The sequence below is a fragment of the Enoplosus armatus genome, chromosome 9 (assembly GCF_043641665.1).
Source record: "Enoplosus armatus isolate fEnoArm2 chromosome 9, fEnoArm2.hap1, whole genome shotgun sequence".
In the NCBI taxonomy this organism is placed as follows: Eukaryota; Metazoa; Chordata; class Actinopteri; order Centrarchiformes; family Enoplosidae; genus Enoplosus; species Enoplosus armatus.
Window position 1 is genome coordinate 25,870,029 of NC_092188.1, and position 144,179 is coordinate 26,014,207.

The 144,179-nt window shown below is 41.8% G+C and overlaps 4 protein-coding genes across 4 annotated transcripts; 2 read left to right on the forward strand and 2 right to left on the reverse strand.

The window, feature by feature from the left end:
- Window positions 1-1,422: 1,422 nt before the first annotated feature.
- On the reverse strand, window positions 1,423-42,268 carry tgfb2 (transforming growth factor, beta 2). Its single transcript, XM_070911677.1, has 7 exons — window positions 41,923-42,268; window positions 8,471-8,634; window positions 5,245-5,377; window positions 5,037-5,147; window positions 2,804-2,984; window positions 1,715-1,868; window positions 1,423-1,581 (listed from the first exon to the last, which is right to left on the reverse strand). Exons 1-7 carry the CDS (start codon window positions 42,266-42,268, stop codon window positions 1,423-1,425), a joined length of 1,248 nt encoding a protein of 415 aa, XP_070767778.1.
- A 4,438-nt stretch (window positions 42,269-46,706) lies between these two features.
- rrp15 (ribosomal RNA processing 15 homolog) lies at window positions 46,707-53,979 on the reverse strand. Its single transcript, XM_070911707.1, has 5 exons — window positions 53,937-53,979; window positions 51,588-51,907; window positions 49,131-49,228; window positions 48,855-49,044; window positions 46,707-47,833 (listed from the first exon to the last, which is right to left on the reverse strand). The coding sequence occupies exons 1-5, from the start codon at window positions 53,971-53,973 to the stop codon at window positions 47,684-47,686; spliced, it is 795 nt and encodes a 264-aa protein (XP_070767808.1). The 5' UTR covers window positions 53,974-53,979; the 3' UTR covers window positions 46,707-47,683.
- Window positions 53,980-56,063: 2,084 nt separating this feature from the next.
- Window positions 56,064-59,655, forward strand: LOC139290018 (uncharacterized). Its single transcript, XM_070911706.1, has 2 exons — window positions 56,064-56,129; window positions 57,898-59,655. Exons 1-2 carry the CDS (start codon window positions 56,111-56,113, stop codon window positions 59,391-59,393), a joined length of 1,515 nt encoding a protein of 504 aa, XP_070767807.1. The 5' UTR covers window positions 56,064-56,110; the 3' UTR covers window positions 59,394-59,655.
- Window positions 59,656-61,546: 1,891 nt separating this feature from the next.
- LOC139290014 (alpha-N-acetylgalactosaminidase-like) lies at window positions 61,547-80,427 on the forward strand. Its single transcript, XM_070911703.1, has 9 exons — window positions 61,547-61,649; window positions 64,017-64,173; window positions 64,797-64,937; window positions 65,811-66,022; window positions 66,126-66,220; window positions 69,095-69,256; window positions 78,438-78,635; window positions 78,817-78,957; window positions 79,867-80,427. Exons 2-9 carry the CDS (start codon window positions 64,019-64,021, stop codon window positions 80,038-80,040), a joined length of 1,278 nt encoding a protein of 425 aa, XP_070767804.1. The 5' UTR covers window positions 61,547-61,649; window positions 64,017-64,018; the 3' UTR covers window positions 80,041-80,427.
- The last annotated feature ends 63,752 nt before the right edge of the window (window positions 80,428-144,179 follow it).

Here is a 144,179-nt window from a genome sequence, read left to right on the forward strand (position 1 = left end):
ATAGACACTTATCACTTATACTTCCAGTGTTTGCCTTACTCTCGTGTCTCGGTGTGACAAGTGTGTGAGGTGATGCATGTTGACAGGGTCTTCAAAACGCAAATAAGGGCATACTTGTACAAAAGCCACATCTGTGTCACTGTATGTGTATGTTTGTATGTATATGTACCATATATGTGTCTTGTGCAATGGGGTCAAAATAATCCAAATTTCAGCATGACTTTGATACCACTGCTAAAGATTATTTTACGAACATTTGATTTTTTTTTACTATTTTTTCATTAAAAAAATGTGGTCATTAAAAAACTGTGACCCAAATATGTACTAAGCGGGACATTTTACAGTTGAAAAAACAAAAACAAACTTGCACGTAAATATATACTGACAGGACTGTTTCTAAATTACCTTAAACATATTTTTGACATTTCTGTTCTGCAGTGTTTTGTTAAGTGCGACTGACGACTATGCTGTTATCGACAAATCCGAAATGAGCTAATAATGTTAGATTTATCAGTTGGGATCTCCTTTTGAAATAAATTTCAATACAGTCAGATTTTTTTAAACCAGTGTCTAGTGGCCATTCGTGGTACTGCATCTTAGGGCACTTCACTGGCTTCATCACACTTGGCATCAGCCAATTCATCACGTCATGAACTGGATCCCATTCCATTTAATCTGGTTTATAAACTGTTGCCAGGAGCCAAATATGGAACTATTTCACTTAAAGACAGCAGTGATTAACATCTCAAACCGTCTCTGTACGCATACTGTTGCCCTGGAAATATGTACATAATTTCAAGGTTTTCAGTTGCTATAGGATCATAATTAAAAGTGGGGCATTCTTCCATTCTGGGGGAATCAACCCTTTACTTTGGTTTGTTTGGCCACAGGAGAACAATATCATTCATACTTGTGCTGTACCGAGTAACTGCACTGGCTCTCCTCCAGGAGAAGATGGTTAAAAAAGCTGCATGTTGACATTGGATAGCCAACAGCTCCTGATGCTTGCCAAGCATTACACAACAAACTACAAGCAAACTGCAACCTGGACTCATGTGTTCACCATGAAAATGGTGCACACAAGCCCCAATCTGATTGTCATTAGGCAGTGTGAACCTAAGTCAACCAAATTCTGCAATGCAACACTGTACTTCTCGTACTTAGCATTGGTATCAAAGTCAAGTTTCTGGTATCATGTATGTTGTGTATGCATTAAACTAGCATTGAATTGTTCTGTGCCTCTATTCTCCAACACACCACTCCTGCCTGTGTGGAAACACTGCTGTGAGTAGATTAGTGCATGTAAGAGAAAGTACAGTTGTGGTTTGACTGTATTTATGCCCAAGTCCACTGTATGTGTGTGTGTGTGTGTGTTTGTGTGAAGGAAGGAGAGAGAGTGTTTGTGCTGGCTTGGAAGGACTTCTAGCTGCACTTGCAGGACTTGACCTTCATATTGGAAAGCTGCTCTATTTTGGGGGTCTTGCCGATGTAGTAGAGGATGGTGAGGGGCTCCAGGTCCTGGGAGACACAGCAGGGTGATGCTGATGCTTCAGGGTTGATGGTGTTATACAGGCCTAATACCTGGAAAACAAGAATTAGAGCCATACAATGAAGAAAATATGACCTAAAGTAAAGTGGAATAAAACACTCACTCTCAAATTACTGACCTTACTAATGGATTGTTTAACCTTTGACCCTGTCCCTCATACAGTACCTTGGAATGCTGGGTGTCGGCGCTCCACAAATATGGACAAGCCCCGGCACAGAAGTTGGCCTCATAACCCTTTGGCTCGTGGATCCACCTCCATCCCAGGTCCTTCTTAAAATCAATGTAGAGTGACCGTAAGCAGCAGTTGTCCTGAACGTTTCTATAAAGAGATGAAGGGGAGAGGTGAATCGTGGTGTAGTAGGAACTGAGTTTTTGCTCCATTCTGACTTTGATGTATGCAATCCATTATAGATCAAGGGTGGAGATGGGATAAGACAGAGTCTTACGCCTCTGAATATTGCAACATGTTGACAATGTTGAGGGGGGAGATACCAGATAGTTTAAACCCTATATTATATGGTCGATATTTTGTTGGGACCCTTCTGTTCAGGTTATGTAGTTGAGCTCAAAGAAGAGTTCTGCCACCTAAAATGTGGCGGATGTTTACAACAGGTGATCATTTTATTGTTGGGCTTTGTCTGCTTGTGCTTCTTGACCTGTCTTACTTATTTTCTGTTCCCAGATCTCAACAGCTAACTTAGTTAAAGTTATAAGTGATTTTTACCTCTAATATGTAGGTTCCTATGTGACTACAGCTAAACCAAATGAATCTACAAATATATGACCATGATTTGATTTCTGACCAGAGAAATTCTTCCAGGTCTGTGTGGGAAGATTTTAGTCAACAGCCTATAAAAGTTGTAATGAAGCTTGCCTCACTCTGCCTTAAGGAGCTGTTAACACACAGAGGGATTTCATTACTATGGCTTTCCATTAAGAGTTTAATGCCTATAGACACAGACTTTATCCTTGTGTTGTGTCAAAACAATTGAGGTAAATCCAATGCAAATACCACTATCCAAAAAATTTGAACAAACTGTTTATCACTGTTGGACCGCCAAAGTATCAGAGATTGAATTCAAATAATGTGACTTGGGAGCATTTGGCTGCTTATCACTGAATAAAAGGCTTTCACTATGATTACTGACACCTGAGAAGATTTCAGGTTAACATATGTAAGGAGATCTAACAAAGGGGAGAATCTCTCCTGATGTGTGTGTCATGAGAGTAAGAGTGTGAACTTCAGGTTAGTACCTGGAGCAGTAGGCAGCGTCCAGGGCTCTCTTGGATCGATGATTCTTGTGCTGAGACTGGGACTGGGACTCCAGTCGGTAAGAAGGCAGCAGCATGAGGAGAAGGTGAGGAGCTCGAGCGCTGTGCCGCCGCTTCTTAAACACCTTCAGGTCACCGCCATGGATGAAGCTGTCATCAATACCTGGAAACGTAACAGAGGTATCAATAATCTGCTGCATGCAAGTACTTGTGCCTGGGAACCAGACAAATCTTATTTGCTCTGGCAGATGCGTCTGTCTGGCCCCCCTCCTGTTCAGACAGATTTCCAGCCAATCTTGCCCGGGTCTGGCCAGTCACAACCATTTATCTAATATGGGCAGGTTTGATACGATGACTGACAGAGGAGGCATTTTTGTTAACAACCAAGATGGCTGCCACTGATGTGGAACGTTCTGTCAGTATCGTGTCAGTATTAAACAAACTGGATTGTATATTTTCTCTAAAAGAAGAACAAACTGAACTTAAAGCTTTTGTTGATAAGAAAGATGTGTTTTCTGTACTTCCGACAGGATTAGGTAAAAGTTTAATTTACCTAATGGCCCCGATGGCACTATGTCACACGTTTTGTTGCTCTGATTGATTGTAGGTCTATCCAATTGCGTCCAGAGGCATTTTATCCATCGAGTGAATGCCCGTCCAAGGTTCATTCTTTTTTTACCTCAGTTTTTACCACTCTCTCTCTTCGCCCTTCTCTCCGTCAACAGCACTCTTTTTCTTAGAGTTTCCACAGTCACTCCGGCTGTTCCACCGTCTGCAATTTCCACTACGTGGGGATAACTATGGATAGTTACATAAGTGCTATCCTCTTTTTTTAAAGAACTTCATTGAAACGACAATAACAAGTTTACAACTGCTTATGCAAAAGCCATGGATGTATAAAGAGAACAGTAAAAGTGCTATCCTCTGTGCTGTGTCTGTTTTCGTTGCAGTGGTTGATGCACTTTATTTGTGCCGTAAATTGAGCCTTCGGTTTCCCGGGAGATTGTACCCGGTGACAGGCATGCACTGTGAAAACGAGGCTTACAGGGAACCAATCTTAAATCTGATGGTGTTGTTATTCTATAGCCATTACATTGTGCAACCAACATTTATTTAGTTAAATAAAAATATTTAGTTGCCATTTTAATTAACAAATCAAAACACTGGATTTTATCTGATCACTATGTAGCAAGTATACAGACTAAAGGCACCACCGTGAATGCCTGCGAGGAGAGACTGTCCATAAGGGTATTATGGCTAGCTTTTTGCCCCACCCTCATGTTTGGCTATTCAGAACAGGTATAAAGCATACTCCAACCTTAAGAGTCTACAGCCATACTAGAGGTTCTGTGAGGTAGTACTCACAGTAGCACAGGGGCTTTGTTAGCATCAGCATGCTAACATGTTTACAATGATAAATTAGCTGGTATAATATTAGCCATTATTATCATCTTAGTACGTTAGAATACTAACCCTTTGCTAATTGCTAATGCTGTCTGACACCATTTAGTTAGTTGATAATGCTAATTAGCAAAAAACACAAAGTGCAGCTGAAGCTGATGGGAATGTCATTAGTTCTGCAGGTATTTGGTCATAAGCTAAAGTACTGGATAAATAAAAATGTTGTCCTGATGATGGTGGCAGATGAAAAGTCAAGAGATTACCAAAGTCATTAGGATGCACCCTCTGGAGACCTTGAATATCTGTACTAAACAATCTGTACTGACATGGCAATTGATCCAAAAGTTGTTGAGATATTTCAATCAAAACCAAACAGATTAACCTAATGGTGATGTTAGATGTTAAATCAGGGGTTAGCCAACAATAAATGATGTAACAGTGCAAAGCAAATTAGTATTAACGTTATGGGGTTGTTTTTTTTTGGGCCGATTTTTGTCATTTTATTTGGCTGATTGAGAGCTCAGCAACGGGCTCTCAGTCAGCATGCTAACCCAGAGAGGCCAGTGTGACAGAGAGAGGCAACAGGGGAAAACAGAGTTGGTGAATGTTGGAACAGTGGAAAGACTTACCAAGACGGTTTATATATACAGGAATATTACAGATTCTATTCTAAATATGATTGTAAATCACAGTAAATCAGTCACTTCACTTTTTGGCTCGAGTGCGGGGAGGAGCAACAGGATGCTGACTGCCTTTCACTTAACGGCCACCGGAGTCATTAACAACAATTTATATATTTATAAAATCAAATAACCTGCAAACCGTGCCTCCAGCTCCTCACTCTTGTTGGGAATTATGTAGTTATTTGATGGTACAAACGTACAGCATGGGCAGTGCAGGCTGATCTTGAAGCCACTGTTTCTGTCTGTGGAGAAACAAGAGTCAAGGTGACAAGGTGACATGTAACACATGCAATTAATAATGAGGGACGTGCTACAGTGATGCAAGAAATAGGCACTCACCTCTGTGGTTCAGCCATTCACTCACTGCCTCTGTCACGTCAAAGGACAGCCACTCTCCCTCTGTTTGGGTTCGTACCACCTTGCTGTCTATATACCGCTGTGTTGGGGACGTCAGGTCTTTGTGTCCTAAAATCTATGGCCAAAACAGAGACATGACAGGTCAAAGTTGTGAAACTGAAATAATATTTTAGAGCTATTTATTAAACATTCTGTGCTGTACAAATAACTGTACTATGAGGCTTGAAACAGTTTCTTTTGGGGTCTTGTAGTAGTCTCAGTGGATAAGGAGAAATACCCAGAATGCCATGCACCACAGTCCTGTCCAACAAGTGATCCGACCTTGGCAACAAAATCTGTAATGAATTTGTAATGACCCATATGTTTTCTGACCTGCCACCTCTGTGGTAAAGATTTGGTTAGGATTAGGCAACAAAACTACTTTGTTTCGGTCAGAGAAAGACTGTGGTCATGCTGAAATGAAACTAAAAGAAAATATATTGACTGTTGGTAGGAGACAAGATGTGAATGATGATTTATCGTTTCAAAGTCACGTCGTGCAACCGACCATCCACTTTGACATCCTCTCAAAGACTCTTTGCAGCTCAATTTAATACTCATTCTGCTTTTGCTTCTGAGAGGCAACAGTCATTATTTGCCCACCCCTAAGAGGTCCCTTGTCACAAAAACATAGATCATTTTAATTGGCATGGTGCTAAATATATGAAAAGGGGATCATCAAAGGCATGAGGACACATCGTCTGGGAACCATGAATGTCATGGTGTTAAAGTAAGTTTTAATGGCCGCAGATGGATGTTATAGACATGTAGAGTAGCATGGACGGACACTAGGTATGATCTGACTAATTTAGTTCAGCCTCTATTTTTGTGATCACCTGCTGTTTACTTGTAGTGCAGTGTGAATGACTGAAAGAAGTTTTCTTCTGGTTTGGTCAGAAGAACAGCTGCATGTATGATGGTATTGTAGGTTTGGATCCAGGCAGCAGTAGGTGCACATAGCTGTGTTTGGTGTTGAGAGGCAGTGGAATGAATGAAGCATAATGGAGATGTCATTGTTCGAATTAAAGCAGATGGAAGGCTCTCACTTGATAAACCTCATGATACTGAAGTGCTTCTGAATGAAGCCTTGATAATATACAACCATATTCTATGGTTTATTTATGTATTTATGGTTTATTTGATGGGGGACAGATACAGTGTATATAGACAAACTGCAAACAGCCATCTGATGCAAGTATCATAGTGTTTATAGCAGATGCTAATTTTCAACACCCAGATGATAATTTGCAACACATGCACAGCAGTCACAACATAGTACACAACACATCAACATAGATGACACACAAGCAGCCACAGTAGCTTTAGAGGACAGTTGGTTGAGGTCTGGCAGCCTTCTCTTTTCTCTCTGATTGATTGGCCAGGTCTGGGAGGAGCTGTGAGTGTAACCAGATGCTGGACAGACCTTTGTTATTCTGCTGTCCTTCAGAACCATGTGTTTATTTTGGCTCATTTCTGCCTACTGCGTAAAACGCTATTCCTGCTGCTTTCACTGAGATCTCCTGTTAGGGCTGGTGTGGGAAGCCTCACCCCACAGAACAACCTAACTCAGAATGTCTCGCAGCTCCCTCCATGTGTCCAGACAAGGATGATAAACTTGGAATGGAATGAACTGTTAGACACAGTCATTCCTCCAAGGGATTTTAAAGCACTTGTGAATCTTTAAGTGTGTGTGATGACTTTATGTAACTGAACCGCGTTGTGATGTTGCATTTATGTATTTTGTTCTCTGTTGTGTCTTCCTGATTACGTAAAGTTTAGCTAACTAACAAACTAAGAACATCAAAGATCAAAACATAGGACCTTTCTTTACAGAAGGTTTTACAGCATCACCCTCTGATTGTGTGAAAGTGCGTGTATAATCAGTCTCAGTAGTACACAGTGCAGTGGCCTGTTGTTAACAGTAACATAATACACATAACAAGCTGGTGATAACAGGCACATTTTATGGAATAATTATCCCTTTAACCAAATTCTATGATTCATTTCATAGTTCGTTTTAATTGATCAACTTATCATTTACAGTTTTATTTCATCCAAAATTGTATAAGAAATTGTGCTTTTACGTGTTGGTCTTGGTCATTTCAATGTCTGATGAATCTACAGGATATTTATCAGAGCAAAGTCCAAACTCCACATCAGAGGCAGAAATATTTTCATACATTTCTAAATGAGGGGTTAACATTTGCTATGTATAGACATGAGTAAGTGTGTGTGTGTGTGATGAATGTGTACGAGATGGATGTTATCGGGTCTCCCTCTTTGTACCGGGACGTCCCTTCCTCCCTCACACATTAACAGGCGCTGTGTTTGCGTGAGAAAATCTCCCTGTTTGGAGCTGTGTTTAGCCCAGCTGTCATCTCCTTGTCTGGATGTAAACATAGCATGGGAACTGGCTGGTGCAGACAGGCTGACGGACAGGCGACCAGGGCTGACTTCACGGCCAAATCACTAACCTCAATACTTCACTGTGTTAGAGACACTAATCCCTGGACCCTTGTGAACAGTTCCAGGCTTACGTTTCGAATGTAAGTTACAGTTGTTATTCTTGTAATTCCAATAGGGGTATTCTTTACTGTATTTCCATTTATGTGCCCATCTCTGGTGCTCATAACTGTTGCACTGCCCTTCCAAAACTGTGGCCAGGGCTTTTCCTTCCTGTAGGTGAAACTCCTGTCTTTGACTGCAGCTACAGTAAGGTGTCTGTCACTGCTGAAGACAACAGTATGCTTCAAACTAAGTGCTTGTGTGGTCTTCTAACAGTGTCTGAGACGTTGTGCAAAATACATTTTATTTCTTTCTTTCATGTCTTTCTTTTATTGTGAAGCACTTTATGACGTATGATCTAGAAAGGTGCTATGTAAATAAACCTTACTTCCTTTCTTAAATACTGAATGGATTTTAGTGCTCTCTATAACATACAAATTATTTATATGATATGATATTGGTGTAATTAACAACGGCATAACACTATAGGGAATAATGAGGAAAATCACACAAAGCACAATCAAAAAATAACAATGTGTAAATGTCGCCTTTTAATTTCATCATGATATTGAAGTAAAGCAACAATCCTTCCTAGCCTGAACAATCATTTTTAGGGAACCCTGCAGCTGCAGCTCCTGATGTCAGTCCAGAGGCAAGAGTGTACCTGGTAGAGCTCGATGCGCTGCTCAGACACTCGGGCCCCGGGGTTTTGAAGACGGAAGATCCTGAGCTCAGCCTTAACCAGGTTGGAGGCGTTCTTCTCCATGGAGGACACATCAAACGTCAGCCGCCTGAAGTAAGGGTTGAAGTGTGTAGGAGAGATGACATCTATAAAAAGGAGAGAGTATGGCTGAGTGAGGGTATTTTATGACTGCTGAGAGACTGGTTAAAGGTTTACTTTGACATTGAGGCATTTAGTTGATCCTTTGATAAGGAAATAAAGTATTGGATCAAAATAAGGACAGTTCTGGACCACACAGCTGTGACCACAGATGATGTGTAAGGGAACTACGGAAAGAGAGAGTTGGTTCCCTGTAACTCTCCCTAAAGCAAAAACAACAGATTTTACTCAGTCACTAACCCTGCAGAAAGAGTAACATCACATTGAACATTTTGCACACGCCCACCTGCAGGTAGATGAGACAGGTATATAAGTGTGACATAGAGCACTGAGGTTATGTTTTTTTTTTTTTTTTTACATTTTTGTTAGACTGTCCCTGCAGAGTAAATGCCCACATCTTTTAAATTCCACACCTCCAGTTTGTAACTGTGGCTTTCTATTACAAATGTGTAGTTTACAGACCTAGGCCAAGATAACCCAGATGACATCACTATGACATCATCAGGTTCATTTTGTCAGGCTTGACAAAGGTCCTCCAAGCCACATTATACAACTCTTTCCACAGGATTAGTACTCCCTGTGACCAAAAAACAGACCTGGATGTGTAAAAACCTCCAAAGATCAGCTTAAATGCTTAATATTCCTACTGGCATCAGATCAGTGAAACCCTGACACCCACAGTCAAATAACACACACTCCCTCAGTATGACAGCAGCCATGCACAGTAGCAGCAGCACAATCCCCCTCATATACTACTTAGAACCATGTGTGTGGAAGTGTTTGACAGACGCTTACACAGGACCGGGGTGACACACGCAGCACTGACAGCCATACTGTATGTGTTGCTATGGCTGACAGATGCTGCGGAACACACACACACACATGTACAGCATAATACTGGAAACCATGTGTGCGGTGGAGGAGTGTTTGACAACGTCCCACAGCACGTTGAATTAAGAGGCCCGGAGGTCTTAAATTGATGGCTGTAACGCAAGGCAGAAACCCGGGATTAGCAAGACACTGTGGTTTGTTTAGAGAGAGTATACAACCACAGCAACCAGACAGACACATGGACTGGGACCAGCCCAGAGGCAGGCAGAGTTTTTTCAATATAGTTGAATATGGCCATTTTTGTATATTGCTTTGGTAATACTGTTTCTGATTACTAACGATGATGACAATATAAAAAAGTAAGAGACAGACCTCTTTCCCTGTATCACTTTCAGACAGACACAGTCATGCAGTTTAAACCATAGAACAGAACAAAATATTTTATTTAAATACTTTTAAATACACTTTATTTATTTAAACTGTGTTGACTACAAAAGTGGAAAATTGTCTTTGGTTTTAGTTCATTAAAACATAATAAATACACACACACACACACACACACACACACACACAGAAAACACAACAACAACAACTTCTATACTTCCTTTGTATCCAGAGTTTAGCTTCTCAAATGTGGCAGGATATGAAGGTTCCCCTGTGATGCAGAGAACCTGTTCCCAAAGGGCCCCTAACTGGCTCAGTAGCCCTCTGATTCATTTATGACACTCGCCAGCTTGCCATACCATGCAGTCATATTGCTTGACAGAACACTTTCACTGAGAGATTTATAGACTACTAAAATAATTGCAAATATTTCTTGAAAACATAATCCACATTCACAGAGAAACAAAGTTCAAAGTTCACTTTCTTGGAATATCTAGGTACTTAAAGTTGTCTACAGTTAGGGTTGTAAACTCATAGCTACTATCTGAATCTCTGCATTTAACAAAAAAGATCTATATTATATATTCAGACTTGGAAAAGTCTTGGAAATCATGTAGACTACCTGATTTTCTGTATGAAATTGTGTTATACTTCCCCAAATCTACCTAACATTATATTGGACCCATACACATACATTAATCAAATGATAAAGAAGGATTTGTATTTGAACACCTCAGTTTAAAACAGTTTACAATGACTGTAAATAAAAGCTGTGTAATTGTTAATGGTCTTGGTTGAAATGAATAGTGTAAAAAGAATGAGGACGCTTCAACCAAAATACACTGAGATGAGAGGAGGCCTAGATGAATGGAAAGTTGGTGTGAAGTGAAAAAATCTGAACCCTGAGTCTTCTTTGGTTCTTAAGTCGCCAAACTTTTACCAGGCCAGGCCTTCAATATGGAATCATGAGGTAAAAATAACACCTGCACACAAATCAGGTTAAAACTGATGATTTTATTAAATGTTACTGAGGATTAACCTTGCCAAATGTCTGGATATTAAACTCAAAACTGTTAATACCCACTGTGTTTCTTTTTTTGAGCCTATATTTCTTTACATTTGAGAAATCATGCTTCATGAACCACTGGCAGTTCATGTCTGCATTGTAACCAATGGGTGAACAGACAGCAATCAACACGACTGCTGTTGATACAGAGGAAAGACAAGTTCTGAAGTTATTGAAGTTTTCTTTTGTTGGATTTCTAAGTGGATTAATGGACATTGGAAGGAGTAACTTTTGGTGATTCTAGCAGTATGTGTAATGTGCTTGTTGTAATGCAAACTGTGTCATTTGGGTGACAGGCTAAACAAACAACAACGTAAGTTCTGTATAAATGAAAGGGCAGCTATATTGCTATAACATATCCAGACTGCCTAATGTGTACATGCTGCAGTTTATATGAATGGGTCAAATGTGGGTAGAATGCACACTCAGTAGACTTGTACCATCTGAGCTGAGATCTGGAGACTGGGAAGGCCATAGCAAATGATTCATCAAATGTTCTTTTGTCACCTGTCTGTCATTTAACAAGCCATTTTATTTACTTGATGGGAAAGTTAAGATTTGGAGTATCTATGTAAGTGACTAGACAGCAGCAGAGGAACGAAGCCTACAGAAGGATTTACTGTCTGATGCAGCTTTTGACTGTTTGTCTAGCCAATTCTCAAGATCCTCACAGCCACCTGTGAAATACCTCTGCTGCTGTAATGTTTCAACATGGCTGTCCAGAGGGTTTATTTTCTCTCCTTAAAGTTTATCCCGTCAAGGGGGATCTGGAGCCCATCCCAACAAGACATTGGGCCAGTCTATCACAGGGCTGCCACGCATAGAACCACACTCTTATTCACACTTACGGGCAATTTCAAGTCTTTACTTCACCTAACCACACATCACCAAAAAAAGGACGAAAGAAGAAGAGGAGAGAGAGTGAGAGGGAGAGAGAGAGCGAATATAGACAGAGAGTTGAAACTGAAACTTCCAGCATGAGGGTCCAGCACGAGTAGATCCGGGTCTTACGCTCTGCTGTCTGAAAGGGGTTTCTGCAGCCATGCAGAGGATGCGAGGAGGATCAGGGTTGCTTTAAGCTAAATGCTAATGTCAGCATGCTAAAATGCTTATAACAACAATGTTAACATGCTGATGTTAAGCAGATAAATTTTAACCTGTTCATCAACTTAGTTTATTGCGTTAGCATGCTAACATTGGCACAAATCAAAGTATTGGACAAATTAAAATGTTGACCTGATGATGGTGCTAGATGAAAAATCAGAGGATCACCAAAGTTATTACAGTTCATCCCGAGGGAAACATTGAATGTCTGAATCACATTTCATCACAATCCATCCAACAGTTGTTGAGATATTTCAGTCTGGACCAAAGTGGTTCATCAATCAACTGACCAACATCCATACTGCTAGCATGGCTAAAGATATTGAATTGTCACAAAGAAAAACAAAATTAAGCAATTTAAATTTATGCTAAATGTGAAATGGAAAGATCAAGGATGCAATTCACCTTAAACTACTGTCAGCAGGACTTGTTAACAAGGCAGGTTAACAAGGACCTGTTGAAAACAGCTAAGGCCCCTCACACAAAACCTGATCAAAAACTATTATTACTTATGGAAAGCTGTGATCGAATGAATTCTAAAGCCCCTTGCACAAAACCTGATCAAAAACTATTATTACTTATGGAAAGCTGTGATCGAATGAATTCTAAAGCAATTCTTTGATCAAACAAACACACATCAACATGTTTAATCCTTCTGCTCCTTCCGGTGCCAATCCGTGGCCAACATTTAACAGTGTGCAGTGTCAGCAGCAGAGGCAGATGAGCCAAGACCAACGATGCTCTTTCTCATTTCCTTCCCATTCGTCAACAGAGAAAGTCACACTTCCAGCTCCTGGAGGACCAGCTGAAGGCGGACTGTTTATACAAAGTGCTGCAAAGCCTCATGAATGAGTCCACTGTGCTTTAACACAACACTGGACGCATTGAGATGAGGCCATGCTGACACATGCTGTGGATGGTAGAAACAAACTCTCATACAAGCACGCACACGTCGACTGGTCATCATGGACATTCACAAACAGAGCCCAGTATTTGGCTTAGACTAATATGTGCTTTCTTGATGGCTGATACCAATATTTTGATACTCAATACATCTTTCACATCACAGTATTTCACTCTGAATATCATCAATGTCATAATACAAAAGCCTGAGAGCACTAAGAATCACAAACTCTCCACTGAATTGCAGACAACGAATGAAATGTAAACCTTTTTGTTGGGTTAGCAGCTCCCTATGGTGGAGTGAGACAGGTTTTACTCATACTGAGTCACCACTGATACAATCTGTGTAATCTGATAGTATGTATAAAAATGAATGTATGAATATATTGACTAGGTCTAATTGACTATGATCAGGAAGGAACCACCGCCATATTGGAGCTGGAGTGCACTTACAGGCCGATACATGATTTTTTTCCCTTAGCTACCAACAGGGCACTAATGACCTGAACCAGATTGTGCAACATGTTGTCCAGCCATGACTAAAATTGTTTATATCTGTTCACTCAAAGGGGTTATAAGCCACTGTTATCTCCATGTGTACGATTCATTACATTGAGACTACAGGCATTCATGAAGTTGCCCTCGGCGACAAGTAGCTTAAAGTAAAGCTTGAGTGGAAAGTTCAAACCCTGCCTAGTTTCAGACATTGTTGACGACTTGACGAGACATTTGCTTGTTTCGTATGCGGCCTAAAATATGGTCCATTCACAGACCAAAGGTCCAAAACAAGATAAGTCTAAATTTTAAAATCTACCTGGCAAATTGCCATGACATTTGCTAATCAGATTCATATTCCCTTGAAAATTAGCTTTGTTCTCATAACCTAATTGACAGATTGCCATAGAATTAGCAGTGTATGTTTTAAAGGGGATAAGCCCTGTTAATTTAATGACCCCACATTTCCTCTAGCTCCACCCTTAAGACAAATCTAAACTACTGATAAGGCTCCAAGAACAGCAAAATCATCAGTAGGCCTATGTTGTGCATTGAATTAAAGGAATAGTTCAACATTTTGGGAAATACGCTCAGTTGCCTTTTTTTTCCATGGGTGAGATGTTCATATGGATATCAGTCTCTTGGTGTGTGTTAAGCACAGAGCTGGGGTCAACAGAAATGTAGAAACGAGAGGTAGTGGTTTTAGTCAGAGAGTTTTAGACGTGCTGGTGGGTGTATTTTTTAACTTTAGACAGAGTCAGGCCAGCTGCTGTTGCTGCCTGCTTCCGCTCTTCTAATCCCATCCCAATTCCAGCTCTGTACCTATCACATAGACATGATATTGATATCAATCTGCACATCTCACAAGTGTATTTCTCAAATGTTGAAATATTACTTTTTAACACTTAAGTGGAGGGGGTGGAATTAACTTGGCAGCCACTGCTAATGGGGCTTGATTAAAAAGTCAGCTTCATTTGTTGATCTGTTCTTTGTGGATTTCCACAAAGCAGTATTGTACTTGTCATATATCCACAAATAATGCTCTGTAAACACAGTTCTGTTCTTCAGTTCAATCCTCACAGACAGTGCAGTAAGTGGACTGCCAGTTGAAATACACTTGGGTATTCAAGTAAAGTGAGATCTGCAGGGAAATTCCAGGCGTTGGTTGAGGGTGTGGGGCATAAGCAAATCACTGCATGACTGCCTGCAGGCAGCGGTATACAGCGGAGTCAGCCCACATTACCACTGATTTATCCAAAGTTGAGATGAAAATGATCCACCACAACTGGCGCCGCTGTGGTCTATATGTGTGTGAGTGCATCACATTGATGGGACTAAGACAGGAGGGAGGCAAGTGATGTCATATTACACGCACACACACGCACACACACGCACACACACACAGCGACATGGAGGCTGTTCTTTCATGCAGTTCCTCCCTCTGAGAGAAAAGCTGATGTCACATGAGAGCTGTCACACACAGCCGACACGGGGCCCCTGATTGCTGTAATCAGTCACTTCATTACTCATCACTCCCATTACCTCAAATACCAATGGCAAAGTACTAAAGCATGTGCTATATGGACATAACACAAGTGAGTACAGAGAGTTTGTCCACTTTTGGTCAAATTAGCTGGTAAATAATGATAACATGTATACCAAAACTATCTCCAGTATGTGCCCATTCTAGTTCTTTTCCTTTCTGATTTCCTATATTGTTAAACTTGTGAAGTCCCTTCATTTTAGCTTGTGACTTCTTGTGGGGGTCCTGACCCTGTGGTTGGGAACCACTGCTTTAGGCCACAACACAGAGAGTGATCAGCAGTGAAAAGTTAAACTGATAATGCTATTGATTCAAGGTCATGCAACACAGTAGGATAAAGTAGCTTGGATCAGTCCCCCCTGTGACGCTGCTTCCTGTGAAGCCCAAGTTCATAAATAAATACAATTCTCATTGACAGACAGGCCTCTTCGTTTCACAACAGAAGAGTGGAAAACCTGTGGTCTAGGTGGTTGGGTTTGTTAACAAATGACATGTTGTGCAGTCGATTGCCTAATGGGCAACTAGCACCAAGAGGCTGGCTGTTATATTCACCATCAACTGGACATGTATTTGAGACAAAAAAGAATGCATTTGTTTTTTTTTACGACTGGAAACATCCACACTGCATTTCTGAACATGAGAGGAGCCAAGACCATATGCCCAACATACTAGAATTGATGCAGAGTTTGAATGGCACTGGGGCAATTGACTCAACCCTAGTAAAGCAAACTTTCGCAATGTTTTCCTGTCTATCTTCAGCTGTCACTATACAATAAAGGCAAAAATGCCCAAAAAACATCTCTTTAAAAAACAACATATGGGCAGAGCAAGTGTCTCGTCATTGTCATCAAAGAGTTCATTGAGTTAAAGGGAGAAAATAACAAGAAAGAAATTGCAGAAGAGTTCGTGACCCGATCTTTTATTTATTTGATTTATCTTTAGATTTGTTAGCAAGCAAGATAAGACAGTGGAATGTTTTCTAGTTTTTGAGTCAATTCAGAGTCATACAGGACAAAGTTTGGTAGATTTTTTGGTTGCCATGGTGGACAGTCTTGGGCTAACTAACTGTAGAGGCCAATCACTTGATAATGCCAGCAACATGCTGGGTCGGTGCAATGGACTGTAGGCGTACTTGAAGAAAAGAAACCCATTAATCCATTATGTGCATTGTGCTACCTATTCACTAAACCTAGTAGGTGTAAACAGCATAGAGGCCAGCAGTCCAGATGTGGGATAGTATTTTGATTTACTGCAATCCTCATACACATTAAGTTCTACAGGTCTACTCTCTATAGGAGGGGGTGAGATTATTTGGCAAACCTACTGTAAAATAAGGAGCCCTTAGAGAGCATTTCTGCAAATGAAAAAGAGAAAAGAGACATCCAAAGTGAAGTCAGCACACTGCCGCTGATGAATGTCAACCCCTTCACTATGAAGTGGTAACACTCATTCCTCACCAACCGTACCCAGCAGGTCCGAGTGAACAGGATCTTGTCTGAACCTTTAACCATCAGCACTGGCACCCCCAAGGGGTGCATTAGTTCACCAGTCCTGTTTACCCTGTACATTAATGAATGCACATGCAGCACTGCTAACAACTACATGCCATTCAGGGTCTCATGTCTGACACATCAGATGCAGCTGTATACAAACATGAGATTCAGAACTTTGTCCAGTGGCGTGACAGACACTTCCTCATCCTGTTTCAGGCTGTCTTCGAAGAAATTATCATGTTTATTTATGTTTATGAGACTGCTTAATTCTTACTGCACATTTAATGTACACTACTATGATGAATACAGGTATGTTGAATGACAGGCAGTGTGCAATCTGTTGGTTGGTAGCAGTCTGTATGTACTGTAGGTGTGTGTGTGCATGTGGGCTAGTAACAGTCTGTGTATTTACTGTATGCATGCATTGTTATTTTGTATTTTTTTAACAGCAGATACTGTATGTGTCTTATGTCAAAATAACAAATATGATTTCAAAGTCAAATACGTCCACAAGCTTATCTATAGTCTCTGCTAGAGAGACGAGTACGTGAGTTAGAGGAGCTTATTTCAGCTAGCGTTACTTTAGATCAACTACAGGCCTGACAGCACGCCTGCTAGTGAGAGCACTGGCGTAGCCTCGTCTGTAGTTGAGACGGAGTTTATCCCTGTTGATCAGTGTGGGAAGGATGTGACACAAGCATGCGAATGCTGTTGTCCTCTTTTGTGTTTGTGTGGCCTGTCCTCTTTCCAGGTCTGTATGGTGGAGAGACCGTGGGCTGGCTCACATCTTACTTAGTGGGCGACACCTGAAGCTGCTTAACTTTCATCTTGGATCCATCCTCCTCACTTGTGTGTATATGTATGTAATAGCATATATCATGGTTTTCTGCTGTGAATCTATTCTGTACGCACAACATCTATTGCACGTCCGTCCTTCTTGGGAGAGGGATCCCTCCTCTGTTGCTTTTCCTCATCTGAATTGAGGGTCTAAGAACAGAGGGTGTTGCTATACAGATTGTAAAGCCCCCTGAAGCAAATTATGATATTGGCCATATAAGTAAAATTGACTGACTGACTGAGTATACTTGCATGGGGCCTACAATTATTATGATAGTGAATACTAAAGGGCTAAGATGTAAGGAGATATGGATGATATCTGTGGCTGTGCCATCACTGTCTGACCTAGTTTATAAAGTTTAAAGTGAGCACTGTTAGTTCCCATTTTCCCACTCTAGGAGAGTATGTAGGAATTCAGACTGGAATTTGAAATGTCCAAAACAGATAGAAAATAGTTCAGATTGGTCATAAGTGTTCTACATTTTCAGCCACCTAGTTTGCTGAGGACCTGTTAGGACTTGCTGCTATGGATATCATTCAATTCAATAGCCATCAAATCTTATGCCAGTCACTGCACCAAATGGGTAACACAAGAAGCACATCAGCAACTTGAGCTGCAATGAGACACAAATCTTCCAGCTGTGCTGACCTTGGGCCACACTTTAGCTGCATATTCGTGTGTTTTGGCAAAAATATGCAAAATAAATTAAATAAATTCTAATTTTAATTAAATCGGAAACATTGTTATATGGTTGGGATAGCTGTGTCGTCTTACCTAGGGGTTTTAAAGCCCCTAAAAACTTAATTCTTAACCACAGCTCATATCAAAATCTCAAATCTCAAGTATTTCTCTATAACATTGAATTTTGATGACTTTGTTTAGTCAACAAAGTAAAAAAACAACATATTTAGGTAGTATTTATTAAGAGTTTAACACTCAAAACTATGTGCTTCATCAGGACTGTACTGATGTGGTTTAATCAGATTGGATTCAGTGACCAAAACCTGCACCAACTTTAGTCTGATTCTGATTCAAATATTGGGGGGGCATGGAAGTATGTGACATCACCTTTTTCTAACTTTGTCTCAGCCACTTAAAACCAGTGAGAGGAGCTCAGAGAAAATAAGAAATACAGAAATCCCTTAATTGAAATAACACAAATGTAGGACACATGTACATGTAGGAACCCATGAAAATACATTTTCAGGGCTTTTTGAATTAAGCATTTATGAATGCAAGTGGGGAAAAAATACAGAAAAAAGCAATTATTTGGCAGGTTTAATCAGATGCGTTAAATTGGAAGACTGTTCTGTCAGATGAATGACTGAAAAATACTGTTGCTGAATGAAGGTGGCACATATTTCTTTACATTGGCTGTATAGTAAAAATCAACAATAGCAATATCCTTTCAAATTCTATTATTTCTGTGGCAGAAACTCCCCTGGGGTCCGATGAGCCTTTTCTGTAGCCTGACGAGAGAGCTTGTCACATTGTAATGCAACAAACAATGTAGTGTGCTAGAAAAGGTTCAGACTTGACCTTTTGCTGTCTGTCATTTTCTTAAACATTTCAGTGTCATCACCCAATAGATTGAGATCAGCAATCAAAGTGGAAAGAAGTAAATGAGATGTTGGTTTTAGGTTCACGTCATGATACAGACTCCAGCAACAGATTCTGCAACACACACACACTCATCTGTCACTCTATCGGACTGCAAATCTCAATCTGATAGCTCCATAAAGATGTTTGCTTTTATTCGTTTCAGCCTCCCAACTCTTACTTTACTATCTACATCAGGGGTGCACACACTTTTTCAGCATGCAAGCTACTTATAAAATGATCTACCTACTATAAAAATGCAAAACATATATTCATTTATAAATATATTGAGTATTCTTTATATGTACAATATACGTTGGTGTACCTTGCATAACTGCATGAACAATATAACTCTGTAAATTTTTTGTCATTACCTTACTCTGATGACTTGCACTGAATGGAATCAGCCAGGGATGCATAGTCCGGACAGTAGCTGCTGATAGCCAGCCTCAAGCACACTTCCAAATGATCATCAGTCAAGGTGGAACGGTATTTGGACTTAATAATCTTCATTGCCGCACTTGGCGCGCTTGTACGCGCATGCGTGGTGACCCATGTGTCAGAAAAGATCAGATGTCAGACTGGCTGCCCTGTATGTCAATCAAGTGACAAATTTCATAGTGAGGATGGATGATAGGCTGATGTCTGTTTTTTTAATGCCATGCAATCTACCCACACTACCTTTGCGATCGACCGGTAGATCGCGATCGACATATTGGGCACCCCTGATCTACATTATAGATAGCTATGTAATTCTGTGTAAGGACATATCTAACATCAAACATTTTCTGACATTCCATCGTACAAAATCCTCCGGTAAGGTTTCAAGGTTGAATGTGTTCTTGTGTATTTAGGAATCCTTCACATGACATTGACACAGTATAGGCAGAAATCCCCCAAGTACAGTTTAAATAGTGAGCCGGAAGCGACGCAGGGTCCATTTGTCAGTGACCACTCTATTTCAAACAATAAAACCTTGAACATCTTCCTGACTGAAGGACCTCAGAGTTCATAGGAAGTCTGTGTGAGGATCCATCAAACACAGGCTTCCTTCCTGAGGGGAGAGGGCTGAGAGTGCTGTGCTTGGCTGCTCTCTCCTCCCCTGGCCTGCAAACTCTATGACTGGTGGCTTTGTCAGCAGAAACCACTGGCTTCACGGACCTCTTCCGCTCTGCAATGACAGAGTTAGCACCACTCTAAGTGCTGGACTTGTGGCTTATCTGTCATTGCTACATCTTTTCCATATGAAATGCAATGTAAAAACAGCATTAGGCTGCACTGCATATAGGGAGATGGTATTGGCGAGTGTGAAACCTATGATTAGAGTGGCCATTCTTATTATGGATATGTTCTGAAAGGATATCAAGACCCCTGGGTGTCCTGAGACCCCAGGCTGGGAACCTCCGTCTTTTGAAGAAATCTGTATCCAAGCAGCAGCTTTAGCAAAATTTTCACTCAATTATGAGATTCAATTTTTATCTATACAGCGCCAAATCACAACAAAAGTTATCTCATGACACAACATATAGAGCAGGTCTGGACCGCCCACTGCGGTTGGGTATTACATCTGTCAGCCTCTCCCTCCCAGCCAATTACTTTTGTCCAATATTACATTCCCTGATCAAGTAATTTGCAAACGGCATGCTAGTTAGTATCATGGAGGCAATGGTCCAAATAAAATATAGGAACATTACAGATAGTAACTTTATTTTAATGGCAAATCAGTCTTGTTTATATCACATCACTGTTTCAGCCAATGCTCACTCGGGCCTACGGAGTAACAGTGCGAGCAGCAGGACACTGACTGCAGTTCACTTAATGGCCACTGGTGTCATTAATAACAAGGACTTTCTGAAGTCTCCACATAGAACCTTTAAAAGGTGATGATATGTAAATGATGTGTTCGGTTTTTGCTGGTTTAATGTAAGGGTAAGAATCTGGACAGAACCTCTGTCGCTGTCTATTACTATTGTGGGTTCTGTTAGAAGGTGTGGTTGACTTTACTAGTATACTCAATTTGCAGTTGGCACAATAGCATTCTTGCTGACAGCAGCTCAGCCGGACACAATGTTATTGCCCATTAAAAATACTTAATTCATTTAGCAGAAACAAATGTTGAAAATGCTACAGATAGATCAAAGGCGCTGGATACCAAAGGGCTGCTGAGATAAGTTTGTTCCCAGGATGACCATGGACGCTTACCATCCAGTCATCCAACAGTTGGCCTTCGAGCTAAAGCTAGCTTGCTGGCTAGCAGGCATCTCAAAAAACATCAGAGCAATTTTTCTAATTTTTCAAAATAAATTGAGCACAAATCAAACAGATATATTTTCCCTTTAAAATAAAAATGAATATTCAGAAATAAATGTGGTGATACAACAGTTTTCATTTGAAAATCACAGCGGGGTTTGGGTCAAATCCTCCGCCATCACTGCTGGTTGAATCAAAACTTGTCTTGTCTACCCCACGTTCACAAACAAAAGTGTAGCGTTCCAGCTGAAAAAATGTAAGCCTTTTCTGCCGTTCATAGATCAACGTAAGAGCTTGTTGCCACTCTCGACCAGAGCTAAACCCTGTTGGTTCCAATGGGTATATATTCAGTTGTCTGATAAAAGCAAACATGACATTTATCATGACACACCTGAGTCTGTCACTCTCTCTGAAATTATTCATGCACTTTCACATGCATGCATAATTTTAGCTAGTTCTGGAGATGTCTTACGGTCATAACTAAATTATTTTATTTATTTATTTTGTGGACCTAATGAAAGCTGCTATTACTAAATCTGCAACAGCATGGCAGGAAAGCCCCTCCCGGCAGCCTTCTGACCTCAGCTGACCACATATACACTTCCTGGGTTGTTGGATGTGCTGGTTACAGGTTGCAGCTGACCAAACTCTCTGGTATTTCCACACTGAGCTGGACTCCAAGGTTTCTTAGGAAAAGATATAATGATTCAGCTGTAGCTGGCCTCAACTTTACAGGGCTACTTTACTGACTGTCAGGGTGTTGGAGGTTGCAACATGAAAGGGTCATTATTGTCTTGGCCGGGGCAGATCAGGACACCTGTAGTGGGCAAACATCTGACCTTGAAGACAGGAAGAAACAATTTGAGCTAAAGCTGTTTAATTTGGAGTCGTTTTTGAGGATTTAGGCAGCCTCAATACTCTACTTCAGCCCTTTTACTAATTCTAGGCCATGAAAGGGTTTTTACCATTTCCATTTTAGTTTCCAAACCTCGGTTCTCTTTCATGACCTGAACAGGTGGCAACCATATTGTTCAGCTCGTGGATAGAGCCGAAGTGTGGGAATACATAAATGAAAACATTTGCTGTGAAATAATTATGCTGTGATCCCAAGCTGTTCGCAATTGAGCTGTGACTGCTTTTGCAGATGTATTGGCATGAAGAAATCCACATGTGCACGTGTCTCCTCAGCACTGGTAGTGGGTTCTGGCACCAAAATCATCATCATTATCATCTCTTTCTCCTTACACACATATAGTGATATTATTGGGTATTTTGTGTAATATTTTAAACATGTCAGTTACCATGGAGACCTTTACTGTAAAACACGTAGATTTAATAAAACATAACATTAAGCTATATATATATTTTATGAGGAGATCATCAGTGTTGACATGGTGCAGTGACTATTTCTGTGCAAATTCCCCCAAACTCACATTTATTACTGGATGCAACTGTTTACTACCTCAGAATCACTTTACAGTTTGAGAATGGAAACAAGGACCAAATATTGGTCTGTAGGGCTGAAATGCTGGGACTGACTTGAGGGAAAACTATTTGACCTACTTTTGAGTATTTCTCACTTCTGTAAGACATGCAGAAGGGGTAGAGAAGAATACAAGAGAATAAGTAAGTTAATTCAGAGTGAAAAGTGTTTTGAAACACTTCAGAAAAGATAAACAGAAATACAGAACAACAAGGTTAAACAATTAAGCTGGTAGCAATTATACAATTCAATTGTAAGAGAGGGAAAATACATACAAATTGAGTTTTCCTGATTGAGCATGGTAATTTATTGTCATTTACCAGTACTTAAGACTTTCCTCTTTCATAAAGCTTATAGTTAGGACTGGCTCAGATGAGTCCTCAACCATCCCTTACTTATGCTGCTATAGGCCTAGCCCGGGAGACTTCCCATGATGCACTGAGCTCCTTTCTCCTCTCCATCTGTACACATTCTTACTTATCCCATTAATGCATGTTAAATAACAGTGTGTCCTGCTAAGCCAGCTTGAATGAAACCACAGAAGTGAATTAGCAGTGATACCAACAGTATACACAAGGCGTTGCAACAGGATATTGTGGCCACTGCCATCAAATGCAATCAACCAGAGAAAGATCTGAGAGGTCTGAGATGAGCAGCAGCTTCAGTATGATGGAATGACCTAAACTCAAATGGGAGACAGTTGTAGGCCATGGCCAACTCTGGGAGGTATTCTTTTCAAGCTTATTTAGCTTTGCAGCAGATCACCAGATTAAATGTGCCCTTCTCCTTGACCTCTTTCTTCATGTGCTGGCCTCGGCGGGGCATTGCAAAGCGCAAAGGGTATGCAAGTACACTGGTATAGGCCAAACGGTGTGGTGACAGAATGGTGTGTTGTACATTGACTTTAAGCTATGCAGTCATGAAGCTGCCTCACAGGCACTTCCCCCCAGTTGCATTTGCCAGGATGTTTGCAATCAAAAAGCCATAAGGCAAGGTAGTAGCTGGTATTGCTTCCACAGACACTCAGGAATTTACCTATGGGAGTAACCTGCAGTTACAGCAAAGACGGACAACGATTAGTGTCAAACTATATGCCGACATTGTTCAGCTGAAGTCGGGTCTGGCTGTGGAAACACATTTACACATTTACAGCATCACCTGAATGTGTCGATTAGAGACAAAATCAGACTGGAAGGCGAGTCCTTCTCCCCACAGTGTTCAGGCAGCATCCCACTGCAGGTTCGGACCGTGCCAAAGTAATAACCAATGCTACAGGAGTGTTTATCACTGCAGATATGTCACCGCACTCAGCCGTAGAGAATACAGAATTTAAGCATCTGGTCAAAGTGCTTGAGCTTGCTTTTTTTCCCTGCTGTACTGAAAACATAACAAAATGTGATCCCAAAACCAAGGTACATACAGAACCATGAATTTTGTGTATCATTACACCCCTAGTATTGAATGCCTTATCATATGTAACGTGTTAATGTTAATGTTACACATCTTCTAACTCAGGAGGGTAGTTGGATTGGCTAGCTAGTAATGTTCAACACTGAACTGAACACTGCAATAAGTTAGCTAGCTAGCTAACACAACAGCTAAGTTACATTGCTCTGCGTTATTCATAAACCTTTGTTTTACTGAACCTGCCCATCACAACGCTGCGCCGTCACACGCCTCCCTGGCTGTGCTGACATACACGGCTTGTGTGTCCGAGCTGGCCACATAGATAACAGATCAACCTGCCTTTCCTTCCTAATCTCTTAATGGCGGTCTCCTTGAGACGCTTCATGGGATAACTCGCTGCTCTATCTGAAAAGCCAATTGTTGGATGGCCTCATGTATTGTGTGTGTAGTGATAAGGCAGGGAGCATCTCCTCTGCTTTACAGCTCTACGTGTGGGACCCCAAGATGGGGCAGCGAAGGAAGCTCTTCCACTTCTGACCAGTTGATTGCCGCTTGCATCAGTGTGATGAAGGTCTGTATTAGCTGCTCTTTTGCTTGCCCCCTCTTAATGAATTGACGCTTCCAACTATCACAAGCTAACGTTACTTAGCAACCTTAGTTAGCTAGCCAAGTAACACAGATACTTCCTTTGAGACATTTAGGGATAATGTCAAGGAGGAAAGCCATACAACGGAGCCACCTTGTAAAAACAACCTAGAACTAATTTGACCTATATAAATGCAGCTTACCTATGTATTGATCCTGTTCATGATGCCAAAACGTAGCAAGCAGAACTGTATTTGCATGGTAGCGTTGCTAAAAGAAACCTGGGTCCTGGGATCTGGGTCCTGACCTCCTCAACACAATTCATTCTCTAACGTATGCTGTTCTAACTGGGATAGAAGCCCTGAACTTCAGGATTGATTGCCACGTGTCATAATAAGTTATCCAGCCAGGTGAGAGTAATATTTTAGTGAATTTATTTTCAAAAACAAAAAGAAATCCGATGGGAATTTTTCAAAAATACATAAAATGAAATAAGCTTTCTCAATCTCTTGTGATACACATGTTGACAGCCTTTAACCCCTCCCCATTCACATTCAATTCTCAGGTAACAGAAACTATATTGAAATGAAATACCTTGGTCACACTCAATCTCAAACTAAAATTGGTATATTGAGATGTTTATAACGGAACTAACTGGAAAACTTCTACTGATAGTTGCCACCAAGTTGCACAAAAAGTCCTGCACTGCTCGTTAAACTCCTATAATATTTTATCAGCATGTTTATTAAGTCAAGCCTTCTCTCATCTGGATTTTGGCAGCTGGACGGTAAGAAGACACTGTTTGGAGAGATTTTAGTAAGACCCCCCCACCCACCCTGGCACATGAAACAACAAATGATATGATATAAGGTAAATGTTTTCACAGTTGAAAATTAAAGAACCCTTTGCGGCGACAGTAAATCAGATCGTGATTTATAGAAAAGGAAACCGGACAAATTGAGAGAGTAAAGCAGATGACGAGGAATGAAAGAATGATAAAGAGTGCAGCAGATAGGAGCAGACGGCTACAGACACACAGCAGCCAAGAGGAAATGAAGGAAACAGCAAGAGGACGGGGGACAGAAGAAGGGGAGGGAGGTGTCGGGAACGAGAGAAAAGAAAGTCTGAGAATAAGACGAGAGATTGAGAGCGAGAGAGGAAAAGAAAAGGATCTACAGTGACGGAATGTGAGCTCCCGCCTGTCTGGTTCCCTGCAGACGCCTCCGCCCAGCCACTCACCTGCCAATAGCAAATTGAAAACAACTCCGCACATAATCCCTGGGAACTAAAAATACCCAACGCTCTGAAGGCCATTCCACCACGGCTTGTCAGTCTCCACAGGCCCAATTCCCAGCAACAGATAAACACACATATACACAACGTAGATACATATTCTTTATGCACTGCGTAGCTGGGGTCATTTAGGCATGAATTATAACAGGCACACAGAAGCACACATATGCATGTACGGACAGAGAGATTTACACATACCATGTGCACACATAGATGGGAGATGGACGTAAGGGGTCTGGAGCTTTGGCCACAAGCAACAACTAAGACGTTACTGCTCTGATAATCAGCACCAAGACAGAACCTTGTTTTAAAGGTGGCCAAATGAAAGTCATCCACAGGTGCAACCAATCTATGTTTCTATGTTTTAAAACTGTTCAAAGTTGTGTCCAAAATTGTTTCAATATGACCAGTGCATACATTGGATCAAAACATCTATTTACGTATGAAAAGAAACATACATTAATGAGCAGCATATAACAATGGAGCAAGTAATTATTTCTTTATTAATGAAATAGAGTACATTTCCTTTACTGAGGAACTTGAATATACAAAATACTGTTAAAGGATACAAGCTTTGTAGCTGTCCAATGTAGGCTTAAACAAAACTAATTGAAAATGTGTTTTTAACTGGCTTTAATATTAATTACACAGAGAGAGCCTGCTATTAAAGATGAGGCCAGAACGTTTGGCTCTTGTTTCTGATAGTAGCACCTATAGCCTCGTGTGATTTGCTCTGCGGCGAGCAACTGAAGCAGCAGCTACGAGGGGAGTCACGGCAAAGCTGAATCCTTCTTCATTATCTACACTAATGACTCATTTTCTATAGAATGACATCCTATTGTATGAGATTATTATATGTTTTGCATAATGAAGTTCCTAGAATCTGCAGCCTTCAGGAACAGTAAATAAAATATCCCAAATGTTATCTCTCTAAACACACATGAAAGTCCATCGTGCTACACGCCCATCGACCACCTTGACCCCCAAACCCTTACTTTCCAATTTGCTTATAAAAGACACACTAGTTCTCGATTTGGCACTGAATGTTGGGATTGGAAGTATATCATGAGGTGCAGAAAGGTCAAATATGGACTTAATTCCTGCAGCTCTCTTTTGACTGCCATAACAGCACACTGTGAAAGGTCGGTGTTCATTTGGACTAATGTTAAACTTGGCCTCCTCCTGCACGATGTCAAATGTTGGATGGGATGGCTCACTTCCACAGTTGCTGTATGGCAACAAGGCAATTAGAAAGCATGGCACACTCACAGATACACTGTGGTGTGTGCACATGCAGAGTGGCAGCAGGGCAGACAAATGTTGCCTCATTACTCAGTGAATGACACACACCGTCGTGACCACAGCTCCAGCAGGCTCTGCTCGACCAGCCTGTTGCATAACCCGAGGCTGAGCCCCGGCACAACCAGAAACCCTGTCCAAACTCCTATCCAGCATGTGAGCCGCACCAAAGCCCAGCCTCGGCCTGTGCACCAAACACCCTCCTCCCCTTCCTCCTGCACTCCTGTTAAGACTATCATCTTACACAGGACTTGTGCCGTTGCTGTAAACAATACATAAAGTGCTGGAGGAGAACTTGTTATTCTTTTAACTCTCTCGCTCAATCGCTCTGTTTCTCTCCTCCTGTTACGCAATGCTGCTTGGCCACAGTGGCTGAGCAGTTCAAATGGCAGCAGCATCCAGGTCTTGCGTAAGTGAACAGAAAGCGGGTTCTCAACAACAACCCTGTGGTGAGGTCCGTCACTCAGGCAAATACCCCGAGGTCTTAAAGTTTTCTCCTCTCCCTGCAGCTGCCTTCTCTCCCTCTGATCACTCCATCGTAGGAAAAGAGGATTTCAGCTGAATATGGAGGATCCTAATTACCAATCTGAGACAAAAACAACAGGAGAACGCTGGCACTTTATAGAAATGAAAAATGATGGTCAGTTACCATGCAGTCTGTTTGCAGCAACGCAGCAATAACACCATGACTGCGAGTTCTATTACTGCCCTGAAAACTACAAGATCCATCATAGTGACAATGACATAAGCAGAAGAAAACAAGAAACAGTTTCAGCTCCTGGAGAGCAGAAGACTCTCAGTTCTACTCTGCTTGGGTATGATGGAATTAGTACAAAATGTGACAAAAAGAACAGGTCTGAATACATACTGAACACTGTGCTCAGGCTTCAGTATGCTTACCCAATGTTATAGTAATCTGAGCAGTGGTGTTAGACGTATCTCATTTTTTTCAGCCAAGTGCTTTTTAGGAATGTCTAATAGCGTCTCAATCACGCCCACTTCCCAAAGTGATTGGCCAGCTGTGTGGAAATGTAAGATTAAGCGGGGTTTGAACTTTTCTTTCAAGCTCTCTTTTTTCATTCTTCACACAACTACTTTCGTTATTTTTCATGTTACCAACCGCCTGTAATGTCTTCCAGCAGGGACTGTCTGAAAGTGTGCACTGTTATCCCCATTTGTATGATTGTGGTGGATGGTGGCGTTCAAAGCTCAGGACTTTGACACTGGAGAATGGGTTCACGGTCTGTATCCCATATGTTGTTACGCTGTATAGGCTACTAAAACACTGGTTGTAGAAAGATCGCAGCTTTATTCAAATACCAAAAAAGTCAATGGATACTGCCTCGTGCAACAAATCATTGGTGACTTTTTCAACATTTAACCAAAACCACAATCTCTCCCTTACCATATCCAAATACTTTGAGTTGCCTTAACAGAACCATGAAATGTTCAGCATGTCTTACTTGCCAGGAGAGACATTGTAGGGAAAACAAATTAAGCTGTTTGAAGACACCAGTGATGGTTTTGCAGACACATTCAGTTCGAACATTTTGCGTTGGCAGTGAACTATGCAAATGTTTCCTCATACACTGATAAAAAAACATAATCCTGACATCCTTACATTTCCTAAAAGTATATATTTGCTAATGTAAATTAGTTGTATATTATATTATAGCATTTTTATTGATGAGTCAAATGCTGATTGGTAACCTGGTGTTCAGCTTGCTTCAGGGCAGACATACATGCATTTATATTACATTTTGTCTTAACACATGGGCAGCATGATGGCGCAGTGGTTAGCACTGTCGCACGGGAGGTAGAGCAGGGTAGAGAAGGTTGGGGGTTTGATCCCTGGCTCCTCCCGTCATGTCGAAGAGTCCTTGAGCAAGACACTGAACCCTAACTTGCTCCTGATGGAGACTAGCACCTTGCATGGCAGCTCGTGTGTGTGAATGGGTGAATGAGACTTGATCTGCAGAAAAGCGCTTTGGGAGCCGTTAAGGTTGAAAAGCGTGAGAAAATGTTTGAGGTCATTTAAAGCTCCAGGTGGGCTGTCCTATGCATTTTACTCAGGACTACCTTCTTACCATGAAGGTCTGATTGATGGTCCTGGTGGCATATTCTCTCTGAACCCAGTTAGTGATCATTGGGTTCTTGATCACCTACCTGCTGCAAGGTCATGGACTTTGTCAGCTTTTTCTATTTCTCATTGATGGAGTCCAATGTGCTTCTGGGGACTGATATCTGTGCCTCAACACAATGATACCGCAGAATTCTTTGCCACGGGTGGACTTACATCAAGTTCTCAGCATTTAAGTTAAAGTTTGACTGCCATAAGAAAAGCTGTGAATACAGTATGCATATCACAGTCTCAAGTTTCTAAAGCTCATGCTGGAAATAGACACCTTTTCAAACCGCACATCTGTTGCTGTAGAAACTGTCCTCCACCAGTGGCTATAGTCTCCAGCTTGTTCATACCTCTACAGACTGAAACAAAAACCCAGGAGCATGCACTGCTGTCTGCCACATACATTGCTGTCTTTTCTGATACTGGGACTCAGAGTTGATAAACCAGATATCTCTAATAATCCTATTCATAGGGGCATTAAATGTTACATCAAACATTGACATGATGACAAAAACAGCATTCTTTTACCTCATAGATAGGCAAGGTTCAGCCACTACTGAAAATGAATGTGTTCAGCTTTGTAATACACTTTTCAGGACCAGCGTACACTGTAGACTCCCTGTTGTTTTATGTGCAACATTCTCTCAGATCCTTAATTTCAAGTTGGTTAGATGTTTAGAGCCACAGCCCTGAAACTGTTGAGTATCATCCCAAGGTATCACGAGCTACTTCAATTCAATTATTTATTAAATTTCAGCAGAATCACCTTGTTGTCCAAATAAACGATTCTGAGTAAGCCGTCATTTCTGTAAAAACAACATGAGTTGATGAAGTATCTGTATTAAACATGTTCAGAGTTTGGTTTGGGTATGCATACAACTGGCACATGGGACAGTGATTTCAACATCAGTTTTATTGTATTAGTGTATGGTATATGTTATTATAGGTAAACCTCTGTATTTTGGTTTATCAGTATAGTCTGGACCTCCTCCCAGCACTGAATCGAGCCTAATCTGATCGTGTGTGACCGTATTCATGTGTTTTGCTGTTTTTACAAGCCTCCCTTCACAAACCAACAGCCGCCACACGACTGGGTTTATTTAGAGAGGTGCAGGGGAGATTAGCCAGAGGTTTCACTCGGACTAACTAAACACCATCCATCACACACACGCTCCACATCATGCACACTGGGCTCTACACAGCACAACACACAAACACAAGTGTTCGCAAGGCAAACTAACAAAGACCCACGTGCCCATACCTATACTTCCTCTTCAAAACATAAATACACACACACACGCACACACTCTTTTTTGTCTCATTCCACATAGTCTTTCACAAATACACAGAACAGTAGACTAAGACTTGCTAACCCTCTCTCAGAGAAGGCCTACATCAAAACCTAATTTTGTGAAAAATAAAAGAAGCTACATGGGGTGATATTAAAGATAACCGTTCACATGTTACCTCTGGGTTCTTTTATTAATAAAATAGCTAGAAGTCCTAATGGAGGGCAACAATGGCAGGGGCTATGAATGAGGGAAGGGTGGATATCATTGCCAGCTTTTCACAACAGCACTTTGGAATGGGATACCAACACCAGCACTGCTACATGTTGAAGACATGTGAAAGACATTTCCTCTTAAACAATGCCAGTCAGGGTCACCACCCATGCTGGGACTGCTTGCTATTTAGCCAGGAGTTGACATGGGTCTGAGATGGAATATATTATACATACATTATTGCTCTAAGCAGACTGAGAGACATGGCAGGCCCCCAACCAATCACAGCTCACTGTCTTTCACAACTTGATCACATAAGTGATTGGAAAGGAGGTGCCAAGGACCGAGTTCACTGTTCAGCACAAGCAACATCATTTCTCTTTGTCCTCTGCGTGTTTACAGCTGTGTACGGCAGAGCTATCTGTGCTCTCTCAGAAGTTGTAAAGTTTTTTGGGGGGGAGGGCTGGTAGTTTAATGGTTAAGGTGCCCAGTACCCATCTCTCTCTCTCATTGTTTCCTGTCAACTGTCAGCTACCTCTCTACACGCTTATCTTTTGCCTGGGACGTCGCGAGGCATCACAGAGGCTGTGTCAGCTGTTTTCCACTGTGACACACCACATGGGATAAAACCAGCAAATGTCATGCTGAACATTATGAATATTTTTGTTCCTGATGCCCCACGTCTGTCGGGTCAGTCCTTTATCCCACTGATATTGTGTAGTGTGATCCCAGCAGAAGTCGGACACTGATTTCTGTTAGCCACCTGCAAGCTACAATTCTTTCCAGACAACTTCTACAAGCTATAATGTGAGTAAGATTAAAAACTTTAATTCTATTGCTTATGTGCTAATGCTCATTCTAATGCTTTTCTTTGCCTATGTAAAGCACTTTGGCCTGTTTGAAATGTGCTATATAAATAAAGCTGTCTTGTCTTTCCTTAAACAAACTAGTTCACACAAAAAAATATGAAATTTACAATAAACCCTAAAAAGCTGTGGCTTTGAACTAGAGAGCCATCGGTCCAATCTGCTGGATCAGTGTTGGGACCGACACTGCCTGATTCACATTACATACAGTTTCTATGTCAACGTCACTATAAAATTCAATATTTCCATTATCAGTTCATTAATTCGGTCACAGTGGGCTGCCACAGCAATCCCTGATCCCCAGCTACCTTACTTCAAAATGATCCACACAGTAAGGTATACAGGTTCTAAATCTGGGGAAATGAGCACTGGCACCAGATCAGTAATTCAGTAGTGGCAGCTAACCTGAGTTGAGGTATTGTGTTGAGTATTGGAAGGGAAAACAGAGACATGTTTATTGCTCGGGGTGGAGGTGGGACAGAGGGCTTTAATGCTCCCACACACTGACAGACACATGCCATTAACTGTCCATACAATCTGGACTACTCCTTTAGTCTTTCTGTTTCCTATTAAAAACGTGACCCATCCTTCCTGCAGACTCTTTTTAAAGGCCTAATTAGAGGCTGACCTGAAACTTTCTGTCCTGCACCCCCTTGGCAATTTACACACCACAGGAATGTCTCTTCATACTGCTAATACCTGAACACACAGCAGTTCACTCTGCTATGAGATTACCAGCTCTAAATCTTTTCATTGTTCAAACAGATCTGTTATTTCAGTGAGTGTTCACACTGATATCTTAGCTGCAAACTGAACTGTTAGAAAGCTCTCACGTAATGCTTTTAATGTGACTTTGCCAACACAAATGCTGTTAAAAAACAGGTTCAAAGTGTGTAATGTGGTGAATTGTTACCTGATGGAGAGCTAATTACTGCCTTTGAATTCAGCTCACTAAATAAAAGCAGAGCAACATGTGGTCCACATTTGCTTTGTAAATAAGCAGTAAATCTTTGACTCACCATGTTCACTCCCTGTAACAAACAGCCTTTCTTTAAATGCTGTTTGAAATGCTCACTAAGCTTATTAGTGTTCTGACAGGATATTTACAGCTGTGGGCACTCCGTGTCATTGTCAGATGCACTGAGTGTGTGTGTGTGTGTGTACGTGGGCCTGTGTGTTTCCAGGGCCACACACACAACAAACAGCAGTGTAAAGCAGAAGCCACATTTCATTCAAGACCAACGTTAGCTGTTTTATCAGTGACTGAGGGGACCAGTCGGAGTGTGTTCAGCCATGCTGAGCAGTCTTGTCTGCCTTCAAGGACGGATCTGCTTTATCAGGATGTTTCACACTGTGACACTCTTGATCTTAGCACACCACAGGAACAACACAACTCTACTTTGACATCTCATGCAGAGGTCATGAGCAGCATCAATCTCTCAGTGTGTGTGTGATAAAAGTCAACAATATCTGCTGGAGTACGAAGGACGCTTTGAGCAAAACATGCCGCCCAACGCATGCTGCACACAATCAAAAACTTCATGTCACTGTAAATGTGGAGGTGGTAGTCTGGACTTTAGAGAAAAGATGAGGAGTTTTCAATCACATTTTCCTGTAAATGCTGTTACTATGCAGCTAATGCTGTCTGGAAGGTTGAAATTGAACTTACTGTGTGTACATAATGTTTACTTCCAATGTTTTGCAGTTGTTGAGGGCTGAGGCCCCTACACATGACATAGGTTTATGTCATCAATACGCAGCAGGAAGTAAGAAAGCTCTGGGAAATTTGAAAAACATAACAACTGGCCTTGCAAATACTGTCTGTGCATTATGCATTTCCTCTTTCTTGTCCATAGTTGCATTCAGATTATGTCACTGACAGCTGTCATTTCATTGGTTGCATATTAAAAGTGACTGACAAACAAGGTCAAAGTCAAAACTGATCAAACTTTGAAAGCATAGCACGGCTGCTTTCCTGACAGGAAAGAAATTATTATTGTTCCTGCAGCGCCAGACACACTATGAACAACTGCGTATCAAATTGTGTTCAGTGGATTAATGTCAGTTTAAATGGATTCCAATAGTTTAAAAAAAGCTATATATATGTATAAATATATTCTTTGCATCATTCAATAACCTCCAAATCACCAAACAGTTGTCATAGATTGGGTTAGAAAACATGATATCCTGACTCCTAAGCACGACACGTTCAAATAACAATCATGCCTTTCCTATCATTGATATATAGAATGTGTATTATATGTATATATATACAGTGCTTAACAAATTTATTAGACCACCACCCAGTGTAAGGTGTTTGCCGCTGCTGGCCTAAATTAACAGTATTGCTGATTACCAAAATAATTTAGGTTTCTGTAATGGTTAATCCACCAGTATGTGCAAGCCAAGCTCTTTAATCAAAATGATTTCTTTAATGCTAAAATATAATTATTGTTGTTATCCATGAATTCTCAAATTTACTGTTTTACAAAAAAGCAGAAAAAAATAGTAAAGCACATTATTATTTTTTTATTGAGATGCCAAATTACAGTTATTTACTTGCATTCCTGAACAGAAAAATTTGTTTTGTAGTTGCAAGAATGCAAGCTGTTATCAGGGCCAAAGGAGGTCATACAAAATATCAAGATTTTTGGTTAATATATGTGAATAAGGACTATTTAGTTGTTCCAGTTTGTTATTTGCCTAATAAATAACAATACAATTTTTAGTTTGAAACAAGTTTTTGACAGATTTCTAAAATATTTGTGTTTTCTCATTTTTATGACAGGTGGTCTAATAAATTTGTTAAGCACTGTATATATACACACACACACATTCTAATTCATTCGTGACACATTTTTTTAAATGTAAATATGAATAGAAACTAGTCACTTGTGAAGACATCCAGTCAGAGCAGATGCAGCAGGGGTCAGTTTGGAGGAAGCTGGAACTCTATAGCACTCCAGAGACATACAGTCAGCTGGAAGCCACAACACACACACACATCGATTACAGCCACACACACAGGGACACACTGTGTCAACTAGCCTTTTACAGCTGAGGCACACACAGCTGTGCTATTAAAACACAATAATAATAATAATAATCTCTCTGATAAAAGTATGATGATTTCTTCAGGCAGCTCATTCCATAGCTTCAGTGGCCTGGGAACCAGACGAACCTGCAAGCTCATATTTTATTGTCTCTGGCAGATACGTCTGAACCCCCCTCCCGTTCAGACAGACTTCCATCCGGCCAGATTCAGGTCGGGCCAATCACAACCATTTATCTAATATGGGGAGGGTTTAAGCACGTAGAGTCATTTTCTAAACAACCCAGATGTCGACAGTGGACGGTAGTTCACGTTACGTACAAATGGTAATTGTGTCGGCTTCAATATCATGTCATGCATGAATTGGATGATGGAACTAGCTAGCTAGCCTAGAAGCCTACTACTACATCACATGTTTTGTTGCTCTGATTGGTTATAATGTCCAGAGGCATTTTGGTCTGCGCCCGTTGATAGCGCCCCTTGGAAACAGAAAATGAACTGAGAGGTTCCAGACTAATTTGCATTTGTGAATTGGTGTGGTGATGCCAGGCTAGCAAGTTGAAAAGTTAGAAAAGATTGCAACAAAATATGTACAAAGTGTTAGATACCTAAAAAACCTTCATGTGTTCAGAGACTGCAGAAACACAAAATGACAGCGAAGCAAACAGATTGAGTGTGATAAAAAGAGGATCTGAGCTGCTAATAAAGCTAACACATTAGCGATAGTTCAACATGTCTTGGTATAGTTTGAAGGTATAAGCTGCCTGATGCTTCTTGCAAACTGCTATTTCCGATTCATTTGAGCAACACACATTGGCCACAGTCACATCAAAACACCTAGTGGCCCGCATCAAATAGTCAGAGCGCAGTGGCCCACCTCTGAAGAGTTGACACACACCGATGCTGGGAAACAGGACTGTGGTTCAGCCTGACGAATTGGTTAACATAGAAAACAATGGCTGTGGGTGTACTGACGCCTGCCATACACAGCGCTGTGTGTGTTGCCCTTTGGGAAGCCAAGAACAGCCATGTTTGCCTACAGTTATTTCACCTTCACAACTTCATAATCTTGTGACCTTAAAATAATAAATGATGTTCATGTTCTTGTTAATCTTTTCAATCAGTTTCTGAGATACATCAGAAATAACCCTGATGACGTCACTATGACATCATCAGCGGGTTATTTTGACTTGACAAAGCTCCTCCAGAGCCAAAGGAGACATTATACAACTCCTTTCACAGACTGACTAGAACACTTACATTTGTGTGTAAAATTGGTTGAATTCCCCTTTAACTTGTGATGTCAGTACAACAGGCCTTAAAAGTTACTAGCGATCACGTGGGCTCCTGTAGATAAATGCCAATAGACTGACAAAGGGGTAGGGGTAGGAAGGAATAGGATCAGGGTGGGTGGAGGTGGTGGTGGTTGGAGTGGTCTTCCTTCCACTCGTCCAAAGCCCAGCAACTGAGCGTCTCTCCCGCTGGAATTTTCCATGGAGGGTGGCAGGCAGGCTAAACACACAATGCCTCACAGCCAACTGGGTTTAAATAGACAACTGTGAGACCTGGGACCGTGTCTCTAACCCCTTCCATATAAACTTACACACCCCCACACCCCCTCACCCCACTGCACCAGGGCCATTGTGCCCCACATTGCTGCCTCTGAGGACTTCCTGGCGCCCAACCAAATAAGGCTGATGCCCTGTGTGGTGTGTGTGTGTGTGTGTGTGTGTGTGTGTGTGTGTGAGATATTCACTTTCACAGCAACTCACTCTCACACATCCAGCAAAGAGACTAAATAAATAGCGCCTATCAGTTGAAGGGTTAACTGCTTGATCTGTCTTCTGGCTAGTGTCACCAGTTCACGTGAATGGGAATCAGTTCTGGCCACTCTCCTCCCTGCATGTTGACTCAGTATTATTTATACCCCGTAAATACTTTCCTGACTGCACTTGGCATCAGGCCTGATCTATTCATATTTAAGGTATTTACACAAGAGGCTGAGCCAAGCATAACATTTAATGCAAAATACACCTCGGGGCATACAAAATGTCAAGCTAATTTATTTTTGCTTCAGTTCAAGCGCTCACATTTCTGATGTGAGGGGGAAACATGTTGGGGTTAATGGCTCTGCAGTTTCATTTAATATGATTATTTTGTTTCTACAGCCATGCCTTTCTTCTGATGTTTCTTTGATCTGCTGAAGTAGAAATTCATCTTCTCCACATGGGAGGTCAAAGGTCAGGAGCTGTCAGCAAAGTACTGAACCCACGCCCTCTGCTTGGAGAACTATTACACAAACATGGTCTCCTCAGCAAACTGTATGTGATTTCTAATTAATAAATGAAACAACTGGTTTTAGCGGTTCAGCCCAACTCATACACACAAAGTTTCAGTGTTTTCTCTCACATCCTTTGAGGTGCATGCATTTTAGTTCAGTCTCTGACAATGTGGGACATTTGTTTAGGCTGGGCATCATTGTGCACTACTGCATACGGTGTAGTAGCTGAGTAGTAAGCGGCAAAGCCCTGTAACACAGTTTAATCGCCTTTAAGGCTGACCCTAACAACAATATATAAAGGGGTGCTCCACTCATTTTACACATGGTACAAATCATAGTAACACCGAAGATCAACACCACGTTGTTACGTAACCTTGTGCTGAGAGGCAAACATCTACACATAACATAACAGACAGTTCCAGGAGAATCCAAGTTAGACACTGTTAACAAGGACAAATGGGTCACGAATGTGTCTAAACAGGTTCAGGAAGATCTGACCAATGCTGAAAACAGAGTTGGAGAAGGTGTCAGTGGGTGAAATCATACAATGCTACCGAGCCTCTTAGTGATGGTAATGCCTACGTTGAACTCAAGTTGGATTCTACACAACAATACAAGACTAATGTAAATGAAAAATAAAGAGAACAGAGAAGTCTGAAGAGAAAGAAATCCGGCCCTGTGCCCTGTGAAAGTTCTACTCGACAGCGGAAGACATGCGAGAATCTCTGACTTAAAAGGTTGTGAAACTTAGAATATAAGGACCATTCTTAAATGGAGTTAAAGGACAAATCACTATGGTCTGTGTCTAACTGCTCACAATACTCAGAAATCTGTTTATTTCTCTCCCTCCTGCTTTTAAAGCTGCAATCGACATCTGTTTTTTTCTGGGGTTTTTTTACATTATATGACCATTAAAAAACAGAAAAGAACATCAATGACCATTCTGGCTGTTACACAATGTGCTTGTGTTCTGATCCTACTTTGTCCAAAATTAGCTCTTCATTGATGCTTTAAACCCTGCAGTGTGACGTTCAGCCACAGAGGACAGCAGTGAGACAGACTGCACGGCCAATTGACCAGTTGACCAGCCTGTGTGCTGCTGAACAGCTGGGAAGCTAGTGTACTAGGTTTTCTCTGCAGCCATTTGGTGCCATTAAAGCTACAGTAGGCAATATTATTGCATTACATTTTTGTTTGAAATACCTAATTTTGACCATTGCATGTCACTAACATTATTTAATTGAAGGGCTCTTTTAAAAAAATATATGTCTGTGAGCACCCGCCCCTTTGTATTTGTATTAGTTTTTTTTTTAACTGGACCCAGTCTGAATCGAACAACAAATCAGGGTAATCCGGGGTTCTGTGTTTTAATTCTCCTCTTCCAACTATTCTGATTCACACTCCAATCCAGAAGGTGGAACCTTCTGTAGAAGCCCTTGTTTGTGCAGAGTCAATGTGATTGGCTGATTACGATTACGTGCTAGTTAGCTAGACAAAGTTTTCCTTTGGGGAAATCATTTGCAGTTGAAAAAAGGTAATAAATCGCAATATATATTATGGTAATACTCAGCATATTGCAAAATGTTTAAAATCGCAATATCATCATATCGTGACTGAATTGTACAGTGGGGCCTCCCACCCCTAATTCAAATGAACGAGAGTTTTCGAGGTGGAACTTGATCAACTGAGGGGAGTAAACTGGAAATAAACGTGCCTTAAAGGGTCAATTAATCAAATTGTATTTATTTTCAGTAACAGAGTCCCTGTTACTCTGGATAATCCACAGTCAACTGTTTTTATAGGGATCATATTTTAGAAGAAAGTAGTTCCAATGAGTGGGGCAGAGGCAGAAATCTCCAAAAAACAAAAAACAACTGCATAGAGATGACACTAGAGGAGACAAAAGGTAAAGACTTGAGACTTGTTGATATGTACAGCAAGTGGCCTTTTTCAAATCCCCTTCTTGTAGCTCAACATGAAATACAGAAAGCAAATTCATTCACTACTGTTGACACAATAAAAAGAAGAAGTCTTCTGATTTTCTCTGGAGTTTAACCTTAATGCCAAGCACATCAGATATTGCATTTTCTGTGTTGTAAATTGCATTTACAGGGTCTATGGTGCAATCCTAAAGTTTGAGCATTTGACCAATAAACTTTGATAAAAAAAAAAAAAAGTAATATATGAATGACTATCATTAGAGTTGAGGGATTGGTGTTTTGCTGCTGTGTTGAGACACCACAGACCCTTTCGGTGGTCAGCAGTAGATGATGAAGCGGTGGGTGTAGTACTAGCTCCAGTGGTGGCGGGGTAGGACGGTGGTGTAGCACAGAAATTTGTGAGTCCTATAGCGGCTTTGTGGCTAGCAGGGGCGGTTCTCGGGTCAGTGGAGATCCAGGGCTCAGCTCTGAAATCTTTGAATAACTTGACTTTGACTTCACATGTCGATCAATAAATATTGCAATATAAATAAGGGTATATGAATAAACGCTTGTTATTGTCTTTATTCATCTTATTCATTATTAGGCCTATCATTTCAAACACACTCTTGCCTCTTTTAACACACACTCCCTGGACACTGTTTTGGTACAATTTAATGCAATCCAGTACAACAGATCTGTCACAAATTCTACATTTAGGAAGAGGACAATGTTCAGTTTGTGTTGACACTGTCATAGAGATGTTAATTCTACCATATGTTTATTATTGAGGTCTTAGTGGTGGTGATATAAAGAAATGTGAAAGCAAATTCTGCAAGTGTTATTAATATAAGTACTAGCACCTTTGTAACAGCATCATAAAGAAACCGCCGCAGGCTATATGGGTGGTAGATGTGAGAGAGGGGAATCATGAGAAAGTTTCAGAGACACAGAGCTTCCCCGTAACCATAGTAACTCACTGTCACTCCTGCCTGTGTGCACACGGCCCGAGAGGAGAGGGAGAGACACTGACTGAGATTAATCTGAGCAGCATGCAGGGGAATAAATTGTATTATGATAGATTTGTGCATATTTCTCATCCCCCTGATGATCTGAATAACTTGCTACAATTATCGCTCGTCGCTTTTTAGAAATAAAGTCGCTCAGAGGGTCTGAAAAGTCTTTGGGTAGAAATTTTGCTATGGTGATTGCATGTGCTCACAATTCATATTAAATATTTTGGCAATAAAAAAAGCCTGTGGCTAATGAGAAAAGACCTGTGGCTGTAGCCCTATAGAGTGCTGCAGGGATGACATATTTTTGTAGGCAAACCCGGAAGTAAGCATCGCCCTGGTTCCCTCGACTAAAAGCCAATGGGATTGTTCCATGGGATTTCGGATTATTGCAGAAAATAAACTCTGTGGCAAACAAAAGTTTATGATGCTTACATGTTTTGTTCAGCAAGATAATCTTCACTAATGAACACCACTTTTATGATTTTTTAAGCGTAAATGGAATTGCCAGAAGTAAAAAGCTAATGTTAGGCTATAAAGGAACTACACCACGGTCGCATTACTTCAGCATCACCACCACTAAGCTTAACTTTGAAGAGAATATAGATAAATATAGATATATAGACAGAGAGATATAGAGTATAAACACAACAAGGTTGTAAAGGTGGACTAGTGAGTAGATGACTTTCCGTGTTCGGCATGAACATGACATTAATGTCCGCGACAACCTCTGTAGTCTCGTTTAGCCACTTGTTAGCAACCGCCTTTTTTAAGACACGTAAAATCTCCAAAAAGTATATGGGGTATTGACTGACATATTTTATGTCGTAGAACAAAATGTGAAAATCTCTTAAACTTGTGTTAACCACAGACCTTATTTCAGGCATCTAAACAAAACCCATTCAAAAAACCCATTGACTTCCAGACAAGGGAACCCGAAGTGTAAAAATTCTGACTCATTTCTGGGTTTTAGGACTCATTCCTGCAGCACTCTATACCCAGGCCCTAAACACGCCACTGGCTAGCACTAACTTGTGGGACCGAACAGCGTTGATCCCCATCAAGGCGACACTACACACTCAGTCATGGTTCAAACTCCTTGTCCTCCAACCATTTACTTTTCCCCATCAGCTAGGTAGTTTAACACCTGGGCATAACGTTATTAAGCGGCGGCCAGTCAGTGGGTCAGTGAGCACGCTGACGGTGGTCCTTTTCAGATGACCAAATCTAGCAGGATTCCATAAATAAACTACAGAGAATACCTCTATGCTCTGACGCAATGATTAGATTAAAAAAAAACTTTTGCATTTTAACAACATCTTTGGACAAATATACATACTGAAACAAACTACAAAATGTAATAAATTGATTGATCAATTATTACTTTTTATGACCCTGCAGACCCTGACTTAACTATACTGCAAGGGCCCAGGAGGCTCAAAGGCACAGGTTCACTGTATGCCAATTGATTGTATGTAATTTGATTAATTGCATTTTTTTAGGGAATTTGTACACCTAGAGTACACTATAGGTAGTGGGCACACAGCTGTTTTGCCCAGGGGCCTCCTAACAGGTGAATCAGGCCCAGGTCGAAGTAATACAGCTGCCAGCTCTTACTGTAGCATCTTGACAGCACCAGGACTCTGAAGCACTCTGAGAAGAGCAGTTGTTGATGTCTGAGAACTGTAGAACCCCCTGAGACCACCCCCCCCCCCCCCCCCCCCAAATTTGGCTGTTTTCCCGTGAAGTCGTCCAGCAGAGCATGATGGGGCGGATTTCCAAGACAATCGCAAACACACACACACACGTGACCACGTACAACCGCTTTTGGGGCTTTTGGGCTTTTAAACTTCACACTGAAGTAACAGCACACAAACACGCAGACACACACACACACACACATACACACACACACACACACACACACACACACACACTTACTCTCTGATGGGAAGAAGGGCTGCATGTCGATCTTGTGCACCTCCTTGGCGTAATACTCCTCCTCGGACCGCTGCCGCTCGCACGTCGCCGCCCGTTCGTTCGCCTTCTCCTGCAGCAGGTCCCGGGTGCTGTTGTAAATAGCGACAATGTCCCGGGACACCTCCTCGGGCTCGGGAAAGTCCTCCGGGGGACTGGTGAGCTTCAGCTTGCTCAGGATCTGCCCTCGGATTGCCTCGATGCGTTTCTTCTTGAACTGATCCATGTCCAACGTGCTGCATGTGGACAAACTGAGCGCCACGGTGGCTAAATCCAAAGTGAGGAGAAGACTGACGACACACAGGTTCATCTTCTCTTCCAGCGTCTTCAAATCTCAAATAGAAAAACAGATTCAGGGAAATATTCTCTGAGGCGATTTAAATATCGCCAGGCAGACGCATTTATTGGGGAAAAAAAGTGGAGAGCATTTACGCACACGAGCCAAGTGACCCCGGACAGTTAATTGAAAATCGTATGGTTCGAATTCCCCAGTTTCAGCAAAGTGTACTTGAACATCCATTCAACTGTCTCGACACAAAAAGAGAGCCGTTATTCGGTCAGACGGGATCGCACAGATCTATTCCCGACAGACGGTGAACGCACCACGAGAGTGCGTAAAGGTGTAGCTGAATGTTGCCAGAGGTGGACGTGCGGCCATCAGAGGGATCTGAAATACATTTATGAAAATAGGAGAGTCAATAACAGCTGAGGGATTCTCGATAGACCGTGTAGCCTGCGGGACTGAGCACACCTCCACCGCATCAGCGCGCTCGGCTCGCAGCTCTCCAACCGTACTTTAGCCGACACCAGCCGGGGCTGAGAGGTTTCTATCTGTCAAACCTCAGTGTCTTCATACGCGAGTCATTGCTTTTAAATTTTTTTTTTTTTACCAAAACTCAGTCGCGGTCCTGGCGTTCACCGGGGACGCAAGGTGCGAACTTTTTCAAGTTTGGCCGACGCGTTAAGGCGAAATCAAAAATCCAAACAAAGTTGTGATTTTTCGATGAAAAAGTCTTCCTCTGAGAGTATCTCAGAAATAAACAGCTCGGAGTTTGCCTTCGATGCGACTGCAGAGCGCCTTTATGCGTCTTCCCTCACCCCATCTAGTTGGGGAATGGCTCGTCTTTTACGCGTGCCAAGCGGACCCGCTTGTAGGACATTTATAAGGGACTGAAGTTACCACGTGCTCCCCCCTCCGCCCGTTTCAAACCGAGGTTGTGGTCATCACTGTCGGAGAAGGGGACCCCTTCAATTCCACGTTACGAGGCGATTTATTGTAAATAGGAGTGCTCGCCGTGCCCATTGGGACAGTGCTGCAACGGCTAATGGCCCATTGGCCCCGGTGCGCTGTGACTCTGGGTCCTAAAGCCGGTCAGCGCGAGATCTCTCTTTTACACTCGAAACGGTTTGAATTTCTCTTCATGTTACAGTTCCATTAGAGGCAAGTTCAACGTTTCACTTCGTGTTCAAACACTCAGTCACGTGACTGTTACAGTGCGAGTACACAGGCTACACATGGAACACTAGAATATTTTCTATAAGTGATTTTATTTATGCATTTAATTTTCCTGCATGTATCCTCCGTGCGCTTCATCAGCTCACAGACATCACTGCTGTCACTGGATAGAGAATGTGTGTTCGGTTACAGTCTGTTTCCATCTACTTTCTGTATTTTGTCACTGGTGGTTACTGAGTTCACCTTACTGCCATTACAAAAAAGATTTATTTGGAGCTTGATTTTGTGACAACATTCAACACAACATGGTAAAATACCATACATAATGCAGAGGAGACAATCAGAACCTTCTAGTGTGCCTGGATCAACCTGCCTGTGGTCCATGCTAGCCCCCCCCCCCCCCCCCACACACACAGTTTTGCAGTGGTGGCCTACCATTTGGCACCTGATTAGCTGATTAGCTATGTGGTAATTTGATTAGACACACATTAGCAACAGGCAAGCACACAGTCTTACATCTTATCAATTCACTTTTCAATGAAATGAGTACCAACCGATGAATAGAAATCCTGGAGCTGCCAAGGGCCTTCGCGGAATTCTGGAACCCTAATCCAACAACACAGTGTTTTGATAAAGCTGATGTTTTCAATGCCATCTGAACTTTTGCCTCTAATGGGTTTGTCTCAGCAGTAGTCAGAGTACTGAACCAAACTGTGATAGAGAAAAAGCACACTTTCGACATATGATGTGTAAAACTGGACCACACTGGCTTCAAAAATAGAATCTCTGATGTGCCAACTCGAAGTTTTTTTTGTTTTCCCATTTAGTACCAAGAAAATGGAACTCCTTCACACTAAACTGGTTTCCTGGAAATGTCAATATTTAGCTTTCCATCTCCTGCTCTCCCCAAGTCTCCGATCATTTCTTTAGTTTCCCATTGTTAAGGTCTAGTGAGCTCAAAGTGTTAACAAACACTTCAGGGTGCAGCTGAATGTAAACAGAATGACACTGTCATGTTTTGATGTGCTGCAGAGTTCAGAGTTGAAGTCCTTTAAAAGATTTCAGGCCACGAGGGCCACCCAACTGCACATTTAGGTGTCAGGAACCAAAAATATAATTGAATGTGTGTCAATCAGTCAGTATAAGGTAACTCTTTCTAAATTCCTCAGTGACAGGATCTTAAACATCAGGCTGAATGCTGATTGGCTGTAGAGTATGTTGGAGCACAATCAGACCTCCCAGGCAGACCTGATGTGATCTGGGTGGAAGAATAGAGTATCTGAGACAGGATTTAGTTGGAGTATATGTGGGTTGGGGCCAGGAAGTCCATGACAGGTGCTGCTACAATGGCGAATCGGCAAAGTCAGTGGATCAGGGTGTTTTCTCCGTCCCATAACCACCATGCCCTACTCCTCCCTTGTCTGCTCTGGATGCCAGCTTGATTTATGTGCAAACCCCTCAGAAAATCCCACTTTTTTTCCCCATTATTTGCCCAAACCTGGTGCCGGCCCTCCACGCTCTGCTCCACCAAAGCCAGCCATCCATCAGGCCTGACAGCTGCTCCCTGACTCTCTGCATCCAGAGGCTGCTGCAAACCAGATGGCGTCACTAAATCAGTACCCACACAGATAGATGTGAGACAAGACGAGGTGTGTGTTTGGGAGTGTGTCCCCCTCCAACACCTGTTCCACACAAGGAAACCTGCTGTAGCAGCAGACAGGGGGACACATAGAAGACTTGGATTTGATTATGTTATGTATATTGTTCTATAAATATACAATACATGAAATGCTGAGTACTGGGACAGAAAAATTCAACGATTCAACTATTTTCAAAAACAATTGTTAAAAACAAAAACTGTCACACACTGTCAACACTTCACGTCTACCAGAGCAACGTCACTGCAAGTGACAAGTTACACCACTCTCCAGGGGGTGTTAAGTTACTATTTAAAGGATAATTCCACTTAATTGCAAATGCGTTTTATTTTCATGGCTTGGGCCATCATTTCTATCAGTCATGACAACATTGTACCAAGGCGGTATTAATCTGGTTGGGAGACCAGTTGCAAAAATGAGTTGTGGGCTCCTATTGAGGCTACATACAGGCACCCATTTTGTTCAGAGCCTGAGAAACCAACCAGGGGCCCATTTAATTAAATTTTACACATTTCTCTGCAACAATCATTTGTAAAACATGATGTTGCCATCGCTTACGATCTGGGTGGGAACAATGCTAATAAATGGCTTTTTTGACCTTGCTGGTCATAGTTCACTGTTGTTCAAATTTGACAGGCAGATTCACAGTCGACCAATAGAAACATTGGTGCAGTGTGTTTAGAAATGGAGAAGTCTTTTAAACAGAAGGCTAATATACCACCTTAAGTTGTAAAATAAAAGGATTTATCCGCCATTAAGAGCATCTCATCATGTGGCCGGTGGCTGTGGGCGGAGGAGGTACATGAGGCAACGCAGCAGCCCATTCCTCAGGCTGCGTGTCAACAGGGACAGGATAAAAGGCAGCATACCAGAGTGTCAGGCCGCAGCGTTGCCATGACAGATGAGCGTCCAGTGTGGTGCAGACAGGCCGCGCCGCCATCCCCCTTTTGTGTCGATAACACCCTGCAAAAATATTTCTGGCAAGGGCCAGACACAGGAAACCCCATAGTAAAACAAGTCTGAGAGGGGAGTCAGCTGAGGTATCAGGGCCACGTCACCTGACAAGGTCACTGCCAGAGCAGGAGGCTGCTGGGGTCCTGGTTCAGCTCGTAAGGAGACATCAGATTCCAGAGTTCAGTAATGTGGCTTTTTACTGACTCAAACTCAAACTGTTCACCTGAGCGTTCCACTCTTTGCAGGATGGATAATAACCATTTTCACATTACAATCAATTCAACTTAGAGGATCTGAAACTTGATATTCTATATTTCTGGTGTCATCAAATTCCAGAGCCCAAGCAACAGTGGATGTATCTACCAACAAGTATTGTTTATCATACATCTCCTTCCTCTGTGCCATAAATTTTTTTTAAAAACTATTAAAAACACATCTATGAGCCACACTTTTATGCCATAGTCATGTCATATAAATATTTCCTCCTGTTTGAGTAACATTCGATAAAAAAGTGCATGAGTAGCTGTTGTAGGAAATTACAGAACCTTTTAAAAAATGAAGCTTTATATTTGTGAGCTGTTTTCAAAGATTTACATCTTCAGTAGGAACCAATCAGCTTGGAGCTGAGAGCCACAGACCGAGTAAAGAAGTCAGAAAGTACGGAGAGATGGACTAACACATCATTTTGTTATGGTCTTTTTATGAGAAACGTATAGGAGAACGGCAGCAGTGGTTCCCAACCTTTTTGGCTTGTGACCTCTTATCTACTTGTGACCCTGTTATATGCATATGCCTACAGGTTTAGGGACCTAAAGATGTAAAATTACCCAGTAATTCCCAAGAAAACAGCACAGATGATTTGTGTGGCACAAATGTTTTGTTTCTGCTCTATCTTGTTAACCATTTCATAATCCCTCAGATTTATGTCTTTTGTGGAGGTTCCGACCCAAAGTTGGGAACCACTGCTTTAAAAGATAGACTTGAAAAACACAAACCTATGTTAGTACAACACGCGCATGCCATATGTTCATTCAAAGAGGGTGTTGTAATTATTCCTCCTCTCCATACAGACCATGAAGACATCCCCACCGAACACTACACTGAAAAGGCCACACAGACCAGACCCAGGTCCAGTCTACCTAGAGACCACAGAGTACTGAAGGCATACATGAATTGGCCGTTTATTCAACCAGCGCTTACAAAACACTCCTATTTACAGAGTTTACACCATCACAATAATAAAAGAGTTTGTAGACGAAATGGGAGCAAACAAATGCTTTCTCCATGATGGAGGCCAGGGAGGCAGGAGGAGGAGCTGCAGGAGCTTCCTCCAGGCTCAATAACTCTGTTACATCCTGTTTCCACATATCAGTTCTTTTCATGTCTTCAGAGTACAGTATGTTTTACAGTCACTAGCCTTTCCCTTCTCTGCACAATATATTCAGCAACAAATATCAGAATGTGAGATACTATAAAAATGTTTTCTTGTGTGTACAGTTCTTTTTGTGCAGTCCACACCCTGATCAAGAGTAGGCAACTGCAACATTACATTCCCATGTTTTCAGACATGAATGTGAAGGATCTTCCTTGTCTGTTCCCCAGACTGTCCCTGAAGGCATCACAGCCTGCTGTACACCATCAGTCTGTATGGATGGTGTCAGTCCGAATCGCTTTCCTCCGCCCCCCCTCCTGAGTGTGTATCAGCCTCCTCTCCGTCACTGTCTTTGTCCCAGTCTTTCATGGTGGCTCCCATCATGAAATCGTCTCTGAGGACGCTCCAGGCTGGCTTCTCCTCAACTGCAGCAGTCTGCGTACGTACACACACACACACACCACACACACAGTTACACTACACCACACTCACTATCTGTACTTCACTACTGTTTAGTTAGTGCTTCTAGCTCTGCTCCATTTTCTCATCAATTCTTTCAGGGGGCAACAGTGACACCATGAGGGCACTCTGTGGAATCACAGTTTGGTAGACAGAGTCATGAAAAGGTCAAGTATGTTCCTGTTTGACATTCTGCAAAATCAAACATCAAAATTAGCTTTCTCTCTCACCGGTTCAGTGTACAAGATAATTGAATGCACATGCATGATGAGTTAGCCAGCAAAGACGCAGTAAAGCAGCAGCACAGGCCCATAATGGAGACACTAGTTTTCTTTTCATCATCTGCAGCAGCTGTGAAACATGCCCAATATCTCATCTTTTTTTTAAATTTATTTAAACATGATTATAAACTCAATGCTACAACTCTCCATGAACCTCCGCAGGATGTAGGACACTTAAAGGTCCCATGGGACCCCACTAGAGTAGCTTTGTATGATTTACAGTTCAAAAAAGTCTGTATTTATCTTCTACTGGCCCTTTATGCAGCCCCTCAGTTCACCCTCTGTCTGAAACACGCTGTTTTAGACAAAGTGAACAACCTGCAAAAACTTGAAGAGTAGTCCTGAGCAGAGCGCTCCAATAACTTAGATAGACTGAGCGGGTGGATGAGCGTCCCTGTACTTTGTGGGTATACTGTGCCTGGATCAGATGACCTGCTGGGGAGCGTGGTGACTGTATAGTTGTGACATCACAACCTTACAGAAGTCCTGATGGCTCTTGTGTGAATTTGTGTTTTGATCCTTTCACAGTATTTATATACCACCTAGAGCTGCTTCATAATCAAACAAGACATGGAAATCTCCCTTTCTACAATATGGGACCTTGATGGATGGTGTTTCCACTCAATACTGTAAATATTGTCATGAAGCCATGTATTCATTTTTGGGGGGACTAAAAAAGAACACACAAACAGAACATAAGATATCGGTGAACTTACAGCGTCCTTTTCAGTTTTGCCGTCGACTCCGCTGCCTCCCTCTGTCCTTCTTAGCACATCAATGAAGTCTTTTTTAGAGACGGACGAAAGAAACTTGGCCTTCTTCCTCTCTGAGCCACCAACTTCCTTCACTTTGTCATCGACAGTTTTCTGGTGTTTCCTCACAGCGTTGAACAGTTGCACCACCCCTCTGAGCAGAAAGGTACACACTGGAATCAGGAGGAATGACACTTGTTTCTTTGTTGAACAAAGCCTCATAGAAAAAGGTAAACACACCTGGTAGCAATTCTCTGGAGAGCTCTTTCAGTCTCCCTGTCATTCACTACATCAGGTTTCTCCCTGCACATCATCTCCCAGGCTCGCTTCTTGTCAACCTGTTGGACACATGTACAAATACATTCTCCCATTTAGCTTGTACATCACGCCAACCCACTGCCTGCATCTCTTCCTCCAGTGTTCCTGCATGCAGCTTATTCCTTTGGCTTCTTTGAGCTCACACCTGAATGCGCTCAGTCATTTTGTAAAGACCAACATAAAACCGGTTCGCAGAGAGGCAATAGTCTGTACTCAGCCAAAAATGATTTGAGTGGTGAAAGAGACATCACTAAAAAAGGGATTTCCTGATCAAGTTGTTTTGGCCTCGATCCGAGCTATTGAGTATCGGCCAATACCGAGTCCAATCCAATACTTTTATTTACGTCACAGCAGAATATATGAAATGTTGATTGATGACGTCTCACTCTAGGTGGGTGTCCATCCGTGTGTTTTTATGCACAAGAAAAAATCCGAGTGGAAACAGCAAAAATTCGAATATACCTCAACATATCACAAAAATGTTTTAATACTTGGCTGAAGTGAAAAAGGTTGCTGTATTGAAAAAGCAAAATGTGACAAAGAACATGAATAAATCATGACGTACAATGAAGCATGTCACTTAAACGTCCACTGAAGAGACCGAAACATCCGATCTGTGTGTGGGGGTGAGAAGACTGTAACCTTCCTCACATTACTACATGAAACAGAAATGTCCATCATGTTTTTTCTACATTGTTTTTCACCGTTTGAGATTTGACTGGAACTCTTTCAAGTACGACATCTTACTGCGCCCTCTTAATCTGCAATGGTTTAATGGCACTGATGGGAGAGTTAGCATCACCAGCTGTTTATTTCTGTTTACAAACCAACTCCTAATAAATCGCATAAAGGTAGTGGATGGAAACGAGCATTAATGAGCATTTTCTTTTGCAGATTTTCTTAAAATTCAGTTAAAATCTGCGCTACATTTGGATGGAAACCTAGCTTTTGTTGGAGTAGTTGGAACTAGAGAAACACTCAGTCCACTCTGGTTGTACAGAGGTGTGAAGTGGAGCTTCTTCCCACACAAATGATCTTTGGCAGAGTACAGACACGGCTGCAGGAAGCACTTTAACCACCCTAACCATTGCGGACAGAATGAACATTAATTAGTGCCCGCTGATATGATTAGAACTGGTGAAAGTGACGGTGGGCGCCAGCTACAAGAAGCATTGGAGAAGCTGCTACCTGGATGTTTTGTACACTGCTGTTCTTTGCTAATGAGGAAGAGAGAGTGTTACAGTTTAGCAAATCCGTGTATTTTGTCACTCAGCGCCCAAATCATTTTTCACATTCACACACACTCATTTTCACTAGCCTATGCAGAGCCTTGCTGCAACAGTAGCAGGCTGAGAACAACAACCAGAAAAGAGAGGATCCAGTAAAATATGTCTGGGTTGTCCCTGTTACCATCCTTAGGATCAGGACAGCTCTATTTTTGAACAGCTCTCTACAACAAGCAAGTGGACAAAGTTTTTGTAGTGCAACAAGATCTCTAGAGAACTAATCTGGCTTATCACATCGCATTCCAGGACAGGACATCTGTATTTTCATTTGTCATGTGCTTGCTGTTCCTGCATCTGTAAGTACTGTTTCATTTTTATAAAAACTGAAACATTGAGGTTTTTCTTCGATACATCTTACCTACAATTCTGAGATATGTTTTATTCCTGCTGATACACCCAGTTACAGTACAGTTCAGCTCCCAGCAGCAGCTACACGAGTCTCATGTTTTACTTCTTGTATTCAGGTTTGAATGTCTTTGTTTGTCATCTTTTGGAGCAGCGGACAGAAACAAGTTGCTCTGCCCTCTGTTTGCATCAACCCTCTCTATTTGCATTACAGTTAGTTACAGGTGAATTTAAGATGATGCAGCTTTAAAAAAAGTGCTCTGAATTGACTGGCAATGTAAAATTCAACTCACAGCCTTCTCTGTTACTTGCACATATTGAAAGCTAAACCTTATTAGCTTTGAAAAGACATTGGAAAGGATTCAGACTGGATTCAGATTTCCTAGAATGCCTTGTGACTCTGAAATGAAGAAAAAACATGCTGCTTTCAGCTGTGAGATACACAGCAGCTAGGTGACAATAACCATACACAGAATATGTGAGAGGATGGCCGGTGATATTTTCGTCCTTTAAATAGCAAGTAGACACAAATGTGGAGACTCCGCTATAATGTGAGCTGGACAGGGACCACTTGTATGCCAAATGTAGTGGTGGATTCTAGTGATTTAGACAAGGTGTTGAGTGATGAACTACTAGATATCAAACATTTACAATAACGGTATGGTCAATTCAGTTTAGAAGGACACATTAGGACTATACACAGACTATGAAATCAGTCTCACAGTGAGTCATTCACTCTGCTGATTACCTGTTTCTTTCTCTCCAGCTGCTCCTGCCTTTCTTTCTCCTTCATCTTGTCCAGCTCTTTGTTCTTCACCAGGATGCTGGTTTCACTCTCGGGGGTTTTCTTCCCCAAGATCTTTGCCATGGCCTCTGCCCAGCCAGCATTGGTGTTGCTGTCATCTCCCTCCTCATCCTCATCTCCATCTTCATCCTCTGCCTCCTCCCCGTCACTCCCTCCATCACCACCTGTGTCATTTTCTCCTTCATCTGACCTTTCATCGTTGCTCCCTTTTTCAGAATCACTCAGGCCATTGTTGTCCTCAGACTGAGGCTCTGCGTCGTCTCCTGAGTCCCCAAAAAACATAAATGATTATATATTCACTGGGCTACCAGTTCTCACTACACTTCCACCACTACTCATGGTCCACCACAAATGAGATTAGGAATGGATGAAAAACAATACATAATTCGTCAGGTTTGTAAAGTGACATTTAATATTCTATTTGCATTAAACAGTACTATATTTAATTCTCACATAATCCTTAATAACAAGACTGCCTTTTGGAAAAATTAACCATTCATTGATTTCATTTGGCCTAGTTCATAAATGCTTTGGTTCAATGTTTCTATAGATTATGTGCTTTTGAAGAGAGACACATTAAAAAGGACACAGGAAACACAACATTGTGAATCTATAGTTTAAGAAGTAATAATTATGTCTGTTGTCTTGCCATCAGCTCCTAGAAACGTCACCAATGGCTGTAAATTGCTTTTATGTTGTTCCCTAAATGTTATTCTCATTCAGCTCCAAATAGGCAAGCACACTTCATTTGGTTTCTGGTGGGGCTGAACTTTAATACACAGTTATATATACTCTAATAGACTGTTTTAGTTGGAAGTAGGGGGATAGGATAGTAGGGTATGGGGCCCCTGAGTACCAAGTCCTCATGTAGTAATGACTGCTGAGTCTTCATGTAATAATGCAGTAATGACTACTAATGACAAAGAAGGCTAAAGTCGACGGATATTGCTGTGAATAACCAGATATCACTAATGCATTTTTCATACCTTAACGGAGGAGACTCAACCATAGCAAAGGGATGTAACCCCTTCACCACAAATCTTGTCACCCCTCACTGACATTCATCCACTTTCTCCATACTCATCTTCCCCTTCATGAATAAAGTGAAAGGAGTTTCTGTACTAGAGGGGGTCTCTGGGGAAGAACTGGAGTTGAAGGGGTGCTATCTGAATTCGTATCTAAGAAAATATTAGAATCATTTGTAGAGATACTTCGTTTACCTTCTATATAAAAAGTCAAATGTCTGTTTTGTACCTGAGCGTGAGACGTTCTATTGTTAACGTTAGCGTTTGGTGCGGTCAGTCATGCTACAGCATGTAAATGGTAAATTATCTCACTTATATAGTGCTTTTCAACCTTCACGGTTCCCAAAGCGCTTTACAGCTCCCATTCACACACCAATGGCGACCGAGCTGCCATACAAGGTGCTTGCCTCCATCGGGAGCAACTTAGGGTTAAGTGTCTTGCTCAAGGACACTTCGACCTGACGGGGGCAGCCGGGGATCCTCTTCTCACATGCTTTGTTGACGTACTGCGTACCAAATGACGCGATGTTAGGTCCATGTAGCAGGTCCAAGTATATAAGCGCAACTTTATGGACTGTAAAAGGCTCACTGCCGTTCACTCGGGAGCGCGACTAATATACGCAAAAGTTAGGAAACGATAAGTAGCATCGAAATGCACACGTCTCTGATCAGGACCCCGGTTCCTGATGTGAAAGCCCCGAGTCCTCATGGGCCGGGACGTCACGTTGCGTAGACGGTCGTTGTTTTTTGTGGTTAACCTGTTTGAATTTTTCTCTGACATTTAATATTCAATTTAGTATTGTGGAAATAAATAAACAAGCAACCTAGAAACCTTAAGTTGCCAACTTAAGCAACACATTTATTTTATATTTACGGAAGTTTGGTGTCCCGTTCTACAGCTAACGTTAACTTAGAGCGTAAAACGGACACATTCGCCATTAGCAATAACATTATAGACATTTTTTCTCCTGTGACAGGTAACGTGTGTTAGCTAGTACTCTACCCCACAATGCTGCAACTCTCTTGTACCAAAATAATCAATAAACACTCCAGCTCAAGTTAAATTAAGTACCTCGCTGGCTAACAAGACCGGGGCTAGCGTCAGTGCTAAGCTAGCTATGGAGCATATTAACGTAGCCATAGCATACAGCAGACCAAAGAGAGTGGCTAGCTTGATAGCGTATGTCTGTGAAGTGAGAAATAAAGGGAAAACACCATTTCCGTGTTTTTCACAGGCGATACTAGTAAACTCCATACAAAAACTCACCAGGTAACCGCACATGCGTTTCCACCAGAGCTGCCATCACGGAGTTACACTAAAATGGTTCCAGAGTGAAACTACCAAGCACCGAAGGTTCCGCCCCTTGGCTTCTTCTTCTTCTTTGAGGTTTAACGGCAGCCTGTATCCTTGGTGTTGCATTACTGCCTTCCTCTGGAGTTAGTTAACTCCTACAGTGTCCAGTTTGTCAGATTTTTCCCATCAGTCCTGCTGACCAAACATCTTCTTCCAGGTCCACTTCTACCAGTGTGCTCTTTAGTCCTGCTCCTGTTAGCCCTGATCTTTTCGTTTCTTCCATCATGTCTTTTCTCTCTGATATTTCCTGCACACAATTCTTAATCTGGCCATTATTTATTTTCTGTTTCCCCCTGTATTTCTAACCATACCCACTCTGTTTTGAATTGAATGTGAATGTCTTATTGGTCATATAACTTACTTGTGTAGGCCATTATTGCTAGTAAAAATTGGAAGGGTGCTGGGAAGGGAGGGAAGATACAAGATATTCCTTTTTTTAACACTGTAATGAATATTGTCATCACGAAGTGAAAATCAATAAAAAATGATTGCCTTTCACTTCCTGCCTCGTTCTCAATTTAAAGTATCATCAGAATCAATCACTGCAAACAACGTATTGGAGCACGCCTAGCTAATTGAGATCCTGTGAGTGAGTGAGTTTCACCTACAGCTCATAGAGAGGCTTTGCATCTAAAAATTCCAGGAGAAAACAAAAGCCCCACATTTTGTGTAGCTATACTCTATGAGAATCCATCTTTACATAGTAATCAAGTACACGTGTACCTGTTTAGCCAATACATTTGTGATAATCCTTCATTAATCAGTTCAACAATGTATATTCACTGGAATCATACATATGTATCATCGATACAAACAATCGATCAAACTGCATCTAAAGCCTAAGTTGTGGACATTGGCTTTATCCTGTCTAAAGGACTGTGGTCTTAGAGGTATAGTGTGTTTAACAACTTTCATGGTTCCTAAAGGTTACTCTAGCCTATCAAAATAACAGGCCCTTGGGATTTATTTTACTAGTCCCTAAAACATTTCCTAGCACCTATATCAAGTGCACAGGTCAATAAGAGGAGAGCTGCCATTAACGGGCGTGGCCGGTGGCAGTATCAGGCGCAGGGCTACTCAGCCTCGTGCTACACTGGAGTAAGCAGGGTAGACGTTCGGATGAAGGCAGTGAGCAGCTAGGCGTGTATCCTCGCCACCAGCTTGAATAGTTTCCAGCCACCCTATCCAGGTGATACCGGTAGGGCTGTAAACTCGGAGAGTTTACCCTAACCTTTAAACGGAGAGCTGGTCCGGTACCTCCTGAACAGGGGTTACGCGGGATCTAACAGGTGATAACTTACATTCAGCCAAAAAAAACACTTTATACCTTTTATTCAATTCCTTCCAAGTATTCACATGTCCATCCAGACATGGATGGAAACTGCAACTTGACCGGTTGGTGGAAGCATACAACTGCGGGGCAGTAACTCTAGCTTGATATTTCATAATGTTTTCCTGTGCTGTACGCATGAATTCTTCAGTAATTTTAGGTCAATTCATGCACAATTACAGTTATTGACAAATGTCATTATTGTTGGACACATTGTGCAAAAGCAAACAAATTGAGATGGTATATGCACATATATTACATATTTTGTATTAGTGTCTTACTGCAGATGAAATGACAATATCTATAAGAATCCAAAATAAAAAAAACCCATGTAAAGAATTGTACAGCCTTTTGTGGAGGTGTGCACTCTGAATGCTTTCCAGGTGAGTATGTAGTCCATGACCTTTTCAACTGAAATACCACAATCTGTGACAGGACATCATAAGATGAAATCACTCAGTATGTTCTGCTTACGAGGGAGTGATGGACAGGATGGGGTAGATGAGAGGAGGAGGAACAATGACAGACGAGAGATACTGTAGTACATGTGACACGGATCACCAGCGTGGTGCAGAGATCCTGGCGATTAGTTCAAAATCACCTGGAGGGAGGATACAGGAAGGACAAACCGGTAGTGGGTGTGTCTGGTATGGGCTGCTGTCATATAAACAGGGAAAATTAAGCAGGGTGCTGTCGACTCACTTAAGACACTCCAGGGGAAGAGGATTCTTCACTCTACTGCCCATCTCAGACCGACATGGCACAGACTAAACTGGGTAAAGACATGTCCACTTTCTAAATGTGCATTTTCATTAATCTCTGTGTTAATGACTGAACTCGAGTACTTTAATTTTCTACAAGCTATGTATACTATGCTATGTTAATTTTTACTGACTTTGGGGGGTTACAATAGTAGCATGAAAACTATTCAGACCTTTACTTTTTCTGTTGCTCCTTTTCTCTACCCTTACTATTCCAGTCATAGTTTAATGTCATTAAGAGTTAAAGTCACATGCAGAGTGTGAACAGATAGGAATCATGGCAGCATGGTGTCTCTGCTGGTTAAACCTGATCAACGAGTCTGTTGTAAGTCTCTGACTGCAGGCTCGTAATGCATTACAGACACATGGTGACTTTAGTTACTTACACATCTCAACAGAAAGTCATTAACTGGTACATGTGTATGAAGAAATAGGAATTCTGTATCATTTAACACATCAATAATTCAACCTTTGTCCAGACATTGAAAGGTTTCACATTTCATGTATTATCATGTTGTCGTGAAGAGCAACTGTCCAAAATAAAATGTCCTCTACTTTATTATGCGAAAGAAAATCAAAGAAATCAAGAAAATCAATAACTCTGGTTATATACTCTGGATATATGTGACTCGGGTCACATACATCTTCATACCAGTGCAATGGGCCTCATGCAGGAAGTGATATACGAAGAAATTTCCTCTTATTTTTGTTCGTATCCACGATTTGTTCTTATTTTGTTAGTACCCATTGATTTCTGGGATTCACTAAGAGAAAGATTTATGAGTGGTCGAGAGCACTCTTACCAAGATAAGAAAAAAACATCTCACAGTCCACAAATTGTTTGTCCAATGCAAGAATACATACATTTTAAATTTGAGGGTCATAAAAAAAAACCAAATATCATATCAGCAAATTTATATTATTATATGTTTTTGAGTAATTATAATGATTGGATTATTACATTGGTGGGCTAAAGAAATACTAATGGTCCATTGATCCCAATTAAGACTATAAAAGTTTTTGGATTAGGCAATACGGTTTTTCTTTGCTTCCATTTTCATGTCAAACCATTTCTATTTTTTTCATTCAAGTTAATTTAACAATACCTCGATTTCGCTACTGCTGAAGTTCTTCTTACAGCCTTTTTTTGGTGTCATTTTTCCAATTCTTGGCCATGTGCCAGAGTATTTACACACGGCACAACACTGGTCCTTATATAGTGTTTAGGGGGCGTTACCTATGCTAATATCAAACAATCGACCATGTGCCTCCAATTTATGATCAAGTGGGATTTATCATTCAGCACACCTAGGTAAGAGCAGATTTGGATGGTTAAGAACGTTTGGTGCATCTGGAGTTGACTTCGGTTATTTTTTTCTCTTAGCAGAAAATTAAGAAAAAAATATAAGAGAAGAGAAGAAGAAGAGAACCATTGCCATGGTCCAAGACTGTGCAATAGTGAAGTAAAAGCACAATCCAACCAGTGGTGCCATCTTTTTGTACTTTTTCAACTTATGAAGGAAACAGCAACAACAAGAGAATAATTTATGATTATGTAAATATTAAGTACATAGCCTATTATCAAACATTACATCCTGCTAAACAAGTAAGCAAAATACCCATCAAGTAAAAATTCAATCAAAAAGAAAACTGAATTAGAGAACCTTGGAAAAGAAAAACAAATAACCAAAGTTGAAAGAAGGGAAACCCCACAAATGATCTCAACATCACATTAAATAACACTTCCTCTGTGGTTTACAGTTTTGTTCATCTAATTTTTCAGGAGCTAGGAGCCCTTTAATGGAGGCAGTGCTAGGGTTTGCACTGGGAGCAATGGGAGGCTGCATACTCGGAGCCATGGAGGATCCAGTGGACAACACCCTGTCAGTGATGACTGCAGCCGGTCCACTGAAACCAGTGATGGAGGAAGTCAGGACAGTGGGTGCTCTGGGGCTGGGGACCCTTATTGGAGCCACAGCACTGACCACAGCGATGACCTCAGTAGTAGCTGGTGTGATTCTGGCAGCAGCGGTAGCTTCAGTGTTCGTGGCCACGAGGAGCTGCAGTGCCTCTCACACCGACTCTTTTGGCTTGTGGGCATCAGCAGGACTCGCTGGGGCCTTCGGGACCACTCTCAGCGGAGCCACACTCGGAGTCACTATTGAATGGACTGTGAAGAATTATGGCATGGTGGGCCTTCTGTGGGCGCTGAGCATATTCACGGTGCTCAAACCGCCGTTGCACTTTGTATTTAAGATCCTCTGGAAGGAGGGAGAGGCCTGTTGTACTCTGGGATCTACAATCTGGGACAGTGAGAGAAAACAGATTGAGTTTACAGAGTTGCAGCAGAGAGAGAGAGTGGCTGTGCAGGTGGAGCAGAGGATCATGCAGCTGGAGAAGGGAGGCAGCACCAACCAGATGGAGCACAGGATGACATGGGTCACTGAGCAAAGGCAGAGGGAGGAAATAGAGAGGAAGAAGATGGAGAGTGAAGAGGCAGAGATGGAGCAAAGAACCATCCAAGACTGGATCAACACAGTGGTGGTGAAACATGTGGACTTCTTGGCTTTCTCAGGGATACCAATGACAGTTGTTGCCGTAGTAACATCAGGATTTGGGGTGTTTGGTTATGGAGGCCACCAGTCTGTGTTTATAGTGCTTCTGACTTTGGTTGCAGTCATAGCCTATTTACTTCTCAAATCTTCAGACTTTAAGTTCTGGATGTTGGTAGGATGCATGGGAATGCTCGCAACGTTTGTCATCGCCATGCTCACCCTACATGCCGGGCAGGTGGTCGTAACAACTGCCATGAAGATGCAAGTGGCAGGGCAGAGCCAGTCCAGAGAACACATCAGTGCTCGTATGAACCATCAGTCCTCTCTGGAAGCTTTGAACGCAGCTTTCTTTGTGGCAAAATTGTGTGAACTAGCTTTGGGGGCTACAGTGGGGGGACCACTGGTGAGACGAGCAGCTGGTGAGGTGAAAGTCATAGCCGGGGCAGCTTTAGTGGCATGGGGTTTACTGGCCGGGCTGGAGGTTTTATCCCCGGTGCTGGGAGAAGGGGGGAAAGCCGGGGCACTGCTGGGGGTGGTGGGGGCAGCAGGGGTGTCTGTGGGTGCTGCGGCAGCTGTGGCTGGAAGGTGGTCCTCATGGCTAGGAACTTTGGGAACAATTGCAGGGTTGGTTATAGGAGCATTAGGGATGGGAAAATGGCATATTGTCAACATTGGACTGCAAGTGCCTGTGGCCTATGTCTTTGCTATGACCAATCCATTTTAACGCGAAACATGTTAAGATCCCATAGGCCTACTGTAAAAGATGTTGTCAATGCATTATGAGTTGCCAGTGTTTCATCCACTCTAGTTGCCTGTTTTGAGTTACTATACTTTCAAGGAAATGTGTAGTCATATGATATATTTTTCTTACAGTCAACAAATCCCATGTGCAGAGCAAAACCAGCAGTGATTGTATCTACTAACAAGTATTGTGTGTGTATCACAGTCTGATATATCTTAAACTATTAAAAATGAGCCACACTGTTGCACTGAGTGACATGTTCCTTCATTGCCATGAACACACACACACACAGTAGTTTATTTTGACTCAATCCCACATGCACCGTCCTGCTGCCCCAAATATTCACTAGAGGACCAAATGTGGATTAATCCGCAGCTGAAAATAGTCCCCAACAAATGCACAAATTTCCTCCTGTTTGAGTAATGTTTGAAAAAACTGCAGCGAGCAGCTGTTTTAGGAAATGACTGAACCCTTTTTTGAAAATGAAATCTTGTATTTAAGATTTACATCTTCAGTAGGAACAGCTGAGTGCCACAGACAGTGTAAAGAAGTCAGAAAGTATTGAGAGATGGACTAAGGCGGCATTCAGACCAAATCTGGCGTTGCGGCGAAAATGGCAGTCGTCCCATTCATTTTGAATGAGGGTAGTGCGTTCAGGCTGTAGCGGTCGTAACCGCGGGGGGCAGCGCAGCTGCAGCGAAAAGTTGAGATGGTTTCAACTTTTGGAGAAACGCAACCCCATGTCATGCTGCGATCAGATCAGAAGACACCCATGAGAAGAAGAATCTTTTTTAGCTTTTACCAAAAGTAAATGTGTGTTTTTAATCCGTTGATGGGGACAGGCAATCACTCATACAAGCCAGCATACTAGCAGCCCGGGTCAGGGGTTAAAGTTCTTCTTCTTCTTCTCTTTTGTTGTTTGGCAAACTGCTTGTAAGTGCATTACCACCACCCTCAAAATCCCAAAATCCAAATCCTGTCTTTTAACACATACTAAAAGCACTACAAACTGTGTTTGAATTACATATTTATGAGAATCTGGGTAACTTAATGAGATAAGACCCATGCATTTAACTGCAAAGGTAAAAAAACCCAAAATTGTACCATCCACCAATCATTCTTAGGAATCTTAATACAACAACACACCTGTGTTGGTTTGAATGGGGTTCTAGTCACCAACACCCAGGCAAGCCAGATGTAGTGGTGTAGTTCTAAAGTGGAGCAGCTGATGACACTTTAGAATCAGCTCGAAAGAAGAAATAAGACGGGACACCAGGATGAGTGTGTGTCACATAGAGTACAAAAAAGGATTGTCGTAAAATATTATTTTATATTGACGCTGAAAAACCAATGTCTGAAGAAGTAAATGTTTTATGTTTACTATGTTTTTTATGAGCCAATGCATTCTGTCAAAATGTCACCCATTGAAGGAACTCTCTGTTCTATGTATGACCTGGGGAAAGGATGGATTACAGAACAGGCCTATTGGGAACAGGCCCAGGGGCCCAAGATTGAGATTAATGGCTTTTCCATTCATGGTAGTATCACTTGCACGTGGTAAGTAGTATGTGACAGAATGTGGCAAAACTTGTATTTCATGGTGAACCACCACCTGTCTGAACTCCCAGCTACAGATGAAGAAAAAGAAAATTCAGCTGTAAAATACAAAGGAATTCAAACTCCCAGCATCCGTGTCATTTTTGGTGGAATGTTTTATTAGAGCAGATACACCAGTAAACAAATGTATTGTTTCTTGAAAGCATGTGTTCATTATGTGTTAATTTCTTATTTGAGCTTCCCCTCAGAAACCACTGATATTAAAGCAGTAAAGCAACACCAGCATCATTCTGACTGACAAAAACATGAGTGAAAACATGTCTGATGAAAAAAAATATATATATATTGAATACAAATTAGTGAAAACTACAAAACTATAAAAATGCAATACGCAACACAATATATTACCTCAGTACCACTTTTTTGCCTCCTCCTCTTTTAAGCATTTAAGGTGCATTACTGCCACCTACTATGTTTTTCTGTCTCTTCAACCTATTTCCTGCTTTATCATGTGACACAGAGCAGTCACATGGTACTCAGTTTACCTTACCAGGAAGCAATAGATGTTACAGCTCAGGGGAAAATCCAGGAAGAAGGCAGAGAAGGCATGTGCCTGCAAAAACAATACTGACACTGATTGTTGAGATCAGCCGTGTGCAAGCTGAAGCTTCAGGTAAACAGGTAGGAGACCCTCATATATTCAGTAATGTTTAGAATGTGTGTTAATGGGATCTCGGCTGCTCAAGTGTTCTTTGTCTCACAGAGCTGCTCCAATAACATGTTCTTCGCTGGCCAAGATGTTCTACATAATTCATGTAGTAATAAGGAAACAAAACATTTGGGGGGAGTGGGGGTGGTGGGTGTCATCTCATTTAAGAGCTGCTAATTTCATTTGTTTTGGTCTATCTCCGGAGCTGTATTTTCCATGGTGATCTAAATGTTGTTCAAGAACACTTTGAAATATCACATGAATCTCAATGTAATTATATAAACTCATCTATTTTTTTTATTATCTTATTATCTCATTTGGAACCATTTCAGAGTTATGCTGTAAATTCTGAAATGTTTCCAAATGAGATGAGATGAGTATACGCAAGTTCACATTTTGTACGTCAAAATTAGTCGGCTAAATGTCCAACTGATCGCTCACATAACTCATCAAATCATATCAAATCAAATTGTTAGCTTACGTCCCAGCATGCATTGTATTCTGCAGAAAGCCTCTTTCTTTTGCACTGTAAAACATCATACAGGAACAATAATATAATATAATAATATACAAGTTTTATTCATTTGAAGATAAATAACCTTAAAATTATTTTCATACCACTTCAGAACATATAAGCATGAGTTGTTCTAACTTGAAGGTTAGGTTTTTAAATGAACATGATTAGCATATTAGCTGCTTACCAAAATGCATTGTTTGAGAGTTAAAACTCTCCAGTGACTCCCCTGTTTGTGGCTTGAAGAAAACAGGCATGCAACTTGCTGTGTGTCCTTAATAGATATTAAGATAAATCTTGGTTGTTTCTTTTCATAATAGTAAAAACTGAACCTAGGTTAGTATCGAATTCAGTCTGTAGTCCCTTACACTCATAATTTAACAAGATCACTGGGAGCAGCTTCGTCTTACAAAAGTCCGGGTCAGACCACAATGTCAGTTGGACCATTTTAGGACATATAACTATCAAGCTGTTAATCCAGATGTATAAAGTTGCAATGCATACTGTATACATAAACCATAGCAGAATAGCTAAAGAGGCCTGTTGATGATGATGACAACATATTTTGACATCAGTGGAACTCTCGGGAGGTCCAAGTGACGGTTACATCGGGTAACGTTGCAGCCGTTCATTTTTTCCCATTACTGGTATGCATAACAGAGCATGGCAGTTATCCATTCGTTCAATCAAATGTGATAACACTAATCAACTTTGGCAAGATAGTGCCAGGGTAGAGGGCTCTCACTGACATGTATGAAATTCCTTTTAAAGTCCTTGAGCTTCTTCAGAAGAGTGGAGACATGGGGATTGACTGTGACAGACTTCTTCTGCACTACTCTCCCTGTCCTCTTGGAGGCGATCTTGCCCTGACTGGCCTGTGTCCCTCTCTCTGGGTTGATGCCAATGAAAGGACTGAAAAACACAGTAGTCTGAGATTAGAGGTTGGATAGAAATAAAGTCTGCCGCTATATAAGTTCCCATGTCCCTCCTTACGCAGTGACAGCTCTCGCTTGTTTGAGGGCTCTGTCACAGACTTTTGAAGCCATTTATGCACACTTTTCGTAAGTATGCACCTTTGCAGACTTTGCTAAAGGCAAAGACCTACACTGCATAGCGTAACATTAAAATGGAACAACAGCAGAATTGTGCATCATAAAAAAATATGTACAATGAGTTGGCAAGATGGCATTTTCCTTTTAACTATACCACAGTTTTACTTATCAACAGGCAGGGTTGGAGCTCTCACACACTTATGGTGATGTCACAGGTGACGTCGGTTTGAAGGTGCCCAGGAGTTTCTGACACAATGTAAGTGTGCCTGCTTGAGCTAAAATGGCAGGTGCAAGCACTAGTTAAAATGGCTTAAACTGTTGTCTGGGAGGTGCGGACAAAGTTGAAGCACTGAAAGGGTGCGAAGCATGAGAAGTTCAGGTGTCTTTTTCAGTGTGAAAATGACAAGAGCTGAAAATGAGTTGAAGTGAAATTTTCGTTTCAAGTTTAACGCTGTTGCGACAGTTTGTGTACAACACTGAAAGTAGTTGAGCAGTAAAGGGCAAAAGCAGCTGCAATGTCAGTTTATACCTAAGTCATGAAAGCAGTTGAAATGTAATTTGATGATTAAACACTGAAGGCGGTTGAACTGTCCATTTCATTGTGCTATACACACAAATGTCTGAAAAAAAACTGTAAAACATAAACTGCCATTTATCAAAAAACATTCAAAGATGTATGTATTTTCCACCTTGGCAAGAAGAACATTCTGTATGTGTGCTTGTTTGTGAGTAAATATTTAGTGAATCTTTCTTTTTCACATTTCTTCTTTTAGAAATGGGGCTCTTAGCAGTAACTCCGCTCCTTGGCCTGATCTCATTGACTGTAGCCCTAGACAATGGATTGCTGAAGACTCCACCTATGGGATGGATGGCCTGGGAACGCTTTCGCTGTGATATTGACTGTCAAGATGACCCAGAGAACTGCATCAGGTATGATCAGTTGGGGAATTTCTCTGAATTAGCTCATCCTGCATATTCTGAGCAAAGATACTGAAAGCTTAATCACTTACAAGATAAAGGACGTAGAAACCAATAAAGGTTGCTGGATGAGTTGGATGGATGAGACTCAGAAGCCTGAGTTGTGATGGGGGCTGTTGATATTTTGCTGCCAAGGGTTCTGGAACAATCATTTGTGCTTTCTTTCAATCCTCATGCTAAAGTGCTTGAGGAGCACATATGACGCCAATGCCAGGCTACATTGCAATGATTGTTTTGAAACATACTGTATGTGTAGACAGTTTTGAAAATGAACATAGTACATGTTGTTATTACTTTGTTGTCAAAGCAGTTTAATGTTAAGTTGTTTACTTATGTTCATTGTTCATTATCTTTTCATCTCCAGAAAACAAATCACTAACCCATGGCCGCTCTCATCTTCTGCAGAGATGATGACTATGATGACCATGACTAATGATTTAACCTTCTACCATATTTAATTGAAATCTTATTGAAAATGCAAATGATGCAGAAAATCTGACTTGAATGTATATGAATGTGTTTCATGCATGTCTGACAAACTCTGCCTTCCTTTCCTCTGTTCGTCCTGTCCACAGCGAGGATCTGTTCAGAGACATGGCTGACCGGCTGGCTGAGGACGGCTGGAAGGAGCTGGGCTATGAGTATGTAATCATAGACGACTGCTGGATGTCCATGCTGAGAGATGAACAAGGGAGGCTGCAGCCTGAACCCTTCAGGTTGGTCAACTTCTCTGACTTAGCAGATTTAGCACGTCTGTGTTTTCAAAAAATCCGTGCGTAGTTTGCACTATGGATTTAATTAACAAGTCCAGGTTCAACAGCCAGTGTGTTTATGTACTGGGACCAGGTCAACCAAACAAAGTCTTTTCTCCTGTTTTATTTAAATAATATGCAGAGATCCGAAGTAGTAGTAGAAGTAAGGTTATAAAGTAATTCGCAAAAAAAAAGAAAAAATTGGAGAACTGTCTGAAAGAATAAATCAAATTTTGTGTAAATGTTTTTTTCCTATCCTATCAAGTGCAAAATAAACATGTTTGCATTGCTGTGAGGGTTCACGTGACATACATTTGAAGAAGATACTTTCTTGCCCTGTCAACACAGTTGATAGGACTTTGCCTCAGTACAGGTCTGAGTCGATTGTATGTGCCAACAAACCTGTGTGAACACTTTCCTGTATGCAGACACCCAGTTAATATAAACAGAATTGGTTGCTTATTTGCTGTCCGTGTCAGGTTGGGAGTATATCAAGCCTTTACATCAGCTAGCGAACCCTCAGATTTATTGGTCTCGACCCCTGGGAACCGCTGTATTACTGGTTAATTGTTTGTTATCTACCTAAAGTGTTTGAGCACAGGTTATTCAAAAAGGGTTTTTCTTTTTGTGGTGTTTTTGGGGATTAGCAAACACCTGCCGCCTTCTGGACTATTGTCTGGGCCTACCCTGACATGCATCTAGCGTGGTAAAACCAAAATGGATGCAGTTTGGTTTCTTAAATGTAAATAAGACCTGTGTAACGGAAACATCTCTATACTCTGGGGTCATGTTTTAGTTAGCTCCTAGTAAAGTTACTATGTGCTTGCTTTCCCCCAGGTTCCCAGGGGGCATTGCAAAACTGGCGAGGTATATCCATGACCGTGGACTGAAGCTGGGCATCTATGCAGACATGGGCACTCACACATGTATGGGATTTCCTGGCACCACACTGGATAAAATTGAGATTGATGCCCAGACTTTTGCTAGCTGGGGGGTAGACTATCTGAAGTTTGATGGCTGTAGCTCAAATCCTGTAGAACAAATACTGGGTAAGAACATCTACTAACCTATTGAATGAAGTAATTGAAATTAAATTATTTAGTACAAGAAGCCACAAGAGATTATGGATTAAGTGTTTTTTGTGTCACACAGGTTACCCTCTGATGTCCAAGGCTTTGAATGCTACAGGCAGACCTATGGCCTACTCCTGTAGTTGGCCTGTCTATCTGGGAGGACTTCCACCCAATGTGAGTGTTATCACTACGTCACTGTCAAATTGTTGGGTCATTGGGACAGATACAACTGTGCCAATATTCTGAAACAAGATTGGATAAAGGTAATTGCTGCACTTAAAGAAGAAAAGTTTATTTGTATTGAAAACTTGTTTTAAACAAAGGGAATTTTAGAACTCCTTAACAGACAAGATGGAGATTGATAACCATGTAGTGGCATGGCTTGATAGATGGCAATCTTGGTCTGTCAGTTAGTCAACCACTTTGGTCCGGATTGAAATATCTCAACGACGTCGGAAATGCCATAACATTTTGTTCAGACATTCTTAGTTCCCCTAATAACCTCTGACTTTTCATCATGTCAACATTTTCATCAGCCTCAGCTATACTGTATTTAGTGCTAATTAGCAAATGATATCATACAAACATGCTAAACTAAAATGGTAAACATTATCTGCTAAACATCAGCATGTTAGCATTGTCATTATGAGCATGTTTGCATGTTGAAGTTAGCATTTAGCTCAAAGGAACGCTGTGCCTCACAGAGAAAGTAGTTTACAGTGAACGCATACAAGGGGGTGTTCACATACACAAGGTTACCTTTTGGTGTGAGTTCTAGCTCAGGCATTTTTCAGCGTACTATGGAGGGTGTACTGCAGGGAATCAAAATCACAGTCACAGTGTACCTTGGTGACATCAGTCTGACTGGAGAGAATGACAAGATCACCTCCAGACAGCAGTCAAAACAACTTATGCAGTCCAGCAGGGTGTTATTTGCCTGTGATGCTTCCCCATATGGAGTTGGAGCAGTATTAGCTCACTGTATGACAGATGGAGAGGAGAAGCCTGTAGGGTTTGCATCCCGCACCTTTCAGCAGCAGAAAATAACTATTCCCAGCTAGATAAAGAGGGGTTGGCTGTTATTTTTGGAGTACAGTATTTTTACAAGTATTTGTATGGGAGGAAATATGTGATTTGCACAGATAATAAGCCATTGATACATTTATTCCATGAGATGAAGGCTGTACTGTAGACGACATCCCAGAGGATAATCAGATGGGCTGTCCTGTTCAGAGTATATGAGTATGCTATCATGTACAGAGCAGGTAAAAACAATGGTAACGCTGCCGCTCTTAGCCGTCTCTTACTTCCAGAGAAACCCAGTGGTCCACCACCAGAGGAATGTGTGTTAATGTTGGCCCAGGAGCAGAGACCATTGATGACATAAGAACAGCGTCAGAAATGGACAACTAAGGATCCCATACTCTCAAGGGTGCGTTAGTTTGTCTTGAGAAGATGGCCAAATAACCAGGACACAGACTTTATGCCTATCAGACAGAGACAACATGAGCTGAGTGTACAGGATGGCTGTTTGCTGTGGGGGGCCTGCATTGTGACGAGCTCCTATGATGGAATAGCCACATCAGTCGCATCCAGGGATGAGCCGAATGAAAGGCCTGGCAAGAGGTTACATGTGGTGGCCTCACATTGATACTGAGATAGAGATCAAGGTAAAGTCATGCAGCACAGAAAGGCACCTGAATGTGCACCACTCCACCTATGGGAGTGGCCTGAGAAGCCATGGAGAAGACTCCACATAGATTATGCAGGTCCTTTTATGGATAAGATGTTCTTAGTGTTTGTGGATGCACACTCAAAGTGGTTTATACCAGTGACCTCAGCTTCATCAGCAACCACAAATTACCTGCCTGAGAAACAGTTTCAGCATAAATGGTATTCTGGAGAAGATTGTGTCTGACAATGCACAGTATTTTGTCAGTGTACAAACCAAAGAGTTTAAAACATTCAAAGAACTCATGAAAAAGAGCTCAGGAGATACGTTGGAGACAAAGTTAAACAGGGCCTAGCTATCACATCACTCCACAGTCAAGTCTGGACTATCACCCGCTGAGATAACGATGGGTGGGAAGTTGAGGTGTATAGTTGATCTCATACACCCAGACTTAAAACAAAAGGTGGAATCAAAACAAGCAGGACAAAAAGCTTACCATGACCAACATGGGATACAGCCTCTCCTGGCTGGGCCATAGTCACTCTGCCCTCAACTCAACATAATCCCCCTAAGCAAATAGCACTGGAGCCCTCTATTGGTCGTGGAATGCAATAGCGGCCACTTCATGACACTATTCTTAAAATGTATTCACTGATACTGATTGATTGAATGATTAGCATTAGTATTTCCCCTAGGATGGAGTTGGAGCAGCCAAGGTGAATTTTTTTTTTCATGCATGTGCAAAACATATTTTTTGAGCTCTCAAAGCGCCCTGCCGCTGTCGGGAGGTTTCTGTGTCTGCCGGCACCAGTTGGTCTAAGGACATGCAGTATCTGGAGCATCATTTCTCAGTCTTCTATTGATCAGCCATTGTGATTTGACAAACCATGTACATCCACTGGGTGTTAGCTAGCGGCTAGGATTTCTTTAAGGCACTCCTATCCAAACAATATGTAACGTTAAAATCTCTGTGTGGGAGTCCGTCAGGTGTCTTTGAGACTGAAAGCTTTTGCGCATCACCATGGCTCTCTGCAGGAAGAAGACAACAGGTGCATGTGGAACACCTGCTATTTTGGTGTCAAAATGGATCTTCCAAACGTTTATTTCACAGATATGTGTTTCCTTGAGTATTCCTATCCAACGATTGCGTTTGCTGTAACGTTACTGTACGATGCTCACGTGAAGGTGCAGGACTGAATGATTATCCTGAATCTGTGATCAGCATTGCTTCATTGTTGATGTCTAGCTGCTTGTTGTGCTGACATTATCGGGTGACATATCCAGGTCAGTTCACTCATCATTCACATAATTCTTTAGGAAACGGCACGTGATATTTTTGTTCACACCCTTAAAGTCTGTTTCCCTGCTCCTACCAGGTGAACTACTCTCTGCTGGGGGGTATTTGTCACCTGTGGAGGAATTACTATGATATCCAAGACTCATGGGACAGTGTACAAGGCATCATTGAGTGGTTCTCCAACAACCAGGATGATCTGCAGCCAGCTGCGGGCCCTGGACGATGGAATGACCCTGACATGGTATGATGGATTTGTGTTCATTGTTGAACTTATACCTTAAAACATTACACAGCTGATCATGGAGGCACTCGGAACCCCAAGACACCTTGTCTCACAGGGTGAACACCCAAGGTTACCTTATACCAAACCATAGTATATGTATATGTATATATAGTATATGTTATATGTTAAAAAAAATGTAGCACCATCAGACCACGGCAAATTCCTTGTAATTCAATTCAATTCAATTCAATTTTATTTATATAGCGCCAAATCACAACAAAGTCATCTCATGACACTCAATAAAGTGCTAATTAAAAATAAGTTATCCAGTAAAAACCTGTGCAAAATGCAATTCATCATTATTAACAGAGCAGACGATGTCTCCGTAGCACCAGCGCTGTCTAAAAGCGTCCAAATCACCAATGTGTTTAAAAAACCTGTATTCGAGCCACAGTCTGGCCCTGATGTTGCAGAGCCAGACTGACCTGGCCTACTGTCCCTCCCGGTTCTCCACCCGGTTCTTCCTGCTTATATATATGGCCATCTTTGCTTCTCCTGAGAGGAAGTTTAGGAGCTGCCACTTCTCTCTGTTTGTCTTTTTGTAGCCAGCTCCCATAATAAAAACACTCTGAGAAAACTTCACACCAAAGAGACTAAAAACCAACGTTAGAAGAGTGAAGAACTCTGTGAGTCTCTGACACTCAGTAAAAACATGGAAGACAGTCTCGCGGAGATCACAGAATGGACACTTGTTAAAAACAGCAGGATTAAGAACAGAAATAAAAGCATTGGAGGCGACGGCACCATGTAAAATCCTCCACTGGAGGTCGGCAGTCCGTTTCTTTAGGGGAGGTTTGTACAAAATCCTCCACTGTGGGCTGGATCCGGTTTCCCCGGCCAGTCTTTTTGTCCACACAGTGGGGGGCCTGTTGCTCAGTCCTTTTCTGTTAGTGCTTTTTACACAGTTGGAATAAAAAGTATTTTTGTCCGCTCTGTGCAAAGTCAGTTTGTTTGGGTGAGTGACAGTCAGCAGGGGGCCGGTCAGGTCTCCTAACCCTGGGCTCAGGTAGATCTCCGGAAACGGGTCTGCGGGGTCCGGTTTGGTCGTTCCCTGGCTGTAGTCCATTAGGAGGCTCTTCTCCTCTCCAGAGAGCCTCTGCCTCCAGAGCTCCAGGACCCCCTGAGCCATCCGGACCGAGCGCAGACCCAACAAAGAGCCCAGGGCCACAGCATTCTTCTGGACCATGTTTTCTTTTCCTAGAAACACTCCCAGGTACTTTAGGCCGTCTCTCTTCCAGGCCAGGCTCTGGGGAAGAACTGGGAGACCGTCACGCCATTCACCGACAGCGAGGGCTTCACTCTTTTTCCAATTCACCCTCGCTGCCGATGCAATAGTAAATTTTTCCACCATAGTGGCTAAAAGGTCTGCATCCCTCTGGCTTCCGATAAAAACAATGACGTCATCGGCGTATGCCGATAAAACAATGTTTCTACTAAAACCAGGTAAAACCAGTCCTTGTATGCTGGAGCGTATCTTGTTCAGTAGGGGTTCTAGGGAGAGTGCATAGAGCAGCCCCGACAGAGCACAGCCCTGCCGGACCCCTCTATACACTCTAAAAGGAGCACACAGACCGCCGTTAAACTTCAGCACACTCTCCACGTCACTGTACAACACCTTGATCTTAGCTATGAAACCTGCGCTGAACCCAAACTTCTCCATGACCTTCCAGAGGAAGTTGTGCTCAACGCGGTCAAAAGCCTTTTCCTGGTCTAGAGAAATCAGACCAGTGTTTATACCCAATGAGCTAGAGACCTCCAAAACATCCCTAATTAGGTAGACATTGTCTACCATGGACCTGCCGGGCACACAGTAGGTCTGGTCCCGATGGATGACCTGCTCCATAGCTCCCCTCAGCCTGTTGGCCAAGGCCTTGGACAGAAGCTTGTAATCCACACACAGCAAAGACACGGGGCGCCAGTTTTTGATGTCCTGAAGGTTTCCTTTTTTGGGCAAGAGCGTAAGAACAGCTCTGCGGCAGGACATCGGCATGGAACCAGAGGCCAGACTTTCATTAAAAACATCTAAAATATCTACTGCTAAAATGTCCCAGAAGGCTTTATAAAACTCTATTGTCAGGCCGTCAATGCCGGGAGCCCTCCGACCCTGCATACTTTGCAGAGCGGCCTGAAGCTCCCGCATCTGCAGCGGCTCCTCGAGCTGGGAGTTAATATCTCCAGAGACCTGAGGCAGTTCACTGCAGAACTCCTCCAGCAGTGTGTCTTCCTCCTCGTACTCAGTAGAGTACAGAGTGGAGTAAAACTCCACCGCCCGCCTTCTGATCTGGCCTGGTTCCATGAGCTCCTGCCCCGTGTCTGACAGCAAGGAGTGGATTACCTTCTTCTGTCCGTTCTTCTTCTCCAGGCCGAAGAAGAAGCTAGAGGGAGCATCCATCTCAGCGATGTTCTGAAATCGTGACCTGACCAGTGCACCCTGTACTTTACTGTCTAGCAGGTCGGCTAAAGCCAGTTTTTTTACTTTGAGGACTTCAATATATCCTCGATCTCCTGTGGACTCACTCATTTTCTCTAGTTCCACTATATCACTCTCCAGGTCCTTCATAGATCTGGTGACGTCTCGTGTAACATTGAGGGTGTGCTGTTGACATAGAAGTTTAATTTCAGTCTTCCCATGGTCCCACCACTGCCTGAGACTGCTAAAATCACCTTTCCTCTGTCTAAAAACACCCCAGAAATACACGAGAACCTCCCTGAACTTTTTGTCACATGTTAAAACAGAATTAAAATGCCAATATGCACTTTTCGGCAAAATATTTCTAATAAAAACATGACATAAAAGCAGGGAATGATCCGTAAAACCAGCAGGTATAATTCTGCACATTTTAAATATATTAAAATGATGCTTAAAACAATAAATACGGTCAAGTCTAGCTGAGGAGATCCTACTCTCTCTGAGGTGGGACCATGTGTACTGTCTGCTGTCTGCGTGCATCCTCCTCCACACGTCCACCAGGCCATGAGAGTGGACCAGCTGCCCCAGAGCATGCTGGGATGCTGGATGAGGCTCTGCGTGGTTGCGATCTAAAGACGCATTTTCAGTACAATTAAAATCCCCACCCAAGAATAAAAAATCCTCCGAGGCACAGCTGTTTAAAACATCGTTAACTTTTTGTAAAAACAGCTTCCTCTCTGCACCGTTTGTTGGAGCGTACACATTGATAAAAACAGCTGTGAAATTCTCAAACCGAGCTTTAGTTAAAAGTAACCTCCCCTCAATAAAATGCTCGACCTCCAGCGAGACTGGAGAGAAGTTCCTGGAGAAGAGGAAGCCCACTCCTCCACTTAGAGTGGTGTTGTGGCTTAAAATGGCTTCCCCTTCCCACTCTCTCCTCCAGTCTGCCTCATTTCCAGAATTACTGTGCGTTTCTTGTAAAAACATAACATCAATGTGCTTCATTCTCGCAATTTCATAAATACGTTCTCTCTTTCTTGCATCTCGGGCTCCATTGACATTTAAACTTCCCACTTTAAAGACATCCATGTTAAGTGAGATATTAAGAACAACAATTAAAACCAATAAGTTAATTAAAACACACATTGGAGTTTTTGACATCATCACTGTTCATTTGTTTCTTTACTTTAAGCACAAGTTTTTTCAACCTAAAACCCTCCTGGTCAGTGAGGCCAGACTCCTCTCTTTGGCTCATGTGGAGTCTGGCCGATGAATAAAACACTGATAAATCAGGGAAATGATCTTCCACTTTAACACCATGTTGGTTCTTTGTCTGTAGGAGAAACGACCTGATCTTTTCTGCAGTGTACAGCTTTCTCTGCTGGCTGCTGGTCAGTTTAAAACACGGCACATCACTGCTGTCCGACACACACTCCTCCTCCTCACTCCCGCTTTCATCCGTCTGCACCTGTTTCCTCACGGTGTCCTCCCCAACTTTACTTGTTTTTGCCTCACTGGCTGCATTTTTTGTTTGTCTCCTGCGTTTGTTAGCAGGTTTTGGTTTTTCTGTTGCTGTTGCTGCTGCTGCCTCCTCCTCCATCTCCGCTTCCTCCACCTGCTCACTCCACACAACACTTTCCTCACCTGACTTATTTTCCTGTGTTCCACTTTCCTTACCTGCCTGTATCTCTCCTGACTTACCTGTCTCACTGACCTCACCTGTTCCACCTCCCCACTGTCACCTGTTTCTGACCCCTTTTCTCCCCCAACCTCACTGTCCCCTACTTCACCTACACCCTCACCACCTTTTCCTTCATCACACCCACTTCCACCATGTACATTATCCCGTGACACCCCGTGTACCGGGTCAGACACGGCAGCCAAACGACGCGTCAAGGCTCGCGGAGCCGCAATCGGCCCCGAGACAACAGGCGGCCCCGCCGCAGCGCCGGTCGCCCCCCCCGGGCCAGGCCGAGCCGGATCACCGCGCCTCGGACAGGCCTTCACGGTGTGTCCCTCCTCACCGCAACCAAAGCACTTCATTACCGATGAGGTTGCAAATATCACGTAGTCATAATCATCTACTTTAAGGTGGAAGCGGAGGTTGAGCTCCTCGTCCCGGTTGTTCAGTATCATATATAACTGTCTCCGGTGAGACACTACGTGCTTCAGTAACTGAGATCTGCATCCAGACAGGATCTTTTTGATGGGGGAAACCACTTTCCCGTGTCTGGAGAGTTCTCTACTGAGAAACTCATCGGTAATAAAAGGAGGGACATTAGACAGGACAACTTTGGTTGCGGGCTGCGTCAGCGGCAACACCGACACAAACATCTCATTCACCGAAATACCTGTCTCGATGACGCGGTTCACCTTGTCCACCCGGTCCAGGAAGATAACGACGGCGCCGTTCATCCGCGCGGCCGATCTGACACTACCGTGTCCAACCCTGTCCCCCACCGCCAGCCCGATATCCTCCACACTGCACGGGAAACCGGCGGAGATCTTAATACCGTGTTTCCGCGTGAGCCTGGAGAAGTCTCCATTTACCATGGCGTCTAAGACGCCGGCCAGCAGAGACACCGGCAGGAGACAAACAAAACCCCAAACAAACCCCAAAAACCACAAAAGTGCTCCAACTATCAATTAAAGTAAACTACCACCAATAAACTACTTTAAATTAAACATATTACTGAAAAAAAGAAACGAAAAAAAGTACGAAATCCACTCACTCAGCGTCTCACTCACACACCACAATCTCCCAGCATGCACTCTGAGAGAGAGAGAGAGAGAGAGAGAGAGACAGACAGAGAGAGAGAGAGAGAGAGAGAGAGAGAGACAGACAGACAGACAGACAGACAGGCAAAGATGTATGGCAGCACTAACAATAGAAATAGCTGTAATATTAGCTGAGATTAATAATAGGAGCTTTAATAGTGACAGAACTACGACTAAACATAATAACTGTAGTGATGAGAGTCAGGCAGGCCCATGGCGGCAGCAGCACCCAGGCGTACCAGGACCACGATCCACAGCGACCTACGAGTCGACAAAGCACAAAGAAACTCCGGGGAAGAAATAAAGTTAGTAACATGCATTGGACTGTGATGAATGTGCAAAGATGAAGATGGAGAGGAGGAAAGCTCAGTGCATCATGGGAAGTCCCCCAGCAGTGTAGGCCTATAGCAGCATAACTAGGGGGCTGGTCCAGGCAGGCCTGAGCCAGCCCTTAACTATAAGCGTTATCAAAAAGCAAAGTTTTAAGCCTACTCTTAAAAGTAGAGAGTGTGTCTGCCTCCCGGACCCAAACTGGGAGCCGATTCCACAGGAGAGGAGCTTGATAGCTGAAGGCTCTGGCTCCTGTTCTGTTTTTGGAGACTCTAGGCAAGCAGCCCTGCATTCTGGGAGCGGAGTGCTCTTGTGGGGTAATAGGGTACTATGAGCTCTTTAAAATATGATGGTGCCTGACCAGTAAGAGCTTTGTAGGTGAGGAGAAGGATTTTAAACTCTATTCTAGATTTTACAGGGAGCCAGTGCAGAGAAGCTAATACAGGAGAAATATGATCTCTTTTCCTCATTCCTGTCAGTACACGTGCTGCAGCATTCTGGATCAGCTGGAGAGTCCTCAGGGACTTATTGGGACAGCCTGATAATAAGGAATTGCAATAATCCAGCCTAGATGTGACAAATGCATGGACTAATTTTTCTGCATCTGTTTGAGACAGGATCTTCCTGATTTTTGCAATATTACGGAGGTGAAAAAAGGCAGTCCGTGAAGTTTGTTTTACGTGGGAGTTAAAGGACATGTCCTGATCAAAGACAACTCCGAGATTCCTCACGGTGGCGCTGGAGGCCAGGGCAATGCCATCTAGGGTAACAATATCCTTAGATACTGTATTTCTGAGGTGTTCAGGGCCAAGAACAATAACTTCTGTCTTGTCTGAGTTCAACATCAGATAATTACAGGTCATCCAGGTCTTTATGTCCTTAAGGCATGCTTGGAGGTTGGCTAACTGATGAGGTTCTTCTGGCTTGATCGATAAATATAGCTGGGTATCATCTGCATAGCAATGAAAATGTATGGAGTGTTTTCTAATAATATCCCCTAAAGGAAGCATATATAAGGTGAATAGTATTGGTCCAAGCACAGAACCTTGTGGAACTCCATGACTGACTTTGGCGTACATGGAGGATTCATCGTTAACATGTACAAACTGAGATCGATCTGATAAATACGACTTAAACCAGCTTAGTGCGGTTCCTTTGATGCCAATTAAATGTTCCAGTCTCTGTAATAGGATATGATGGTCAATGGTGTCGAATGCAGCACTAAGATCTAACAAAACAAGTATAGAGACAAGTCCTTTGTCTGATGCAGTGAGAAGGTCATTTGTAACTTTCACCAGTGCCGTCTCTGTGCTATGATGAGCTCTGAAACCTGACTGAAAGTCCTCAAGCAACCTATTGTCATGTAGAAAGTCACACAGCTGGTTGGCGACTGCTTTCTCAAGGATCTTGGAGAGAAAGGGGAGGTTAGATATAGGTCTATAGTTGGCTAAAACCTCTGGATCAAGTGTGGTCTTTTTAAGAAGAGGTTTAATTACAGCAACTTTAAAGGACTGTGGTACGTAGCCTGTTAATAAAGACAGATTGATCATGTCTAGTAAAGAAGTGCTAACTAAAGGTAAAACCTCTTTGAGCAGCCAGGTTGGGATGGGGTCTAAGAGACAAGTTGATGGCTTAGATGAAGAGATAGTTTTAGTAATTTGGTGAAGGTCAATGGGAGAAAAGCAATCTAAATATACATCAGGTTTTACAGCTATTTCTGAGATTCCTGTGTTTGAAGGTAAGGTACCACCTGAAGACAGGAGGTGATCAATTCTGTCTCTAATAGTTAGAATTTTATCATTAAAGAAGCTCATGAAGTCATTACTGCTGAGGCTTATAGGAATACATGGCTCAATAGAGCTGTGACTCTCTGTCAGCCTGGCTACAGTGCTGAAGAGAAACCTGGGGTTGTTCTTGTTCTCTTCTATTAATGTTGAGTAATAGGCTGCTCTGGCTTTACAGAGGGCCTTCCTATAAGTTCTAAGACTATCTTGCCAAATTAAACGTGATTCCTCTAGTTTGGTGGAGCGCCATTTCCTTTCAAGTTTCTGCACTGTTTGCTTTAATTTGCGGGTTTGGGTGTTATACCATGGAGCTGACTTTCTTTGTTTTATTATCTTCTTTTTAAGAGGGGCAATAGAGTCAAGTGTCAATCGCATTGAGCCTGCAGCACTGTCAACAACATTGTCTATTTGAGAGGGACGAAGGTTAGCATAGGAGTCCTCAGTTGTATTGAGACATGCATTGAATTTAATGCCGATGGAATCACTTCCTTAAATTTAGCTACAGCACTATCAGATAGATATCTGGTGTAGACTTTTTTGCCTAATGGCGTGTAGTCCAGTAATAGGAATTCAAAAGTTATTAAATAATGGTCCGATAACAAAGGATTCTGTGGAAAGACAGTTAGATGTTCAATTTCAAGTCAGAACCAGGTCGAGGGTGTGATTAAAACAGTGAGTGGGTTTCTGTACCCTCTGACAGAAGCCAATCGAATCCAATAAAGAGGTAAATGCAGTACCAAGGCTATCCTTATCAACATCCACATGAATATTAAAATCCCCTACGATAATGACTTTGTCTGTTTTAAGGACTAAACCTGATAAAAACTCTGAGAATTCAGATAAGAATTCAGAGTATGGACCTGGAGCGCGATAGACTATAACGAATAAGACTGGCTTCAGTGTTTTCCAGGTTGGGAGTGAGAGACTCATGACGAGGCTTTCAAATGAGTTATAATCCAGTTTAGGTCTAGAGTTCATCAACAGGCTTGAGTCAAAGATGGCTGCAACTCCACCTCCTCGGCCGGTGCCTCGAGGGATGTGAGTATTAGTATGAATGGGCGGAGTGGATTCATTCAGGCTGACATACTCTTCATGACACAGCCAGGTTTCTGTCAGACACAGTAGATCAATATGATTCTCTGATATTAGCTCGTTTACTAATACAGCTTTAGATGACAGAGATCTGATATTTAACAGTCCGCACTTAATTTTCCTATTGTTTTGGCCTATAGCAGTAGTGGTCTTAATTTTTATTAAGTTTTTATTAATGACTCCTCTCCTGTTTAACTTTGGTTGAATTAATTTAAGTGGTCGGGGGGCAGACACATAGTAATGTATGTTACTTGGCAATAAACAGTTTCTGATTTCTGATTTCTGATCTGATTTCTGAGTAAAGAGGTTTTCTTTACTGCTTTTTTGTATTGGGTTTGTTTGGGTTCAAACTACTTGACTCGTATGCAGAAGTCATGACACACATATAACTTGTTTATTGGACATGTAACATTAGTCAAGGCTATGTCCACAATAATGTGGTTACATTTGAAAACACATCTTTTCTACTGTTTAGACCTTCCATCCACTAAGCTGTTGTGTTTCACATATAAAGATGGCGCTTTTCAAAAATGCTGGATGAGTTTTAAACAACAGTGTCGTAGTGTAGATGAGGAAGACGAGCCTTTTCCTTACCCAAACACTCATCTAACCCTAACCCTGCTTTCACAGATGATTGGGAGCTCTTCCTTCTCAGCTCTGCTATGCCTTACAGTATATTCATTGCAGATGGCCCATTTCTTTGATATCTCTTAATGCCTCAAATACCACTAATATCTCTCCTCAGCTCATCATTGGAAACTTTGGTCTCAGTGTGGACCAGGCTCGCTCTCAGATGGCTCTGTGGGCTATAATGGCTGCACCCCTCATCATGTCTAATGACCTTCGAAACCTGGACAACAGCGCAAGGGCCATCCTGCAAAACAAAGTGGCCATTGCCATCAACCAGGACCCCATGGGTATCCAGGGAAGACGCTTGTTGCAGGTCATCATCAGTTTATTTATCGTGAAAAAACAAGGCTTCCAAATAATGCACACAACTAGCTCACAACTAATGTGAACAGTGAGGTGGGAGGAAGTTTGGGGATTTGGAGTCAGAGTGTGGCATTAAAAAAAAATCAAGGAACTCATATTTTGCTTTGTTTATTTTATGTGTCGTTGCACAGGAGAAGAGTCAAATTGAGGTTTACTGGAGGCCTCTGTCTCATTCAGCCAGTGCTCTTGTGTTCCTGAGTCGACGGACGGACATGCCCTACCTCCACCATACTTCTCTGGCTAAACTCAATTATGATGCTGGTGACTATGAGGTTTGTCTTACCCTTTGTATTCTTTTGTACAAAATCAGCACAACGAATAAGCACATTTAATAATCATTTAATTGTTTCAGTTCATTAAGCATTGACCTTGATCTCTTGGAAATTCTGATGAACCTATATAGACTAGACCTATAGAATGACTCATTTTAAAGAAGATAAGAGATAAGTATGTTACCGGGTCAAAGTGACACACTAATCACACATAATGTGAAAAATGACCAAAATATTTATGTGTGTTATACCAACAATTTATGGCAATTAAAACAACACAAATACCCACATATTTGGACAGTCCCCATGACTATCATAACAGTAAGATGAACAGCTGAGCCCAGAGCTGTGCAGGAGAACTGATCTTTGGAAGTAGCAGTGGATGTTTGTAAGACTGCTGTAGATTAAGCTCTGGCAGTCCTTCACACTGTTCATCAGATTATAAAAGTGCTCAGATATTTGCTAAAAAGCAGGTGTGAGTTGATCACAAGCAGCAGATCTACACAACACAATGCATTTCCACTTTCAGTGTAGACAGAAAGTTACAAAACAAAGGAATCAGAGTATTTCTTCTTACTGAAACACATAGAGTCAACAGTGGTTGTCTGAGCAGAGTGAAGCTGTCACTGTGGCTCATAGACAGCAGTCAATAATAGTAAATACAATACTGAACCAGCTCCAGTGTAACAGTTTTATCAGATTCCATACTATTGCCATTCGATTAATCACATTTACAATATAAAAATATTGGTAACAGTGACACCCTGGCAAGATTAGTGGCTGCTGTAAGACATAGCAGTTTAGAATTTAAGGGCCCGTAACACATGATTTGATGAAATATGTCTCAAATCATCAAAGTCACAGTTACCCTCTTTATCAGCCTTGAATATGCTCTTCTCTTACTTTTAGGCCTATGATGTGTTCACTGGCACGACGGTGACCGGGTTGAATGCCACCACAGAGTTTACACTCTCCATAAATCCCTCAGGTGTTGTCATGTGGTACGTCTACCCAGAACAACAGTCCAAACAGACTGAGCACAAAGTTAAACCTGGACATCATACTCTGTTAAAAAGGAACTGAACAAAAAAGCTAAGCTGGGATTTTATGGAATCATTTCAAATGCTCACAGGCTCAATCAAAACCATGTCAACTTGATCTTGACTTATTGTTGAACAGATGTTCCTTTGCACTGATGCACCTCACCTGCACTTTCATGAAACTGTTTGTGGTCTTTGGTAAATTGTTTAGAGGTGCCTTTTCCTTAAAAATGAATAAAACATTTACAAATGTTTGCGCTTGTTTGTGATGTTTGTCACAGGAAGTAACTTTTGTTAACATACTGTGAATATTTTATAATATTGTAAATTAAATTAATACATAAAATAAATGATCAACATGCTGAATGGAGTAATCAACAACATGATGTCGGGCTGTTGCCACTATGGTACAAGGTCGAAGTAAAAATGAATGGGAACCTGAACTAAGAGAACGTATTAGGAATGAAACATGGAATAAAAATGAGAAAACTCCTGCACACTTTCTTACAGCTTACTTCTGAAATATTTATTACTTATTACTATAACGATTCACTCTTTTCAACCTTCATCCGGTATATGGGTAAGCATCACAATAGTTCCACATATTTATTTCTTGAGCTTCCTCAAGTATCCAATCAGAGGAGCACAGAAATGAGTTCAGCTGGTGAATGAAATACCTTGAGCAAACAGACACATACACATTTCATTACAGCAACTTCAAACTATCGAGAGTTTGTGCTATTTTTTCTCCACCTTTTATTTATTGAGGGAGGGGTGTCACTGAGAGCAATGCTGTCTTTTTCAGGAACGCCCTGATCACATTCACACCTGGAAGCAGTTCAGTACAGCCAGTCTGATCTGCTGGTCACTGAGCAGCTTTACGGGAGCAGTAGGGGTTAAGGGCCTTGCTCAAGGACAGTGGTGGTAATGAGGGAGGGCGAGCGCTGTTTTTCACTTTCCCCACCCAGATTTATCTTGCCGGATGTTGCTGAAATGCTTCATGTATGATAATATTGACCATGTGTTTCTGATCTGATATTTAGTATGATGTTTTCTTCACTTGCATCATACATCATAAATGGTACAACATCATAAAGATACTGATCAGCCACAACAATATCATTTATCTTAACTAGAGCTACAACACACGTCACAGTAATGCTCTCACAGTACATCCACCTTGTTCATTGCACTGCGCTGTTTTGTAAGTGGTACATTCTTGTAAACAGTTGGTGAAAGGCTTGGAAAAGTGTGTGTGCACTGTGTACAGCGCTGTAAGAAAAGTCTTCTTAGCGCTCAAGACGTTCATGAACGTTTTCATTGTGTAACAAGAGACTAAAGGTTTAATCTGTTTGTGCAGCATTCCCAGATGTTATTGGGGAAGTGGACTGCACTCAATCTACAAGTAAGTCTCCATCTGGCCCTAATTAGGGAGACTTTGTGAACAGGAAGCGGTTTCACAGCATACATGTAGAGGTACATACCTTAACTAGCCCAATTTCTGAAACAAATTCACATCTAATTGACCTGCTGTCACCCATGTACAATTTTCAGATGACCTGTTGAGACACAATGGCCTGGGTCTGTGCAAGACTCAAGAATATTTAGGGAATCAATTATATGTGCAGAATTTGGGTAAGGTAGGACACATGTTTCATTAGTAATGGAGTGTGTAAAAGATGCCCCATTAACTTTACATTACTGATTTTTTTCACAATAATTGATTATCCTACAGGATGTTGTGACGGGATCCTGCTTGGATACAGGGGATATGCCCGCAGGCCATTTTTTATGACCCCATTCGCTGACCCAGCCCAGGGCCACATACCCACTATAATGCAGCCCAGGACAATGGCTCGCATGGAAATGACCTTTAGGTAACTGAAATTGAGGTTTCAGTGTGTTCGTAGACTGAGGGTTGCACCTGACTGGGCCTGCAACATCACAGTGGCATGTTGTTGTTGTAGACAATCTAGAGATTTGGAGGCTTGTCTATTTTTTCTGCATGACGCACACTGTTTCTCAGCAAGAAAACAGTGAAAACGATCTGTCTATAGTCATATTGACATCACACATGCAACATAACATATTTCACTACAACTTCAGTGTCTTCATCTGTAGAATATGTCACAGACATGAAGATCAACACTTACAATTGAGCACATGCCTCTTAACCTTTTTCTGTCTAAAATAAGAATTAAATTTAAAATGAAATGAAATGAAACATGCTATTATTAACGGCCATTACTAAAGGCAAACCGCAACACTGTCTGTGTGGACACCACACACGTGCAAGCCGCAGCAGTTCAGTAAGGTTGCCGTCACGCACAGGTAGAGGTAGGATGTGTGGCCTGGCCGTAACCCAGTGGCTGGGCTGCGTGGGAAATTAAATGAATTACTTTCTCCAAATGTGGAGTGGAGAATTACTTTTAATTACTAATATCCCCCCAGGGATCAATAAAGTATTTCTGATTCTGATTCTTCATTGGCATTTTCATTGAGCGATGTTTTGAGCTAACATAGATCTTCATCAGGCATTGTCAAATCCCCATCACAAAGCAGAACAAGCAAAATATAGACACAAATTAAGATTAATTAAAATGTAAGCAATACAGGAAAGTACAGCTTAGCAATTGAACCAACCAGAACCAACACAAACAAAAAGGAAGAGAATGGACCGAAACACATCGATTGTCAAACCTCACATCCAGGAGGAGCAATGCGAATGCCTTCCTTCGTTTGTAGGTTCTCCAGGCACGTCCAGCAAACCCCGGGGTAGATCCAGAACATGCTGCAGGGAAGATATATCTCATCTGGCCCGGAAACAGGATCCACCAGGAGGAGCTGGAAAACACTGCCTTGCTTAGTCTGCTGCCCCTGCGACCCAGCCCCAGATAAGCAGCAGATAATTGATGGATTGATTGATATTGAGTGCATAACAGATAAACAACTTTAACAATAACTCTCATTCCCTTTCCCACCAGAGGGGCCAGCAGCTTAAGGAAGATCATCTACGGGAGTGTCACCTAAAAATCACCTTTATAGCCATGCCTTGGGTGAATTCATATTTCTAAGAGGTAACATCAACAAGGATCTCACCCTGAAATGAAAAAATGGAAATAGTGTCTTCATGCACAATATTCAAAAGACAAACAATTCCTTCAATGTTATAATGCAAAAAGTACAAAACTGAAGTTGCAGCTTCAGAAGTGATTGAAAATAAAATGAGGCCTGTGAAAATATGAATACTGCATGTCTTTATCATATTTTATACTTTATTTTAACAATCATGTAATTGCTCTCAAAAATAATGTCACTATAGGCATTGAAGTACATTAAATAGTCATATTTAGATGTTACTTATGCATTTAATTCATCAGCATTTTTTTTTGCCTGCCTTGTTCTCTTGTTTTGGTTTGCCGTATTGCCTTTGGTTGTAATTAAGCCTATAGACTCCTCATGACACTCCATTATGAGCTGTTGTTCCACTGCCATAAAGAATTTTCTGCTTTTCTTTGAGACGGATGATCATGGTTTCCTCTCTCTACTCATATGTCTGTTTCTGTCAAGATGCACAGTAATCAAGGATAAATCAATCGTGGTTTGTCTAATCAATCATGCACTTGCTTTGGAAGAACTGTAATTATCAGGATGAATTAAGATGAAACACTTCGATTTATCTTGGATTGGTTGAGCAGCATAGAAAGAATGGGGCCCTGGATAGCAGCGTGTGTGTTTGCTCAAGGTGTTTCGTTCACCAGTTAAACTAATTACGGTGCTCCTCTGATAGGATACTTGAGGTATATATGTATATATACAGTGCTTATATACAGTGCTTAACAAATTTATTAGACCACCACCAGTATTGCTGATTACCAAAATATTTTATGTTTCTGTAATGGTTAATCCACCAGTATGTGCAAGCCAAGCTCTTTAATCAAAATGATATCTTTAATGCTAAAATATAATTATTGTTGTTATCCATGAATTCTCAAATTTACTGTTTTACAAAAAAGCAGAATAAAATAGTAAAGCACATTATTATTTTTTGATTGAGATGCCAAATTACAGTGATTTACTTGCATTCCTGAACAGAAAAAAATGTTTTGTGGTTGCAAGAATGCAAGCTGTTATCAGGGCCAAAGGAGGTCATACAAAATATTACGATTTTTGGTTAATATATGTGAATAAGGACAATTTAGTTGTTCCAGTTTGTTATTTGCCTAATAAATAACAATACAATTTTTAGTTTGAAACAAGTTTTTGACAGATTTCTAAAATATTTGTGTTTTCTCATTTTTATGACAGGTGGTCTAATAAATTTGTGAAGCATTGTATATACACACACACACAGACTGTGTAATGTTACAGATGCTCACCACTGAAGGGCAGTGCAGACTGAAAAGTACTATCAGAGATCCTTATTTCTCTCTTGAGACACAGTTACAGATGTGATGAGGTCTGCTGCCTCCACCTTCAGCCCAGAACGATGCAAGGTTATGGTGGAGATTGGGTCAGCTATGTTTGTATTGTGTAGGGTAAACTTGTTTAAGCTTGTTGTCAGATAAAGTGTGAGCTGAGCCTTCTTAATCTATACTGGGCTTTCACTGAATTGGATTTAGTGTAAGCTTATTCATTGGTGTCATGATAAATAAAACAGTGTTAAAACTCTCACCTGTAGTCTAAACCCACAAAAACATTTATACAGTTAGACGTTTTTAAATGTATGCTCTGTTTATTAAGTTAAAAGCTGAATCAAATATCCATCCATCCATTTTCTTCCACTTATCTGGGGACATGTTGTGGTGGCAGCATACTAAGTAAGATAGTCCAGACATCCCTCACCCCAGCAATGTCCTCCGCTTCCTCCTTGGGGATCCCAAGGTGTTCCCAGGTCAGATGAGATACACAATCCCACCAGCATGTTTTGCCCCAAGTCTACCCCGGGGTCTCCTACCAGTTTGACGTGCCCAGAAACCTCCAAGGGGAGGCGCCCAGAAGGATCCTGATCCTGATGCCTGAACCATCTCAAATCAAATCAAACATGAACCTCTTGAATCATGATTTTACCCATTGCCCTTCACACTGTATAGCAATATTACATATCAGTTTGTTCAACTCTTAGCTCTTTATACTGACTACAACATTCAAGCCCAATATGCCATGTCTATGTCTGCATCATTAAATTATTTGTTCCTAGAATTATTGTTTTTTTAAACTATATTTAAAGGTCCTGTATGGAGTTTTCAGAAAGGTGTTGTTTTTAACGACAACAGGGGCTGTGAAGTGAGCATCCTGTTGCTCGTGCTCACAGTCTGTAGGCGAGCAAGCCAAAACAATGAAGTGACATACACGAGACTGATTTACTGTGATTTACAATCATATTTATATTAACGTTACTATCAGTAATGTCTCTGTTTTGGTCGAAATAAATCCATAATCCACCGAGTTAGATGTATAAAATATTCTGGCTCTGAAGTTACACACTGTGTTCCCCTGCTACCTCTGGATGAATTAGCTGACGTTATTCACTCAAGACAATATTTTGCTACGTTAGCTAGCTAGCAATTGATCCACGTTAGCAAGCAAGCTATGTGGACTTTGTGTTGGGATGTGTGTTTTGACGGGTGCCAGTCGTTTGTTGACATTAGCGGACTGAGTTGAATATGGAGCTGAAGAGAGGCTAAGCACTCAGGAGCGCGCATAACTTTGGGAAAAACCGTCCCGAGTCCTTTACATACAACCGATTAATACATGTAAATTGTTGCATATTGTTACATATAGAACCTTTAATAGACTAATTGAAGGAACTGGTGGGATTACATTTCGCAATAATTATACCTTGTATGATTACATGTGACAAATAAATTGCTTGATTGATTGAGTTTACACACATTCCCCCAGAATTCATGTTTAAAACCTTAACTTTTCTGAGATCTATTATAATTGATGATAGGTAGGTAGATATTAGCATCAAAATATACTTATAAATATATAAGTACCAAAAGTATTCATTATACAGAATGGCCCATTTTAGATTATATTACCGGATTATAATTAGTGATGCATTAATGTGTTCATCACTTTAATGTTGCAGCTGGTAAAGGTTTATTATTTACTTTATATACTGCTGGGTAGCTTAACCTATAATAATACATCATCAATTATTGGTTAAAAATTTAGTGGGGTAGATGGATATAGTCCAAGTACAGGTACAAGTATGTCAAAATTGCACTTAAGGTACAGTACTTGAGTAAATGTACTTAGTTAAATTCCACCTCTGGTGTCTGAAATAATCTTGAATTGAATGAAAAAGTTGGGGACCTGAGTTCACCCCAAATAATAACAGACTCCATGAGTTACAGGTGGCGTAGCTGATGCATTTCTCCGTGGACATAACTAGCCTGGATGCTCTGAATTTCAACTGTGTGTGACACTTTTGGAACATCCCTAACCCTTTAAAATAAAAACTGAGCAGCCTACATCAAGACACTCACAAGGGACAAACAGGAACATCCTCATGTGGAATGTTTCGCCCGTGTAGCACCATTCCCAAATGACATGCCTATAGAAAATGCATTGCTTGCATGAATCAATATTGATATTAAAATTGAATCAAATGTAAAGTGAAAGGGGTCACTCAGGAAGAAAACCATAAATTATCAGTCAACTCTGCAACAAGAATTATTTTACAAGAATTTTAGATTATTATGATATATATTATAATTAGATTATTTTGGTTTCATGGCACATTTAATGTACATTTCAGTCTGAGCACCTTGTTTTCTGCAAACCAATAAACCAACCTGCTCAGCATCAGACTGCCGACAGACACAGTTAGAGATGAGCTGTTGAACATAGTGGAGCATTTACCAGCTAAAGAGCCAGATATTTCCCTCAGACCAAAAACAGAGCTAACAAAGTGTTGGATCTTCTCAAATTCTCAAACAGGACTCCTCATGAATGATCATGTTGCTCTGTGTCAGCTGGATAACTGTTTGGTAACATGTTAGTCACAACACTTACACTGTATACAGCACAAATGTCAGAGCCATGTGTCGTTATGTGTGTAATGGTCTAAAGGTCTTCTGTCTTCTGCAAATATAAAAGCCAGTGTCATGGTCAGACTTTATTTATGTGTTATTTTCATGTTTAAAAGTTTTCATATGGTAGTTTTATATCAGCCTAACTGTGTGTGTTGCTTTGTAGTTCTGGGGGCTTCCTCCTGCCTGGGGATCTAGTAAGCCCGAGGAAGTGGTCCATGTCCACCCACGTCTTTCCCACACAGTCCGTTTTTGGTCCGCCTGGGGTCAGTGTGGGTCAGCGCCCTTCTGCCAGCTGCCATCACTCATGGAAGAATCCACAAAGGAAGACATCAAACATGCTGAGATTCGTACACGTGTCCTCACACACGCTAAAATATTTACAGCAGAGGCCCAGAGCCACTCTGTCATTTTAACCTGCATGATAAAACAATGTGCTACAGTAAAGGGCCACTGAAGCATCACAATTGTGGCCTATGCAACGAGTGAAAACTAGCATTTGTGTTTACGTATGTGCTCTACAAATACAAATAAATCATCAGAATTTAATTTAAATCAACTGAAAATAAAGTGAATAATTTTCAATACATGACTGTGTAGGATGAGGGAAATATTTAAACTACTAGTCCAACACATTTGTTGCTCTGTATTTCCACGCCTAATAATTCTATGCTACTGTTTAGGCCACCTGTTGTAATTTAGCCGTGGTCCCCGGTCTGGATGGAGATAAGGTATGTCATGGTTTGCATGGACAGCCACTGTCCCCTTAGACTCAGACAGTATCCTGGCATCATGTGTTGAGCCTGACCATTTTTCAACAATATCCAAAATCTTGTAGTCCGCACTGAGAACAATTTGGGCATTGATGCTCTTTCTATTGAAAAAATATCTTCATTTTCTGATGGTACAATAATGCAGATGTGTGTCCCATCAATTACACCAACAACCGGGGAAGCCCACTATGCCCATGAATGCCCTTTTGTGAGCCTGCAAAGTGGGGGCACCCAGTGGAAATGAAAGTTGAAAGTGCCTTACAACACTTTCAACACTAAGATATCTTAGTGTTGTGATCACTTTTATTTCTGGTGTTCTAACGTTATTGCGTTATTGCGTTGGGTCTGAGATGTGAGCGCATCTCTAATGAGATCGACCACAAACATTATCCCTGCACAATCTTATCTGTAGCGTTTCACAAACTCACAGCCATTCCTCTTCCTCCTCCCTACTCCCAACAGTTTTTCACCTTCGGAGATCTCTTAAGGGCTAAGATGCTTTGTGGATAGCTTTTATCTTTACCAGGAGTCTTAACTGTAAGGAGAAAATCTTAGGTAATGTAATAATTGTAAGAATTTTATTAGAATTTTGTCACTAGGAGCAACTCTTTGTACTAGATAGGAAGCTTAATAAATAAAGACCCTGGCCTGTGTAAAGTGGGTGTGATTGTCAGATTATCTGTTTCAGAAATGTTCCAAAATTGCCAGATGCCAAAGACTGATTCAACAAGCAGTCTGTTCGAAGCCCTTACTCTACGACTAACGTAGGCTTAACTTAAACGTTTATCTAGTATCTAAGTATTTAATTAGTATCTACAACTGTTTTCACATATACAAAGAAAATTAATTTTACAGCCAGAGCCCAGTTATGCACTCTTGTCACAAACAGTTAAAAGTTGAAAGATGTGCAGACGTCTCAGATTCAGATGAATCTGCACAGACTGCAACTGTTCCATGACATTTCACCCTCTTGCCTGATGCTCCGAGTAATGAGATGTGAAGGTTTATGAGCGGTCTTCAGACTCTCCTCCATACATCATCACAGAGATCCCCCTGAATTCAGCAGGAAGTGACAATGGCAGGTCAGGTAGCAAATGCCTTCCGGGCAGGCCTGGGTCTCATAGGGCTGCAGGGCCACTGTGTAGCATATGACAGAAAACACCATGCAGCCCAGGCCCCACGGCACTCAGGCAGTTCTTTATTGCGCAGTAAAACAGGAGCTGTACAGTTCCCAGGTCTCATGTTGCACAGAGGAAGTCACAAAGGTGTTCTTGAGAGGGCCCTGCAGGAGAGGAAAAACCCAAAATGAGGACAAAGTGAACAGGCCTAGTTGGGAACAGATGGAAAAATAAAGGCTGTAATTGATTTTTTTTACCTTTATCTATCCAGAAAGAGCAAACTCATCAGGCTGCAGACAGCTGAGCAGCTCCTGGATCAGTCAGACCCTCATTGTCTTGCACCTTGAGTTTGATAAGCCCGAAACGTATCCCGTAAAATTACCCAAAGATGATAACACTTGCTTTACACATTGCAAACCTGCATTCTATAGGGCCTCAGTATGCTTTAAACTACGTGTTGTCAGATCACATAAAATCATCTAAAACTCACATCTTCTGAAGTTGAAATTGGGAGAGCTGCATCCAACAGCTTTCTGAAACAACACCAACTTCATGCAGTGATTGGTCAGGTATGTGGAGGCAGAGTTTAAACTTCCATCACTCTTTGTGTGAGTGCAACACCATGAATAAGTTGGACGTCAGACAATTGCACAGCAGTGTACAAGACTGTAACACAGGATTTTAGCAGTAGAAGTACACCATTACATAAATGATAAAGTAATCAACTTATTTGATTGAGAGGATCATTGTCTTAGATTGTTTAGAATTAAACAAGTTTACTGCAAGACATTCCCTTTGTGTAGGACACAAAATTATTTCAACATGAATCCCTACTAGACTAAACTAGGCTAAAATGATCTCAGTCCATGGAGTTACAATGGGACTAAGATCGTCTCAGCCTTAAAATGCTTTTAGGAAATGGGACCAATAAGGCCATACACATTTGTGTAAATAGTTAATGACAGAGTGTCTCGTGCTTGTGAGACGGTACAGGTATAGTGAAAGCTGTGTTGATTTAGAATCAGAATCAGAATCAGAAATACTTAGAAAGCAGCATAAATTTAGAAATAAAAGTATGTACAAAATATAAAAAATAAAAATATACACATTTACAACATTTAAGTGAAAAATAAAAGTAAAAAATATATATATGTATATATATATATGTATGTATTGCTCTGACATTTAAGAATAAGTAATAGTGAGGTAGTATATGTAAGAGAGCCCCTCAAAGAAAGTCATCTGTTCAAATAAACCAGGAGACTGTTCCACAAATAGGCTCTAGCTGTTCCTAAGACTTTCTGCTGTTTTACTGGAATTCCTGTAGCCTCTGGGTAAACCTGCTGTTATTTTAGCTGGACTCAGTGGATAGTGGTGCTGGTATATGTAACGATAATGTTTAGAGCATGTGCATGTGCGTATATGCATGTATGGATGTGTATGTGTGACAGCCTAAAGAGCAAGAGTCTGTCTCTTAAAAAATACCTTAATATACTACGAATTTGCTTTGCTGAATGCATTTTAGAGGAAACATAATTGCTGTTTGGATTATGCTCACTGGCAATGTTTCCAATCCAGAGTATGTGACATGCTTTTACACCACAGAAGACAAAGGTTGAAGTTGAGGCGGGTGGTTGGGTCCATAAAGCACGGGACTTTGAAAATTCAGACTGGGGTTCAACCCACTGTTTAAAGTTTGGTTAAAGAAAGAACATGGTTTGACTAAATACAACAATTAAGTCAATGCATTAAATCATTTTTCTAGTCAGGATTTTTTTTCATCTTTTATTAAAACAAATTAATTTGGACGGCAATGGTTTCTACAAAACCTGTTTGCTGATTGAAATTAAGGGTTTATTAACATCATTTTTAGGGGACAGGGTGGTAAACAGAGGATCAAGCAAATACAGAAAATAGAATTATAAAAACTATATATGTTTGCGTGATTTCAAAAATGTGGATTGTGGGTATTGGGGGACATTTTAAATTGTGAGGTGCTGCATCTAAATTTTAAAATAAAACCAGAGTTTAGGATGTTAAGGTGTTACATTTTGCACCAGAGCTTTTCAACTTCACATATCACATTGAATACATATACAAGTAATAATGCATGTGTTTGCTGCTTGCAATTCTATTGGTTTTATTTGTCTCTTATTTTGTTTTGTTTGTTGTGCTGCTTTTATTGTTCAGTTACTGTTTTATGCTGTATACTATTACACATTTTTATTTATTGTAAAGCACTTTGGAACTGCTGTATAAACAGCGCTTACTCACTTACATACATGACCATATTAACCTGAGGGGGCCCCAGGGCAAAAATAACCCGTTGGCCCCTGTTGAGTTAGCAGCCCAAAAATATTTGATACTTTGTCAGAAGTTTTGCTTACTTTGCTGGATATTCCTAAATAACTTGAAAGGAAATGGCGCTTGAAAGGAAATGGCGCTCCACCAAACTGGAGGAATCACGTTTAATTTGGCAAGATAGTCTTAGAACTTATAGGAAGGCCCTCTGTAAAGCCAGAGCAGCCGATTACTCATCATTAATAGAAGAGAACAAGAACAACCCCAGGTTTCTCTTCAGCACTGTAGCAAGGCTGACAGAGAGTCACAGCTCTATTGAGCCATGTATTTCTATAACCCTCAGCAGTAATGATTTCATGAGCTTCTTTAATGATAAAATTCTAACTATTAGAGACAGAATTGATCACCTCCTGTCTTCAGGTAGTACCTTACCTTCAAACACAGGAATCTCAGAAATAGCTGTAAAACCTGATGTATATTTAGATTGCTTTTCTCCCATTGACCTTCACCAAATTACTAAAACCATTTCTTCATCTAAGCCATCAACTTGTCTCTTAGACCCCATCCCAACCTGGCTGCTTAAAGAGGTTTTACCTTTAGTCAGCACTTCTTTACTAGACATGATCAATCTGTCTTTATTAACAGGCTACGTACCACAGTCCTTTAAAGTAGCTGTAATTAAACCTCTCCTTAAAAAGCCCACTCTTGATCCAGAGGTTTTAGCCAACTATAGACCTATGTCTAACCTTCCCTTTCTCTCCAAGATTCTTGAGAAAGCAGTCGCCAACCAGCTGTGTGATTTTCTACATGACAATAAGTTGCTTGAGGACTTTTAGTCAGGTTTCAGAGCTCATCATAGCACAGAGACAGCACTGGTGAAAGTTACAAATGACCTTCTAACTGCATCAGACAAGGGACTTGTCTCTATACTTGTTTTGTTAGATCTTAGTGCTGCATTCGACACCATTGACCATCATATCCTATTACAGAGACTGGAACATTTAATTGTCATCAAAGGAACCGCACTAAGCTGGTTTAAGTCGTATTTATCAGATCGATCTCAGTCTGTACATGTTAACGATGAATCCTCATGTACGCCAAAGTCAGTCATGGAGTTCCACAAGGTTCTGTGCTTGGACCAATACTATTCACCTTATATGTGCTTCCTTTAGGGGATATTATTAGAAAACACTCCATACATTTTCATTGCTATGCGGATGACACCCAGCTATATTTATAGATCAAGCCAGAAGAACCTCATCAGTTAGCCAAGCTCCAAGCATGCCTTAAGGGCATAAAGACCTGGATGACCTGTAATTATCTGATGTTGAACTCAGACAAGACAGAAGTTATTGTTCTTGGCCCTGAACACCTCAGAAACACAGTATCTAAGGATATTGTTACCCTAGATGGCATTGCCCTGGCCTCCAGCGCCACCGTGAGGAATCTTGGAGTTGTCTTTGATCAGGACATGTCCTCCCACATAACACAAACTTCAAGGACTGCCTTCTTTCACCTCCGTAACATTGCAAAAATCAGGAAGATCCTGTCTCAAACAGATGCAGAAAAATTAGTCCATGCATTTGTCACATCTAGGCTGGATTATTGCAATTCCTTATTATCAGGCTGTCCCAATAAGTACCTGAGGACTCTCCAGCTGATCCAGAATGCTGCAGCACGTGTACTGACAGGAACCAGGAAAAGAGATCATATTTCTCCTGTGTTAGCTTCGCTGCACTGGCTCCCTGTAAAATCTAGAATAGAGTTTAAAATCCTTCTCCTGACTTACAAAGCTCTTACTGGTCAGGCACTATCATATCTTAAAGAGCTCATAGTACCCTATTAGCCCACTAGAGCACTGCGATCCCAGAATGCAGGGTTGCTTGTGGTTCCTAGAGTCTCCAAAAGCAGAACAGGAGCCAGAGCCTTCAGCTATCAAGCTCCTCTCCTGTGGAATCGGCTCCCAGTTTGGGTCCGGGAGGCAGACACACTCTCTACTTTTAAGAGTAGGCTTAAAACTTTGCTTTTTGATAACGCTTAGTTAGGGCTGGCTCAGGCCTGCCTGGACCAGCCCCCTAGTTATGCTGCTATAGGCCTTGACTGCTGGGGGACTTCCCATGATGCACTGAGCTTTCCTCCTCTTCCTCTTCATCTTTGCACATTCATCACAGTCCAATGCATGTTACTAACTTTATATCTTCCCCGGAGTTTCTTTGTGCTTTCTCGTCTCGCAGGTTGCTGTGGATCGTGGTCCTGGTACGCCTGGGTGCTGCTGCCATGGGTCTGCCTGACTCTCATCACTACAGTTATCATGTTTAGTCGTAGTTCTGTTACTATTAAGCTGTTAATGCAATTCTTAATCTCAGCTACTATTACAGCTGTAACTACTATTATCAGTCATATTTTCGGTATTATTATAATTATAGCTGCTATTTCTACTGCTAGTGCTGCTATACATCTCTGCCTGTCTGTCTGTCGGTCTGTCTGTGTCTCTTTCTGTCTATCTGTCTCTCCCCCTCTCTCTTTCTCCCTCTCTCTCTCTCTCTCTCTCTCTCTTTCTCAAACCAAACCGGTCAAAGCAGATGACCGCCCACCTAGAGTCTGGTTCTGCTCAAGGTTTCTGCCTCTTAGAAAGTTTTTCCTTGCCACTGTCGCCAAAGTGCTTGCTCATGGTGGGAACTGGTGGGTAATAACATTATAAAGAGTGGGTCTAGACCTGCTCTATTTTGTGTCATGAGATGACTTTTGTTGTGATTTGGCGCGATATAAATAAAATTGAATTGAATTGAACTGTAAACTGCCTTTTGTGCTTCACCTCTAGGATGATTTTCTGCTCGTGGACCAAATTCAAAACCAAATCGATGCATCTCTGCTCTCAAACACACTAAATTGGGTATTCCTCCAACTGAAGAGAAGACGTTGGACCCACTTAAGGCTATAGAATTTCTAGGCATCACCCTAGATAGCAACCTGATGCAAGCCTCCCTGCCTCTCGAGAAATGAAACAGCACCAGAGAGAGCATGAGAAAAGCACAGGCAGCAATAATGATTTCAAAAAGTGAATTGCTTTCTTTGCCTGGGCATACTGTATTAGCAGGCTGCAGATCTGAGCTTAGGTTCTGGTCTCTTCTGTGCAACAAATGGAATGGTATATCTCTCTTTTATAATGACAACCTAGAATCTCCATTAGCCATCAAGTTGTATACAGACGCAGCTCTGTACACAACTGGGTTTCCAATAATCAGTGGTTCGCTGATGTATGGCCAAAAGAACTGTCATCCTTACCAGCTAACGCCTCTTCTACTGCTCGCTCACTATATGCAAACTGGCTTAGCTAAGTCCACATAAAAATGTATGACCTCCTTTTGTGCCACCTTCTCTGTAGCCATTTTGTCTGTCAATATTCCCATCATATGTGCCTTTGTAGTACACTGTTTTGAATCCCGCAAAATGCAGCCATCCTCCATAAATGGAATGTAGCAGGTACACAATTCCATCTGCGCTGTATGAATCCATCCACCAACAGCCTACTCGGAAATACATTCTCCTATCTATTCATCTACTGCTAAATGGCCTTAAGAAAGAGAAACCACAAGTCAGTGATATACATTGGCATGGTGGAGCAGTGGTTAGCACCGTCGCGCGGGAGGTAGAGCAGGGTAGAGCAGGCAGCTCGGTCGACATCGGTGTGTGGATGGGTGTGTGTGAATGGGTGAATGAGACCATTTACATCTCCCTTTCACTCTTCAAAAATGTATCACATATTTAAGGAATGGGTGCTTTGGTCCTTATACAGACTTACTATTAGAAACAGTCTTCCTCACAGCTTTTTATGGTGGCGAGTTCACGACACGCACAGAATCTTTTGATCCTTTGCATGACCTCACTACAGCTGATGTAACCATTAACCCTCACTACTTCTCTGTATTCTTAAAAAACTCGAAGACTGATAAAGTTAGGAAAGGAACATTTCTGAGTCTAATTCTGCTTTTTGTCCTGTCTTTTATGACTGGCTATCTGAGAAGCCAACCTCAAGCCAGCCAACAAGAGCCTCTCTTTGCCATGGAGGAGGGAAAACCCATGTCCCGAGCTTGGTTTGCCTACGCCTCCTTTGCCAATCATGCGGACTCCCGACAAAGCACTACACTGCTCATTCTCTCCGCATAGGAGCAGCAACACAGCATCCGTCGCTCCCATCTCAACGCTCAAGATTATGGGCCATTGGTCATCATCTGCCTATGAACATTACCTCCGGCCTGAGGCTCAAACCATCTTCAATGCTCAAAAAGCAATGAATGCTCTGTGATCTCCTGGCTCATTCAATAAATTCCATGGCTAACTATCTGGGCTCTATATTAACTCACTAGCTATGTTACCCATATCTGTGTAAATCCAATTGGCCTCTCTGCATATTGTTTTAGTCTAATTTGCTTTCTTACTTAAGTTACTCATCCTGCTGGCACTTCCATGTAAGTGCATGGAGGGCCAGGGAGGTTTGCCTGGTTTGGTCATATTGGGGGGTCTTTGCTGCTGCTCTCCCAGAAGTCCCAGAACAGAGCCATACCGCCAAATATAACTTACAGCAGATTAAGTTTCTTTGACTAAAATGGTCCCAACTGAAATTGAACATAGCGTTAGTTCAGACAGGACATGAAGTCAAGCTCCGTTCACTATACCAGCTACATCAGCTTATAACAGTTGATCTTTAAGCCAGCCCACATCAGCTGATGGCTCAGCTGATTTCCTTCTATGCATGAATTGGCAAGTCTCATACAGGGCGCCCTATTTAAGCTCCCACCTACCATTGCTGCTTCCTCTGCAAGCTGCTTTGCAACCCACCTCCACCCAAGCTCCTCCTTTTAATGCTATGTCTGACTTAATCATTGTCATTGATGTCTGCTCTGTTCTGTACCCTGGGGGGGCAGTCCCCCAGTGTGCGCATGGAAGGGCAGGGAGGTGTGCTCTCCAGGTCCCAGAACAGAGCCATACCGCCAAATATAACTTACAGTAGATTAAAATAAAGTTTTTTTGACTGGAGTGGTCCTGACTGAAATACCAAAGTAAGATGAACACCAATCCTTATAAAGGAGAAACATCCCCTGATAAAGGGGATGGTGGAACCTGACCCCATGGGCAGGTTTCTTCATATAGCACAAGCTATATATGATATTTTTTGGGCATTTTTGCCTGCATTATATAGTGACAGCTGAAGATAGACCGCAAAGGTGGGAGAGAGAGAGAGGGGACGATGTGCAGGCGTGAGTTGGACCATGTACATGGCACACCCGCTCTACCAGGTGAGCTCCCAGGGTGCCCCAAGGGGATTTCAATTTTTGTCTACGTACAGGTCTTGATAGATCCTCTAATAAGCCACTTTTTTTTTTTTTTTATCAATGCAGCTAAATTAACAGTTTCTTTAATGAGGGATTTCAATTTGACAGATGTTTGGAGGTGGTTATACCCAGGAGACAGGGACTGTTCTTTTTATTTACACCCTCATGGTACCCATACGCGTATAATTTTTTTGTTATTCACCCATCTGTGCCAAAGAGTACTGCGCGTGATACCTTGCTCATTTATTGAGCGACAATTATGTTATACTCTAATATATACAGTTTTCAAATCTGACCTTTTAAACATAAAATATCACTTGCCGATGATTTATTCTTTTTTTTTTTAACAAACATTGAAAGCTCCTTCTCCCATTTAGTGCATACAGCTCTGTCTCTGGTTATAAGATTCATCTTGACAAGAGTGAAATATTACCACATTAGAATTTAATTATGACACTATTTAACACAAGTCACCCAGCGGGCTTAAATATCTGGGTGTATTGGTGAAAAAGGATCTAAAGAACTTATATAGGCTATAAACTGTAGAGTTTGTTGCAGAGTGGAGGATGACTTGAGTAAGTGAATGAACCTCCCTCTTACTTTACTGGGCCGAATTCATACTATAAAAATTAATGTTTTTCTAACATTTTTGTATTTGTTTCAATCCCTTTCAATTCATGTTCCCTCTGCATTTTTTCGTCACTGGACAAGCTGACCAGGCATAAGGGCGGAAACATGATCGGGCGAAAGTGCATCACATACAGGCGGAGAAATACACAGTTTTCAACTGCCAACAATTAGCCAGCTGATTGTTTAGCTATAAATATGTTAAAATCTTAACAATAAAATAAATTAAGACGTAACAATTAAAATAAACATTTAATAACTGAGAGTAAGTAAAACGATAAAAACAGAAAAGGTTTGAAGTTATCTTTAACCACAATATAATGGTCTTTTACAACACTAGTGTGGTGAAAACACACTATATACACACTATATCTTGAATTTAATGTACATGTACCTTGGGATGGGTATTGTCTGTTCATTTATATTTGAGATGAATGTAATGTACAGCAAGTGTTATTATATTGTCGATTTGTGGCTGTGTGGTTTGTATATTATTTGAAAAAGCAAAATAATATACTCTTCCCCCTCACATATAGTTTCTGGTTGACATTTTTACTTAAGTCCCTCTGAACAGTGTCAGCTCATTTGAGTCGCCTTCAGTTATTTCAGTATTTTTTTTTGCCTTCCTTCATTAGCTCCCTATCCATGTCAGATCAGACTTGCTTCTAATGACTTAATAAAATGTAATTGGCCCGCCTGTCTGATCTCCTTAAACCTTATATTCCATCCCATGCACTCCACTCTCAGAATACAGGCTCCTGTCTGTCCCCAGATTTAAAAAGAAGTTGGCTGGCTGCAGGGCCTTTTCCTTTTATGCCCCCTTCCTCTGGAATAACCTCCCTGTTAAATCCGTTATCTGTTGCAGCATTCCCCGAAATGCCAGGGGGCGTACAAAAAAAAATGTAAATAAGCAGAAAGTCTCATTCACCCATTCACTCACAGACCAATGAGCTGCCATGCAAGGTGCTGGTCTCCATCAGGAGCAACTTAGGGTTCAGTGTCTTGCTCAAGGACACTTCGACATGACGGGGATCGAATCCCCAATCCACTCTAACCAGCTTTTCCTCCCGTGCGACAGCACTAACCACTGCTCCACCATGCCATCCATGAAGTGAAGTAAATGAGTGTAGGTTTTTGGGTGTATCTTGTGGCCTTTGTTTGAGTATAGTGGTCATCTCTCTTGTTAGATAATTTGTGCTGCTTGTTTAGTTGTGTGCTTGACTGGGTGACTACTTTAGCCTCTTGGAGTTTTGGTTTTGAGCACCCTGAATAGGTAGCCACTGGGCAGGTTTGAAGAGCTTGCCACTTTGTTGTTTTGCCTTTCTTATTTTTGGTGGTAATCCTGGGTGGGGGCACCCTTCAGTGTATTGCAGTTGGCCACATCTCTGGTCTTCTGTGATGCATTGAGTTCAGCATTTAAAGTTGCCTCGAGCTTGGCAAGCCACTGAAGACTAGCTAGGTTAGTTAGCCCTCTCGGTAGGTAGATAGATCTTTCTACAGTTTGTTTTCCTAGTCTTGCACTGAGCACAACATCTTGGTTGTGATCTTTTTGAGATGACTTTGTGTGTAGTGGTTGACTACAGTGTGACCATTTTGCATTGTAGTTGTTGCAGTCCACTTCTTGGTGTGATCACTTGTATGTTACTGGTGTGTATTTAATAGTAGAAAATTAGCTGTGTTGTGATCTTTTGTGTTTGGGATGTAGTCAGTCCACAAATCATTGGATCTTGAGTGATGGGTGTGGCCTGCCAGTTCATCTGATCAGTTTGCATTGCTGGTTTCCTTCATCCATCACAGTAACTTGTGTATGTGGTTGAAGATCACATGGTGTCCATTTTGTTTTGTGGTAGCGGTACAGTGTTCACTTTTGTTGGGTCCTGGTGGGTTGCTGTTGGTATGACAGCAACCATGTAGTTGGTCTACTTGTTGAGACCCTTTTGGTTTGTGGCTTTTGTATTCCACTTTTGTGTTGGTCACCTGTGTTGCTGTTTTGAGTTAAACGCAGTAACTTTCGTCTTGTGGTTTATTTTTCACCTCATGGTGGTAGCCATTTTATATCTAGTGGGAATGACACCCACTGATTTGGCTACTTGTGTGGTTGCTGCCAAATTCTTAAACCCAGTGGCAGCATCTTACTTGGCCCTTGCATTTGTGAGATCTTGTTTCCATATTTGACCCAAGTAAGACATCTTTAGTCCCAATCTTTTGTGACTCAATTGCTTATCGTTCGCTCCATATTGAGGTTTGAAGACTTGTAGGGTGTAGTGCTAGGTGCTCTGCTTTGAGTCTTTGAGTGTTCTGTGCTGAAGAGGTTCTTAGATGTTATAACCGATACCCCCACCCAACGTGGATATTACATTGAATGACAGCTGTTTCACGACACTTAAGTTTTCGAACGGACTCCCAAAATCTACATGCAAGACCGTCTCAGTCTGCCTAGGGAGTCTAGTTACATTCCCGGAATACCACGTCTTTAGGGCCTATATAGTCGACTCTGTGCCGACGACCAAATATTAGCAGGAATATCTGTGTGCGGTAGGTGTTTGGAGATTGGTGGCACTCCAGTATGACTCTGAAGGAAAAGATCATTACTGGAGGAGGTCCACTCTGACGGTTTGAGGACACTCACCTGGTTTTACACTGGGCTGCCTTGAAGGCCCTAATCCCTAAATTATAATTTAGAGATAAATTTAGGAAATCCCACCCTGTGTCCCAAATATTCAGAGAACCTTAACCTTAACACCAAACATAACACAACAGCGGCAAAACATCAGACAACTGAGCTGAACCTATTCAACATGTACCCTGGTACATTGCAATATAAACACAGCAGCTTTCATTAAAATTCACCAATCAAAGTCAAATTGTTATCTACTGTCAGCATATCTCAAGGAGAGTAGTCTTCTTACCTGAGGGTGGCTACTCAGATGATCTCAGAGAGGAGCAACACAGGACTTTGGTTGGAATGTACAAAATACAACCCAGTTTTATTGGAGTTTTATCAAAAGAGTAAATGAATACAAAATGTTTAAAAAGAAGAAAATATAAAACTTAAAGGAACAAAAGCAATTAAGCAAAAACCAAGCAACAAAGTCTCACAAACAACCAAGAACCCCAAGGGACCAAGAAGGCAACCAAAGAGAAGAGGGGGCCTCGAGCCGTTCTGCTCTTCCTTTTATAACCCTTGCCCCCTGATCTCGGGGGTCGGAGATCCATAAAAGGTCTTAGCTATTGGGTCACAACATGTATAGACCACAAAATACATTTTCCATGCTTGACTTTAACAAAGCATGCTTCAACTTCCGTGTTTAGCGAGGCGCCTGCAGGCACCGAAGCGGCGTATGTGGTTTTTCACTGCAAGCGTAGGGTGTCTGGCAGATGCAGAAACCACAGGTGTGTTGTTGTACCTTTAACTGTCGTCTTAGCAGTTGCATAAAGGCATAGAGTCTGGCCCCGTATTGGGGAAACAGGTCACCTAAAGTACATCTTGTTGACAAGATACTTGAACTTGACCTGAACTTAATTTGAACTGTTACTTTGAAGAGAGAGGGGGGGAAAGGGTATGACTCAGACACAACACAGGTGGATTGCTCAACAGTGCTTTTTGCTGTGTTGTACCTAACATACAGCCTTGGTAAGTAGCACTAGTAGTCTTGATTTAATAGTAGCAAGTTAGTTAATAAGTGTTTATAAAATTTATGTTAATAAATGGTAAATGGAATATAGTATTTTTCCCAAAGCGCTTCACAGTTAAGGTCTCATTCACATATTCACACACCGGTGGCGAGCCATGCAGGGTGCTGGTCTCCATTAGGAGCAAGTTTAGGGTTCAGTGTCTTGCTCAAGGACACTTAGACATGATGGGGGGAGCCGGGGATCGAACACCCAACCCTCCAGTGGTAACCACTGCGCCACCATACCCTGACTCCCATGGCTTTGGTTGTTTTAAAGGTGTTCCTCTGTGGTTGATTGGGTCAGTGGTGGAGTGTTTGTTAGCCCCATAGGGCCGCCAAAGAGTGAGCATTTACACTGGTCGATTCTGTAGACGCGACATATACTGTATTACATGACTGTCCATTATCATAGAGAGCTTAAGAGCTGTATTTATTTATTTTTAATTTGTGTCCCCCTCGTATCTGAAACAAATGCCCTTGTTCTTGAGTCTCTCAAAGTAATTTACTTTAGTGCAATACCTAATCACTGGAGTATACTCACTTAAGCCTACATTACATACAGTGCACACAGCAGACTACATATGGAAGATTCATTATATTTTTGTCAGAGCACCAGAAACAACCATTAGTCCTGCAGTGGAATACAATCCTGCCTCAGGTTAGCATTGTGTCTTTTCATATGTAAAGGTCGGACCTGGTTGCCTCTTTTTCTTGCCTTGTGAGTGGTAGTAGTGGTGGTGACAACAGCACTTTGTCATGATATGCTGGCCTTAACTCACTACAGAATGCAGTGTCCCCACACACTACAGCTCTCCAGGCTGATGGTGGAGATGCTTGTTCTAGGATACATTGCTTTTTTGTTAAATTTCTTTAATGCTTAGTTTTTTTGTGCTTTGTGCTTCATGTGGCTCTCTAATGCTCTCTACCTGTGTCTGCTCTTCCCTCAGCTGAATGTTAATGACCAGATCACTGAGTTGTGATCCAAAACTTCCCTGTAGGAGATTAGCTGGGGTGACCTTGCCATCCGCAGCTAATCCAGCCCATCATTTTGATTTACTACCCCTAATACAGCAGCTCTTCCTGCCCTGTGACCCCTGCAACCCCACTGACCTTCTGTCTCTGGGATCAGTGCAGGAAAGGAGGGGCCAAATGCATCGTAAGAGTGTACGAGCAAGATGAAAGGCTCTCATGCTGGTTTTCCAAGGACCCACAGCTGTGTACATGACATGATGTTCCATGTAAACTGACCCACAAAAAACTTGTCAGAATAGTGGCTGAAGACTAGCTACCCAATGCACAAGGTGAAATGTAAGATGGGAAAGTAGAGTGGGTGCTAGAGATGTAGTGATGCAATCATCACAAGTATTTATGAATTTGTTCCTCTCACCATCTTTGATGTTGCAGAAAAGTTTCTTTAATGTTTTTCAGCTGTTGTATTATCTTTTGGCTATAACATAGCTAGGGTCTTTGTTTCTTGACATCATTCTGGAAGTTACTTTTCTGTTTCTGACCAGAAATGGATATCGCTGATATCCCATAATCCATAATTTGACAAGCCAGGATGTTCTGGGTTTGATGGACCCTTCTCTCTTAGCGTCTCGACCTGGCAATCCACTGACACAAACTAACACTCTGGACTTGACTGCCGGCACGTACGACCAAACCAATTAACCAATTTAAAAAACCTATTATAGAAGTAATTAGGTTGCACAACCCAGTTACACGCTTAACTAGACATAACTCGAGCACAGCCACCCAGAGTAAAAGGCCAGTAACGTCATTCTGTGTCTTCTCTTATGAGAAAAGTGTCACGGTGGCCTCTATGGACGCCCTACATGGCCACAGTTAGAAGAAACACATACTTCTGAATGTGTCTTTGTTTTTTAAAAAATAGATTTTTCATTGGTGTCTTGGGCTCAAAGCGTTCAGCTTCTCCACACTTGCTGTGGTCCATCATTTGTTGTATTTATTGCTTGTATTTTGACAAAGATGATCATCATTACTCCTAACACTTTTTAATATACTCTTTTTTTTATATAAATCTTTTGTGTTATTACCATTCATTCTTTGAACCCTAGGCTTTTTGATTTTCATTTTTATGTTCTGTTTTCATTTTTCACTCCCTTAACTTTCCCTCTCTAACAAACCATCTTTAACAGAGGTTACAGACTTTCCACAGCAAACACTGTAATTGTAATTAGGGTTTCCTTTATATACATCTAATATATTAACTGTTCATCCATCCATCCATCCATCCATCCATCCATCCCCTGCCTTTCAGGTGCGATTCACAGACCCTGAATGAAACAGCAGTGTTGGAGCTGCAGTACTTTGCTTGGAACAGGGATACTGGGTAGTATGCTACTACTAGTAGCAGTATAAAAAAGACATTATGGCAAATAGTTTGGGCGAAAGCAATCCATTGACTGCACAAATTTTCAATGAACTGGTTCATTTTCTACAAACAAAAACTAATGCCCTCACAAATGTGTGAGCAATGTTAAGATCACATAAAATACAAACATATACATACATACAAAAAAATCTAGAGGCTTTAAAACAATACTTAGAGTGAATCAGACCAGCCATAGGTAGCCTCCTCCCACCACCACCCAGCCCAGTCCTCTATCTATCTTTTAAGGACTTTGGTCAAGCTCAAAAGTTGCATGTTGCAGCAGCTGTAGTCTGAAGGATGGCATTGGGCCAAGTCGTCAGCTGCCTGCTAGCAACAGAGAATAGGCCTGATATTCTGTGGCTTTTGTGTTGTGACTTCATGCTTTTTTCTAGTCTCGATTTATTGATTTATGCTGCGGCACGTGTACTGACAGGAACCAGGAAAAGAGATCATATTTCTCCTGCGTTAGCTTCGCTGCACTGGCTCCCTGTAAAATCTAGAATAGAGTTTAAAATCCTTCTCCTGATTTACAAAGCTCTTACTGGTCAGGCACCATCATATCTTAAAGAGCTCATAGTACCCTATTACCCCACTAGAGCACTGCGCTCCCAGAATGCAGGGTTGCTTGTGGTTCCTAGAGTCTCCAAAAGCAGAACAGGAACCAGAGCCTTCAGCTATCAAGCTCCTCTCCTGTGGAATCGGCTCCCAGTTTGGGTCCGGGAGGCAGACACACTCTCTACTTTTAAGAGTAGGCCTAAAACTTTGCTTTTTGATAACGCTTATAGTTAGGGCTGGCTCAGGCCTGCCTGGACCAGCCCCTAGTTATGCTGCTATAGGCCTAGACTGCTGGGCGACTTCCCATGATGCACTGAGCTTTCCTCCTCTCCCTCTTCATCTTTACACATTCATCACAGTCCAATGCATGTTACTAACTTTATATCTTTCCCGGAGTTTCTTTGTGCTTTCTCGTCTCGCAGGTTCCTGTGGATCGTGGTCCTGGTACGCCTGGCTGCTGCCGCTATGGGCCCACTTGACTCTCATCACTACAGTTATTATGTTTAGTCGTAGTTCTGTTACTATTAAAGCTGTTATTGTTATTATTAATCTCAGCTATTATTACAGCTGTAACTACTATTATCAGTCATATTTCCATTATTATTATAATTATAGCTGCTATTTCTACTGCTAGTGCTGCCATACATCTCTGCTTGTCTGTCTGTCAACCTGTCTGTCTGTCGGTCTATCTATCTGTGTCTCTACGTCTATCTCTCTCTTTGTCTCTTTCTGTCTATCTGTCTCTCCCCCTTTCTCTTTTTCCCTCCCTCCCTATTTCTCTCCCTCTCTCTCTCTCTCCCTCTCTCTCTCTCAAACCCAACCGGTCAAAGCAGATGACCGCCCACCTAGAGTCTGGTTCTGCTCGAGGTTTCTGCCTCGTTTTTCCTTGCCACTGTCGCCAAAGTGCTTGCTCATGGTGGGAACTGTTGGGTCTCTGTAATAACATTATAAAGAGTCGGTCTAGACCTGCTCTATTTGTAAAGTGTCATGAGATGACTTTTGTTGTGATTTGGCGCTATATAAATAAAATTGAATTGAACTGAATTGTCTTGGTTGTTTGTATGTCTTTATGTTAATATATTCCATGGCTTTGGTTGTTTTAAAGGTGTTTCTGTGTGGTGGATTGGGTCAGTGGTGGAGTGTTTGTCATAACAATTGTTTTCTGTAAGCAAGCTGTTGAGAACATCTCTGAAATCTATTGCATGTCTAATAACGTATTGTACTCCTTTAAAAAGGAACTGACAAAATACAATGCATTGTACAATGTATTTGTTGTACTTTGATTTCACACCACAAATCTGCACCGCTTTGGTTAAGTTAAGTTAAGTTAAGTTAAGTTTCACAACATTATGCTGGGAGGAAGTTTGGGGATTTGGGGATTTGGGGGCAACATTGGCCGCTATAACAAAACCAGTGAGTGTTCACTTAGTAGTAGAATAAACAAAGTCCTTTAGTAGATATGGATAGTTGAGGCTGAGAAGATGGTTGCAAAGTACAACATCAATGAGAGTCCTCCTCAGTTTTAAAGACGATATTGGACTGAGAATTCAGGAGAAACTGTCTCTTAACTTCGCTGAACACTCAGTGTAGGTAAGGACATTCTCTGATTTACTATGAAAGTCATACTTGGAGCCAACCAAGTATAATATTTCTTTATGGTACCCTGGAAATCAATCAGTCAGCTAACCTCCAGCCAGCAAGCTTCCAGCCTGCTTCACCCCAGCCTGCTAGCTTCCAGCCTGCTTTACCCTGGCCTGCTAACCTCCAGCCTGCTTCACCTTAGCCTGCTAACCTCCAGCCTGCTTCACCTTAGCCTGCTAACCTCCAGCATGCTAGCAATCAGCCTGCTAGCAGCCAACCTTCTCTTCAGTCTATTAGGCTCGGGTTTGTGAGCCTGCAGTCAACCTTTCCTGAGTTGGCTAGTCCGCCACCTGCCTGTCCTGAGCCGGTAAGCCCACTGCCTGCTTGTCCGCTACCTGCTGTTCCTGAGCTGGCTAGTCTGCTACCTGCCTGTCCTGAGCCAGTCTCAGCTGCCCAGCATCCCGGTTTCCTCAGTGCCCAGTGCCTCAGAGATGCCACCAGCTCCTGTCTCCCAGGCGGCAGACCAGCCAACTCCTGCTCCCGGTTCCCAGGTGGCGGTACAACATCTTTTCCTGAGATACGGCTGACACCTGTTCCTGGTTCCCAGTTGGTGGCCCGGCTGACTCCTCTTCCTGGTTCCCAGTCAGCGGCCTGGTCGACACCTGTTCCTGAGCTAGAGCTGTCACCAGTGCCTGAGCTGCAGCAGACACCAGTTCCTGAGTTGCTGCAGTCCCCAGTTCATAACTACTGCTGTCTCCTGTTCCTGTGCTGCAACAATCGGCTGTTTCCAAGCTGCAGCAGTCTCCTGCTTCCCTGGCTCCACCGATCTCCAGTACTACAGTCCCGACACCTGTCTCCGGCTCAGCTATCCTGCACTCCTGCTCTCTGGCCTCCAGAGCGGCACAGCCTCCTGTCTTTCCTCCTGAGTGGCTCTGCCTGTCTGGTCGTCTACATCGCCAGCATTCAGGCCAGCCCCCAAGCCATCCACCTGAGGGCTCCTGCTCGGCTTCTACCCTTCCTCCAGGACATCCGCCTGAGTTTTCTTGCTCGGCCTCTGCCCTGCCTCCAGGCCATCCGCCTGAGGTTTCCTGCTCGGCCTCTGCCCTGCCTCCAGGCCGTCTGTCTGAGGTCTCCTGCTCGTCCTCTGCCCTGCACCCAGGCTGGCTGCCTGAGGTCACATGCTCAACCTCTGCCCTGCCCCCAGGCCATCCACCTGGGGTTTCCTGCTCGGCCTCTGGCCTGCCCCCAGGCCGTCCCTGTGCTGTCCCTGTCCTTCAGTTCCCAGGCCACTCGCCCCCTGGCTTCTGTATTTAGTCTGTGTGTTTCCCTCTCTCCAGTGCCAGTTCGTTGTATCTTATTGCTGTGTTACTGTGTTTCCCCTGCGTTCTCAGTGTTGCCAGTGTTCTTGGACTTTTGGATTGTTTATAGGATTCTGATTCTTGCCTGCTCCTTGTCTGTTCTGTTTGCCTCTTTAGACTGCTTTCCTGGTTTTGACCCCTGTCTGCCTCACCACCCTTTAAGTCTTTGTCCCCCTGGTTTTTCCAATAAACATTTTTACCTGCAGTAAAATTCTGCCCGTGTCTGCATTTGTGTCCTATTCCCCGTTCTGCCTAGCACCCTGCCATCACAGCTGTGACACCATCAATACCTCTTTGGCCTGAAGGCATCTCCCATCCATAACCTCACCTTTACCATTAAGAACTCTGTGGTGCCCCTGGCTAGTATGGCAAGGAACCTGGGTGTGACACTGGATAACCAGCTGTCCTTTGCTGCCAACATCGCTGTGACAACCTGCTCCTGCAGATTAATTCTCCACATCAGGGGGATACGTCTGTTCCTCACCCAGTAGGTGGTGCAGGTTCAGGTCCTGGCTCTTGTCATCTCGTGTCTTGACTACTGCAACTTGCTCCTGGCTGGTGTGCCTGCATGTGCCATCTGACCTCTGCAGCTCATCCATAATGCAGCCCAGCTGGTCTTCAACCAGCGTACTGAAGTTCTCCCACACTACACTACTCCTCCATACCCTGCACTGGCCACTGGTGCCTGCTTGAATCCAATTAGAAACACTGATACACCCATTCTACATCAAGGTCAAACCATACAACCCAGACCATCCACTACACTCTGCTATTACCAATTGGCTTGCTACCCCTTGGCTAAGAGGGGCACCCAGCCACCGCTCAACAAAATCCTGACTGATTGCTGTCCTGGCTCTACAATGGTGGAACGAGCTTCCCATTGATATCAGGACAGCAGAAACTTGACACATCTTCCGTTGCAGACTGAAAACTCATCTGTTCAGACAGAATCTTGGACCATAAAAAATACTCTTTCTCTATCTCTTACTGTTTCTAAATGTTACACTTTTCACAGTTAAGCATATTTGATAAAGTTGATGTTCTTGCATGATTCTTGCAGTTGCTGGGTTGTATCCACTTTGTTGAACACACTTATTGTAAGTCGCTTTGCATAAAGGCATCAGTTAAATAAATGTAATGTAATGTAATTTGCATGTCTCATGCACGTCACCCCTGTCTATGACAGAGGGCTTTTCATCTTCACGTGAGACCATTCCAAACAGAGAACCTTTTACTTTTAGAAGTGGTGGGATAACACATCTTACTGAGACCTTAACACTGTTGATTCAAGGGAATGTTGGACCATTTACTCCTGTCTCAAACCATGCATCAACCCTTTTGTGGAGCAGTTTAAACCAGCGGAAATAAATTGTATGGTGTGACAAAGTTAACGTAATAGCTTTATTCACTTTGGACTCTCTGAGTCTCCTGCCTGTCAAAAGTTGACCTCTATACAAAATCAAAATTTGATCCAAAATGCTGCTGCCATATACAGTGGTGTGACCTGGCCCTATGGCTGGCAGACCCACCCAAAGGTTCAACATGGAAACCTGTACTCACACTCGAGAGACCACAGCCCCTTTGAGCTCCAGACACTCACACAAAGTTCAGAGCTTTGACATGACCAATACATGACAGTATTGGATAGATGATATTTGAGCACCTTCTGGCTCCAACAGGTCCTCGATCTGGCAAAGCAACAACCATTGCAGACAGGCCGGGAATGCGTAGTCCCTGGGAGGTGTCCCCATGGAGTGTAAGCGCATTAACACCTCTGATTCACATGACTTTCAGGGCCATTAGAATAATGTGCCTCCTTGGCCAACCCACAGGAGTCCTCTGTAAAGTCAAGGCACGAAACTATACATAAAGTAGTTCAAACTAGCTTCATCTTGACCTGCTACAGCAGTAAAATTCTACTTACACATTGATGCATCAGTATTAATAATGTCATTTATTGTATCAGTCACAGGGGACAATTTTCTTTTACTTTTGATACTTTAAGTAAATGTATCTTATAATACTTATTTACTTTTAAATACAATTGCAAATGCAGGACTTACTCACTGGTAATATTTTGTAGAATTTTTACATTTTGGTATTTGGTAGTCTACCGTCATAGAGACGGGCGAGACCTGATGACTCTTTAATGGGGATAATGTCACAACTTTCAGAAAGGCTCTCCTTCAAGGCATTCATGGTGTTGCACTCGGTTGTTCCTGTCCCTCAATCCTGTCTGCTTCAACACCTCTACACACCTGACCAATGACTATGTAAAGTGTGCATGTTAGACGCACCCCCCTCAATTCTGCTGTCAAAAGGAGGTTTCAGGTACTGTTAGGTGATCCAACAAACACTTCATGTGACGCATAAAGAGGTCCTCTGACAGAAAGAAGAGAGTTGGACAGATTGGCACTCCATGCACATTTGCAAGAAATCACTTGTGTGGGTCCCAAGAACATTATGGATTATTTGAATCATAGTTATAATGTAGTTTTGACACTTTTACTTTGTTTTATCAACTGGTCATGATGGACACTACATCTGTTTGTGGCTGGCAGGGACACATTTTACCCTGTTTGCATACCCAGAATTCAACAGCATAAATTTAGTATAGTATCACACATGGTTATCTAGCATGTCTTTCAAGTTGTGCAGTAGCTGATTAACAGCGGGCTTCCCCATAACCCTTAACAATAATTCCTCCATCTTTGCTGTGGTTCCACCATTTTTTCATTTACCAGTCACTATTGGAGAGTGTGAAAAACATTATGCATTTCAGCTGTGAAGTCTACAAGATTATGAAATATTATTGGTGTGATATTCTTTATAATGCCTTTGGTGATGCAGTGCAATAATAATATATTTCAAAGGCCTTTGGACTCACAGGCTGACAATCATGTTTATGAGATTAAAGTAATTACAAAGCTGTTAGGGTAAAAGTATTTGCCTCGGTTAACTGCCAACTAATAAAGTAAGTATTAAGTAATCCTTTTGCCTAAAAAATACAACAAACAAGGCTTTTCTTATATTTCAAATGCACACAGGGATATGAAGATTAGGCATAGCTAAATCTAGAAAGTACAATATCCAAACTGCATTAATATAGGACAAATGAGCAGTTAAGAGTTTGGTTTCTTGCAGTCAGGCCTACTGAGAGCCCTCCTTGACTTATTTGACCACAGATCAAACACTTCTGAGGAAAGGTGTCATGATTCTGAAATCTTCCCGGTGTGGCAGATTCTAAACATGGCTAATAATTCAACTTCAACTTGATCTGTTATGGAAAAACACATGACCTAGGTAATTCATGTTAGAACGCAGTGGGAGAAGGTGTTCCCTCTGTCCTTTCAAGAGGCATTCTACCCTTTCTCCCACCATCTGGCTTCCATCTATGGTGACTCATGTTTCAAATAATCTACTGCAGCCAAGCGGTCAATAGGGTCCTGAGGACAATTAAGAGACATGCAATATATCCAGTCTCCTTACTGATAGAGGAATAGCCCCTGCAGCAATACATAAACAAACAAGGGATCTATTGTAATTTTGTAATTTGTCTAATCAATATAAATGGTAAATTAAATGATCTCACTTATATAGCGCTTTTCAACCTTCACGGTTCCCAAAGTCTCATTCACCCATTCACTCACACATTCAAACACCAATGGCGACCGAGCTGCCATGCAAGGTGCTGGTCTCCATCGGGAGCAACTTAGGGTTCAGTGTCTTGCTCAAGGACACTTCGACATGACGGGGGCAGCCGGGGATTGAACCCCCAACCCGCTCTAACCAGCTTTACTTCCCGTGCGACAGTGCTAACCACTAATATTTGTTTGATTGAAGATAGTGATAGCTGAAATTCTGCATAAATAATGAAATCCTTACATACACATTTTTTCACCTTACTGAAAAAACAAGATTCTAAAGTTCTGATATTGTCTGGAAGAGGCTGCAATTTTCATGACACCACACATTATGAAGAAAACCTACGCAAGCATATTTAGATGTACCCTGTGAAGTTTTTGACCATTAGCAGTGTTTTTAAGACTAGGTTCCTGTTTGGTTGTCTTAATTTTATGCTATTTGATAAGCCAAGAAAATGTAGCAATGTGCTAGCAAAAGTTGGGGGAGAACACAGGAGAACTAGCAAACATGGTTCTAAACAATTAAAGTTTCAAAGCATTGAAAGCTTTGAGGAAGGAAATGTATTCAGTTCTTTGGCTAGGGCTAGAGGACAATCATTGCATTTTACTGAGAAACACTGAATGGGAACATAACTGTTTAGTAGAAATTTACAAAGGATATCTTTTATTGTAATGTGTTTTTAGATTGTCAGACATCTTGTGTGCAAAGTTGACAGTTTGGCCCTGAGGGTACAGCTCATACGTTCATTGAAATGGTTCATCCTCTGTAGAGTGTAAATTTGCTATTCCCTATTTCTTATGCATATGTGGACATTTTGAACTGATGGTTGCACTCAAGCTGGCCAGTGTGTAACCAAAGTCATGAGGAGATATCCTCTGGGGACCATGAGTATCAATACCAGGTTTTACTGCTATCTGACTACTGTAGTTGTTTTAGAGATATGTTGTAATACATCAGTGTTGTTGTCAGGGAAATTTTGATCTGATGGTGGTGCTACACAAAAGGTCAGCGACCCACCAAAATCATTAGGAGTCATCTTCTAGTGAAGTGGATACCATGGTTCAAGACGACATCCCAGTTGTAGGGCCATGGAACATGCACATTACAGTCCTCTGGCTGAGCCAGCTGACTTCCTTCTGACACACAAATACACAAATAAGTCATCTGGTTCTTCGAAACTTGGTTATTCGACCCAATGGCACAAATTCTGATAATACATAGACATTCCAGAGTGTTTGCTGCTGTCAGAAAAATGTATTCCATGTTTTACAGTTTCTTTTTTATTGTGCAAGGGAATACGTCTTTTGGAGCCTTTCTGTATCACATGACCTGAAACTCAAATTGTTGCCACCATGCTAAAATTACCCTACAGCCCAGAAATGTTCCCTGGGGATGGCTGGGGATCATGAATACCCATCCTACATACCTTGATCTGGCCAGAATTTATCTTTAAATCTTAACATCTATCTTTAAATTACTGGCAGTACAGAACTAATCAATCAGCATCACCATCTTTACTCCCTATTCCTAGTTGGACAAAACATTATTTCCCCTGGAACTGTACTCTTTTTGATGTAGAATTGTCTCTGAATGAGTATGACTGTCTGTGACAGCAACACATGACCCATACATCACCTTGAAATGTTGCCTACTATTTTTTTAAATAATATTTTGAAAAGAATGTTGCACCTAAGAGGAAGATTAGGTGGAGTCATATGTAAATGAGAACCTGTCTGCTGAGGAAGAGAAGGAATGACGTTGGCAGGCAGAGAGGAGAGGGGGGTGTAGAATACAGACATAGAGACCAGAATAACCCAGCTTGATAAACACCAACTTAAAATAGCTCATTGAGAGGCAGCTGGCATTAATGACCTGGGAGACATCTCTTTTGTGCTGTCATCTGCTTTACATCTTGCTTCTTTCCAACAGCGACTGAGGTTTCTGGTTACATGCTGCAAAGGTAAACACCATATCCTGGTTTCAGAAGCCTGGATAAGCCCCTATGCAGGTTTTAGAAACCTTGATATGCTTGCTGGAGTACTCCCATGTCAACCAGGATAATGTGGCATGTAAACACCTTATCCGGGTTTCTAATGGTAATCTGCCACAATCACATCTGATGTGATGTCAAGATGATCAACAAACTGAAATAAAGGAAAGGTCTAACTTCAGTAATGCTGATAATTATATTCACTCACTCTCTCGTTGAAGGGATTCATCATATTGCATGAATTTCCAATGCCCTTCATTGCAAAGAGGGTTTCAGACACCTTTAGATGACCTGACAGGCATTACGGTTGAAGCATACTGAGACCATCAGCCACATATTCATTCATGCTTTCACTCTTTCATCCACTTAAGTTTAGCTGGCCTAGCAGTTTTTCAGCTATAGTGCCTATAGTACTACTAACATTAACTACCCAGTTCAGTCAGAGAATATGATTGGATGTTACTAGTCAGCTGATAGCCAAACAGCTGATGAATGAACCAAGCTGTGGCAAGCATGACATAAGTAGTTCTCTTTCTGACAAACATGCTGCACCATTTCTTCATCTTTTTTTCAGGGCCAGGTTTTTATAAAAGCAAACAACAGTCACTATTCTTGTATGAACCAGGGATATGGAATCAAACTATTTATGTGAAAATGTAATTATTATGTAAATATTATTATCAGAAACATGTTTTGATTGCAGGATTTATAATATAATAATTATGATAACCTTGGGATGTCTGGGATATATTGCAGTAGGCCAGCTGAGTCACCTATGCAATCCATGAAAGCTCAGTCCAGTATATAATACTACCTAATTATCTACTTGCACTACTAATGAACAGGTTTTGGGCCAAACCCCAAATTTTTATGTGTGGCACAGAAAGGTGTCACAAACGTAGCATTTTGTTTCTAGCCATTCAGTCTAGAGCTGCAACAATTAGTCACTTAATTGATTAGTCTGATCTAATGATCTGTGATTTTAGCATGTACAGAATGCTTACTCTTTCTGTGCGTAGGCCTGCCAACCTGCTATCCTCATGCATTATGAACCTCTGGACCTTGATTTGTGATTATATGTAAAGGAAACCTTTGATTTTCCAAGTAGGGCTGTCATCATTCCATGACAAATGGAAAAAAAACTATGGACATGTCAAATTGAAGAAAAACGAAAAAGAGTCTGTATTCTGGGATGGCAAGAAACTACTTCAGATGGAGGAGAGCTTGCCACCTTAGAGAAAGGTTAAAACCTTGCAGAATATCAGACACAACTGGAGACACTAGTGTTCATGTAAGTCAAAATTAAAGTACAAAAACATCTCTAATACTATCAGGAAAGCAAAGTAAATTTAGCAATTGTCATGTATTGAGGCCTTAGTATACTTCAAACTCAGTTGATATTTGAATTGTGTCTGAAAGCCTTTGAAACTCCACTTTTCATGTCTACAACCAAGCCAGACACCATGACTGCCTTTGAGTGGAGACACTTTAAAAATATGTGCCATTATCCCCATTTGTATGACTTACCTGCCTCTGTGGTGGCAGGATTTTTGCCGTCCCTTAGATGCTGTCAGATGACACTTTGCATGGGATGCTTTGTTTCAGGCATACCTTCACTGTAGTTACCATTTATTTACCTAATTATCTTGCTCATTTATGGTATTTGTACACACTTATTGAAGTGAACAAAAGTTGTACCATTTACAGCAGCAGTGATTTTTAGAATGTACAGAATACATTTGTGCTTTTGCCCACAGCCCTGCCAATCTGTTAGCATCAGAATCAGTATCAGAAATACTTTATTGATCCCTGGGGAAAAATTGTACAACTCAATGAAAGTAATTCCAGAGTGAAAAAAAGTACCAGAACTCTCTCCACCAGCATCTTTGGAGAGGGCACAACTTCACAAGTCAGTATCTTAAAAAGTACTGAGTTAAATAAAAGGAATAAAGGAGAAAAGTAAGAAAAAACAAGAAAACAAACGGTCAGCGCATGTGCACTAACCACTGGACCCTGACATTTGTGATTATGTGGGAAGGAAACCTCTGATTTTCCAGGTAGTACTGTCTTCATTCAGTGACAAATGGAAAAAAAAGGAACCTTTCCAAGTTTTGTTGACTATTTCAGTTTAAAGAAGTTTCCCATCATGTTCCGATCATTCACTTTCCATGGACATCAACTGGTTCTTTCTAATCTCCAGATAAAGGAACTTAGCGCAGTAATTATAGATGCAGCTTGGGGAAGATATCACCCTGAGAAAAAACTACTCAAGCTTGTGGTGTACAATTTAAGTTATTCCATGCATGACACATTCCTCACTTGTTTTCCAGCATTATGAAGGAAAAAACTGATGTGTTAATCAGCAGAGATGCATTTAAATCAGACTTTTGTAGCAGTAAATGAACACTTCATCACAGGGAAATGTTTTTTCATCACTGTGTATTTTTTCCACACCCCTGTAACTGTCTGGATTTGAAGCTTGTCTGTAATTCCTCTGTGTTTGTCTGTGGTTGATTTTGGAGAAACAGTATCTAGCACAGGATTAATTGCTGATGAAAGTGTGTATTTGTTGAAGAAATCCTGCAAAGGACCTTGGCGTATACACACTCTCTTTCAATTACATTCCTCCCATACACCCCATCACCACCACAATGAGAGCCCACATCATAGTCTGTGCATGAAGAATGCTCTCTTCTATGTTCAGATGTAACTGCTACACAAATAGTTTTGAAAGAAGGTATCTGTAATGCCAAAATATTGAATTATTAGCTATAAGTTAAGAAGATGTATTGCACTTTGCCAGAAGTTACAGAGAATGTAATTGTACCTAGTCCACTGACATCCTTAGGCAGTGACTTAATTTAGTGGCCTGAGAGTAGAAGCTCTTCCTGAGCCTCTCAGTGCTGGCTTGGTGTATCTAGTACATTCTTCCTGAATGGTTGGGATCCATAGTAATTAGCCTTATTAACCAACCCTATTAACTAACCCTAACCCTGCCTCACTCTTGCAGTCCCTGGTGTAAATATCCTTTAGGCAGACTCAGTGAATCCATTGATGTCATTGTGGTGTTGATGATGGGGTCCTGGAACGTGCTCCAGACTGCGCCATGTTATTCAATTCAAATCTATTTTATTTAGTTAGTTATCTCAGGGCACTTTTAATAGAGCAGGTCTAGACCGTACCCTTTATATTGTAGAGAACCAACAATTCCCACCATGAGCAAGCACTTGGCGACAATGACAAGGAAAAACTCCCTTTCAACAGGCAGAAACCAGAGATCAGTGCATCGTGGGAAGTCTCCTGGCAGTCTAGGCCTATAGCAGCATAACTAAGCTCACATATTGGCTTTGGCACACGTTAGGGTACAAGACACACCCCTGGGGCGATTTGGTGGAGGAAAAAAGAAAATTTGATAAAATGCCATTAACCTTCACATTACAACCTTTCAGTTAAGAAATCCATCATGTGTTCAGAAGCGCATCCTTCACAATCTCAAATGATTTCATAATAAGAGAGGCAACTGCCACAGGCCTGTAGTCATTAAGTGACTTTGAAATTTTATTTTTTGGCACAGATACAAAGATGGAATCCTTCCTGCCTTCCATTAACTTATGCTGAAAGTGCTCTAGTCTTTCTGTGGTTGTGGGGACTCACTTTGTTAATTTAACTTTAATTAAGTCCTGAAAAAAACACCCACAGTATAGCTAAATTCATCATCAGCTGTCACTTAAACACTTCCAATAAGGTTGAGGAATGTGATGCAGTAGAGAATGAGATTCCTCCCACAGACGAATCATGCATATGGGTCGAAAATTTTGCTAACTTAACGAAAGTGATCTGTCGATACAAGCAAGGACTGACGTGGACAATTGCTTCGAGGTCAGTGGGTGTGTGTTACATCGTGAAAGAGCAAGGGAGAATGTCGAAGTGTGTGTGTGTGTGTCTGAAGATGGCTTAAATGAGGTCGATGGGTCACACAAGGACATGGAAAAGGGGTGTGTCTCATTTTGGGAGAGTGTCAGACTGACCATATACTCACAGAGCCTCCACCCGCACTGCGGTGACTTGCACATGGTATGAAAACTAGACCCAAAATAACCAGAGCATTTCAGCACAGTCATGAGAGCATTGTTAGTGTCATAGACAAGAACCATGATCCCACCCAACATGGCTTCAGACAGAATGAAGAGGAGTAAAGTAAAAAGAATGCTTAGCCATGCATACTGAATTAAATGAGCCTTAATTGAGATGAGAAAATGTTGACAATGATTGACCACCAGGGAAAATATGACATCAGACGTGAGGTGACCCAAATGAGCACAAAATATTCATCATGTCATGGTAAAAGAAATGTAAGGATTAGTCTGGTGATATTTTATACTTTTCTTCTTGTCACCAAATCCCAGACCCAAAGCAACAGTGTATGTATCTGCTAACAAGTATTGTGTGTGTATCACAGCCTGATATGTTTTCTTCCTCTGTGCCATAAAAAACTATTAAAACACATCAATGAGCCACACTGTTGCACTGGGTGACATGTTCCTTCATTATCATGAACACACACACACACACACACACACACACACACACTGTAGTTTATTTGGACTCCATCCCACATTGAGCACCAAATGTGGATTAATCCGCCACTGAAAATAGTCCCCAACAAATGCACTATTTCCTCCTGTTTGAGTAATGTTTGATAAAAACTACAGTGTCCAGTTGTATTAGGAAATTAATTAACTTTAAAAAAAATGGGGTCATATTAAATGGGGAACCAATGGTCTTGGAGACACAGACAGGGTAAAGAGTCAAAGAGGCAAAGTCAGAATGTACTGAGAGATGGACTAACATATTGTAGGTTTGATCTTTTCATGAGAATTGTTGTCAATAAGAAAAATACAGAGTAACGTCAGATCCTTAAATCTATCCTGTCTCATAAAAGTTGTGTTCGTCTACAGCTAAATTGCAACAGCAAACGAGTTGTTAGAGAAATTTAATGCTGCTTGGATTAGGTTTTTTTATCTGCATAATAAGGAAATGTCTGCAGGTGGTTGCACACTGAACATATCTGCAAAATATTCACTGACAACGTATTTGTCTTCTTGTAATATTCACTCATAGCAGCTACAGCATGATTCATATTTTTACGGATCTGTTAAGGTAACTCAAAGCACTTGGTTAAGGTTAGTAAAAGATGGTGGTTGTGGTTAAATATATAAAAGTCATCAGAGGATGTGTTACTTTTTAGCCATGATAGAGGCATGACTCTATTTGGGTGGGAAGAACTGCTGTGCCTTAGTAATGGCTCACAGAGCTGCTAGTATGGCTGTAGACTCTTTGTCTTGTTCATGCTTGAAACAAACCACCATATTTTCCTAACCTTAGCTAAAGAGTTTTATTACCCTAGACCTAATCACGCACAGGATGCAGTGTCAGATCAGTGTCACAGTCCTACACTTTGTAAATCCAACCCAAACACCTCCCCTTCAACTTCTGTTCAACACACAAACATATAACCTTTGCTGACTGGAGAACAAAATACCATCAGGAATTATACTTAGTACCATTTAGTAGTATTTAAACCGAATTTTTAGGACAAAAATTTATTTGAAGCCTTGATTTTACAGGATTCACGTAAGGGGTATGGACGACTACAGAGGACTCAACTTATAACTTCTTGGCATTATATTTACACAGTTAGTTATATCTGTTCAATAGCAACTGGGATTTTTTCTATTTCCTATTCTGTTCATTGCATTTTAGGTAATGTTATAAATGAGTTCACACTTTAAAGTCTGCACAACAAACAGGCCTTGACTTTGACACAAAGGAGTCACACATTACAGCACTATAACACTGCTGAGACAATGTTTGATTGTCCCCAGTTTCCTTATTAAAAAGGCAACAATGGGAACAAACACACTCTAAAGCACAGCAACATTCAGTCATCTGACAGATCAGGACGTGCTGCTGCAAGGTCAAGCTTATACAGTTTGATTTTATGGCCATGTTTCAAAAAAGAAAAACCAAGAATGTGGCCAGTGGAAAAACATGCAGCTCAATAATTTACAGAGGCAAAAACTACTTCTGTATAGCAAAGGAAATGAAATGCCCATCAGGGAAGAAGATGTAGCTATTTACAACCACATGTTGGTGCAAAAGTCCCTCAGCTTGACGGAACAAAAGACACAGGAAACAAGTTTCTCCAACCGCAGCATATTATGGGCCATGCCAGCATATGCACAATATATTTTCTCCCCTTTGCCTTTCTCCTGTATGCGGATATGTTGCTATGAGGTCGTTTGTCACGCTCCATATGGGAAAAAGGCCATTTCCAACCTGAAAATAGTCTATAAGGAGCGACATAGGGGCAGTCTGTTAACTGAGTGCTGTAAAGACCTACAAATGCTGAGCAAACTCATTCTGCATGCCTGTAATTGCCTGAAAAGAAGCTTGTCACAGCAAAGTAATATGACATGGCCCGCATTTATCTCACCAAGCATATTTGGCACGCCAACCTCAGGGACATGGCGTGCAACGTGGATGACAGTGTTCACGTCTTCCAGCCTGCGGCCCTATCATTACGCTACCCCTCGGCACAAACAGGCATTTTTCCCCAAATCCATGCTTTCACTTTCCTTGTTATAAAATATGCCGCCCACGCAAATACATATCCACTAATTTAGATTTAACTACATGGTTGCCATTATAGCCATGGGTCTTATTTTAGCCTGAGGCACTGAGAGCCTGCTGAGCTGTGACTGTGAGACATTAACAACCACAGGGGCATTATGACATTTATGACTTTTAGGGACCTTTGTTGGCCAAGGAATCACTGTTACATCTCTGGCACAGCTTACAGATAGTTAGGCAAGGCTTTACTTATATAGCATATTTCAAACACAGAAGGAAGAGAAAGAGAAAAAATATAATAATAAGAATAATACTAATAGTGATGATAACAATAATAACAGGAATAATACTAATAATAACCATACACAACAAGCAATACAAGCAATTGTATTGTATTGCTATTATTGTATGTTTTAAAATACATGAAACTCATGTCCTTGAGGAGGCTAGTCCAGCATCTAGGAGCATAAAAACTAAAGGCAGCTTCGCCTGACTTTAAATTGACTTTCCGTTCAGCAAGAATATTAGAACCAGATGACATGAGAGGTCTGACCGGCTCTGAGCTTTTAAGCAGGTCTAACATACATGATGGGGCAAGGCCATTCAGACCTTTATAGACAAGCAGAAGAACCTTAAAGTCTATTATGGTGTGTACTGGAAGCCAATGTAATGATTTGAGGACCGGTGTAATATGCTCTGTTGTCTTGGTCTCTGCTTAGTTAAAAGCATGGCTGCAATATTCTTAATGAGCTGCAGCTTCACAGTTTACTAAGGCAGACCAGCGAGAAGGCCATTACAATAGTCAATCCTTCAGGTTTGGTTTAATATGACTGATAATAGTAGTTACAGCTGTAATAATAGCTGAGATTAATAATAGCAATAACAGCTTTAATAGTAACAGAACTACGACTAAACATAATAACTGTAGTGATGAGAGTCAAGTGGGCCCATAGCGGCAGCAGCCAGGCGTACCAGGACCACGATTCACAGGAACCTGCGAGGTGACAAAGCACAAAGAAACTCCGGGGAAGATATGAAGTTAGTAACATGCATTGGAGGGAGATGAATGTGTAAAGACGGAGAGGGAGAGGAGGAAAGCTCAGTGCATCATGGGAAGTCCCCCAGCAGTCTGGTCCAGGCAGCCCCTAGTTATCAAAAAGCGTTATCAAAAAGCAAAAATTTAAGCCTACTCTTAAAAGTAGAGAGTGTGTCTGCCTCCCTGACCCAAACTGGGAGCCGATTCCACAGGAGAGGAGCTTGATAGCTGAAGGCTCTGGTTCCTGTTCTGCTTTTGGAGACTCTAGGAACCACAAGCAACCCTGCATTCTGGGAGTGCAGTGCTCTAGTGGGGTAATAGGGTACTATGAGCTCTTTAAGATATGATGGTACCTGACCAGTAAGAGCTTTGTAGGTCAGGAGAAGGATTTTAAACTCTATTCTCGATTTTACAGGGAGCCAGTGCAGCGAAGCTAATATAAGAGACATATGATCTCTTTTCCTGGTTCCTGTCAGTACACGTGCCGCAGCATTCTGGATCAGCTGGAGAGTCCTCAGGAGCTTATTGGGACAGCCTGATAATACGGAATTGCAATAATCCAGCCAAGATGTGACAAATGCATGGACTAATTTTTCTGTATCTGTTTGAGACACGATCTTCCAGATTTTTGCAATGTTACAGAGGTGAAAGAAGGTAGTCCTTGAAGTTTGTTTTACGTGAGAGTTAAAGGACATGTCCTGATCAAAGACAACTCTGAGATTCCTCACGTGGGCTCTGGAGGCCAGGGCAATGCCATCTAGGGTAACAATATCCTTAGATTCTGTGTTTCTGAGGTGTTCAGGGCCAAGAACAATAACTTCTGTCTTGTCTGAGTTCAACATCAGATGATTGCAGGTAATCCAGGTCTTTATGTCCTTAAGGTATTATGCCAATCGGAGGTCACAAAAATGAACGTGGAGTCGGTGTGTACGTTTGCAAAAACTATGTTGGACTCACGCATGATGGCATGGTTAAAAAAACTTTGCCAACGCAGAAACTTCTTTCAACCTTGATCATGGATCCAGAACTGCAAATCAACTTGCCTGATTCTGATGACGCTCTGTACGATAGTGATGTGCGATACTGCAAGATTTGGTATCGATCCGATACCAAGTAAATACAGGGCCAGTATCGCCGATACCGATACCGATACTTTTTAATAATTAAGGTTGATACATCATCAAATTGCTAAATCTGAATGAATTTTCATGACCATTTAAGTGTTTGTGATTTTTCCTTTGGATAATTAATTAGTTAAAACCCAGGACAGAATTTGGGCAAAGTTTATAGGTAAATAGAAAATACTTCATAATAAAAGTTTTTGTTCAGAAATAATAGAACAGTAACAAAACAATTTTTCCCCATACATTGTCATGTCTGGATTTTTTTCTTAAATAAACAAAGTGCACAAAATTATCACTCGAGAACAAATTAAAACAAATTATTTTTTTGAGGTATAGTGTTCAGAAACTACAATACAAAAATTAAATAAAATTTCTCCCTTCATTGCACTTCTTTTCTGGATTTCTGAACTCGCTGCTTGTGTGTGTGTGCTGCTGGCCGGGCCTGGCGGCTGACCCTGCTCGCTTGTTTGCCTGGCGCCGCTGAGTCACGTGATGGTACAACATCAAAATACAAGATGGGGGAGGAGGAGCAAAGTGTCCCTGGTCCGCGCTGTGGCAGCAGCGGCACTTGAAATCAGCGGCACTTACACAGACACAGGCAGCCAGGTCGCCTCTTTGATGAAACCGCAGCAGTGCATACAGGAGAGAAACTGAAACTAAAGTATCGATCTCATTACACTGGTATCGATCAATATCGATACCAACGTTTGTATCGATATTATCGATATTTGGATCGATCCGCCCACCACCACTGTACGACGATCTTTTTGACACCGGTTATCCTCCAGCCGCGACACAGCAGTCTGACCACAGCCAAGCATCCCAGCAGAGCCGCGTGCGCTCAGTGGTTAACATACCACGGCCCTGCATCTCCACTCAAGCTCCCCTAATGGTAGATCTCAGGCCTCCTCTCCTCTGTCAGCAAGGACCAGGCGGCACCAAACATCTCATCATCACAGGCAGCCTCCCTCTCGTATAGTCACCGGTTATCCACCGTGGCGTGGTGCGCCCTCCTCTCCGGTTCAGCCGTCCCCGCGTCCACAAACGGAGCCCGGCATCCGAGACTGGGCCGTCGCTCGCCTCCAACGATTCCTGAGAGGGAAAGGCATTCCCTTCCACCACAACGACAATAAAGCAAGGTTGTTTCATCTCTACTTGGCCTCCATCAACACTCCTGCAACGGAAACCACCAGGCCTCCAGCGCTTCTGGCTTCCTTGCCAGGGCCAACTACCGCCAGTGTCGTCACGTGTGGCGTCACAGGACATCCGCTGCCTCCACCGCCTTAATCAACAGCCTCCCCTGGTGGGGGACAGGTCGTATCCCCTGTGTCTGCTCCCTCTGTGTCTGATATGTCTCAGGCGATCTCAGCCTTCTTTTCATCCCCGTGTTTGCAGGCTTCACAAAACTCCCGTGCACATGCATCCTTTCACCCCATCATTCCTTCTTCTACCCTTCCTTCAGCTGCTTACAGCACTACGGCTTCCGCTCCTTCTTTTTCTTTCACAGCCATCACTGCAGCACAAGAGTCCCATCCAGCAACTCAAGGGCCGCACCACAGGCTAATCAAGTTGCCGATTCTCAGCCTCCTCTTTCATTTCCAACAGGTCTATCCTTTCCCCCCTCCCTCCCCATCCCCACCCCCTCCCTTCCCCAACACCCAAATGTATTTTTCCAAGTGTCAATAACTACACTCCACAGCCACAGCAGCACCACCAATCCAACCAGCTTCATCTGTTTATCGCCCTTCTCCTGTCTCCCCTGCATTATGCCAGCAGATCCTCTCCGCCCTGTGCTGGATCCTCACTAACACTCCCTTACATACTCCATCTTCTCGACGATTTTCTCGTCATCACTCCACCATCTTCCCCTCCTCACCTCGGGCTCACTACTCTCACTACAGCTTTCTAAGACCTTGGTATCCCTCTTTCCAATGAGAAAACCTCGGGGCCAGCACATTCATAGAGTTCTTAGGTATCACCCTGGACTCAATCTCCTTTCAGGCATCTCTGCCCTCAGAAAAATACAGCACATCACTCTGCTTCTGTCAAACTATCTCCTGGCAGACAGGTGCACCAAACGTCAGCTACTAGCCCTCCTTGGCCACCTCAATTACACCATTCGCATAATCCCACAAGCTGTATCATATATATATTAAACCTACACAGTCATCACATAACATAGACTATATTGATATTATATATCATACTATTCTGTGTATGTATGCTTGTGTCTGTATTATCTGCCACCCCCCTCCCTACTACTTGTGCACCTATTTATTTATTTTAGACACTTTAACCTCAATGTGCCTATACAGGTATAGGTGTGTGTGTGTGGAGACGTGTTCAGTGTAATAACGTAGGCGTAGGCGCGTGCTCGCGCGCTCGCGCGCTCCGGCCAAAGCCGTTTCTAACATGACCAGAGGTGAGTTCTGTTTCGCCGCGCTCCATGATATAAAAGTTAAAGTTATGATTTGAAGGTGATTAAACTGCTGCATCTTGTCTATCCGACTTGTCCTGAGTGAGACCTGCAGGGATTTGAGTTCACTAATCTGAGTTTTAATGAGCTATATCTGAAGATGAAAGCTAGCGTTAGCATGCTAATTTAGCTTTGTCACTCAAGCGTTGTTGTCCTTCATTAAATGGCGTTTATTTTGCTCTTTTCACCAGGATAGCCACGTTTGGCAGACACACACACAGCTCATGGTTCTGTCTTTTGTGTATCACTACAGGTATGGAGATGTTCATTTTTAAAAAGAGATATTTTGTGTTAATGTTTGGGTCTATTCTCTGTTTACAGTAGCCTAGTTGACTGTTAATCTGATATTGATACATCCAGAAGTACTGTAAATGTTGTATTTGCAATACTGAGTTTCTGTTCTCTTATAAGATAATGAAATATGGGTTTTCTGATTGCCAATTTGATTTGATTTTCTTGTCTTAATTATTTTCTTTAATGTATTATGATTTTGAGATGTTTTTCTTGTGGGCTGTATAATTTTAGTATAATTTTGTGATTCATGTGAACTTTTTACTTTTATCGCAACAAATAATAATAATAATAATAATAATTTTAACATATTTAAAAAATAGAAGAAAAAGCTGTTTCTAACATGGCCGGAGGATAGCCACGTTTGGCAGACACACACACAGCTCATGGTTCTGTCTTTCGTGTATCACTACAGCTGCCAGTAAAGACCAGAACCCCAGTACTGGTTTGTGCCTTCCTTGTGCACTACAGAACACAACGCAGACCACATGGGTTACACTACACGCCTGCCACTCACATCTGACCTTCTCAGCCTCTGAATCCACTTGCTACGCTCAGGCTACATATCACCTATGGTTGACTTAACTTTAGAATCCATGTTCTTGCTGGCTTTCTTCGGCTTCCTGAGGTGCTCCGAATTTGCCCCGCCTTCATCAGCCTGTAATCCTTCCCTACATCCCAGACTATCACCATCCACACTTCGGACTCTCTCATATTCACGCTCTGGAGGAGTAAAACAGCTCAGTGAAGGGCAATGGGAGAAAAGCAATCTAAATATACATCAGGTTTTACAGCTGCTTCTGAGATTCCTATGTTTGGAGGTAAGGTACCACCTGAAGACAGGAGGTGATCAATTCTGTCTCTAATAGTTAGAATTTTATCATTAAAGAAGCTCATGAAGTCATTACTGCTGAGGGTTATAGGAATACATGGCTCAATAGAGCTGTGACTCTCTGTCAGCCTGGCTACAGTGCTGAAGAGAAACCTGGGGTTGTTCTCATTGGCATTAAAGGAACCACACTAAGCTGGTTTAAGTCGTATTTATCAGATTGATCACAGTTGGTACATGTTAATGATGAATCCTCTATGTACGCCAAAGTCAGTCATGGAGTTCCACAAGGTTCTGTGCTTGGACCAATATTATTCACCTTATATATGCTTCCTTTAGGAGATATTATTAGAAAACACTCAATTTTCATTGCTATGTGGACAATACCCAGCTATATTTATAGATCAAGCCAGAAGAACCTCATCAGTTAGCTAAGGTCCAAGCATGCCTTAAGGACATAAAGACCTGGATGACCTGCAATCATCTGATGTTGAACTTGGACAAGACAGAAGTTATTGTTCTTGGCCCTGAACACCTCAGAAACACAGTATCTAAGGATATTGTTACCCTAGATGGCATAGCCCTGGCCTCCAGCGCCACCGTGAGGAGTGAGGAGTTGTCTTTGATCAGGACATGTCCTTAACTCTCACGTAAAACAAACTTCAAGGACTGCCTTCTTTCACCTCCATAACATTGCAAAAATCAGGAAGATCCTGTCTCAAACAGATGCAGAAAAATTATGGCTCAGGCCTGCCTGGACCAGCCCCTAATTCTTCTGCTATAGGCCTAGACTACTGGGGGACTTCCCATGATGCACTGAGCTTTCCTCCTCTCCCTCTCCATCTTTACGCATTCATCACCCTCCAATGCATGTTACTAACTTTATATCTTCCCCGGAGTTTCTTTGTGCTTTGTCGTCTCGCAGGTTCCTGTGAATCGTGGTCCTGGTACGCCTGGCTGCTGCCGCTATGGGCCCACTTGACTCTCATCACTACAGTTATTATGTTTAGTCGTAGTTCTGTTACTATTAAAGCTGTTATTGCTATTATTAATGTCAGCTATTATTACAGCTGTAACTACTATACATATTTCCATTATTATTATAATTATAGCTGCTATGGTTACTGCTAGGACTGCTATACACCTCTGCCTGTCTGCTTGTTTGTCTGTCTGTCTGTGTCCCTACGTCTATCTCTCTCTCTCTGTCTCTTTCTGTCTGTCTCTCCCCCTCCCTCTTTCTCCCTCCCTCTCTATGTCTCTCTCTCTCTCTCCCTCTCTCTCTCCAACCCAACCGGTCAAAGCAGATGATCGCCCACCTAGAGTCTGGTTCTGCTCGAGGTTTCTGCCTCTTAAAAGAATGTTTTTCCTTGCCACTGTCGCCAAAGTGCTTGCTCATGGTGGGAACTGTTGGGTCTCTGTAATAACATTATAAAGAGGCAGTCTAGACCTGCTCTATTTGTAAAGTGTCAAGAGATGACTTTTGTCGTGATTTGGCACTATATAAATAAAACTGAGTTTTAGTGAATTGAATTCTAAACCTGTACCATAGAGAGCACCCTGACAGGGGGCATCACCGCCTGGTTTGGGAACAGCACCAAGAGGAACTACCTGAACCTGCAGAGGGAGGTACAGTCAGCTGAGCACACTGTCCGATGTCTCTGCCCTACAAGACATTTACACCAGGAGGTGCAGAACGAGGCCTGAGAGGATCGTAAAAGACCTCCATCACTCCAACAACAGACTCCTCTCTCTGCTGCAGTCAGGGAGTTGTCTGGACCAATTTCACTATACGTTGTACTGTGTATGATTGTGTACGTGACAATAAAACTTGATTTCATTTGATTAAACCTGAGGTTACCCCTGTTTACTGAGACATTCCCATGCCATGTCACACTCTCTGGTTAGTGGTCCTTTGGACCACACAGACAGTCAAAATTTAGCTCGACTTTCTCACTCCCTGTGTTACATAACATTGACGAAATATGGGTTAAAAGTGCTGATGGCCATACCACCCACTGTGACTGCTGGATGCCAGGTCTGGTTACCAAACCATGTCATCGGGTCTTCCAACTCACCCTGATGATGATGTAGCAATTCAGAATCCTCTTGGTTACAAACCTCTGCAGATTGGTAGTGCAAATCTTCTGTGTCTTCTGTAACAGGACAGGAAAAGCCTGCATAATAAAGTGTTGACACTGTGTTGAGGGAAGCTGTGTGTGACTTTATAGTACAGTTCATGTTATACACTCTCATGGGTGGATGTGATGAGTAAAGCTTTGACTAGGGAGACTTAGGTAACATTGTATTTGTTTGTGTGTAGGTGCAGCACAGTGCTTTAGCTATTTAGCCACACTAGCATCTCTAGGGATGGCAATGCTGGTCAGTCAACCACTTTATTCCAGGCTGAAATATCTCAGTAGCTTTGAATGGATTGCCATGACATTTGTACAGACATACATGGTCCACAGAGTCCAAATACTACTGACGGCACGCACAAAAAAACAGGCGCATGAACATGATACAATTGCACAGAAAGCATCCTCGCAAGAAAGCATTCCTGCGGTCAAACCTCCCTACACGCTCGCAACTGCTCAACACTCTCTCGCTCCACTAGTCAGGCTAGGTTATAACTGTGTTAAAGTGTTAAAAGACTTACTTGCTCCACCATGGTGGCCCCATGAAAATGGTTGTTCTCTCAGACAACTTTTTTTCCCAACTTTATTAAGAAAATTCAATTCATTCAATACATATAGTATACATATCCCAGACAGTTTTTCATTACAGCTTAACAGAAAGTCCTGACTTTACAAGAAACAGGAGAAACAAAGGCAGTTAGCAAAGAGCCGCTAACTCTGTAAGGAGAACGAAGGACTGAGCAATCGGTTACTCCAATCTGGATCATCGGGACTGCACAACAAGGACTACACAGCAAGGACTCAGAATTTCAGAAATTCAGAATCAGAACTGCAAAACTCTTCCCAGTCTGGCTCTTCTACAGCCAGCAAAATTGCCAGCTAGAAAGCAACACGCTAGGGAATCCCCCTGAACTGGTAACTCACTGTATATCTAGCTTGCTAAGCGAAAGAATAAGTTACACAGCTAAGCACAGGACTGTTTACCTTTGACTATGTACATGTATTGATTTGTTTACTGAGGGTTTTCATAGTTGCACGCACGTATTTATAGAACTAGTTATATCCAGTATCTACCATGTCTTGCATGCTAATTAACTTTCCTCTTTCCTAACCTGGCACCTTTATCCTACATAATACAGACACATGCTTCAGGCCTGACACATAACACCCACGAGGAGAGGAAATTCAAAGCTTCCGCTTCACATACTTTCTTTGTTCTGGCCTAACTGTGTTCATGCAGTGCACATGCCCTGAACATGAATTTGAAGTAATTCTATTATTTGAAATATTGATTGTTTCTGATAGTGAGTGCAATCACTGTACTTCATATTTCTGTAGAAATTAATGTGTTAATAATAAATAATTTAGTGCTCTGTGAGGCTTGTTAATTATTGTTACATATTTTTAGTATCCTTTAAGGCATAAATCAATGTTATTTTAAAAATCTTAAAATTTTTAAATTCTAATTTGGTTATTACCAGGATCGAAAAACTCAGGAAAACTCTCCACAGGAACTGTCATGTGTCATTAAGGGGAGAGCCCCTTGTTTAAAGGGGGCGAGAGTAGTGAATTTGCCATGATTGTCACAACCTCTAACATGCTAACCTAAAATGTATTCTTTCTGATCCTAGCTTTATTAGCAAATTGAATCCTTGACAGAGCAGAGAATAAGATGCAGTGCAAGAACCTAATTTCACAACAATGAGAATATGACTTTTCGTCTCACTGGGGATACCAAAACAAAATATATCATAACATCTTTTTGTGGCTATTTCTCTGACAATTATCACTAAATGATGGTCATGATGGTGGATTTATTACAAATATATTTTTCAGTCTAATTATTTCTAGCAACTGAAGCCCAGATGACTCACAGTGGGATTCCAAGCTACAGTTACCTATGGAAGCTTCTGATGGCTCTGAAGAAATAAAACAAGTGGAAACTCGCAATGCCTTTAGTGTAGTAACACAACAGGGACTGAATCATCTGTAAAACACCCAAGAATTAGTGCTATCGCAATCATGATAGAGAAAAAAGACAAAGTCTGAAACAATTACCATAGTACACTCACTTGACAAAAGTCTCACATATTTGTTGGTTCATTTGTTTGAACAGGTTACTCTATTTGTATGGAAATGTGATAGATTATAATACATGTAATACATGTAAAAGATTTTATACATGGTATGTTTTTTTCAAAATGTTTCTTGTCTTCAAAAAGTACATTCTCAAAACCATGTGTTGGAAGAGGGGGATCGTCTTTTATTCTGGCTAATATGGTATTATCAGAGAAGCTATTTTTTGGAAACAATTAAACTTCTTTCCATGACAAATGATCCACATTTATTCCAAAATGCGTGCTTCTAAAGAGGATTCTGAAACAATGGGGATTCTTTTCATGCTCTTGATTCCCATTACTTAATCTGATTCTCCTTTTCCATTTTAGTAAATCTTTCTGCTCCACCTGTTGCTACATAACTGTGTACTTTGGCAGTGCTCTCCTGTGGAACAAACAAGGCTCAATATTAATGGGAGGCATTAGTTGGTCTGGATCAACATGAGATGCACATTTATCTTCCTGCTGTCCCTGGCAACAAATATGGCATCTCTTAGCCTGCACCACTAATAGCCCATAATAAGAAGGAAATGAAGCATATTTGATTTGTAAGACAGGACGTCCCTGAACTAACCTCTGGCCACAGACGTCCAGTCATAGCCTACATGATCAATAAAGGGGCTAGCAGTGATGGGAGGTAATGTGCCTCTGTGTCTGAAGACTTTCATTTGATATGCACGCACAAATACAATTATCAGGCAGTAAAGACAATTAAAATAGACACTACTCCTTTCAACCACACAAAAATAAGCAATAAAAGAACATAGTTAATTAATTTGCCTTTTATTTCAACTACAAGGCATGATCGCAGTGAAATTGGATTATAAAAAGGTATTATGTAATGATGTAGCCATTTAATAAAGGAAAAGTAAACTGAAAAACATGAAATGAATGAATGTAAATTAAAAAAAAAACAATTTATATTTTGACACCAAGTTGCACGGCAAATGGACTGCAAAACACATAATAGTATTTTTTTCTTTTTGTTTTCTTCACTCCTTTTTAAGTTTTCTCTTTTCCATTTGGCATCAGTTTTTCAAGCTGTTTGTAAAAGTGGAGGTGAGGCCTGAAGGCATGAAGGTGAGCAAGTTGCCTCACAGTGCAACCGAGATGGAGGTAAAATCAAATCATCAGTAACTACATGTATGTATGTCTTTTACAAGGAAATATGATGAACATAAACTTTTCACTTTCTGTTAGCAGGGGTGATGACAATACAAACTCACATGCAATTGTCATCTAAGGAGTGTACATGGATGGAAGCAGGCCAGCAAACAAAGAAACAGACAGATACAGAGCTAAATGTACCATTTCACAGCGGTAGGAGGGCAGCCATATTTGCATTCTGGTCTAACAAGGCTGTTTTTTGTAGCTGCTGAACAGCTGAACATGTAGTCATATACAATATGGATAAGTGTCAAAACCTTTGTATTTCTCCTGCAAAACAAGAGAAAAGGAGTTTGAAGTTAATTATTTCAATTCAATTCAATTCAATTTTATTTATATAGCGCCAAATCACAACAAAGTCATCTCATGACACTTTACAAAATAGAGCAGGTCTAGACCGACTCTTTATAATGTTATTACAGAGACCCAACAGTTCCCACCATGAGCAAGCACTTTGGCGACAGTGGCAAGGAAAAACTTCCTTTTAAGAGGCAGAAACCTTGAGCAGAACCAGGCTCTAGGTGGGCGGTCATCTGCTTTGACCGGTTGGGTTTTAGGGAGAGAGAGAGAGAGAGAGAGAGAGAGAGAGACAGACAGACAGAGACAGAGAGATAGACATAGAGACACAGATAGACAGACAGACAGACAGACAGATAGGTAGGCAAAGATGTATGGCAGCACTAACAGTAGAAATAGCTGTAATATTAGCTGAGATTAATAATAGGAGCTTTAATAGTGACAGAACTACGACTAAACATAATAACTGTAGTGATGGGAGTCAGGCAGGCCCATGGCAGCAGCAGCACCCAGGCGTACCAGGACCACGATCCACAGCGACCTACGAGTCGACAAAGCACAAAGAAACTCCGGGGAAGAAATAAAGTTAGTAACATGCATTGGACTGTGATGAATGTGCAAAGATGAAGAGGGAGAGGAGGAAAGCTCAGTGCATCATGGGAAGTCCCCCGGCAGTGTAGGCCTATAGCAGCATAACTAGGGGGCTGGTCCAGGCAGGCCTGAGCCAGCCCTTAACTATAAGCGTTATCAAAAAGCAAAGTTTTAAGCCTACTCTTAAAAGTAGAGAGTGTGTCTGCCTCCCGGACCCAAACTGGGAGCCGATTCCACAGGAGAGGAGCTTGATAGCTGAAGGCTCTGGCTCCTGTTCTGTTTTTGGAGACTCTAGGAACCACAAGCAGCCCTGCATTCTGGGAGCGGAGTGCTCTAGTGGGGTAATAAGGTACTATGAGCTCTTTAAGATATGATGGTACCTGACCAGTAAGAGCTTTGTAGGTGAGGAGAAGGATTTTAAACTCTATTCTAGATTTTACAGCTTTTATTTAAGTTTAGACCGTGTGTGAATGAGGTAAAATGACTTTTCTTCCATCCTATCCAATCCCATCCTATCCTGTACTATCTATCTATCCTACCACAGAAGGATATCCAAACTAAAAAAAACCTGGTCAATAGGTGAAGGTTGTGGAGGGGAATGGAATCACTTAATTTTAGTCCTCAATGGAGGAGAATATAAATACGTTCCTTTGCTATTCACTAGGGTGGCATACGTTTTTGTTTGTAGAAAAATAAGACAGGGTGGGTGTTGCTTTCACTCAGATACTTTGGGTCAGATCCCTGAAAGCGGTATTTCTGTATTGCTGTCAGGCACTGTATCTTTCTTAATAGTTCCAAAGTTGTGAATTTTCCAATCTAACATATATATAGTGAAATTTTGATCACATCTACCAAAATCATACAAATTACCATACAGTTTAGACATGGTCTTACAGTTTATGCTATTACAATCATCCAAACTGCATTCATATATCAAAGGTGGATTACACTAAGTGGACCATGTCATTGTTATAGTCCGAGCTTGGTGCCCTGACCCATGAGTCTAGAGCTTTTGATCATTGGGAACAGTTAAAGGTTGCTGTCACGATAACTCAAACTGTCATCCTGCTAACAAATCTACTGCAGTCAAACTTGTGACATTTCATCAGGAAGGCCAGTTTTCCACACATACCACGCAGTACAGGTCAGAAACAGAACACTATTTCCACTGCAGAGGCAATCGGGTGGTGATCCAGCAATTTGTCATTTCCACTGTGACACCCACGCAACAGGTGAGGCAAGGCCCCAGTGAATATCAAATAGAGGTGAGTGGTGTGTGTGTGTGTGTGTGTGTGTGTGGGGATATACAGGTCAGCAAACGTTCCTGGCATGACTAGGCAAGGATTCAGAGAGAATACAAGGCCCCTGGTTGTGTTACTGTGGGTTGGCATGCGTTTGTGCATTGGATAGTCAGAGGTTTAGTGGGGGGATGTTGTGGCTGTCAGATTGATAGGGGTTCCGGACTCTGGCTTCCTATAGCACTGCCCTCCCTCAACTATCTGTTTTGTCACTCTGCCAAAAGAAGCATGTCACTCCTGTATCAGATTGCCATCCTTGCCCTGTTTCCCAGCCATCATGTGGAGCTGTTGGCTATAAATGGAAACCTTTCACCACAACAGCTTTCATTGGACTGATCAGATACAGGCTACGCCATAATGGTAAAATCAACCAAAGCAAACTGCTTGGCTTGACTGCTGTTATAGACACCTCCAGGTTTTCTGATCCTGAATGATTAGCTTTGATGCTAATAATAGAGTAACCTAGAAGGTGCTGCTCTGGGCCTCTCATTTTGTCGACCATCCAGGTGACCTTCACATGGCCTTCATGTGGGTACAAATAAGACTGTGCTCTTTACAGAGGACTTTCAGGTGATGTAATGTGTCCTCTAGCAGCCATGTTGGAAGCCCCCCGCCCATAGAGGTCAGAACACAACATTTTTATCAGAAGTGCAGAGAGCTGTTGAATTTCTATGTTGTTTTTAATTGCAAACTGACTAAATTATTACTAATTCATCTGTCTGACATTAAGATACTCGATTGTTGCTAGTTCTTTTAAGTTCTAATCTTTTGTTGACACGATATGCACTGACACATTTATGGGCTGTGCTGGTATTGACTGAAAGTAAAGAAAATTCTATTTATTAAAGTTGCATTCATTATATTTGGCCACTAAGGGGCAGCAGTAGCCGCTGTAAAAAAAATATTGCTGTGTTATCCCCTTTTAAAGTTGTTACGAAGAACGCATTAGCAAACAGTCACCTATTTCCACATTCAGCAGACACAAAGACAAATACTTTATTTATTTTAAACCTAGGTAAAGATTTTAATTATTGGATGTTCAGATCACCAACACCACGAACCAGGAGGAAACTAAACCAACGGCTACCTTTCCAGCTTACCTGTGCTGCAAAGTTCCATTCACAGTTCGACCTCCTGTGTGTGATACTTCTAGTCTACTTTCTCCCTTGCCCTCATAGGTAAGTCTTGCCTGGTGTTGCTGTCCGATTACTACACCAAAGGTTCAGGCGTTAACAGTAGTGGAAGGTCTGTTCTCGTCTCCAGTCCAAACCCCATGCTGGGCCAAGGAGCTACACGCTTTAGTAGGATCATTGGCCTTCACACCTGGCTCCAATCTTCCTGTATAACCCACAACATTGGTTTTGTCCACAATATATAGTGGAGTACTCTAGGAGCGCTCTTTCTTGTTTGCACGTGACAGTCTTCACCCAAACAAAGTAGGTAGCCGCATGCTTGCAGCCAATTAACAGAATGCTGCACTGTCCTGCCCACGTGAATCACTATTTACATCCCACATACAACCCCCCTCTCCTTCTCCAGTTTCATCTCAGGCCACTGTATCCAGTGCCAGCCCCCCCTACTGTCCTCCTCCAGTAGTAACACCTTCTCAGGTTCCTCTCCTTATGCAAACTGGTTGTTCTGATCCATTCTCAGTCATTTCTGTCATCATAAGCATCAGGCCAAAGAAGTGTGTCCCTGTCAACACAACTACGGCATGGGTGGCATGGTGGCGCAGTAGTTAGCACTGCCGCACAATAGGTAAAGCTGGTTGGCCCCCATCATGTCAAAGTGTCCTTGAGCAAGACACTGAACTCTAAGTTGCTCCCAATGGAGACCAGCACCTTGCATGGCTCGGTCGCCATTGGTGTTTGAATGTGTGAGTGAATGGGTGAATGAGACTTAGCTGTGAACCTTGAAGGTTGAAAAGCGCTATATAAGTGCTATATAAGTGCCAGCAAATGGGCACAGAGATCCCCAAAACATTCGCCCAGTGGAATACACTCAACAGTCAAAGCAATCAGACATTTGCTTTAAGGTGAAAATGGCCCTGGTCAACGCGAGGTCCGTGTCTCATAAGACATTCAGACATTCATTTTAAATGACATTTTTACTACACATGATTTGGATTTTCTATTTTTAACAGAGACATGGACTGGTGATAGTGAGTCAGCCAACTTTGGTGAACTGTACCCAGCAAACTGTTCCTTCATCAGCATCCCTAGGTGTGTTGGCAAAGTGGCTGGAGTGGCTATGTTTTTTAAGAATCTTTTTGTATTACAGACACTTTCTTTTGGGAATTATTCCACTTTTGAATCACAAATTGTAAAAATAGAATCTGTGACTAACCCACTAGTCTGTGTCTTGGTCTACAGGCCTCCCAAACCAGATAAAGACTTCATAACAGAATTCTCAGAGCTTCTGTCTCGTATTGCTCCATTGCATGACAAATTGTTGGTTTTGGGTGATTTTAATATTCACTTGTCCTACGGCCAACGACCTCACACGTGTCCTGGATTCTTTTGGCCTCACAACTTGTGTCCCCTTGGCAGTAATTAGCATGGCGTGAGTTGTGATTTTACATTGATACAAATTTAAAGTGGTCCTAATTTTACATCTGACCCGCTGCAAACTGAAGTGAAGGTTTTATAATCTGTAATTATTATGGTACTTTTATTCAGTCATTTTTACATTGTGTTTTTATTGAGCGTTTTATCTCCATAATGATTCTCTGTATTTAACCCTTGTGTGGTGTTAGTATTTTTGTTACTCAGCCAGTGTTCATGGGTCAGGTGGACCCGCTAGAGTTTTGGGTTTTCAAAACAACACAATCAAACAATTTTATGTTAAAATACTCAACAGATGTTTACTTCATCCCAATTACAAGTCATATGAACAGCAAACATGGTTAATATTTGCCCTTTACCTTTGTTAGATCACATTTATGAATTAATGTGCAACTCGTTTTTTTTAATAAAATGTAATAAAAAAAGAAAATCAGTTATAATCAAGTGGAGTGAGTGGAAAAAAACACATTTACAAATGAAGCATGATGTTTCATACATAGCATAGACATATAACTCATTCAGGTCAGTTTACATAACACAAGTTGAACACATACAGTAACAATATCAGTCTCAACACATCAGGGATTCTGTGGATTCCCCTTTGGACCTGAAAACTCCAGCAAGGATAAGAACCCCAAAGTAGGCATGTAAATCAGTTTGGTCCATCTCCTTCCACCTCTCTTCAAAAACACGCCTTCCTTCAAGATTAGTGCAATCCAGAATAATTTTCTGGATGGAATCTGGGATGAAAAGCTCAAATGAAGACTTGATGTCCTGCACACGAGTAACTGCCAGCCGTGTTGGCCCTGGTTGCATCCTTATCACATTAGCAGCTCTGCGGGGTGGCTCATTTCTTGGGCAAGAAGACCATTCAATTTCACCATTTTTTGACATCCATATTTCTTCACTTGCTATCTGGTGGGCTTGTTCTGGTCCTGGAGCTGGCTGCTGACAGGCTGGTCCCGGTGCTGGCTGCTGAAGGGCTGGTCCCGGAGCTGGCTGCTGATGGGCTGGTCCCGGAGCTGGCTGCTGACGGGCTGGTCCCGGTGCTGGCTGCTGATGGGCTGGTCCCGGAGCTGGCTGCTGACGGGCTACTCGTCTTCGTTTTGGTACTAATTGGTGCTCAACCTCATCCTCTTCTTCAAAGTCACTGTCAGACTCTGAATTTTCAGAAATGTGATCTTCACATTCTGAAACCTCTTCCTCGACATCATCATCAGAAGCTTCTCTCTCTTCCAAAATCAATTGCAAGGCCCTCTCAGCAGATAATCTTTTGGCCATCTTGATCAGTTGTGATAAGGAACCACACTGGCAAAGCCATATTTATAGTGTTACGCCCCTAATTTGCAGGTGGGATAGCGTATGAGAAAATAAAGTTTGGTTCCTGCAAGACAGAGGGTAAAATGTGCGGGAATGTAAGAGCAGACGGTGTTGGTAGTTGAATTTTCAATAATGTTGCAACTTTGTGCGGGAGCAGGAGGGGCAGAAAACACTATCAGTAGCCCCAGAAAGAAGGAAGACAGAGTGAAGGTACACAGGACCTACACTTTCCACACTTTTATTAGCCCCGGGTCCAGTGGACCCAAACACCCTGTATGTAATATAAATACGTAGGGTGGGTGTACAGTATGCGGTCATTGAAAATGTGTTTTGATTTATGTTCTTCACAGAAAATGAGCCAAAGCCAGTGAATTTCAGGTTGAAAAAATAATTAATTGTTTCATTTTTCTTTTGATAAAAACTGAAAACGGGTCCCACAGACCCGAACACCATACAAGGGTTAATCCAGATTGTAAATAAATCCCCTTTACTTCTCACTGATACCTGTTTCTTTATTGATGTTCAGAAACATACTCATAACCTCTCTGTGGTAATCTGTGTATTTTTAAGTGTCTCCCGCTACAAGGGGAGTGGCGTGGTTGTTTTTAAGATTTATGCCTAAAGAGTAGCCCTTGGCTACAGGTTTCCCATTGATAATATTAATATTGCGGATGCAAGTTTTTCTGACCACATGCCTATCGTATTGGCTGCCACCTTATCATGTCCTGTGTCCAAATCCATGGCTACTACTCCCGTTACATAAATTCTCTTGCTTATCAAAGAAATGCCATCACAACCTCTATTTCTTCTGCTGCTGAGTATCTTTCAAACTCAGATCAGTTCATTGCCCTCTTCCATTTCTCCTGCTCAGCTATCTTGGATTCTGTAACCCCCCTCAAATATAGACAACCCAGACATAAACCTCATCAGTAGATGGAGAACTCAACTCATTCTCTGAGCAGAGATGGAAAAAAGATCACCTCACAGTCTCATTTGAAATATTTAAAAACATCCCAAATTTCCAAACAGCTGCCAAAAAGCCAGAGAAAAATATTTCCCTGAGATAATCATTAAACATTCTTACAGACCTAAAATTCTGTTTAGCACTGTAAGCTCAGTACTCAATCCCTATAACTCTCATGACATTGAGGCTTCTGCAGACATCTGTGAGAAGTTTTTGAAGTTTTTCACTGAAAAAACTGAAAACGTTAGAACACTGTTCTCTTCCCCTCTCTCTGACACCCCACTATACTCCTCAGGGGGCCAGTCGACTTTTAATCAATTTCAATGGACTTCTTTGCCTGAGTTGAGTACCTCAATCATGCTTATGACACTGACTACCTCCATCCATGATGTTGTGTCCTCTTGTATCACTAAGGATTCTAAGCATTCAAGTGATTATTTATTTTTGCTTTGCCTCTGGCACTATCCCCACCTATTTTAAACATGCAGTTGTCCAGCCTCTGCTCAAAAACCATAATCTTGATGCTAAATAAATTGGCATTCATTTCAAGCTGTTAAAATCATATCTTAAACATAGAACATTCTCAGTTGCTATGGATCAATCTCCCTCTTCCTCTGCTGCTGCCACCTGTGGGGGCCCTCAGGGATCCATCCTAGGGCCAGTTCTCTTCTGCTTGTATGTGCACCCTCTTGGAAATAGTATTAGGACGTTATTTTTATGCTGATGACTCACAGCTGCCACCTCCCACAAAAATCTAGGGATTCCCTACGGCCTCTCATGAACTGTTTCGAGGAAATTAAAGGCCCCTAACCCTAAACAGCAACAAAACTGATGTAATAATTTTTGGTCCCTCTAACCCCAGAAGCCATCTCGCCACATATTTAAAGTCACATGCAAAAAACCTGGGTGTTGTCTTTGACTCTGTGGCACTCCTTTTACTCTTTGAGTAGGCTCAGGAGGCAGGAAGAGTAGTAGTACAAGTGAATGGGGCTGCCCCTGTTGCTGTCAGCCTACTGGTACAGATCTGGTAGGTGCAGGTGTCAACTTGTCAGCTGTCGTTTCTATCTCTCTCTCTCTCTCTCTTACACTTACACACACTTTTCTTTTTTTATTTACACATAGAGCAGGTCTAGACCGTACTCTTTATAATATTATCACAGAGACCCAACAGTTTCCACTATGAGCAAGCACTTTGCTGACAGTGGCAAGGAAAAACTTCCTTTTAAGAGGCATAAACCTCAAGCAGAGCCAGACTACACAACCGGACCAGTGTAAAGATGGAGAGGGAGAGGAGGAAAGCTCAGTGCATCATGGGATGTCCCCCAGCAGTCTAGGCCTATAGCAGCATAACTAGGGGCTGGTCCAGGCAGGCCTGAGCCAGGCCTAACTATAAGCTTTATCAAAAAGGAATGTTTTAAGCCCACTCTTAAAATTAGAGAGTGTGTCCACCTCCTGGACCCAAACTGGGAGCTGGTTCCATAGGAGAGGAGCTTGTTAGCTGAAGGCTCTGGCTCCCATTTTACTTTTGGAGACTCTAGGAACCACAAGCAACCCTGCATTCTGGGAGCGCAGTGCTCTAGTGGATTAATAGGATACTATGAGCTCTTTAAGATATGATGGTGCCTGACCAGTAAGAGCTTTGTAGGTGTGGAGAACAAGTTTAAACTCTATTCTAGATTTTACAGGGAGCCAGTGCAGAGAAGCTAATATTGCTACTCCCTTCGAGCGTCACATTTTACGACAGTACCAGTGTCTCTATGGCAGCCGGTTCCCACAACATCTAACAACATGGCAGATGCGGTGCAGTGTCCCGTTGCTGAGGAGGTTTGAATGGAAAATCGGTAGAGTTCAGCAGCGGGGAAAGACAGCGAGACACCGGGAGCAGCTGTCCGGGACAAACCCGTGGATATTGGAGAAATTTGATCTCTTTTCCTGGTTCCTGTCAGTACACGTGGATTCTGGATCAACTGGAGAGTCTTAAGGGACTAATTGGGACAACCTCATAATAATGAATTGCAATAATCCAGCCTAGAAGTAACAAATGCATGGACTAGTTTTTCGGCATCTGTTTGAGACAGGATCTTGCTGATTTTTGCAATGTTACGGAGGTGAAAAAAGGCTGTCCTTGAAGTTTGTTTTACGTGAGAGTTAAAGGACATGTCTTGATCAAAGATAACTCTGAGATTGCTCACGGTGGCGCTGGAGGCCAGGGCAATGCCACCTGGAGTAACAATATCTTTAGATAATGTGTTTTGGAGGTGTTCGGGGCCAAGTACAATAACTTCAGTTTTGTCTGAGTTTAACATCAGATAATTGCAGGTCATCCAGGTTTTTATGGCATAAGGCATGCTTGAAGTTTAGCTAACTGATTGGTTTCATCTGGTTTGATCTAAATATAATTGGGTATCATCTGCATAGCAATGAAAATTAATTGAGTGTTTTCTAATAATATCGCGTAAAAGAAGCATGTATAAGGTGAATAGTATTGGTCCAAGCACAGAACCTTGTGGAACTAACTTTAGCATGCATGGAGGATTCATCATTAATGTGTACAAACTGAGATCGATCTGAAAAATAGGACTTAAAGCAGCTTGTGTGTGATTCCTTTGATGCCAATTAAATGTTCCAGTCTCTCTAATCGGATGTGATGGTCAATGGTGTCGAATGCAGCACTAAGATCTGAGTCGTTTGTCTGATACAATTAGAAGGTCATTTGTAACTTTCACCAGTGCTGTCTCTGATGATGCAAATAACTTATTGTTATGTAGAAAGTCACACAGCTGATGGGCAACTGCTTTCTCAAGGATCTTAGAGAGAAAGGGAGGCTTAGATATAGGTCTATAGTTGGCTAAAACCTCTAGATCAAGAGTGGGCTCTTTAAGAAAAGAAGAAACCTGTGGCTGTTCTTGTTCTCATCTATTAATGATGAGTAGTAGGCCACAGTGGCATTACAGAGGGCTTTCTTATAAGTTTTGACACTATCTTGCCAAACTAAACCTGATTCTTCAGTTTGAAGGAGCGCCATTTCCTTTCAAGTTTCTGCAACATTTGCGAGTTTTGGGGTTATACCATGGAGCTGACTTTCTTTATTTTATTATCTTCTTTTTTAGAGGGGCAATAGAGACGAGTGTCAGTCACATTGAGCCTACAGCACTATCAACAAGATGATCAATTTGGTCAAGTTGGCATAGGAGACCTCAGTTATATTGAGACATGGCATTGAATTAAATGCAGATGGAATCACTTCCTTAAATTAGCTACAGCACCATCAGATAGATATCCATTGTAGGCATTTTTGCCTAATGGCGTGTAGTCCAGTAGTAGGAATTCCAAGGTTATTAAATAATGGTCAGATAACAAAGTAAATAAATGGTAAATGATCTCACTTATATAGCGCTTTTCAACCTTCACGGTTCCCAAAGCGTTTTACAGCTAAGTCTCATTCACCCATTCACTCACACACCATTGGCGACCGAGCTGCCTTGCAAGGTGCTGGTCTCCATCGGGAGCAACTTAGGGTTCAGTGTCTTGCTCAAGGACACCCCGAACCCGCTCTAACCAGCTTTTCCTCCCCTGCGACAGTGCTAAGCACTGCACCACCATGCGCCCTTCTTCCAAAGGATTCTGTAGAAAGACAGGATGAGATGCTCAATTTCAACTCCATATGTCAGAACCAGGTTGAGGGTGTGAATAAAACATGAGTGGGTTTATGTACACTCTGACAGAAGCCAATTGAATCCAATAATGAGATAAATGCAGTACCAAGGCTATCCTTATCAACATCCACATGAATATTAAAATCACCTACAATAATGACTTTGTCTGTTTAAACCTAATAAAAAGTCTGAGAATTCAGATAAAAATTCAGAGTACGGACCTGGAGCGCAGTACACTATAACGAATAAAACTGGCTTTAGTGTTTTCCAGGTTGGGAGTGAAAGACTAAGAACAAGGCTTTCGAATGAGTTATAATCCAGTTTAGGTCTAGAGTTGATCAACAGTCTTGAGTCAAAGATGGCTGCAACTCCACCTCCTCAGCCAGTGCCTTGAGGAATGTGAGTATTAATATGACTGGGCAGAGTGGATTAATTCAGGCTAACATATTCTTCTTGACACAGCCAGGTTTCTGTCAGACAGAATAAATCAATATGATTGTCTGATATTAACTGGTGTACTAATGCAGCTTTAAAAAGTACTAATGTTTAACAGTCCACACTTAATTTTCCTATTGTTTTGGACTATAGCAGTGGTGGTGTTAATTTTTATTAACTTGTTATTTATGACTCCTCTACTGTTTACTTTTGATTGTATTAATTTAAGTGGTCGGGGGGCAGACAGAGTCATTATGGGGTTGTGGGTGGGTAACTGCTCTGATGGAAGCGCAGAGAAGCGTGTAGGACTGCCTCCTGGTCTCGACTCTGGGTTGTCACGGTTTTGGTTTACTAATAAAGTCGGTCAGATTTCTAGATATGAGAGCTGCTCCATCTAAAGTGGGATGAATGCCGTCTCCCCTAATCAGACCAGGTCCCCTCCAGAAAGTCTGCCAATTGTCTACAAAGCCCATATCATTTACTGGACACCACCTTGACAGCCAGCGGTTGATTGATGACATGCGGCTAAACATGTCATCACTGGTCAAATTGGGCCAATTATTATTATTCTGATATGCACAGATAATGCACTCTCCAAATGGATGTAGACAACAGTTTAATGCAGAAAATTAAGTAGACAAGACTAGACTAAACAACTTGTACTGGTATAACTGTGAGTACAGATATTTTTGTGACCTAAACAGATACTGATACAGACAGTAGCTTCTCGTTCCACCCCTGGAACATTAGTTCATTCATTTTTTTGCAGCACTACTTGTGGCCTGGCTACAGTAAATACCTATAGTGCACCTATCAGTGGCATGAATAAGTCCTATTTTGTTCTGGAAGTGTTACAGCAGTTACACTGCAAGTAACCCCACAAGCAATATTATGCTTCATGAAACATTCCCATTTAACTCACTGGCCAAACTTGTCGAAGTTACACTCATATTTTTTTCTTTTTCTTGGATGAGGGACCATGGTATAAGCACGATAATGCACTGTGAGGTGCCCTGTCACTGCTATGGAGAAGATGCCAACCAGAGCCATAAAATCAGAGTTCAAGTATATTCAGCAGGCTTTGTTGTCAGGAACACAACATCACACAAAACACACCATAGTTAAAATAAATTGATTCAAAATGAATCCAAAATGGGATTAATCCTTATTGATGAATTTATCTAGTGGGTTCTACCAAGCTCAAACTTGAAATTCACTGTGTTACCTTCTGGGATGGCACATATTAGAGTGTGTGATCATGGGACAGTGTTGTAGTACAGCAACAACCCCTCCACACCCCCTGGGTTTATTTGCAGACGTCAGAGATGTTTTCCATGGTCAGCTGGCCGACGACCTCACAGAGCGTGTGATTCTCACACAGCACTGAGAATATGACCCAGGACCCCGGTCCATAAACATACCCAGGAGGTCACCCAAGGGTGGACCACACTGCCACTGTGCACTGGCACCGGGATGGGTGTGTGTGTATCTATATGTGTGTATTCAAAAGCATCAATCCTCCTGCCGTGTCATAGCATATAATATATGTGCATTTTTTTCAAATAATTTCCTCATACTGCACACCACTATATGTTGGTATACTTTCATTTATAATAATAATGCACTTACAGTGTATGTTTCCTTTTGCCCTTTGGCCTGAATTTCTTCTAGAAATGTATATTAAATTATAATAATGCAGCACTTCACTTTCAACATAGTTCTCACAACAGCCTACATTCTATTGTAGCTAATACCTGCTTCAGAGTCTTACTACCACTACCTACACACAATTTACATTTGACAATGTTGCTCTTGTCATCTTTCCTCCCGCCAAATCATATAGGAATATTTCCAGCCGCTGAATGTAAGTGTTTCCATCTTCCAAGCTACCTTGTTGCTTAATGACATACATGCACAACGATTATGAAAATGAATCCGGGGATGTGATTGGATTGTTGGATTTCAAATCAGTAGGGGGGTGACAACAAAAGTAAGATTGTAACAAGTTATTTTTTGGGGGTAACTAATATTATTCTTGAAATTTTATTCGTAATTTGTTACACTACTTGTTACTGGGAAAGTAATATTATTACAGTTAAAGCTCAACACTGGTGAGGAGCAGATGTAATCCTTGACCAGCTGTTCAAAGCATTTCATCGCTACAGAGCTGACTCCCATTGGGCAGCAGTCATTCAGGTAGGCTGCCCTTGTTGTCTTCGGCACAGGAATAATGGTGGACTTCTTGAAGCATGTGGATACGACAGACTGAGCCAGGGATGGCTTGAATATCATTATTTAAACACTAACAGCCTGTGTGACAGTTACATTGATTTGTCTCATTCATGATCAGTGCAACCACTGAATGATGAACATGAGCATGATGAACAGCAGTAACCTGTATGAGGTCATCGTCCTTAAGGTTTACCACAGGGCATGCTAAGAGGTATTGGAATGGATGTTTTGCATAGTGAGTCTGCAGAGAGAGTTTGTGGCACAAAGGGTAAACTGTTGCCAACAGTAGAAAAGTTGTTTTCAACCCAGGTCAGTACTTGCTGCATCATACTTTTTTGGTAACACTAACAAGTTCGGAATCAAGGACTATATAGTAGATAATGATGAATTACTGGAGAACAGTTGAATTTCTGTGAATCGACATACTGACCACTTCCTTTAAGTCCTTCCTGATCAACTCTGAACCAGTCGCTGGGCGACTCATTAAATACTAGATACTTAAAACAAGAACAACAAAAATGGAGAAGAGAAAAAAAAAGAAAAGAAAGAAAAACTTTGTCATTGTTCTAATTGAGGTGAAGAGCATTATGAAACTCTTCACCAAGACACACATTAGAGGAAGTG

Excerpts from the sequence above, each read along its gene's own strand:
- LOC139290014 (XM_070911703.1), top strand. The coding sequence starts at position 64,019 with ATGGGGCTCTTAGCAGTAACTCCGCTCCTTGGCCTGATCTCATTGACT. Across the intron at positions 64,174-64,796 it reads GACCCAGAGAACTGCATCAG|CGAGGATCTGTTCAGAGACA; the intron begins GTATGATCAGTT and ends TCCTGTCCACAG. Across the intron at positions 78,958-79,866 it reads ATGATGCTGGTGACTATGAG|GCCTATGATGTGTTCACTGG; the intron begins GTTTGTCTTACC and ends TCTTACTTTTAG.
- tgfb2 (XM_070911677.1), bottom strand. The coding sequence starts at position 42,268 with ATGAACCTGTGTGTCGTCAGTCTTCTCCTCACTTTGGATTTAGCCACC. Across the intron at positions 2,985-5,036 it reads GCTGGAGGCACGGTTTGCAG|GTATTGATGACAGCTTCATC; the intron begins GTTATTTGATTT and ends TTACGTTTCCAG. Across the intron at positions 1,869-2,803 it reads GACGCTGCCTACTGCTCCAG|AAACGTTCAGGACAACTGCT; the intron begins GTACTAACCTGA and ends ATCTCTTTATAG.
- rrp15 (XM_070911707.1), bottom strand. The coding sequence starts at position 53,973 with ATGGCAGCTCTGGTGGAAACGCATGTGCGGTTACCTG. Across the intron at positions 51,908-53,936 it reads AACGCATGTGCGGTTACCTG|GAGACGACGCAGAGCCTCAG; the intron begins GTGAGTTTTTGT and ends TTGGGGACTCAG. Across the intron at positions 49,229-51,587 it reads AGCTGGAGAGAAAGAAACAG|GTTGACAAGAAGCGAGCCTG; the intron begins GTAATCAGCAGA and ends TGTGTCCAACAG.